At 45.5% G+C, this 142587-nt stretch overlaps 1 protein-coding gene across 1 annotated transcript; it reads right to left on the bottom strand.

Annotated features, from left to right (window-relative positions):
* Positions 1-76091: 76091 nt before the first annotated feature.
* On the bottom strand, positions 76092-141055 carry LOC139046764 (protein TsetseEP-like). The gene is made up of 8 exons (XM_070528702.1): positions 141029-141055; positions 137408-137558; positions 132161-132288; positions 117781-117847; positions 95288-95369; positions 84410-84559; positions 80681-80785; positions 76092-77404 (listed from the first exon to the last, which is right to left on the bottom strand). The coding sequence occupies exons 1-8, from the start codon at positions 141053-141055 to the stop codon at positions 77341-77343; spliced, it is 774 nt and encodes a 257-aa protein (XP_070384803.1). The 3' UTR covers positions 76092-77340.
* Between the last annotated feature and the right edge of the window lie 1532 nt (positions 141056-142587).

Here is a 142587-nt window from a genome sequence, read left to right as displayed (position 1 = left end):
CGCGGACGAAAAAAAAAATTTTTTTTTTCCCGGGAAATTTAACCCGCGTAATGATCGCACCCCTGAATTTGCTTCAATTTTTCTGACAAAAAAAAAAGTGCGATCATTATGCGAGTAAATACGGTATTTTTTAATTTTGCTATTATCAAAATGCACCTGTAGCAACCAGGAATTGAGCCATTGAGCTTGTGTGCCTGATTGCATGCACATCACACATCCTAGAAGTTCCATGGGACTAGAGCGAAGAAGGTAGAAAGAAAAAAAAACACTAAGCCATGACTCGGTGAAACCAAAGCCTTATTGTTTGCCATCATGTGATGCTCCTCGGAATCTGTATTATATTCCACCAAATTAGTTTACCAAGATGAAATATTAAAAAATCTATAATTGTTATAAGGCGAAATGCATTTTGCTACTGCAGAGGGGCTCAGGGCAGGCACAATTGTGCAACCAAGTTCTTTGTAACAAAGTGCAAACTTCAATTTTGCTAAAAGCAATGTTCGAGCGCATGGCCGCATGTACATCTGTGCCTTCTACAAGCACAATGGCACTATCAGTGATATTATGCACCGCAAAAATAATTGCTCGCACCCTGAGCAATTATTCATGTGGCGTGTAATCTGTCTGATAGCGCCACTGTGGTAGAAGGTGCGGATGTATCTGCGGCCACATGCTCAAGCATTCCTGTTAACACATATGAGGTTTGTTCCTCCCACATGGTGCTTCTTTTTGAAATTTAAAGAAAACCTGAGAAATATGAAAAAAAAATGTGACTGCGCTCATGTGTATTCATATCGCAGCACTGTCAACTGTGTTTCATGCTTCATGAAGGGTGCTGCATTTGGTGCGATAATTGGCGTTTTTTATCGCCCACCTGACATGTCTGGCGCGTTTTCCGAAGAGTATCATCGAGTGTTGAGCGAGGTGTGCGCGCATTTTCCGAGGTCGGTGATTATCATATTTGGCGATTTCAATTTTCCTAATATAGATTGGTCGACGCTCTCCGTATCGGCCACGGATGCGGCTGCGCATACCTTTCTCGGCACTTGTCTTGACTTTTCATTAACCCAACTTATTAGTCAACCAACACGATCCACTGAAACTTCTGCCAATATACTAGACTTAATCTTAACTAATAATCCGGATATATTATCCGACATAACTCATGAAGCAGGCATCGCTGACCATGATGTCATAACTGGATGCATTAACTTTTGCGTGAGCAAAAGAATAATTACCAAAAAGAAAATAAGGTGTTACGGTAAAGCCAATTTCGACGCAATTAACAATGAATTAACCACATTTTCAGGTCAATTTCTGCATGATTTTCATTCCCGTTCCATTGAACAGAACTGGGTCCTGTTTAAGGCCACCCTCAGTTCACTCATTGACAACTACATTCCTGTGTTATCCATTTCCTACAAAAGCAGTTCTCCATGGTTTACTAACAAGCTTCGGCGGCTTAATAACAAAAAGAAAAGACTTTACAGGCAGGCTAAGCTGACTGGTGTAGCGAGTGCTCAAGATAAACACAAAGCATGTGAAAAGGCTTATAAGGCATTACTAAAATCCACTCGCAAAAACTTTTTTTCTCATGATTTACCATCCATGCTAAAAACTAATACTCGTCACTTTTGGCGTGTGGTGAACCCTGCAATTCGCACTGACATCATTCTTACTGATTCTTTTGGTGTTCCCATCAGCGATTCAGATTGCGCTCAACTTCTTAATGATACGTTTGTAACAATTTTCACTCATGAAAACATTAACTCATTGCCAACTTTAAAAACATTAGTGGGAATCACAATGCATGAGGTAGACATCAGTGAGGCTGGTGTTTTATCTCTACTAACCAATCTTAAAATGTCATCTAGTGCCGACCATCTAGGTTTCAACAATAAAATTTTAAAGAATACATCGCATAGTATTTGTCCTCTGTTAACAGCTCTATTTTCCCAGTCACTATCAACTGGTGGTATTCCTAATGACTGGCGCATTGCTAAAATAATACCCATTTTCAAATCAGGTGATCGCGCTTCTCCCCTTAATTATCGTCCCATCTCCTTAACCAGCACTATTTGTAAATTACTCGAACATATCATACACAGTCAAGTAATCAACTTCCTTGAAGACCATAACATTATTTTTAAGCATCAGCACGGTTTTCGCAAGGGCTACTCATGTGACACACAACTTGCCGGATTTATTAACGACATACACGCACTAATAGACGCCGGGTTCCAAGTTGACGCAATATTTTTAGATTTTTCTAAGGCATTTGACCGTGTTCCACACCATAGGTTGGTACTTAAACTTTCACAGCTTAACATTCACCCTACTATAATTGCATGGATCACCGATTTTCTCTCATCTAGAATTCAGTTTACATCAGTTAACAATTCTAACTCATGTTATGCTGATGTTACGTCTGGAGTTCCACAAGGCAGCGTACTTGGTCCTTTACTCTTTCTAATTTATATTAATGATTTACCCAGTTGCGTTTCATCTAAAATCAGACTATTTGCAGACGATTGTGTAGTTTACCGATGTGTAACAAATAACACCGATAGCCACTTACTACAAACTGACCTGGACGCAATAAGTGCATGGTGTTCTAATTGGTTAATGCCATTAAATATTTCCAAAACTAAACTCATGTCTTTCACCAATAGGCCACGAATTCTAACCACCTACTCCCTTGATAACAACCCTCTGGAACTCGCAACTACTTACAAGTACCTTGGCATCAATCTTCAATCAAACTTATCATTGAATAATCATATTAACCTTACCCTTGCCTCTTCAAATCGTACTCTCGGACTTATTAAACATAACTTAAAAGAAGCCCCAATGCATGTTAAAAAACTAGCATACACAACATTAATCCGTCCTAAACTAGAATACGCGTCTGCCATCTGGGATCCCGAACAAACGTATATCATAAGTAACATCGAAACCTTGCAGAACCGTGCTGCGCGATTTATATTTTCAGATTATTCACGTTACACCAGCGTCACCGCGTTAAAGAATAAAGCTGACTTGGACAACTTAGCACTTCGCCGTAAAATTTCTCGCCAAACACTTTTCCATAAGCTTTATCACCATCCATCACTTCACGATGATTTCTTTCAGTCACCAACAGTTATTTTTCCACGCCGTGACCATCCATACAAAGTCAAACGCATTAACTGCCAATCATCCCATTATGCATCTTCGTTCTTACCACGCACAATAACTGAATGGAACGCCTTACCATCAGTCATTGCCACGGAACCTGACTTGACTAAGTTTCAACATTTAATTCGCTCACGACTTGCCGACTAATCGTATTATTAATCTTTTTTGGGACTTTTACAGTGTTTTTCGATATTTGTTGGTGTTTTTTAGTGCAGTTGCCTTATGTTCTCCTAATATGTACTAATGTTTTCTCTGTAATAATTGTGACCTAATTATCTTGTATGTTAACTATGTTTTACTGTATTATTACTTCTGTTAACCTCTCTTGTTTTTAGTATGTACAAACTACAACCAGTGCTTGTGATTGACCCCCCCCCCCCATGTAATACCCTCGTAATGAGGGCCTTTGGGGGTATTTTGAATAAATAAATAAATAAATATATCTGTGTATAAGCGTGTATGTAAACTTCTAGATGCAAGATGATGTTTTTCCCTGCACTGACCCTCAAGAGAGAGTCAACAGCATTTCTAAATAAAGGTTACAAAAGATAACATCGTTTAGCAAATTGTACAGAACCAAACTTAAACTGAATGTTATCATTAAACATAAATGCAGAGCAACAAGAAGAGAGCTTGCTTATGTATCCGGTTCCTGTCGTGTCCGACAAATTGGGGTACTTGGAGATGAGTGCCCTTGCAGCTTCCTCATAAAGCTTCCCAGGATACCTAGTAAGATGTGCAACAATGATGAAAAACAACTTTTCCCAGCACACTATGCCACGTATGCTGACAGGGAAAAGAGAAATGACACTTGTACAGACTGTTTACACCAGTTGTACCCCAGTTGTCACAGAATACGTAACATTCTACAGTGACCCTAAATTTTAGCAGGGAACAGCTGCACAAGTGATGCAAATTATGATTACTTGGAACTGCAATTCTAGCTGTACTCATCAGTGGAAGTCACTATGCTTCCTGAGTGTGTTTGGTAATTTACAAATGCAAGACATACACCATGCACTGTGAGGCTATGAAATAGGCTGGACTGTATTACATTCTCAAGTAAGGGCTCTAAAAGTGTGCTTCGAGTGACGAACAGGAGGCAAAGCTCATTTCACCACTGCATACTTCTATTTCTGTGAAACCAGACCTTAAGTTATTGTATTAGATGCAAGGGCACTCCTGCAGTGGACATTGTGATACACGTGCCTCAAGATTGCCCTACAGCAACACTTACATTTTGTATGAGCAGAGGTCGTTGTACAGCCACTGAACAACTCTGCGGCGGTTTTCAAAATACTGTCCCTGGCTGTGCCTCTCAATGCTCAGCTTTATGTCGAGGGGCGTATTTGGGAGTACATACACCGTATGTACACTTGGAAGCACTGCAGTTGGCGAAACTTCCTCAATGTTGAGGACATCAACAATCGTGCATAAAATTAAAGATTGCACGTGTGTATGCATTGTGAGTCCATGTCAAAGTTATACAGAATTAAAACAGAAATAGTGCTACAATATTATGGCAGTGAGATGCAGAACAAAAACAATCCATAAACATGCAGGGGCTAAACAGAAGCACTGCTGAGTAATTTTCTTGCAGCAGCGGCAAAATGAGAAGGAAAACAAATGGGTGGCAGAAGTGAAATCATGGACAGAACAGAAAGCACAAGAACTACTGACTCAAGTGACATTTGTGATATTACTTCTCTGTACTGAGCAGAAATTCGTCTTTAGGCCACATGAAGCCCCACCTTAAATTTGCTTGTGCCATGGCAATTAACAAAGAAAGTTTAAGTACATACAATTGAAAACACAAACACAGCCACCAGATTGTTAGTGAATGAACGATGTGCCATGGTGTTAGTTCCTGCGCAATCGGATTTGCGCCATAGTATATTTGCATAGTTTCATCAGTGGACACTGTTGCCACTTCGAAACAATGCAAGGCAACTGTTTTTATGTCTGTGCATCGCGGCTTTGTGGATATATCAGTCGATCTGCGGAGACTTCCCCAGTGCTGATTCTACCATCTGGAGGTAATTATTTGACTTATTAAAGCTTTTAATGCAGTATAATGTTGTTTTTCCTTAATGCCGAAAGTAGTCGTAATTCAGTAGTGTCACTAGCCCGATTGTTGTGCGCAATCTATGAATGCGCTAAGCCTTGCGAGCTTGCTACTTTGGCATGCCTAGCTTTTTGACAAATGCCGCGCAAGATTTGTACCTACAGCTGTTCCTCATTTACACACAGTTTTGATGTAACGCAAGAACATTTAATGTTGGTTTTATGCACTTTATATTTGGCCTGTTGTTGCTGTGATATTTTTATTATGGTAAGCATTTTGAACTAGTACATCACCTTTTCATAACATTAGTTTGGCAGTTTTGGTACCACCGTGTTCCAATTTGGAAGCAAATAAATAGTTTAATATTTGCTGAGTGCAATTTTAGTGGCAGATATAGCATCCCAGCTTTTAATAGTTTCTATATGTTTATATTTTTGTGTTCAGGTTGTTGTTTAACCACTTCCTTAAAGGGATGTCCTCTGGTTGAAGTGGACCAAAAGCTTTCACAATCGAGATTGCTGACCTGAAGAAGATATTGAAAGGCGATGTGTAAAAATGCACATTGCGCAAAAAAATTTTTCTAGCAATTTCTGCAGTTCTACTTGTTCTACTGTATTTGGGGCATTCAGTAGACAGTACTGTAATGTATTTCAGGTGGTTTTGCTCTCCAATTCATATTTATGTAGCCTAAGAGGCTACTGACCTTCACATTTATATGTAGGCCTATTGGTGTATCAGTCTGAGGATCAATGCCGCAAACAGCGACACTGAATTTCACACCGATACACTAATGGCCTGTATTAGACTAGTACACTCATATGCCTAATAGATGGTATTACATTAATACACTAATAGGCCTAACTGGTATATTACATACCAGTTAAACAGGTCAAAGTAAGCGGCACTTCGAGTGAGTGCACTACATCATTAGTGTCATTTGCAGGCTGTCAGATGTTTACAACCCTGAATGCAGAGATCTAACTTGGCTCGAACTTGACTTCTGGCAGTCTCAAGACAGCTTCGCTGCTCGTCTTAAATCGTGCTCGACCTTGCGGACGACTTGTGGACGACTTGGCTTGGTCGAAGTAAGCTCAAGTTTCAAGCCTACTCCCGGGCTAGCTTGAAACTGACTTCGTGCGTTATTCCAACATGGCAGCCTCCTAAATGAATGTTGCGTGGAGGTTAGCTAACTTCAAGTTTGCTTGCCACGCCATGGATACAGCGTTTTCAGAGGCGCATCCCTTGCCAAAAATTCCGCAACCCGTCCTACGTGACCGAGACATCTAATGGAGCTGTACGACGACGAACAATTCCTCGGTCGCTACATATTCACGAAGAACGCCGTGCGACAGCTTCTCTCTATGTTGTCTAACCAGGAAAGCGGAGACAACAGAGGACAGCCTGTGTGCCTCCCATGCTGCAGTTGCTGATGGCTCTGAGGTTTTACGGCGCTGGCACGTTTCAAACAGTCACCGGCCATATGGTTCGCATTCCTCAATTGACAGTGTGCCGCGCAGTTGGAAAGATGACTCTGTTCATCTAGAAGCATCGAAAGAGCATGCAAAACACACCAGCCCACCTTCTTATGTGCTGCTTTAGTAAAAGTGCTGCTCAGGTATCCCTAGCAGTCCCTTTGGTGCAAGAGACTGCTTGAGAACTGTTTTAACGTGTGATACAGGTGCCATGTACAGGGTCGTCCATTCTTAGGGTGAACACGGCTCACTGAGGCCGCGCTCCGCGGGGCGCCAGTGCATCCGGCGCATCGAAGTGAAGCGGCACAGGTGCACACGGACTATAGGGTAGGTGCTTCGCGTTGTGTGCTACAGTGCCGGAGCTCTTGCTTTGCTGTAAAGTACACTTCGCTAGACTCAGGTGACTGAGCACCCGAGGCGGCGTTGCGGGAAAGCGCGCCCCACTCACTCGAGCATTTTCCAGCTGGTTCTGTCTACAGCTTGTGAACAGCCTGCTTAATCAATATACATGAACAAACTTTTCACTACATAAATCACTTAGCATATTTCAAAATAGGAGATGAGGGTAAAAATAGTCATTTTTCACGCTCTTTATTAGGCTGGGGCCATTTTATTTTACTCTCACAGCACTTGGTGCAGTGTATACTGAGAAACCTATTAGGCGCGCTTTTCTTGGTTGGAGTCATCACGTGATGAGCCTAGCGCACCGTTTCGTGCATGTCTTGATGCTAGAACGAATTTGCTTAATTGACTTAAGAAAACAACCGAAACCCGCAATAACTTTCAAGGAAAGTTAGAGAGCGATTGTTTAATCATGCATCATCTTGTTTGCCATCGATTTTGCCGTTAAGCGCTGGTAGCTGTGCATGCTCTACCCGGCATAGCAACTGATTTGGCCGGCAATTCCACCTCCCGCTTTTCATCTTTCTATATCCTATTAATAAATTAAATTCATTTTTGTTGTCACAGTTTGAGTAAAATCACCGAAGCGGTGCCGGTCCTTTGACGGCTACCTGACGCAAAACGTCGTATTCTCATTTAGAGGAATCGTCGGTCAATTATTGTATCACATTGATTAGGTGGAGTAAAACATGTGGCGTCGACATTTTTTGTTGTTTTTTTTTTCTCCTTGGAGTCAATGCTTGGAGTCAATGCACGCTGCATGCGAATGCTGTTTCTCTCCATATTGAATATGTAATTGGAGTGGAAAATCTATAATCAACATCTCTGTTTACTAGTTTAATTTATATCTTGCCGGGTAATTAAGTCGTTTTTCGCTTCTATTTCATTTCAGTACTTCCTCGGAATGGGCAACCTGCATATTCTCACTAGCATAGAATAATTTGTCAATTGTGCAGTTCATGGCCTCTGCGTTACGCTATAGAGGTGGGCACCGGATAAATTTGTAGAGTAGAAGTAATTGATTTTTTTTTTTGTTAGGGGGTGGGGGGGGGGGTTAGGTTGAGTGGGTAAAACCCACATATAAATACGACACAGGAATGCTTGCCGCGGACAAGCGATGCTGTTGCCATCGTGGGGAAGTCGCCGCTCCGTGTGTTGGCCGAACGCGGCCACGATAATCAAACCGGCGGTCATGAGGCCGGCCCGGTGTCGTCTGCCGACAGTATGCCGGTGGTCGGCAAACGGGCTGGCCATTTGCAAAAGCCAAGCCCTGCCCAAGCCAGATTGCTCTGATTGGGCCGGTCTACTTTTTAACTGACCATGGGCGTCAGCCCAATGTACCGCCGAGCCCCCCTTTTTTTGCTTAGGTCATACTACCGCATCTTAGCTTAATTTGCTGATGCGGTGCAGCCAACGGCTGCTCAACTGAGTGACTGGCCGCTCACGAGTTAAAGATTAGGGGATGACTCTTCAAATCGAAAGACACCAGCAGTGTTGTTAAACGCATTTCTGTCGACTTGCATGATGAATTGCATTTTGTTTGGTTGCTGGTTTCGTACACCGTGTAAAGCGCTCCATGCACCCCTACCAGTGACATTAGAGTAGCGAAGCAGCGGATGTCACTTCCTAGTTGCTGTCGAAGTAATATTATCGCCCTCCTTAATGGTAAAATCGATGGTCAACATGATGATGCATGATTGAACAATCGCTCTCTAACTTTCTGTGAAATTTATTGCGGGTTTCTGTCGTTTTCTTAAGTCAATTAGGCTAATTCGTTCTAGCATCAAGACATGCACGAAACGGCACGTCACTAGGCTCATCACGTGATGACTCCAACCAAGAAGAGCGCGCCTAATAGGTTTCTCGGTATGCACTGTACCCAGTGCTGCCAAAGTAAAATAATATGGCCCCAGCCTAATAAAGAGCGCGAAAAATCATTAATTTTACCGTCATCACTTATTAAGAAAAGTAAAATACAGTGGCCCCAGCTATATAATAAAGAGCGCGAAAAATGATTATTTTTACCCTCATCTCTTATTTTTAAAAATGCTAAGTGATTTATGTAGTGAGAAGCTTGTTTATGTATATCGATTAAGCAGGCTGTTCACAAGCTGTAGACAGAACCAGCTGGAAAATGCTCGAGTGAGTGAGGCGCGCTTTCCCGCAACGCAGCCTCGGGCGCTCAGTCACCTGAGTCTAGCGAAGTGTACAGCAAAAAAAAAAAAAAAAAACAAGCCAGCACTGTAGCAGACGACGCGACGCACCCCCTCTACTCTACGCACCTTGGCCGCGCCCCGCGGGGCGCGGCCAAGGTGCGTAAAGCGAAAGCGGAGCGCGGCCAAGGTGAACCGTGTTGACCCTTAACGCTCGGTTTTCTTTCGCAGTTTCCTCTTTCCACTTCTGTTTCAGGTTGCTCCAGCATTTCTTCAGTTGGAGGTGATCGCGCAGCATAATTCCGTGGTTGGCATTGTATTGTTTTGCTATTTCTTTCCATGTCTCATTCTTCTTGGTCAACGACGCGACATCAGTTTTCTTGCATTCTACAATATGCTTGTAGTCGTTCACTAGTGCCATCAGCAGGCTCTTTTCGTCTTCTGTAAAATGGGTGCCGTCTTGGGTAGCTGTGCAGTCTCTTTGGAGGAGAGCGTACGTGAATGCGACATTTCAGCTTGAAAGCCTGTTGACAGGACAACAATTTCGTACCAAATGCGGCGCGCGGCAGTCGCACGAGCCCCACAACTTGTTTTTCTAACAGACGACACTTTCCTAGCAGACGACACGCGCTGTCAAATTGCAATGTCTATCACTGTGCCGCACTCTCCCTTCCGTTGTTCTCGACAAAGCCTCCATGCGAAGTAGACAAATCATTCGCACGTGTCGATTTTTTTATTTATCTATTTTGTTTCTTATCGGGTGTTGTCACTCATATGGGTCCGGACAGGGGACTCAACGGCGCTCGCTCCTCGTTCGCAGCACATGTTGCTGTTTTGTTTTTTTCTTGTTTATGGCTCCGGCCTAGCGCGTTCGAATAGTTTGGTCTTTTCTTCAAAGCGTCACGTAGCCCGACCAGAACAAGGGCCGCTGCCTTTCGGCTGGAATGCCTATAGGCGAAAAAGGACGCGCGAGGTCCCTCAGAAACCGACCATATGGCTCGTCTCGGCCGCTTGCATCCGGTTGCCGGCCCAGACGGCGCATGAACACCTCGCGGCAATCGAGAACAAAAGCCGTTGAAAGATCACCATACGAACCAACCATTTTGCTCGCTTCTCTATGGCCATTTCTACAAACGCGCAACAAGTCCTTTGAGTTAAAAAGAAGCTAAAACCAAAATAAATGTGACTCTAAAAGTTCTTAATTTGCACTCAAATGTACTGTCGTGTAAACGGGGAGCATCGACTGTGTCCGCTTCTTGCTTCGGGCCGACTTCTTCAAATCCAAGCGCGATCCAAGTTAGATCTCTGCATTCGGGGGTTAGTGACACTCAATTGCAGTGGAGCGCACTCAATTGCCAGTGAGTGACAATCCCAAGCCACACAATGCCATAGAATGGTTGCTCAAATTATGCCCAGGGAAGATTGCAGGTAACTAGCAAAATATAAATAATTTCAGTAATGTGAATATTTTTATGCAAAACATGCACTCGTGACAAAAGCCTCACCGGTACTGCACTGTTTCCTTGATGAGGAACTTCGCCTTGTCTGGGATGACAAATTCATCATCAATGTCGACATACATCCCAAAGTCGTCATCATAAACCTGGTGGAAAAGTAGTTTTACCTTGTATCTGCCAGTTTTACAATTATTCAATAAACCAGACAATACGGAAATAAGTGAACATATGAAAAGAAGAAACCATATGCCATTCTGAAAATGGTTAATAAAACAGCCTCCTTCGTACAATGTGTACGGGATTGTACAAAAACTCTACTTGCATATTAATCGTACACTTCAGAGCGGTACGTGCATGATACGCCAATTTTAACCGCTTTGGATGCGTTATTAGCGGCAGTTTACAAAATTGTGGTATAATTTTTTAATGCTGAATTATTGAGTTGTAAATGTGATAGCCCATTTTTCTGGAGTTCTGCAATTTCCAGTCATTCTTAATTATTAAATCAAGGCATATAACGAAATTCCGCTTGCCACAGTCACTCACTTCTTTTTTTGTTATTTTGAGCTACAAACCTCATCAATTTTGGTGCAATGGTTGCCGAGAAAAACGGTTTCCCCCTGTTCCCATCTATTTAGTTAGCAGTTCCCGAGCTGAAGCTTCCTCTTATAATACGTGTGTCACACGGCGCACTTCTTATTGCGATTAAGCCTGGCCCAATGGAATTTTTTGGCTCCTTTGCGCAAGCTGCGCGTCGATAATTTCGATCCGGATTGGGCTTGATCGCAATCAAAAGCGGTCGTGTGACTCCGGGATAAGTTGATCTCGGTTAAGACTAATGCAGAGTAACCATAACTCACCTTCAGGCTCATTCCGGAGAAGTCCAGGTCTTCAAAAGACTTGCTTTGTCTAATGTTCTCAAGCAAACTCCGCTTGGTCCATGGCCCGCTGAATGTGACGACAATATTTTTATCGCCGTAGGCGACTAGGCATTTGGAACCTATCGGTGAAGAGGTTTACGAATGAGGACATCGTACGAAAAGCATACAATCAAGAAACCACAACGCCAAAGAGAGCTGAACTATAAAAGTTGTTGCACGTCGGTTGAAAGCGCGCGCGCACTGAATTTTGGCGCGCGGTTGCGGAGTAACGGGGAAGCGCAGTTGCCCAGCAACGGACTAACGGGCGCGCGCGGCTGCGGAGCAGCACCCAATTATAATGTCAACTAAACAAATAAAAATAAAAATAAATAAAGTGTAACAATCTAAAAAAATGCATTACTTTTTAAGTTACTGTGCGTGCAATTATGCGACGATAGTACAATGATTGCCGCTTTCCGCCGCATGCAGCCCGCACCAGCCCGTACCGACGCCCGCAGGCTGTCTGCTTCCGCGGCTGCGTCGCGTCGCGCAAGTTGATATAATATTGTTTCCGTAGTCAGCGACAGTCCAGTTTTCGTTTGCAAATGTGCTGCTTTTGTGCTCTCTGTGAGTAGTCTGCGTATTCGGAAGGCCGTGTAGTGTACAGTCATTCGGTGGCGGCAGTGCGGTGTCTGTGCGCGCGGTGAGGGCGCGCGCGCGTGCGAATTCGACACAGGATAAGTGCTTCTTAAGTGGTTAGGCCCCAGGTAGCGTCTTTCTCCACGTCTGTTCGTTCCGTTCTGTGTCTGTGACCCACAATTTCCGCTGCTTCAATCTTAGTATAACATTTTTCATTCGTAACGCTAGCCAATTATTATTCGTGACAAAATTTCGCAGTGGTACAACTAAATTGCGTGCACGCATATTAGAGCAACAATGGACGTAAAACACTGCCCAAGGTGTCCTTTTTCATCTTGCCAGTTTACGAAGATCGTAAGTCATATAGGTTTAGTGCACAGCGCTGAACCCGGTTTTAGCATATTTCGTGGTATTGGCGGATGTGCCAATACTTACACTAATTTTTCCTCGTACCGATCGCACCTGTATCGTCAGCATAGGGATGTGCTAGAGGACAGTGGAAGTACTTTTTCATGCTCACATCTTGTGGCACCCGAGAACGCGTCCTCTTCACAGTTCAACTTGGACTATTCATCTGAAGCGAACCATGCAGAAGGAACACATGTGAACAGTGGTGGTGATTGTGGTCAGTCAAAGGAGCCATCGGAGAAGCAGAGTGCAACGCGGGGTCATGGCCTACAGACTTTTCTGCAGCAAGCAAAAACTACAGTGTGGAACTTTTTTTCAGTGTTATTGAGCGACATAACTTGCCGCATGTTGCAATTGAGAAGTTGTTCTCTGAATTGCACCTGGTGTTCGAGGAGTTGCTTAAGGCGTACGCAAGTGAAATTGCAAGTACCATGCAAGCATACACACCAGGGTCCGACCTAGAGGATTCGCTCAAGTGTAATTTTGTTGATCAAATTTTCAGTGGTATCACCAGCAGACGAAAGAGAGAAAAGTATGCTCAAGATAATTTTCCTTACGTAGCACCTGAGCAACAGATCATTGGACAAAATTCGAGGTATCATTATGTTCCATTGCCTAAGCTTCTTCTTGTGCTTTGTGAAATCCCCGATATTTCTGCTCACCTCACTACACCAGAGGTTGATAACCATGCACCCACTGTGTACAGGGATTTTACAGATGGCCAGTTGTATAGACATCTTCTGTCACTCATCTCACCAACAGCTGCACACACTATTGTTATTTTGTTTTATTCAGATGAAATAGAAATCGTAAATCCTTTGGGTGCCAAACGGGGCATGCACAAACTTTTGGCCATCTACTGTGTCTTGCTAACTCTTCATGTCAAATATAGGTCGCAGCTTCAGAACATCTATCTAGTTATGATTGTGCGTTACAGTTACATTAGCTCTTATGGCCTGAGAGCAATTTTGCAACCACTGGTAGATGATCTGAAGCATCTGCATGAGCATGGAATCAAGTTCTATATGAGGGGGATGGAAGAGCATGCTCAGGTACTCGTTTTTGGCTTCTGTGGTGACAACTTGTCACTCAACCGCTTGGGAGGGTTCTCATGCTGCTTCAGCAGTGGCCGAGTATGCAGATTTTGTATGGTGTATGCTAAACACCTTGCGGACAAAACTAGTGATGCTGTGTGCCAAGCACCTACGGCAAGTAGGCACCAGCTCCACCTTCAAGCACTGGCTGTGAACAGCATCTATAATAGGCGGTTGTATGGGGTAAATGAGGAGTCGCCTCTTGAGCTTGCATATTTTGATGGGACCCGCCAGCTGCCCCCAGATTTGATGCATGACATCTTGGAGGGGACAACTGAATGTGTCCTTCGCCAGGTTATGAAGTCGCTCCTTTCCTCCGGTGTCCTATCCAAAAAGGATGTGGAGGAAATATCATTTCCATACGGCCCAAATGACAGAAAGAACAAGCCTGTTCAAGTTAACATGTCCTTCATCAACAACAAAGCAACTCTGAGAGGAACCGCATCAAGCAAATGGTGCGTGCTGAGGTTCATACCCCTGGTACTCGGACCAAAAGTTCCTGAAGTAAACGAAGACTGGGAACTGTTGCTACAGTTTCGAGAGGTCACTGACATCATTTTTGCCCCAGAGATACCAGCTGAGCGTCTTGCATACCTTGATGTCCTTGTGGAAACGTTTCTGACAGAGTTTGCCAACAGATATGGCCGATAAGTTATAACACCAAAGATGCACTACATGGTTCATTATGCAAGGTGTGTGTGTGAGATGGGACCATTAAAACATCTCTGGTCCATGAGGTTCGAGGCCAAGCATCAAGAGCTGAAGAAACAAGCATCGTGTGTGAAGAACTACAAGAACATTACACTCACGCTTTCAAAACGACATCAGCTGAAGCAAAGCTTTCAGATGCAGTTTTTTCAGCTCTATGAAGGTCTTGCAACTTCACAGAGCAAGCCTGTTGATTATGACAGACTCCCAGAGTGTGCCAAAGGGGTCCTGCCAGTGACAACTCATGAAGTCAAGTCCGCAACTTTTGATAAGTGCAAGTACAGATGTGGCAGCATCTTGGTTGCACAAAACACTGACAGCCCTGATTTTCAAGAAATCGAGTCTCTCTATGTTGCCAGTGGCAGGCTGTATATTCTGACCAGAATTTTAATACTAAATAAGTTTGACCGACACAGATTTTGTTATGTGGTTTGAAGGTCGCATCAGCGGCAACTTCATGAGACTGCGGACCACTTCGCACCTTGTCTCCTTGACATCTATGAGAACGGAGAAATTGTCCCAAAGTGGGAGCTTTCTTGATGAATAAAGGTGGTGGCTTCACCACCACAGCAGTGGTGAAATGGTAGAGCATCTGCCTCGTTTGTGGGAGGTCCTGGGATCAAATCTTGGTGCTGCCAGAAATGTACCGGCCTTTTCTAATGGGTAGGGATGTACCAATACCTGGCACTCAGTTGTTCGTACTGCCATAGGGCAATATGAACCCGTTTCTACCCATTAGGAGCTCATCTGGGGATTGTTCTCCTACAGTTAGCGTTAAGTCGCAGTTAAGTCGCACCACTGTGGTGTCCTTGCCTTCATTGCTGCCTTTTTTTTCATTGAATTGGCTGTTCAGAAGACCCTGTCTAATTGACCATTCTCGTTCGTTGTTTCTAGATGGTGTAAGCATCTTTTCAGTCCTCCCAGGCTTGCTGTGGGTTGTCAGCTGGCTCGAGGTGTGACAGCGGTAGCAGGAATGTGTTGGCCATAGTTGTGGGGTGGTTCTGATTACTCTGACACCATGTTGTGCTGTTGCTGGAGTGAGTCAGACGCAGGACCAGCCGAGCCGAGAACAGAAATGGAACTGTGTGTACTCAGGCTGTACAGATTCACAACACGTCATAGGTGATGCAAGCTGTCTGCAAGCTGTTAGTTAAATTGAAAGGCGTCACATAGATAGCAGGAGAAGAGGAAGCGATGCGAATATATACCAGGCACTAAAGACGATGATGAGCTGCTTGTATCAAGCAGTGACATGCACACAGTGTTGCAACTGTGAGAAAAGCATTCTTTATTAGGCGTTTGCCGTTATATAGTGCCGTTTGCACAAGCCGGCCGGGAAGGCCGGCTTGTGCGCGTACTGGCACGGGGCCGGCACTCGGATGGTGCCGGGCCAGTTGAAGTACAGGTGGGTCAACTTGTACGACAGCCGCTGCATGTGGTCTGGCTTGAGGCCCGTCGTGTCGTAGATGACGTTGTAGTGGGTCTGGGACGCTGTGCCCTGGCGGACGCTCTGCGACACCAGGAAGAAGTCGTAGCGTTCAGGGCGCGTCAGCTCGGTGTCGACTACGGTGCCAGGCAAAGGGTTGCCGTAGGCCCGCTCGGCAGGTGCGAGAAGAAGCGCGTGGTGATGCGCTTGGTGACCACCACAAAGGCCAGCTTGTGGTCCACGCCCGGGAAGAGTTCGTCCAGTGAGCTAATAATCTGTTTGATTTCCCACTCTTGTACCTGGGTGCAAAGGGGGCAGAGGACAATGTGATGTAGGAAAGAAAGGCGATGGGAAACTCCAACATTGCGTTATTACAAAAAAAGTGGCTTCTTACACGAAAGTAGCTCTCTTATATTGAACATTTGTTAGAAGCACGTTACCGTAAATAGTGGAATATATATAGATAGGGTTCCTATGTTAATAAGCAATGAAAATAGTGGAAATGTGCCCCCTTGTCTTATAAGCAGGTCTTCCTGCAAAGAATACAGCAATGTTTAAAAATTGCCAATGGAAGAAAGCACAATTCTAGTGCTTGAGGTGGTCCACTTGAAGACGCTGACTTTACTTGCATGAGAAATCAAAATGCAGATTCGACTAACAAAATAGCACAAAGTTTTTTTTAAAGTAATTTCTATACGGCACATATTGCAATTCATAAATTGTAACCCGCCGTGGTTGCTCGCTATGGTGTTCGGCTACTGAGCACTAGGTCGCGGGATCGAATCCTGGTCACGGCAGGCACATTTCCATTGGGGCAACATGCGAAAACACCCGTGTGCTTAGATTTGGGTGCACATTAAAGAACCCCAGGTGGTCGATATTTCCGGAGTCCTCCACTATGGTGGGCCTCATAATCAGAAGGTGGTTTTGGCAAGTAAAGTCCCATAAATTCATTCATAAATTGTAGCCCACAAGAGTGCAAGGCAAGTCGACCTGAAAACAATTCTGTGGAGAAAAGCATTTTTGATTTCTTTGCCATTAAACTTGCAGTAAAATGCACTCTTGTTCCACTTATGTCCTTTTTTTTTAGGAAAACGCCATTTTATGCATTGAAGCACAAAAGTAACTGGGTAACTGGATTGAACCGTGTTCGCTGGCTCACCCTCACATGCTTTCACTTATACAGAACCTCACGGCGACGGCAACGTCGACGGCGGAAATCCGCCTGTTTTTATTGCTATTGCAATAAAAACAAGTTCGTGAATTTTTGTGGATAAGTTCAATAATGCATTCCCATTTCTCATGCAAGTAATGTGAGCCAGCCTCTTCGAGTGGACCAGCTTAAGGACTAGAACTGTGCTATCTGGTACAGGTGATCTTTAAAAAAATGCTTCAACTCTTAAACAGACATCATAGTGTTTGCACGAGGGAAGACGGAGGGCATATGCAATGGTCCATACCAAGCTGGAACATGGCACCATTATAACAAGGTCACATTTTATACTAAAGTACCTTTGCTTTATCCAATATTTGTTATCAGCATGTAGTATACAGTGAAACCTCGCTTACAAACACCACATCAACAAACTTTTGAGAATAACAAACTCTTTGGAAATCTCCTGCTGAATGCTTACAATTTCAATGCAAGAATATTTCGGTACTCCACTCTAAGCCAAAAAATGGCTGTGGCTTAGGTAAGGTTAAGCCCAGGATGCGAAGCATACTAGCCTTTATTTTAGTTGTTGAACCACTGTTTAGCTTGGTGAACTGCTGTTGCTTGGCTATATTTGGTTCGGCTAGACGAAGAAACAACTCATGCGTTACTCTGCTTCGCCTTGGACGCCCCGCATTGGACGCGGTGAGCGTCGAGCAACGCAGCGTTCGGCGCGGCAACGAAATGTGCGCCTGAGCAAGCGACGCACGCCTGAGCCTTAGAAGCAGCTCGTTTCTAAGGCAACACCGCATTCACTAGAGGCGCTTTTGTACCGCTTTGAAGCATCGTACTCGTGGCTCAGTGGTAGCGTCTCCGTCTCCCACTCCGGAGACCCTGGTTCGATTCCCACCCAGCCCATCTTGCAAGAGTTGAGCCAAAGCCACTTCTCCTCTGTCGTGACGTCACGGTGTCACGTGGTATTCAAGGCGACACCGCCGCGCCTGAGGAGCTGGGTTGAGCTCTCGTAATATGCTTCGCATAAAAGAACTGAAACGGGTATGACTGTTAGTCTCTTGGGGGACTAAATGAGCTGCCACAGATTTTGAACCAATTTTGGACTAACTGCGGGAGCAAATGTGGCGGCCTAACTGGGGGAGCAACTACTGCAGACTAAACGTGAGGGCAACTTTTAGTCCCTCCCAGTTAGTCCCTAGAGGATCAACGGTTAGTCTGTTAAAGTTAGTCTACAGGAGTAACTGCAAAAGCAACTTTTAGTCCCTCCCAGTTAGTCCCTAGAGGACCAACAGTTAGTCTGTTAAGGTTAGTCCACAGGGAGTAACTGCAGGAGCAACTTTTAGTCCTTCCCAGTTAGTCCCTAGATTACCAACGGTTAGTCTGTTCAGGTTAGTCTACAGGGAGTAACTGCAGGAGCAACTTTTAGTCCATCCCAGTTAGTCCCTAGAGGATAAACAGTTAGTCCCCTTAGGTTAGTCCACAGAGAGTAACTGCAGGCGCAACATTTATTCCCTCCCAATTAGTTTCTAGAGGTTCAACGATTAGTCTGTTTAGGTTAGTCTGCAGGGACTAACTTTACGAGCAGCTTTTAAGCCAGGGAGGACCAATGGTTGGGCTGGTTAAGTTAGCCCAGAGACTATCTGTTCGCCAATCTCTTGAGAAATCTTTTTCTTTCAAGTACTTCCACTAAACCAAACAGTTGTTCCCCCAAGATTAAATGTTGCCCACCATAAAGGTAATGGTTATACCACCTTAATGTTCTTCTAGAGGCTAACCGTTCAAACAGGAATGATTAACATTCAATCCGAAACACATATATAGAGTTTGGAATAAATCATACTTTTCAGTCATGCACCGAAATCACTTTTCCAATGATTCCAGGTTGCCATAGCTTTTCATGCAAAAACAATGATCGAACTCAAGTAACCCATGTTTATTTTTAATTAAATATTGCCACCATCATCTCGAGCCACAATTAACAAAACAAGTAAAAGGAATACTAGCATACAAATGCCAAGTCCTTGGTATACAGTAATGACATATAAATACAGAAGATAAAAAAAAATTGACTGAAAATATGCAGCAGTTCAAACAAAATAAAACAACTTCAAAGTATACAGCAGATGAAACGTGTCATAGCCAGAGTAAAATCATGAAAATAAAATTAAGTCAGGAGCAGTCACAGTCAAATATAAGTTAGAAGCACTCTACAATAAGTATGTAAAGACCTCAGTTGTGTGAACAATGTCGATTGTGTGGCCGTCTATACATCCACGGCTTCTACTCGCACACTGGCACTATCAGCAAGACTACAAGGTGCACAAATAATTGCTCAGGAGTTGAGCACTTATTTGCGCAGGGCATAGAGGCTTTTGTTGTTTATCTGTAAGGTAGGGCTCGACCATACGCTGCACTTCTCTACTTATATGCCACTGCACTTATCACAGACTTATTTTCCTTAACTCCTTATTTTGCCCGAACAAGTGGATCTCTTTCTATACTTTCCGCAAACACTAAGTGACTGGAATAATCTCTTACTTGATTGCCTGTTGTCTACTGAACATTTTAATTCTAATGCTTGAATGACTTTCTACCCAGTTTCTTTTCTTTTTCCATTTCATTTGCTACTTGGCTCTTTGTTGCATTTATTTGTTCATTACGTACCCTCAGCCTTGTATATAAGGATGTAGCAGGATTGGTACACAAATCCAACTACGACATATGGAAGAAAGCATGGATGATGTGCAAAATTTTGTTAATCACAGCACGAAATATTGCAGGCTTCTTCCCAAGCCCCAAAGAAAAGGACAATGACTTCGAAGTAATGCATGTAATGAACATGATTAATGTCAATGTAAGAAAAGCATCATCATCAGCAGCAGCCTATTTATGTTCTCTGCAGAACGAAGGCTCCTTCCTGCGATCTCCAATTACCCCTGTCCTGCGCCAACAGATTCCAACTAGCACCTGCAAATTTCTTAATTTCGTCGCACCACCTAGTTGTCAGCCATCCTCTTCCGCGCTTCCCTCCTCTTGGTACCCATTCTGTCAGCCTAAAGGTTCAACGGTTATCTAATCTGCGCATTACATGACCTGCCCAGCACCATTCTTTTCTCTTGATGTCTATTAGAATATCGTCTATACCTGTTTGCTCACTGATCTAAACCGCTCTCTTTGTATCTCTTACAGTTATGCCTAGAATTCTTCGTTCCATCGCTCTTTGCGCGGTCCTTAACTTGTTCTCAAGCTTTTTTGTCAGTCTCCAAGTCTCCACCCTATATGTCAGCACCAGTAAAATGCACCGATTGTATACTTTCCTTTTCAATGATTACAGTAAGCTCCCACTCAGGAGCTCACGATGTCTGCCGTATGCGATCCAACCCATTTTTATTCTTCTGTGAATTTCCTTCTCATGGTCAGGGTTCTCTGTGATTAGTTCACCTAGGTAAACCTACTCCTTCGCAGACTATAGAGGCTGGCTTGTGATCTTGAACTCTTGTTCCCTTGCCTGGTTATTTATCATTATCTTTGTCTGCTGCATATTAATCTTCAGCCCCACTCTTACACTCTCCCTGTTAAGGTCCTCAACCATTTGTTGCAACTCGTCTGCAGTGTTGCTGAATAGAACAATGTCATTGGCAAATTGAAGGTTGCTGAGGTATTTGCCATCAATCCTTACTCCTAAACCTTCCCAGTTTAATAGCTTGAATACTTCTTCCAAGCACACAGTGAATAGAATTAGAGGGTCTCCTTGTCTGACCCCTTTCTTTATAGGTACCTTCCTACTTTTCTTGTGTAGAATTGGGTGCACAAATAATATTGCAAGCACAGTATGGATGGCAAGGTTGTAATCACAGCACTAAATATTGCTAGTTTCCCCCAAAGTTCATGAAAAAGGAGAGTGACGATGCGAACGCATTGAAATAATGCATATAATGAACATGATTAATGTCCAAGTAAAAAAAATGATGCACAAATACAACTACAACATAGTATTGCGAACACAGTATGGATGGCAAGATTCTGGTAATCACAGCACAACATGTTGCTCGTTTCTTCCAAAGTCAAAAAAAAGAAAAGGGGAGTGACGGTGCGAACACATTGAAATAATGCATGTAATGAACATAATTAATGTACAAGTAAATAAAATATTGGTGCACAAATACAACAACATAATGCTGCGAACACAGTAGGGGTGGCAATATTCTGTTAATCACAGCACAACATATTGCTAGTTTCCCCCAAAGTAAAAAAAAAAGGAGAGTGACGGTGTGAACACATTGAAATAATGCATGTAATGAAATAATAATAATAATATTTGGGGTTTTACGTGCCAAAACCACTTTCTGATTATGAGGCACGCCGTAGTGGAGGACTCCGGAAATTTTGACCACCTGGGGTTCTTTAACGTGCACCTAAATCTAAGCACACGGGTGTTTTCGCAATTCGCCCCCATCGAAATGCGGCCGCCGTGGCCGGGATGTAATGAACATGTAATGCATGTAATGAACATGATTAATGTCCACGTAAATAAAATATTTGTGCACAAATACAACTACAACATAATATTGCAAACACAGTATGGATGGCAAGATTCTGGTAATCACAGCACAAGATATTGCTAGTTTCCCCAAAAGTAAAAAAAAAGGACGGTGAGGGTGCGAACGCTTTGATGTAATGCATGTAACAAACATTTTTAATGTAGGAGAAAAAAAGTGTTTGGTACACAAATACAATTACGACATATGGTTTCAAATATATTACAATGCTTCTGGTAATCACAGTACAAATATTGCGAGGGTCTCAGACATCGCCCCTCAAAAAAAGAAAAAGAAATGATGGTACATACACTTCTATTGCACACATTATATATTCCCACTTATGGGTAGTTTCAATGACTGACTACTTTCCTGTTGCATTGATCTTTGGCACTTGTAGCAATGTTATTTTGACTTGCTATTACTCAATTGATATCACTATATGTGTTACTGTATCATGCTTTGTATTGCACCTCCTGCTAGGGCCTTGTGGCCTGCAGCATTTCTATAAATAAATAACAATAATAAAGAAACATGGCGTCAAAAGTGAACTAGTGCTATCAGTGCTTATTCTAGTGCATCAAGCATGAAGAACACTCCTCCACCAGTGAAGTTTGACTCCAGCGGAAAAGCTGCAACTTCACGTTGTACTTAAAATTGACTAATACAGCAAGACCACCATCTGAACACTAAGTAGCTCTTATTTAGGCCGTTAGTGGCTCTTCACTGCACCAAACCCAGAATTTAAACGAACACTAAAGAGAAAAATGATTTCGCCAATATAGTAAATTATCATTCTACAATACCAAAACGTCACTCTTATAGGGAGAAGAGGGCTGGTAAACCGGAAAAGATGCAAAGAGGGAAGGGCAAGTGAGGCTGCCACCTTGAGGTTACTGCACCAGCTTGCCATTACGTCAAGGATTTTAATGGCACCTGCTAGGGCCTAGTCAAATGCTTATAAATAAAAGTAAGCTAAATTGTGTTTTAAGTACCCACTGATCGATCATGGTAAGCTTTGAGAACTTTTGCTGAGCTGACATTGCCACATATGAAAAATAGCTTGAAATTTGTGTAGTTGCACTGGCCCTGAGGTTTCGGTGCAGTATCCAAGAAATGGAACTTTGGCCTTCATTTTCTCTTCTAACAATTAATCTAATATTGCAAGAATAACGAAAATAGTTATCGAACCACTTCGTCAGTGTAAATTGGTTTGTGTTCATTGTTTTATTCATCGCACCCACAAGGCTCTCAACTAAGGGTATTGCACAAGGGGGGACAATAATGAAAATACTAATGTGGCTTCGAAGAAGAGATTGCAATATCTGTACAACTGAATGTGTGTTACGAAAAATACTAAATGAAAGCTGAAAGAATAGGTGGGAACGGTGACCACGAAACATACAAAAGTGGATTTAAAAAATTTTAGACAGTGATAGAAACAGGTGCAAACACTGATCAACACAAGCAAATATTATACACAAGAAAAATTTGAATGCAAACAATAAGGCATACTTCAAAGCAGAAATTATACAATTCAATAAACTTCACAAAGAAAAAAAAAGAAATGTAAGCAAGAAAAAAAGGCTATAAATGCAAGCAATGTCAATCACTAGAACCAACTGTCTTAAAAAAGAAGATGATGACCTTCCTGAGAAAGAGGAAAAAAATTAGTTAAAAATAATCGAACACACTTACTGGCAGTTTAGTGTCTCTTTAATATCCTGGTCAGATGGGCAAACTTAGGGCATCTTGAGTAAATTTAATTTACTTTGTTCAGTGTCACTTCAGCAGCAGGGTCCTAGGTGGCAAACCAAAGTGCCATTCAGGAATAGTGAAAATGATGCTACAGTGAAATCTTAATATAATAAACTTCAGGGGACTACGATAAATTGTTCGTTAATATGAAAGGTCATTATAGCAAAAGCCCCAGAATTAACAATTCTGTGCATCAAGCCATAAGTGTGTAAGTTTTGAATGTGTGGGCCATCCACAAAAACTTGAGTTGGCCCTCTGCCTCTGCTGTTGCTATTTTCCATTGACTCGGCTACTATGTACCACCAAAGCACCGCGGCGCACATGAAAGAGACGCCGTCGACAAAGCCACAGACAATCTCCCAGTCGCCTCCAAAGCACAATGTTCTTTTTTCTTCTTCTTTTCTTTTTTGTCACTTTCATTGCCGCATGCGGTCACAAAACCTATTATGTCGTCACCTCCAGAAAGAACAAAAGAAAAAAAAGGAAGAAAAATTGCCTCTACATGTTTTGTTTTTTTTTCTTCCCATGCTGTCCTCAGGTATTTTGGAGCCCACACTGTGCTACTTTATGCACAGTTTCATTTGCTAGCCTAACACTACAGCTCCTGTGAAGGACAAACTGAAATTTAGGAGTCCCTGGATTTCTTCATATGACTTCATTGTACTGAGGCACTGTTAACCTGACACGGAAATTGAATAATAATTGTTGTCCTGAAAACTTCGGTGTTCTGAAGTTTCTAGTACTGAAATATTTTTAGATTGAAACTATAGGCAGTCAGCAGGGGATATCTGAAAAGCTTGTTAATGTGGTGCTCATAGTAACGAGATTTCACTGTATATGAAGCCATAAGGCTTGATATGATTCTCAGCATTTAATGCTTTACAAATAATTACTCTTCTCATGCAAAACATTCTGTGTTACAAGAACCTTTACAACAAAGTATAGAAATGCTCCAATCTTGTTAACATGTCAGGGTGTCTACCAAGTTGACATTTACAAATTCCCTGAGCTTTCCAGGTTTTCCCCGAGTACCTTTGCAAATTTCCCTGAGCAACGCAGAACTATGTTTTATGTCAAGACGGGAAACCACGTCGCCGATGCTGTCACTCTCTAGGAAGCGTGTGAAAAGTTTTTTTTAAAAATGTCATAATCCAGTTTGAACACTAAGGAGTAGTGTTTATGTTATTCCAGAAGAGATTAGAAGGAAGGGGTTAGTAAAATGTCTTTGAAAAAAATTGCAAAACCAGTCGGACATTCTCAAATACGCATAAAAAGGAGATGCGTACAGAAGCAAGTATTTTCGAATAAGAGCTATTTCTATTAACTGATAGCAAGCTCAGTGGTATGAGACCCAAACTTTGTTGCAGCAGGATTCAGCTGTAATAGTACTTTGGCCATCTCAAACACTATTAGCAAGAATTTAGACAAATCACCCCTCGCCAATCTTTTTAATGTGAAACATTCTTTGCCTCATTCTTGGTAGATTGAGCTATGTAGGCAGGCTCCTGTCTCGTCTAGCTTTCATAAAAAGAAATAATAATGTGCGACTGATGCGGGAATCGAACCTCTGCCATTGCGCGCCACAGCTGGGTACTCTAACCATCGGGCCACGATCACGCGCATGCTTCTCTTGTTCTAATGCCAGCCAGCTGTTCGAGAGACTTGGCACGTACACCCCATGTCACTTTGTCGTCATCTTTCCTTGTGACAGCTCATGCCTTGAGGCGCCACGCCCCGTCAGACTGCACCATCTCTAGGACTGGCCCACTTTGCCCATTACTTCTCTTGTAGCAGCCTACATTACTTAGAAACTGTGCAACGTTGTAAAGACTTCACGATAGCCCAAGTTAACCGCGTTTTTTAACATACACCGCATGAAATAGCCATAAGTACGTACGATAGTATAATACGTAGTTGCTGATGACGTCACAATACCGCATTCATCTCGCTTCCGCTCGTCCACTGCCTATGTAGAACCCGACAATCGCCATGTCGTAGGCTTGCCTTGAACGGCTCGCATGGAAATCATGCTATTGCCGTCATACAATCACCTACAATGTGGCTGCTGTCACGCTGCTTTTGTCGCACAGATACACTCACGGCCCACACGCACAACTACTCAATTTGCAGGAACTCCTTGGTCCACTTGGTATCATCTTGCAGAAACCTAAATGATAGTGGATAGCCAAGTACTTGCAGAATGTTTTGCGTAACAGATTCCTACAGTGCGTAGCATTCGCACAATTTTTTTAGTGTTAAAGGCACTTAAAGGAGAAACACTAAGTAATTATATCTTTCTTTAAATTGCATTACTCCGTCAGTTCAATTGCAATCAGAACTCTGCATAGACAAGTAATTCTGCCTGCCAACACCTATTTGTGATGGCAGGGAGAATTAAAGCGTGGCTGAATTACAAATTTGACTGAATTACCACTTTGGCTTAATTACAAATTTGGCTGAATTACAACTTTTGGCTCAATTGCAAAGGTTCTGCCAGATACTGATGCTTTGCAGTTCAGTCTTTGACTCTTACAAAATACATGGCGGCCCATCTTTAACGAGAAAATATTGAAATACAGGCACCATCAAAATATACGACGTCATGGCAAGATACTGCAGGAATTTCAAGGCAGTGCTGCCCCCTGTAGTATTTAGTTCTCACATTTTTCTTTTTTGCTTACCAAACCTCTTCTCACAGTAATAATTACTTTGTTTGGTATTGGAGTAGTTAACTAGTACAGCTCAAACCATTTTTCTCTTTAAAAACACAATTTTTACAATCACAGCGCAGCAAGTATCATACCACTTCGTGTGCATCTTGCTCCCGTCTCTGGGCAACACCATGGATGTCTGGTGGCTCTTCGCACAAAGGTTCATCTGAAACTATGTAAAGTGAAAAAAAAAAGCATTACTACACGACAATAGGAGATCCAGTAAGGGGGTGTGAACCTGAACTGAGGAACGGTTAGGTGGAACCAAACTATTGATAGGTCGTGCTAGGGTGCTGGGATGGTGTGACAGTTGTTCTCCATCCTAGACACTTTGCAAACAACTTTGGTAGTTCAATAGGTGGCAGTAGTTCTCCCTAGCAGCTTTGCACATTCGCTATGGACAACTAAAAGAAGCTACACAATGTTGCTGCAGCTGGTCTGCATACAGAAGACAAAAAATACTAAAGGCACATGTTATTAGAGCGTCACAGATCCCATCAACAAAAAGAGGGGCAGAATATAGAAAAGTCTAATAACTAAATGAATTTCAATCGTGCATCCTCAAAAAAAGTAACTGCAAGGTGATACAAAATTTATCTCTCCTAAATAGGCCCAGCAACACTTCTGTTTGAACACAGAAGATAAACTTGCTTAGTCACTAGCTAATACTGTCATCAATATCTTGCTGTTGTCATCAATATCACTTATTTATCTTTGCGCATGCACATGCCAGTAATGACCAGCAGCCTTACCGTTCTCCCTGAAAAGTGTACGATCATTAGGGCAGACTGTTGGGCCAGTTGGTGCATAATGTAGTGTTGTTAAGTAAATACGGGCAGGAAGAAACGAGTGTCTGTCCTGTACACTCAGTTTTTTTCCCCGCCCGTATTTGCACTTGATGACACTATATGTACGATCATTATAGTTAACCATTAGTACTAACATGTATGGAGCAAAAACTTTTAAGTGAAAGGAGAGTTTAAGAGAGAAGCTGCAGAAGAAGTTGAAGACCGTGCACAGAGAGATGGAATTAAAAAAATACAGGTGTAACATTAGGAGACGGAAAGACAGCGGTGTGGACCAGAGAGCAAAAGGGGGTAGCCAATGTTCTAGTTGACATTAAGAGGGAGAAATGTAACTGGGAAGGCCATGTAGTGCATAGGGAGTACAACTGGTGGTCTACCAGACTTGCAGAATGAATGCCAAGAGAACGGAAGTGTAAAACAGCAAGGAACTGTGAGGAAATTAGGAAATTTGAAGGGATACGATGTGGTCAGCTGGAGCAAGACAGAGGTCACCGGAGAGCACTAGGAAAGGCCTTCATTCAGCAGTAGACATAACAAGGCTGATGATGATGATAATCGTGATAATGCCCCCTGCAAGCCTACAATTTCACTGAAAAGGCTGCCTGATTTTTCTGAGATTTTAAAAATTCACACTTATCCCTCCTTTATTCGGGGTAAATACCATGGCTATGGGAAGGATTACTTTAGACATCAGCACGAAGCAATGGCTCTAACAAAAGCAGGGGCAGAGGATGGAGAAATATCATTACTGATGTGCTAGTGCCACCATCTGACGGTGAGCGACGCCGCTGATAACACGGTCCCCGAGACGAGCGGTTACAATTGAAAGTCGTGGTACACTACTTTACCATCACACTGATGCAAAGTTTGGCACCAAGACGGACGGAGCACTGTGGGCGACACTTGCTTAGGCACAGTGGCATGTATTTGAGTGGAGTTAGTACAATACGAAAAGAGTGGAAAGGCAGCAAGGCCATGACAGCAGGAGCATAATGTTGCCGACCACTCTACCCATACGAGGCACAATCAAAAGCTTTTTGCTAGAAAAGACTTGTCAGATAGATGACCCACAGATATTAGACACGTTCCACACCTTTCACAAAAGGCACTGCAAGGCCTCTTCACGTACTGACACACCAAGCACCCGTGCAACAGGGCACATTGTAAGCAACACCAAAGTGCACAAAAGGTAACACCAACCTTGAGACGAAGGCTCTGCCTTTATTCCCACCGGCTTCAACATGTCTCAGTGAAGCTGCAAACAGGCAGTGGCTGTGTTCTCTTTCCGGATGCTAGAACAAAAATAACAGCATTGTCACCTCTTTCAAATCCAAGCACCAGAAAAGCATGGAAGCTAGTCATACACTCATATTTATTAAAGCGAAGCTTTTTTTTTTTTGCTTCTTCTCCCTCCCCCTTTTATGGTTGTTGGCTGCAGCTGTTTTGCCAATTATACAACTTGGATCACTGGATATGTGAAAATTGTAGCACTGTGCAAATAGTAATTTTCAAAACCAAGTTGAGCACGAGTTGAGTAGTGCCAGAAGTGAATTGAACTGAATACTTTTCAAGCAGATAATTTTATAGTAATGAATAGTTGTTATCACAACTAACATAAAACAATGCTCACATCTCAGTTGTCGAGTTTCTGTCATTACACACAATACGTTATGAAGCGTTATTAAAAGCACGAATGGAGCAAACAAGTAGTTCCTTCACCAACACAGGGCTATTCAGGCATTGCAAATGATCGCTCTACAGACTGGTAAATATGGCTACCCATGTGATGTAGCCTCCTTCCCTATGCAATTTCTCATGTTTTAGTATGTCTATACTATGCCCACAGGGGTGAAAATTGACAGTACATTTGCTTCCTTTAAATGCTTACTTTGGCACAGTTGATATCTTGAAATATTACTAAAATATTCACATTTACAAATAGCGACCATTCAATTTGAAGACCCTATCGAATAGGACACTATCCGATTTCGTTATTCGAAAGTTTTGAATGCTCGCACAACCCTCGCAAATGGGCCTGTGAGCATTCTTAGCTCATCATGAAGAATGGGCGTGTTCAGAATAGACAAGCAGAACAAAAGTAGGGAAGTTGCCAAATGAGAGAGAAAAATTTATTTACAGAAGAGCAGAAAGGTTGGCCTTAGCTATAGCTTGCTCTGGCCTGCTACTCTAGACTGGGGCAGGAGAAAACTGAAGAAGTCAGCTACAAAGACGTGGTCAACAAAAGCAGCCGAGTGCGGACAAAGACGTGAAGTGACGAGACCCTGACCACACCATGCAATGAGCACGAAGCGTTGAGCTACAGAGAAGTGAAAACCTTTCTGTAAACATCAAAGAAAGCTTCACTTATCCCTGATTAACGCATGAAGTGGGAGCTGCCAGTTTTTGATGCATCGCATTATATGGTTGCCGGTCAAAAAATTCGTGTGAAGCCAAGCCCTCTTTCCCAATACAGGGCGAGCATGTGCACTTTAAGCTCATTGTGTGCACAGGTGATAGCTGCCATCCAGTGTATGGTGACAAATGACCCACTGTCCACGATCACAATAGGCATGCCAACGCAAAACATTCTACAAGCCCGTCTACTTTCACCGTTCCCCGTACACCATACGTAGAAAGGAGACACTAAACCTAAGCAAGAAATGCCTAGGTCTATACAAAAAGGGGGATAGCAGGCAGTATGGTATGACCTCGTAAGTACCCGACCAGTGAGAATGGAAGGTGAACTAATGGGGACCGAAAACAACAGGATGCACCACTCATGCATTAATTACGCATGCACACGTTGGTTATGCCACATCGGGCATCCCGCAAACAAATTAAGCAGAGCCTCCTTGAACGGGAACGGTCAAAGGTATGCGTAGCATTGTAGGGCAGTCGGCGTGTTGCGGAATCTGTATGCTCAGCAATGTAAATATGTGCATCTTTCTGCTCGTACTCCTTATGCATACAAAATTTTAAAATGCATACTACATCAGCGTAACTGCCCGCAATTCATTATCATGCATAACAAATTCCGCACCACGCTGACTGGCATTAAATGCTATGTATATTTTGTACAGTTCCCGCTTAGGGAGGTTCCTCTTTAATTTTTTGTACAACAGCAGTAAAATGCAGGTGGGTGCATTAGGTAAAGGGGCGTGCAGTGAACCAATCAATGGTGCAATGTTAATGAACAAGCAGTAAATAGCACACAGCGATGCATAAAAAGAGAAGATAAAAGTTAAATGTGAAATGTTAATGCGAATATACAGCAGCATACAAAAAGGAACGGTGGAAATATACATCAAAACCAGTGTATACAGTGACCAGAATTTCTACAACAGCAAATTCGAAAGAAGATGTACTTCTCGCTTCCTTTGTTTGTGCTCAGACTTTGCAGCTACATTGCATTTTTCTGCCTACATCCGTGAATGGAACTGTACATTTTCTTGCGTGTTTTATCCAGGAAAAAAAAAGGAAAAGAGCGGGCACTAGTGTATGCACACCTCACTATACAAGAATTGAGCTCTTGGAGAGACATGAACTGGCTTCCTGGATGTCTGAAAACAGAAATCCAGATAAATGCAAGTGTTTCATTCTACAATGTGGACCAAAATATTTAGAACTTGTTACGAATATTGAGCAGCAACAAAGTACAGGTTAGCCCATAATTTTCTATTAAAGGTGCTGGAATAACAACGTTGGTCGATGCAAAAGCATAAAACAAATCCTCAAACAGTAGCGACCGTAAACAACAAGCAGTGGCCCCTGTCACCGGCACGAGATTTTTGCTTGGAATTGGAGACAGTGTTGGCACTTGTGAACTACCAACAAACAAACCCAGGAAATGAAGCAGGACAGATGGCGGTTTCATTCACATATTGGTCTCAAAATTGTGCATTATCAAGGTCAGTGGCAGCATACATAACTAGTGCAAATTATCACAATTGTCTTGCCCTGTTGCGCAAATGCCACCATACTAATTCCAATTATTTTTGCTGCATCTGCAAAGTAACTCAAGCTGTTTAAATACTGTGAACAAAGAAAGAACAGATAATCCTTGTGTGTCTTCGAAGTCTAAACGCCAAATCTCTCTGCCCGGTATTATGGCAGAAAGACTTTTTATAGCTAGGGGAATGATAATAGAAGTAATCTATGCACTGCTGTTAAGCATGCGACTGAACGTGACCCAAGATTTTGCTGCAAGATAGTGCTTTGATAACGTTTCTATCTTGAAGTATGCGAGAACGAACAAATAAGCCTAGGTCAGTCTAGGTCCTGGATTTGGCAAGATTCAGTCAACAATGTATGTTAAATCCTTTAGCCTTAAAAAGGGTGATGTTACCTCACATTCACTTTCTATTTTCTTGATTTATGCTTGAGATCTGGTACATATATCATCCCTTCCAGCTAAGCATGATGCAAGATAACACTGACACTATATTTACAATGGCCACCGTTGAACACAATATACAAGCACAACATTGTGCGAAAAGAAAGAGGGCATTGGGACACTGAAACCCCAACTTCATTACTTTTATGCTCAATGAAAAGATTTGCGATTGTTGCAGGGGTCTTATCTAGATAAGGCTAGGCAGTACAATGTAAAACCCTCAACTAGACATTGTACAGCAGTGTGCAGTACATAATTCAATGTATTCAGAAATTATTTCACTCCAATGAAACAGCTCCACCTATAAGAGGTATTTCACATGGCAGGCCCTGTACGCCAGGACAGATGAAGTCGAGACAAGGAACGCGGCACAAGACCAGCTCGAGGTAAAATTTTGCAACACAAATAGTCTGTGCATATGTTACCCAGACAGTTGTCACAGATATCAATAAACAACACAAAGAGGTATCTTCTTTCCATAACAAACAACCACATTCCCAGATCGCAAAAACTTCTAACTAATGTCTTTAACCTTTGCCACGTGCTAAAGGACACAGTTTTGCTCTCCACAAATGAACAATACGGTAGGTGCAAGATAAACTGGAGTCAAATGCTGCACCCACTGATGTGTTTGCAGTGTACCATTGGTGTGACAGGTGATCAGCAATATGCGATTACTTTGCCTACACAGCTTGATTCTAATCAATTCGAACAACTTCCCCTGTTCACCCTGTTTCTTTCATGGATGATATTTTTACTTCTATTGTGGAGCACTCAATGATAAAGGAAAATGGCAACTGAGCAAGTCACTGGTCCCACCCACAGCTAGACATATATTTATGCAGAATGATGAGCAAAACGACAACAAGGTGAAAGCAGGAGCCAACGTTTCGACAAGTGGACTTGTCTTCTTGAAGCCTTGAAGAAGACAAATCCACTTGTCGAAACGTTGGCCCCTGCTTCCACCTTGTTCTCCTTTTGCTCATCGTCTTGAATTTCCATCTCCCGCCTACCCCGTGTTTTCCCTGGATTTATGCAAAATGTCACACAGGCAGAACGCTGGCTTTGCACCTTTGCGCTAGTCACCATGTCACAGCCAGCAGCACTTGGGAGTCCTAAATGCCATCAACAGCATAGTGCCTAGCTGCTGATGAGAGCCAAGTCAGGTTGCATGCATGTAAAAAAATGCTAACACACATATAAGCCCATGTCTTCATTTTGTATTTGCCTGTAGGAGCCCATCAGCATGAAGCAAACATCACAGGCCTATTAAAGGTTCCACTTCCGTGTCCTCTCCAATTCATCTGCCTTCTGTCATCCTCTTCCTTACAGATCATAACACCCTGCAAATTGCCGGGTATGTCGGCAAGGACAATCACCCTTAGTTTATGTCACAGGACAAGATTCACCGGTACAAGACAACATTACCCAACATTTGGAGGTCACTCCTTTCTATGTTGAACAGGCTTATAGTGGAAAGGGCAAGTCGTTGGATAGGTCTCCAGCCAAAGTTCTTAGCACTGCCCACTTCCTTCATGTTTTGCATCAGAGTACCCTCAGGGGAGGGTGGAGGAGCTCGCACCAAAACATAGGAAAGGGTGGGAGGGGTCATCAGGGTGTCTACCAAGTTGACATTTCCAAATTCCCCGAGTTTTCCAGGTTTTCCCTGAGCACCTTTGCGAAATTCCCAGAATGAGTTAGATCTTTGTTTTATGTCAAGACAGGCTGACACCACGTTGCCCGATGCTGTCACTCTCTGCTGAAACAAAAAAATGACTTAATCCAGTTTGAATAGTAAGGAGTAATATATATTTTATTTAAAAAGAAAACAGAAGGAAGGTGTTAGTAAAATGCACAGCGAAAGAAATGGTAAAGCCCATTCCAAATTGAGTCGAACATTTTCAAATACGAATGAAAAGGAGATGCATACATAAGTAAATATTTTTTTAATATCAGCTATTTCTATCAACTGATAGCAAGCTCATCTGTATGAGGTCCTGAACTTTGTCACAACTAAGGTTCTCTCTCAGCAGCTGGGAAGTCAACCTTAACTGTCCTGACGTACTCTCAGCCCGTACACAACATCTCAGTGTTGGGTTTCACTGCGTAAACAATTTATTTTGGTTTGGATGAGGGACACCTGTGTCTCAGCATCAGCCATCACTTAGTTTTTTTAGCTCAAGCTTCTTCAAAAAGGTGGCGGCACCCTTCCTTTCCCGTTAATTCCTCAGTGCGTCGGTCCTTTCTGTTCTCATCCTCCCTCTACCACGCTTTCACCACATGGATCATCTGAAGCATCTTCTTGGTCAGTTGTACAGTCAACATTTGATTTCTTGGACTTCCGAGGGGCCGCAAAAAAAAATTGAAAAAAAAAACCGGCAGTCTGAAAAAAATTAATGCATGTCTTTAACTGCCTTTAAGGGCTACAATTACCACAGGCACGTCTCAAAAAGCTCTGAAGGCCTGCCAGTACGCTTTTTAGGCATATCAGGGCTTGTACTGTGACAGAAGACGACGTGCACGCATGTGTAATTAAGTAATGTATACTGTGTCCCGCGACAATTGCCCCCTTCCCACGCTTGTTATGCTTCACCGCCTAACACTAGTGTACCGAGGCGAAGCTAACTTTCGCAGACTGGCATTACGCAACGCGCTGTGCTCTGCGAGCTTCAAAGCCAATCGCTAGGATTACAAAGGCGGAGTCGGTGCCAGTGGTGATAGCGGCGAATTCTTTCAATGAAAAACACGGCACCGCACGGCAAGAAGCTTAATAGCGAACATAGAAGCAGCTAGGCCTGACGTTGCCGCGGTGGTGGTTACGGATTTGCGGATTTGCCTGCGAGAGTGCCGGTTCGAGGCGGCGAGATAATCAAAATAGCGGCGGTGGCGGCTTTGATTAATGCCATTTCAGACCTGCAGTCAGGGCAATATACATTGACTATATGGAGTACGTGGTGGTGCCGCAAAACCGTGCAAATTATCGGGCATGTCCGAAAAATCGGGCGTCTAGAAAATCGGTCGTTAACTACTCTGGCAATACATCGTGCCGATGACACGGCGTCAATAATGATTCGCTGCGATTCCACTGTTACTGGAGCCAGCATTACCACGACTTTCGTTCCCTTTCAATAAAGTTACAGCTAATTTTCCCTGATGGAAGCACAAATTCCCTGAGTTTTCCCTGAGTTTTTCCAGACTGTTCAAATTCCCTGAGAATTCCCGGTTTTCCCGGTTGGTAGACACCCTGCATGTATATTGAGCCAATACAAGCAAGGAACATGTTCAGAATCCATACCATCAAAAAGATGGACTTTGAACGTTGAAAAATTTCCTTTCATTGTTTACATGAACGTTTCAAGCTTGTTTTAACTTTACTGATGACACAAGGACCATCATAACATTTTAAACTTAAAAAAAACTGTCTTAGAATTAGTGCTAACTCTGCGTTCATTATTTTCTTATTTAGTCTTAAGTGCTAGTATTGAGGCTACACACGCGTCACCGCAGAGCAGCGATTTCATCAAACACACTTGCTACCGAGTGCACTCCACAGCATGTGTAACTAAACTTTTCCATCTGACAGCCTGCATGTGACACTAACAGCAAAGTGCACTTACTCTAAGTTACGCTGAATTTTCCCATCTGACCTGAGGCTAACTGCAGCACTATTTCAGTGAGGAGGCTGATAGCATAAAATTTTCAGCCTCCTCATTGAAATAGTGCTGCAGCCAGTCGAACAAGGGGTGTAGGGCTCACTCCACTGTCCACACTATTTACCCGGCAAAAAAAAAATCGTAATAACTTGTCGCTTATCCACAAATTTTTATTTTGAAGGCGCCTTTGCCAAGCCATTGAGAACAGAGAACACTTCCCAATATACTACAGGCATGCCTTCTTAATGTTGCAAGGAATTTCAATGAATGCAAATAACCATGGGAAGATCTAGCAAATTTCCGAAAGAGCAGCCATTTAACAGAATAGCTGTAACAGATTATCATTTCACAAATTAAAACATGCTTTTTGTTCCACTACTGAGTGCATGTAATTGCATCTGAATAATAACAAATTTTCTGTGGCTATTTGAAACTCTTTAAAGGAGTACTAACATGGGCATTTTCTAACCTCATATTTTTTTAGCCACACAAAAGTCGACATGAAAACATTAGAAGAAATACTAACAGGCCTATGGGCACCCTGTATACTTTACTTTTATAGGCAAAGGCAAAGTGCTCGTGACCGTGCTCGAAAAACTAGACAATCGCCCCTTCACAGAAGAGAAAGTTCTAGGACACTGGTCCAGACGGGTTTCTGCACTCAAGGCCTTAAGGGCTTTGCACAAGTTCTTAAGGACATGTGAATTGTGCGAAAGCCTTTGACTATTGTTGCGCGTAACATCGCGTTACTGTGTGCATTTTTCTTGTTTTTTTTCTTCTCTCTTCCTTCTCCTTTTATTCCCTTTACCCCTTTCCCCAGCACAGGGTAGCCAGCCGGTATTCACACTGGCTAACCTCCCTGTCCTTCTTTCCCTTTTGTCTCTCTCTCTTACTTTAATAGTGCTTTACATAAACCAATTTCCATTTTACTTTCCCAGAGATGTATGTGTCATGATGCAACAACACAGAAGGTGGTCACGTAACAACAATGTGATGTTTTGCCACTTGCTCCAGTTTGCTCAGTCATCTGCTCTGCAGCCACAATGGATCGCAGAGTAGCAGCATAGCAAATGACCAAATGAGCCAAAGGGATCAAATTACAAACATCATAAACATCTTCTGCATTATGACATCATGACACATCTTCTAGGAAATTAAACTAAAAATGGTTAGTGGAAACAGCAATGAATAAATTATTTAGGTATTTGGGGGCTTGCTAGTATATTTCTTTCTAGAGTTCCAAGCATTTCATGCATTTTGTATATATAATTTCTTTAAAAGTAAGAAATGCCCTCTCAGCAGCACACCTTTAGGACTATACAAGAAACCTAAAATACCATGTGTCAACCATGCTCCTTTGCAATAACCTTCAATTTCTTTATGATGCTTACTATGATAGTACTGTCCCCATACTTGATTTCTTGTACAGCTACATTTAAAGGCGTGAGCCATGCAATACAAGAACAAATAGCTGTTTTTCTGGGCAAGAAACCATCATGAATAATTACAATAGCGTTTGTGGAAAGTGCAGGATATTTTTCCAGCACGTCTTTCACACTTGGAATTTCAGAGGCAATCCATCCTCTCCTGTCAGCAAATGTCCGCTTCATGCAGTCAGACAAATATTCATGATTCGGGCTAGCTTTGTGGCGTTCTTTGCACATCCCAGCTATATGGGCGGCAATGGACTCCTCATCCTCCCCGTCTGCCATATTTGCGACCTAGAAAACAAGTTAACTAATTACCTTTGCAAAAGCAGTACTGTAGTGCAGAGAGACATAACTAGACAGCAATGTTTGCAAGTACTGAGAACATGTGATGCTTTATTGAGAAGTCATTTGTTTACTAAGAATGGTTCAGATTAAGGTAGTGCTGAGAGTATTGAAAAATACTAGACTTCATGAAGTTTACTTCACTGAGTATTTGAATAGCGATTACAGCCAAAAATATCATCCTTTGTACAGCAGCAGTAGCCCATATTGTTACCCAGGTCCCCATTTTGACCATTGTCACACCCATGTGTCACAAATATCCTGAAAGAAGTAGTGGGCATTTTTTTATTGCACATAATCACTTGCGAACACTTTCATGTCATTTGTGTCATATCATTCTTACAAAAATTTCGTTCCTTGCATTGAGCACATAAGTCTACAGCAACAAATTTGGCTTATAAATTCAAGTAGCATAAAGGTCTCAGCAAAATACAGCCAGAAATTTGGTGTCATCAATGCACACTCAGACTACCTTCCTTATTTTCCTTTATCAGATAACTTCTGACCACCTCACTACATGCCACATCAAATTCCTTGACTGCAATATTATTTCCTCTTTGCGGTGACAATTACAAAATGCATACCAATAAGAGTACAACTTCTTGGAATAGGGTTTCTCTACAAGTTATCTCACGTACATCACAAAAATTGTTGGTAGTGGTCACAAACTGCTGACACCCACACTGTTCAACCCAATCTAGTGGCTGATAAGCCATACGATGAGTGTCTCGCTGAAAGCTAGATGCATGGTGAATACACACTTCTTCCCCTTTTCTCTCTGCACTTCACCACATTCCACGAGATAATAAGCTTCATCTTCTCCTTTTATTGTCCACAGAAATTGTGGCTCACACTCCCTATGGCGGTATTGGGTCTTGCTTTTGTTTGTGTATGCAGTCGCCTTCATTCTTCTCATCTTCTTTCCCCTATTATCACGCTGTCTAAGGCTCTCAAAAAGGCGATCATAATACAGCTTTGACTACTGCACTCACCCACACATCAGTGATACGTGACCCTACCACCCCCCAAATTTTGTGACATACAGGGATCACTTGCAAACAGTTAAAAAAAAATATTATCACACTTTTTGAATTCATCCATTAAGATATGTTATTATTTATTATGTGTTGAACATTTCAGGAATTGCGGTGTCATACCCTGATTTCGGAGTTGGCTATCAAGAGCAAAAAAAGTCAGACAAATTTTGTCAGTTCTGCTTTAGGGTACATACAGTAAACACATTTGCATTTATCTCCCGCATGTGAGAAAGATCCAAGTGCAGCAAGTGGCAGCAGTTGCAAATAACAGCTAACAACATGCACTACTTAAGTCCAGAATCAAGAATGGGGCTGACAGATGCAGCAGCACACTGTGGTATAAACGTTATAAAAAGGGTAAGGTACCTCTGAAACGCCACCTTGTCATCCTCGGCATGTTAGATTTCGTGGGTTAGTAAGTGACGTCACTTGCAGTTGTTGTCGGAGGCGGCTGGTTGTGAAGGGAGAGACTGCGAAGAAAATAAGTGCTGTCGCCCGTAGTCTGTAAGTGTGGTTCCTAAGGCGAGCGGACAAGAGGGGGAGAGTGGGAAGGTGGGGAGAAAAACAAAGAGAGACTTGAGGGAAAAAAAACAGAACAAGAAAAGAAAATGAAGGGTATGGGAGAGTGATGGGGGAGCGAGAGAGTAGGGAGCATTCAGGGGTGTCGTTGGCAGCATGCTTTTGTGGCTTTTGAGGAGCCGGTGTATGCGCGAGTAACAAAAAAGACCCAAAAAGACATAAGTTGAAAGAATAACTTGAGTACCGTAGCAGCAATGCGTCGGGTAATTTTGAAGCAGTTAAGATGGCTCCTTGTTGCCTTGTCGCCATCTTAACTACTTCAACATTACCCGACGCATTGCTGTTACGCTACTCAAGTTATTCTTTCTACTCATGTCTTTTTGGGTCTTTTTTGTTACTTGCGCACTGACCAGCTGACCGGCTCCTCTAAAGCCACAAAAGCATGCTGACAACGACACCCCTGAATGCTCCCTACTCTCTCGCTCCCCCAGCACTCTCCCATAACCTTAATTTTCCTTTCTTGTTCTTTTTTTTTCCTCGTGGTCTCTGTTTTTTTTCCCCACCTTCCCCCTCTTGTCTTCTCGCCTTAGGAACCACACTTACAGACGTCGGGCGACAGCGCTTATTTTCCTTGCAGTCTCTCCCTTCACAACCAGCCGCCTCCGACAACAACTGCAAGTGACGTCACTCTACTAACCCTTTAAAACTAATGTGCCGAGGATGACGAGGCCACCTTTGACGAAGATAGGTCCTCCTATCAAAATGTTGGCCAGCCTTTCTTAGGCACCTTACCCTTTTATAATCTATATACCACAGTGTGCACTACTTAAGTGAATTTTGTTGTGAATTAGGGTCTTCAATATATATATATATATATATATATATATATATATATATATATATATATATATATATATTAATGATACGCTAGTTAATGAGAAGCCTGCTTTGAGACTCAATTCGTTTAACATCCACTGGGCATTTAGAACAGTACTGACTTCCAAAGCCGATGTGCATTGTAAAGTGACATGCAGCTGTATGCAGTTTCAGGGCACTCTATTGTAGGACCCATTATCAGTCATGACAGCTATGGTTCCCAATAACCTTTCCCAAACAATTGTACATCTTAGGATAAGTAATAAACAAGATATCTGTACATAGTGCAGTGGGCCTTGTCATTCTACGAGGCAGTGCAGGTCGCATCTCCTGTCTCGGCCTTTTTTCTGGCAGTCCCTCGGATTCATTGGCTTTCCTTAGCTTACTTCTTTCATATTTGGCCTTAAACCTGAGGGCCTCACGCCATGAGTCCTGTAATTCCGCACTTCCATCAGCAGAGAAAGAAAAACATTCCTCCGCACCACAGTGCCTAACAGTTATGCATAAAACAATTTGATCGTGCTGTGTGACCCCCCCTAAGCACACAATGCGCTTCACATTAGAAGCAGTTAAACATCTTTTCTTGAGAAAATATGTAGGCATGACACGTACCACAATTAACAACTTCACTTTATGTGGTCCATGCTTATAAGTGTGATGCACTGCCCAGCTGGAAACACTGGTCAACAGCACCCTCCATGCCATGTTTATCAGTTTTGGTTAGCACAAAATGCAAGGCACTGCTAGTGAATGCAAAGTGCTATGGTGTATCTGCTCATGTAAGGTACATTGTGGTGGGAATCCTGGAGAATATCATGCACTGGAAACTTTGTACCATACCTTCCATCATGAAGAAAGTACAGTGCTGTGCCGAATGCATACACAGAACACAAAATGTTGCATACACGACTTCATGGTGCAGCTGCTTTCAAGTATGTACCGAACAGATCACATGATATCAAACTGCAACAGCAGACTGCTGCAATGTTTCGCTACTCAATGAATGTACATCAACTCACACCTGCAGCTCCTGAACACTAACGTAACCAATTATTCAAAGTGATAAAACAATAAATAAGCTGCTAGCATTAGTGCCATGACGGGTATGAATGGTTGTGGTAGGTATTAATGCTGCCTGTTACTAGACTGCTGGCCACAAACATGCACAGGTGCAGACAAACAGAGGTACACACAAAAACAGGTGCCTTTCCTGTAGCTGAACACATAAATAAAGTAAGAAATGAAACGTGAACACTCAAGCAAAGTAAGTAAGACTGGCTGTAGCACAGCCTATGATAGCATAACTCAGTGTAGAGAACTTCAACTTGTGCCACTCAGCCAATTCCATCAATTCCATAACTCGCGACCAGCTTGCAGCACGACACAGCACGTCAAATCTATGGCGTTTAAGGCTATGAAGCACTGTAGTGGTGGCTCCAGATTAATTTTGACAACCAGAGCCACTTAACTATGCACCACAGAAACCAAGTACCGTATTAATTTACTCGCATAATGATCGCACCCCTAAAATTTGTCGTCAAAATTCGATTTTTTTTATTTCCCGCGTAATGATCGCACCCCGAACTTGCCGCAGCGATATGTCGTATGCTAAGTCTAGCGAATAATGATCGCGCTTACCACCTGTCGAATGGTACGCGAACGACTCTTCAAGACAAGCCAAGCGGCCTGCACGCACTAAACATTCTTAAGTAGATGCCTCATTTCATTACTTTCATCACTTTCCGCACTTCCATGACAAAATGAGGTACAACCAAACTTGCCTTTATTATGGGTTGGCTTTATAATGGCTGATGTCAACAAAAACAATAAAGGCGCATTTCGATTCTTTTCATCTGCTTTTGCACTCGTGAGCACGCAACAAATCGCGCGCGGCAATGATAGTAGCCACGTTTACTCTGATGCGTTAAAAGTGTGCCCTATTCATACGCCGACGCTTGTAACACAGCTAAGATATTCGCCCACCCTTAGCGGAAAGTAGTGAAGACAGATGCCGCAGTTTCCGCAGCATGCCCGTCATGTGTTTCTGTCACTGGCAGCTAAGCGCGCCCACCTATTACTGTCCCCTCAAAGTGGACATGGCTACGTTATTGCCGCAAACTTGCCGATATTAACGATATTATTCATCACTAATACGGAAGAAACTGTTTCAATGCACGTAATGTACTCACGAGAAGAAAAAAAAAAATCGCGTTCGGCGCGTTCGGCTCGCTCCGCTAGCCGCCATTTTTGTTTTGGTGTCCCGCACCCGCAATCTCGCATCCCGCAGCAAACGCGGACGAAAAAAAAAAATTTTTTTTTTCCCGGGAAATTTAACCCGCGTAATGATCGCACCCCTGAATTTGCTTCAATTTTTCTGACAAAAAAAAAGTGCGATCATTATGCGAGTAAATACGGTATTTTTTAATTTTGCTATTATCAAAATGCACCTGTAGCAACCAGGAATTGAGCCATTGAGCTTGTGTGCCTGATTGCATGCACATCACACATCCTAGAAGTTCCATGGGACTAGAGCGAAGAAGGTAGAAAGAAAAAAAAAAAAACACTAAGCCATGACTCGGTGAAACCAAAGCCTTATTGTTTGCCATCATGTGATGCTCCTCGGAATCTGTATTATATTCCACCAAATTAGTTTACCAAGATGAAATATTAAAAAATCTATAATTGTTATAAGGCGAAATGCATTTTGCTACTGCAGAGGGGCTCAGGGCAGGCACAATTGTGCAACCAAGTTCTTTGTAACAAAGTGCAAACTTCAATTTTGCTAAAAGCAATGTTCGAGCGCATGGCCGCATGTACATCTGTGCCTTCTACAAGCACAATGGCACTATCAGTGATATTATGCACCGCAAAAATTATTGCTCGCACCCTGAGCAATTATTCATGTGGCGTGTAATCTGTCTGATAGCGCCACTGTGGTAGAAGGTGCGGATGTATCTGCGGCCACATGCTCAAGCATTCCTGTTAACACATATGAGGTTTGTTCCTCCCACATGGTGCTTCTTTTTGAAATTTAAAGAAAACCTGAGAAATATGAAAAAAAAATGTGACTGCGCTCATGTGTATTCATATCGCAGCACTGTCAACTGTGTTTCATGCTTTATATATCTGTGTATAAGCGTGTATGTAAACTTCTAGATGCAAGATGATGTTTTTCCCTGCACTGACCCTCAAGAGAGAGTCAACAGCATTTCTAAATAAAGGTTACAAAAGATAACATCGTTTAGCAAATTGTACAGAACCAAACTTAAACTGAATGTTATCATTAAACATAAATGCAGAGCAACAAGAAGAGAGCTTGCTTATGTATCCGGTTCCTGTCGTGTCCGACAAATTGGGGTACTTGGAGATGAGTGCCCTTGCAGCTTCCTCATAAAGCTTCCCAGGATACCTAGTAAGATGTGCAACAATGATGAAAAACAACTTTTCCCAGCACACTATGCCACGTATGCTGACAGGGAAAAGAAAAATGACACTTGTACAGACTGTTTACACCAGTTGTACCCCAGTTGTCACAGAATACGTAACATTCTACAGTGACCCTAAATTTTAGCAGGGAACAGCTGCACAAGTGATGCAAATTATGATTACTTGGAACTGCAATTCTAGCTGTACTCATCAGTGGAAGTCACTATGCTTCCTGAGTGTGTTTGGTAATTTACAAATGCAAGACATACACCATGCACTGTGAGGCTATGAAATAGGCTGGACTGTATTACATTCTCAAGTAAGGGCTCTAAAAGTGTGCTTCGAGTGACGAACAGGAGGCAAAGCTCATTTCACCACTGCATACTTCTATTTCTGTGAAACCAGAACTTAAGTTATTGTATTAGATGCAAGGGCACTCCTGCAGTGGACATTGTGATACACGTGCCTCAAGATTGCCCTACAGCAACACTTACATTTTGTATGAGCAGAGGTCGTTGTACAGCCACTGAACAACTCTGCGGCGGTTTTCAAAATACTGTCCCTGGCTGTGCCTCTCAATGCTCAGCTTTATGTCGAGGGGCGTATTTGGGAGTACATACACCGTATGTACACTTGGAAGCACTGCAGTTGGCGAAACTTCCTCAATGTTGAGGACATCAACAATCGTGCATAAAATTAAAGATTGCACGTGTGTATGCATTGTGAGTCCATGTCAAAGTTATACAGAATTAAAACAGAAATAGTGCTACAATATTATGGCAGTGAGATGCAGAACAAAAACAATCCATAAACATGCAGGGGCTAAACAGAAGCACTGCTGAGTAATTTTCTTGCAGCAGCGGCAAAATGAGAAGGAAAACAAATGGGTGGCAGAAGTGAAATCATGGACAGAACAGAAAGCACAAGAACTACTGACTCAAGTGACATTTGTGATATTACTTCTCTGTACTGAGCAGAAATTCGTCTTTAGGCCACATGAAGCCCCACCTTAAATTTGCTTGTGCCATGGCAATTAACAAAGAAAGTTTAAGTACATACAATTGAAAACACAAACACAGCCACCAGATTGTTAGTGAATGAACGATGTGCCATGGTGTTAGTTCCTGCGCAATCGGATTTGCGCCATAGTATATTTCCATAGTTTCATCAGTGGACTGTTGCCACTTCGAAACAATGCAAGGCAACTGTTTTTATGTCTGTGCATCGCGGCTTTGTGGATATATCAGTCGATCTGCGGAGACTTCCGTGCTGATTCTACCATCTGGAGGTAATTATTTGACTTATTAAAGCTTTTAATGCAGTATAATGTTGTTTTTCCTTAATGCCGAAAGTAGTCGTAATTCAGTAGTGTCACTAGCCCGATTGTTGTGCGCAATCTATGAATGCGCTAAGCCTTGCGAGCTTGCTACTTTGGCATGCCTAGCTTTTTGACAAATGCCGCGCAAGATTTGTACCTACAGCTGTTCCTCATTTACACACAGTTTTGATGTAACGCAAGAACATTTAATGTTGGTTTTATGCACTTTATATTTGGCCTGTTGTTGCTGTGATATTTTTATTATGGTAAGCATTTTGAACTAGTACATCACCTTTTCATAACATTAGTTTGGCAGTTTTGGTACCACCGTGCTCCAATTTGGAAGCAAATAAATAGTTTAATATTTGCTGAGTGCAATTTTAGTGGCTGATATAGCATCCCAGCTTTTAATAGTTTCTATATGTTTATATTTTTGTGTTAAGGTTGATGTCCTCTGGTTGAAGTGGACCAAAAGCTTTCACAATCGAGATTGCTGACCTGAAGAAGATATTGAAAGGCGATGTGTAAAAATGCACATTGCGCAAAAAAATTTTTCTAGCAATTTCTGCAGTTCTACTTGTTGTACTGTATTTGGGGCATTCAGTAGACAGTACTGTAATGTATTTCAGGTGGTTTTGCTCTCCAATTCATATTTATGTAGCCTAAGAGGCTACTGACCTTCACATTTATATGTAGGCCTATTGGTGTATCAGTCTGAGGATCAATGCCGCAAACAGCGACACTGAATTTCACACCGATACACTAATGGCCTGTATTAGACTAGTACACTCATATGCCTAATAGATGGTATTACATTAATACACTAATAGGCCTAACTGGTATATTACATACCAGTTAAACAGGTCAAAGTAAGCGGCACTTTGAGTGAGTGCACTACATCATTAGTGTCATTTGCAGGCTGTCAGATGTTTACAACCCTGAATGCAGAGATCTAACTTGGCTCGAACTTGACTTCTGGCAGTCTCAAGACAGCTTCGCTGCTCGTCTTAAATCGTGCTCGACCTTGCGGACGACTTGTGGACGACTTGGCTTGGTCGAAGTAAGCTCAAGTTTCAAGCCTACTCCCGGGCTAGCTTGAAACTGACTTCGTGCGTTATTCCAACATGGCAGCCTCCTAAATGAATGTTGCGTGGAGGTTAGCTAACTTCAAGTTTGCTTGCCACGCCATGGATACAGCGTTTTCAGAGGCGCATCCCTTGCCAAAAATTCCGCAACCCGTCCTACGTGACCGAGACATCTAATGGAGCTGTACGACGACGAACAATTCCTCGGTCGCTACATATTCACGAAGAACGCCGTGCGACAGCTTCTCTCTATGTTGTCTAACCAGGAAAGCGGAGACAACAGAGGACAGCCTGTGTGCCTCCCATGCTGCAGTTGCTGATGGCTCTGAGGTTTTACGGCGCTGGCACGTTTCAAACAGTCACCGGCCATATGGTTCGCATTCCTCAATTGACAGTGTGCCGCGCAGTTGGAAAGATGACTCTGTTCATCTAGAAGCATCGAAAGAGCATGCAAAACACACCAGCCCACCTTCTTATGTGCTGCTTTAGTAAAAGTGCTGCTCAGGTATCCCTAGCAGTCCCTTTGGTGCAAGAGACTGCTTGAGAACTGTTTTAACGTGTGATACAGGTGCCATGTACAGGGTCGTCCATTCTTAGGGTGAACACGGCTCACTGAGGCCGCGCTCCGCGGGGCGCCAGTGCATCCGGCGCATCGAAGTGAAGCGGCACAGGTGCACACGGACTATAGGGTAGGTGCTTCGCGTTGTGTGCTACAGTGCCGGAGCTCTTGCTTTGCTGTAAAGTACACTTCGCTAGACTCAGGTGACTGAGCACCCGAGGCGGCGTTGCGGAAAGCGCGCCCCACTCACTCGAGCATTTTCCAGCTGGTTCTGTCTACAGCTTGTGAACAGCCTGCTTAATCAATATACATGAACAAACTTTTCACTACATAAATCACTTAGCATATTTCAAAATAAGAGATGAGGGTAAAAATAGTCATTTTTCACGCTCTTTATTAGGCTGGGGCCATTTTATTTTACTCTCACAGCACTTGGTGCAGTGCATACTGAGAAACCTATTAGGCGCGCTTTTCTTGGTTGGAGTCATCACGTGATGAGCCTAGCGCGCCGTTTCGTGCATGTCTTGATGCTAGAACGAATTTGCTTAATTGACTTAAGAAAACAACCGAAACCCGCAATACATTTCAAGGAAAGTTAGAGAGCGATTGTTTAATCATGCATCATCTTGTTTGCCATCGATTTTGCCGTTAAGCACTGGTAGGTGTGCATGCTCTACCCGGCATAGCAACTGATTTGGCCGGCAATTCCACCTCCCGCTTTTCATCTTTCTATATCCTATTAATAAATTAAATTCATTTTTGTTGTCACAGTTTGAGTAAAATCACCGAAGCGGTGCCGGTCCTTTGACGGCTACCTGACGCAAAACGTCGTATTCTCATTTAGAGGAATCGTCGGTCAATTATTGTATCACATTGATTAGGTGGAGTAAAACATGTGGCGTCGACATTTTTTGTTGTTTTTTTTTCTCCTTGGAGTCAATGCTTGGAGTCAATGCACGCTGCATGCGAATGCTGTTTCTCTCCATATTGAATATGTAATTGGAGTGGAAAATCTATAATCAACATCTCTGTTTACTAGTTTAATTTATATCTTGCCGGGTAATTAAGTCGTTTTTCGCTTCTATTTCATTTCAGTACTTCCTCGGAATGGGCAACCTGCATATTCTCACTAGCATAGAATAATTTGTCAATTGTGCAGTTCATGGCCTCTGCGTTACGCTATAGAGGTGGGCACCGGATAAATTTGTAGAGTAGAAGTAATTGATTTTTTTTTTGTTAGGGGGTGGGGGGGGGGGGTTAGGTTGAGTGGGTAAAACCCACATATAAATACGACACAGGAATGCTTGCCGCGGACAAGCGATGCTGTTGCCATCGTGGGGAAGTCGCCGCTCCGTGTGTTGGCCGAACGCGGCCACGATAATCAAACCGGCGGTCATGAGGCCGGCCCGGTGTCGTCTGCCGACAGTATGCCGGTGGTCGGCAAACGGGCTGGCCATTTGCAAAAGCCAAGCCCTGCCCAAGCCAGATTGCTCTGATTGGGCCGGTCTACTTTTTAACTGACCATGGGCGTCAGCCCAATGTACCGCCGAGCCCCCCTTTTTTTGCTTAGGTCATACTACCGCATCTTAGCTTAATTTGCTGATGCGGTGCAGCCAACGGCTGCTCAACTGAGTGACTGGCCGCTCACGAGTTAAAGATTAGGGGATGACTCTTCAAATCGAAAGACACCAGCAGTGTTGTTAAACGCATTTCTGTCGACTTGCATGATGAATTGCATTTTGTTTGGTTGCTGGTTTCGTACACCGTGTAAAGCGCTCCATGCACCCCTACCAGTGACATTAGAGTAGCGAAGCAGCGGATGTCACTTCCTAGTTGCTGTCGAAGTAATATTATCGCCCTCCTTAATGGTAAAATCGATGGTCAACATGATGATGCATGATTGAACAATCGCTCTCTAACTTTCTGTGAAATTTATTGCGGGTTTCTGTCGTTTTCTTAAGTCAATTAGGCTAATTCGTTCTAGCATCAAGACATGCACGAAACGGCACGTCACTAGGCTCATCACGTGATGACTCCAACCAAGAAGAGCGCGCCTAATAGGTTTCTCGGTATGCACTGTACCCAGTGCTGCCAAAGTAAAATAATATGGCCCCAGCCTAATAAAGAGCGCGAAAAATCATTAATTTTACCGTCATCACTTATTAAGAAAAGTAAAATACAGTGGCCCCAGCTATATAATAAAGAGCGCGAAAAATGATTATTTTTACCCTCATCTCTTATTTTTAAAAATGCTAAGTGATTTATGTAGTGAGAAGCTTGTTTATGTGTATCGATTAAGCAGGCTGTTCACAAGCTGTAGACAGAACCAGCTGGAAAATGCTCGAGTGAGTGAGGCGCGCTTTCCCGCAACGCAGCCTCGGGCGCTCAGTCACCTGAGTCTAGCGAAGTGTACAGCAAAAAAAAAAAAAAACAAGCCAGCACTGTAGCAGACGACGCGACGCACCCCCTCTACTCTACGCACCTTGGCCGCGCCCCGCGGGGCGCGGCCAAGGTGCGTAAAGCGAAAGCGGAGCGCGGCCAAGGTGAACCGTGTTGACCCTTAACGCTCGGTTTTCTTTCGCAGTTTCCTCTTTCCACTTCTGTTTCAGGTTGCTCCAGCATTTCTTCAGTTGGAGGTGATCGCGCAGCATAATTCCGTGGTTGGCATTGTATTGTTTTGCTATTTCTTTCCATGTCTCATTCTTCTTGGTCAACGACGCGACATCAGTTTTCTTGCATTCTACAATATGCTTGTAGTCGTTCACTAGTGCCATCAGCAGGCTCTTTTCGTCTTCTGTAAAATGGGTGCCGTCTTGGGTAGCTGTGCAGTCTCTTTGGAGGAGAGCGTACGTGAATGCGACATTTCAGCTTGAAGCCTGTTGACAGGACAACAATTTCGTACCAAATGCGGCGCGCGGCAGTCGCACGAGCCCCACAACTTGTTTTTCTAACAGACGACACTTTCCTAGCAGACGACACGCGCTGTCAAATTGCAATGTCTATCACTGTGCCGCACTCTCCCTTCCGTTGTTCTCGACAAAGCCTCCATGCGAAGTAGACAAATCATTCGCACGTGTCGATTTTTTTATTTATCTATTTTGTTTCTTATCGGGTGTTGTCACTCATATGGGTCCGGACAGGGGACTCAACGGCGCTCGCTCCTCGTTCGCAGCACATGTTGCTGTTTTTTTTTCTTGTTTATGGCTCCGGCCTAGCGCGTTCGAATAGTTTGGTCTTTTCTTCAAAGCGTCACGTAGCCCGACCAGAACAAGGGCCGCTGCATTTCGGCTGGAATGCCTATAGGCGAAAAAGGACGCGCGAGGTCCCTCAGAAACCGACCATATGGCTCGTCTCGGCCGCTTGCATCCGGTTGCCGGCCCAGACGGCGCATGAACACCTCGCGGCAATCGACAACAAAAGCCGTTGAAAGATCACCATACGAACCAACCATTTTGCTCGCTTCTCTATGGCCATTTCTACAAACGCGCAACAAGTCCTTTGAGTTAAAAAGAAGCTAAAACCAAAATAAATGTGACTCTAAAAGTTCTTAATTTGCACTCAAATGTACTGTCGTGTAAACGGGGAGCATCGACTGTGTCCGCTTCTTGCTTCGGGCCGACTTCTTCAAGTCCAAGCGCGATCCAAGTTAGATCTCTGCATTCGGGGGTTAGTGACACTCAATTGCAGTGGAGCGCACTCAATTGCCAGTGAGTGACAATCCCAAGCCACACAATGCCATAGAATGGTTGCTCAAATTATGCCCAGGGAAGATTGCAGGTAACTAGCAAAATATAAATAATTTCAGTAATGTGAATATTTTTATGCAAAACATGCACTCGTGACAAAAGCCTCACCGGTACTGCACTGTTTCCTTGATGAGGAACTTCGCCTTGTCTGGGATGACAAATTCATCATCAATGTCGACATACATCCCAAAGTCGTCATCATAAACCTGGTGGAAAAGTAGTTTTACCTTGTATCTGCCAGTTTTACAATTATTCAATAAACCAGACAATACGGAAATAAGTGAACATATGAAAAGAAGAAACCATATGCCATTCTGAAAATGGTTAATAAAACAGCCTCCTTCGTACAATGTGTACGGGATTGTACAAAAACTCTACTTGCATATTAATCGTACACTTCAGAGCGGTACGTGCATGATACGCCAATTTTAACCGCTTTGGATGCGTTATTAGCGGCAGTTTACAAAATTGTGGTATAATTTTTAATGCTGAATTATTGAGTTGTAAATGTGATAGCCCATTTTTCTGGAGTTCTGCAATTTCCAGTCATTCTTAATTATTAAATCAAGGCATATAACGAAATTCCGCTTGCCACAGTCACTCACTTCTTTTTTTGTTATTTTGAGCTACAAACCTCATCAATTTTGGTGCAATGGTTGCCGAGAAAAACGGTTTCCCCCTGTTCCCATCTATTTAGTTAGCAGTTCCCGAGCTGAAGCTTCCTCTTATAATACGTGTGTCACACGGCGCACTTCTTATTGCGATTAAGCCTGGCCCAATGGAATTTTTTGGCTCCTTTGCGCAAGCTGCGCGTCGATAATTTCGATCCGGATTGGGCTTGATCGCAATCAAAAGCGGTCGTGTGACTCCGGGATAAGTTGATCTCGGTTAAGACTAATGCAGAGTAACCATACCTCACCTTCAGGCTCATTCCGGAGAAGTCCAGGTCTTCAAAAGACTTGCTTTGTCTAATGTTCTCAAGCAAACTCCGCTTGGTCCATGGCCCGCTGAATGTGACGACAATATTTTTATCGCCGTAGGCGACTAGGCATTTGGAACCTATCGGTGAAGAGGTTTACGAATGAGGACATCGTACGAAAAGCATACAATCAAGAAACCACAACGCCAAAGAGAGCTGAACTATAAAAGTTGTTGCACGTCGGTTGAAAGCGCGCGCGCACTGAATTTTGGCCCGCGGTTGCGGAGAACGGGGAAGCGCAGTTGCCCAGCAACGGACTAACGGGCGCGCGCGGCTGCGGAGCAGCACCCAATTATAATGTCAACTAAACAAATAAAAATAAAAATAAATAAAGTGTAACAATCTAAAAAAATGCATTACTTTTTAAGTTACTGTGCGTGCAATTATGCGACGATAGTACAATGATTGCCGCTTTCCGCCGCATGCAGCCCGCACCAGCCCGTACCGACGCCCGCAGGCTGTCTGCTTCCGCGGCTGCGTCGCGTCGCGCAACTTGATATAATATTGTTTCCGGAGTCAGCGACAGTCCAGTTTTCGTTTGGAAATGTGCTGCTTTTGTGCTCTCTGTGAGTAGTCTGCGTATTCGGAAGGCCGTGTAGTGTACAGTCATTCGGTGGCGGCAGTGCGGTGTCTGTGCGCGCGGTGAGGGCGCGCGCGCGTGCGAATTCGACACAGGATAAGTGCTTCTTAAGTGGTTAGGCCCCAGGTAGCGTCTTTCTCCACGTCTGTTCGTTCCGTTCTGTGTCTGTGACCCACAATTTCCGCTGCTTCAATCTTAGTATAACATTTTTCATTCGTAACGCTAGCCAATTATTATTCGTGACAAAATTTCGCAGTGGTTCAACTAAATTGCGTGCACGCATATTAGAGCAACAATGGACGTAAAACACTGCCCAAGGTGTCCTTTTTCATCTTGCCAGTTTACGAAGATCTTAAGTCATATAGGTTTAGTGCACAGCGCTGAACCCGGTTTTAGCATATTTTGTGGTATTGGCGGATGTGCCAATACTTACACTAATTTTTCCTCGTACCGATCGCACCTGTATCGTCAGCATAGGGGTGTGCTAGAGGACAGTGGAAGTACTTTTTCATGCTCACATCTTGTGGCACCCGAGAACGCGTCCTCTTCACAGTTCAACTTGGACTATTCATCTGAAGCGAACCATGCAGAAGGAACACATGTGAACAGTGGTGGTGATTGTGGTCAGTCAAAGGAGCCATCGGAGAAGCAGAGTGCAACGCGGGGTCATGGCCTACAGACTTTTCTGCAGCAAGCAAAAACTACAGTGTGGAACTTTTTTTCAGTGTTATTGAGCGACATAACTTGCCGCATGTTGCAATTGAGAAGTTGTTCTCTGAATTGCACCTGGTGTTCGAGGAGTTGCTTAAGGCGTACGCAAGTGAAATTGCAAGTACCATGCAAGCATACACACCAGGGTCCGACCTAGAGGATTCGCTCAAGTGTAATTTTGTTGATCAAATTTTCAGTGGTATCACCAGCAGACGAAAGAGAGAAAAGTATGCTCAAGATAATTTTCCTAACGTAGCACCTGAGCAACAGATCATTGGACAAAATTCGAGGTATCATTATTTTCCATTGCCTAAGCTTCTTCTTGTGCTTTGTGAAATCCCCGATATTTCTGCTCACCTCACTACACCAGAGGTTGATAACCATGCACCCACTGTGTACAGGGATTTTACAGATGGCCAGTTGTATAGACATCTTCTGTCACTCATCTCACCAACAGCTGCACACACTATTGTTATTTTGTTTTATTCAGATGAAATAGAAATCGTAAATCCTTTGGGTGCCAAACGGGGCATGCACAAACTTTTGGCCATCTACTGTGTCTTGCTAACTCTTCATGTCAAATATAGGTCGCAGCTTCAGAACATCTATCTAGTTATGATTGTGCGTTACAGTTACATTAGCTCTTATGGCCTGAGAGCAATTTTGCAACCACTGGTAGATGATCTGAAGCATCTGCATGAGCATGGAATCAAGTTCTATATGAGGGGGATGGAAGAGCATGCTCAGGTACTCGTTTTTGGCTTCTGTGGTGACAACTTGTCACTCAACCGCTTGGGAGGGTTCTCATGCTGCTTCAGCAGTGGCCGAGTATGCAGATTTTGTATGGTGTATGCTAAACACCTTGCGGACAAAACTAGTGATGCTGTGTGCCAAGCACCTACGGCAAGTAGGCACCAGCTCCACCTTCAAGCACTGGCTGTGAACAGCATCTATAATAGGCGGTTGTATGGGGTAAATGAGGAGTCGCCTCTTGAGCTTGCATATTTTGATGGGACCCGCCAGCTGCCCCCAGATTTGATGCATGACATCTTGGAGGGGACAACTGAATGTGTCCTTCGCCAGGTTATGAAGTCGCTCCTTTCCTCCGGTGTCCTATCCAAAAAGGATGTGGAGGAAATATCATCATTTCCATACGGCCCAAATGACAGAAAGAACAAGCCTGTTCAAGTTAACATGTCCTTCATCAACAACAAAGCAACTCTGAGAGGAACCGCATCAAGCAAATGGTGCGTGCTGAGGTTCATACCCCTGGTACTCGGACCAAAAGTTCCTGAAGTAAACGAAGACTGGGAACTGTTGCTACAGTTTCGAGAGGTCACTGACATCATTTTTGCCCCAGAGATACCAGCTGAGCGTCTTGCATACCTTGATGTCCTTGTGGAAACGTTTCTGACAGAGTTTGCCAACAGATATGGCCGATAAGTTATAACACCAAAGATGCACTACATGGTTCATTATGCAAGGTGTGTGCGTGAGATGGGACCATTAAAACATCTCTGGTCCATGAGGTTCGAGGCCAAGCATCAAGAGCTGAAGAAACAAGCATCGTGTGTGAAGAACTACAAGAACATTACACTCACGCTTTCAAAACGACATCAGCTGAAGCAAAGCTTTCAGATGCAGTTTTTTCAGCTCTATGAAGGTCTTGCAACTTCACAGAGCAAGCCTGTTGATTATGACAGACTCCCAGAGTGTGCCAAAGGGGTCCTGCCAGTGACAACTCATGAAGTCAAGTCCGCAACTTTTGATAAGTGCAAGTACAGATGTGGCAGCATCTTGGTTGCACAAAACACTGACAGCCCTGATTTTCAAGAAATCGAGTCTCTCTATGTTGCCAGTGGCAGGCTGTATATTCTGACCAGAATTTTAATACTAAATAAGTTTGACCGACACAGATTTTGTTATGTGGTTTGAAGGTCGCATCAGCGGCAACTTCATGAGACTGCGGACCACTTCTCACCTTGTCTCCTTGACATGTATGAGAACGGAGAAATTGTCCCAAAGTGGGAGCTTTGGTGATGAATAATGGTGGTGGCTTCACCACCACAGCAGTGGTGAAATGGTAGAGCATCTGCCTCGTTTGTGGGAGGTCCTGGGATCAAATCTTGGTGCTGCCAGAAATGTACCGGCCTTTTCTAATGGGTAGGGATGTACCAATACCTGGCACTCAGTTGTTCGTACTGCCATAGGGCAATATGAACCCGTTTCTACCCATTAGGAACTCATCTGGGGATTGTTCTCCTACAGTTAGCGTTAAGTCGCAGTTAAGTCGCACCACTGTGGTGTCCTTGCCTTCATTGCTGCCTTTTTTTTCATTGAATTGGCTGTTCAGAAGACCCTGTCTAATTGACCATTCTCGTTCGTTGTTTCTAGATGGTGTAAGCATCTTTTCAGTCCTCCCAGGCTTGCTGTGGGTTGTCAGCTGGCTCGAGGTGTGACAGCGGTAGCAGGAATGTGTTGGCCATAGTTGTGGGGTGGTTCTGATTACTCTGACACCATGTTGTGCTGTTGCTGGAGTGAGTCAGACGCAGGACCAGCCGAGCCGGGAACAGAAATGGAACTGTGTGTACTCAGGCTGTACAGATTCACAACACGTCATAGGTGATGCAAGCTGTCTGCAAGCTGTCAGTTAAATTGAAAGGCGTCACATAGATAGCAGGAGAAGAGGAAGCGATGCGAATATATACCAGGCACTAAAGACGATGATGAGCTGCTTGTATCAAGCAGTGACATGCACACAGTGTTGCAACTGTGAGAAAAGCATTCTTTATTAGGCGTTTGCCGTTATATAGTGCCGTTTGCACAAGCCGGCCGGGAAGGCCGGCTTGTGCGCGTACTGGCACGGGGCCGGCACTCGGATGGTGCCGGGCCAGTTGAAGTACAGGTGGGTCAACTTGTACGACAGCCGCTGCATGTGGTCTGGCTTGAGGCCCGTCGTGTCGTAGATGACGTTGTAGTGGGTCCGGGACGCTGTGCCCTGGCGGACGCTCTGCGACACCAGGAAGAAGTCGTAGCGTTCAGGGCGCGTCAGCTCGGTGTCGACTACGGTGCCAGGCAAAGGGTTGCCGTAGGCCCGCTCGGCAGGTGCGAGAAGAAGCGCGTGGTGATGCGCTTGGTGACCACCACAAAGGCCAGCTTGTGGTCCACGCCCGGGAAGAGTTCGTCCAGTGAGCTAATAATCTGTTTGATTTCCCACTCTTGTACCTGGGTGCAAAGGGGGCAGAGGACAATGTGATGTAGGAAAGAAAGGCGATGGGAAACTCCAACATTGCGTTATTACAAAAAAAAGTGGCTTCTTACACGAAAGTAGCTCCCTTATATTGAACATTTGTTAGAAGCACGTTACCGTAAATAGTGGAATATATATAGATAGGGTTCCTATGTTAATAAGCAATGAAAATAGTGGAAATGTGCCCCCTTGTCTTATAAGCAGGTCTTCCTGCAAAGAATACAGCAATGTTTAAAAATTGCCAATGGAAGAAAGCACAATTCTAGTGCTTGAGGTGGTCCACTTGAAGACGCTGACTTTACTTGCATGAGAAATCAAAATGCAGATTCGACTAACAAAATAGCACAAAGTTTTTTTTAAAGTAATTTCTATACGGCACATATTGCAATTCATAAATTGTAACCCGCCGTGGTTGCTCGCTATGGTGTTCGGCTACTGAGCACTAGGTCGCGGGATCGAATCCTGGTCACGGCAGGCACATTTCCATGGGGGCAACATGCGAAAACACCCGTGTGCTTAGATTTGGGTGCACATTAAAGAACCCCAGGTGGTCGATATTTCCGGAGTCCTCCACTATGGTGGGCCTCATAATCAGAAGGTGGTTTTGGCAGGTAAAGTCCCATAAATTCATTCATAAATTGTAGCCCACAAGAGTGCAAGGCAAGTCGACCTGAAAACAATTCTGTGGAGAAAAGCACTTTTGATTTCTTTGCCATTAAACTTGCAGTAAAATGCACTCTTGTTCCACTTACGTCCTTTTTTTTAGGAAAACGCCATTTTATGCATTGAAGCACAAAAGTAACTGGGTAACTGGATTGAACCGTGTTCGCTGGCTCACCCTCACATGCTTTCACTTATACAGAACCTCACGGCGACGGCAACGTCGACGGCGCCGAATCTGTCAGCTGCAATTTCATAAAGAAAACGAAAGACGTCTTCTGAAATGAGGAAATGTTTATTTTGGTCTATATAAATGCTTGTTCCAGGCTGCTTCTGCATTCATCCAAAGTTGTGGCACCAGGTAAGCAGCAGTCGTTGCCGTACGATGCTCCACCGGATTCCATCAGCTGAAAGAAAGTAAATTACAAGCATGTATCATTTCGGTATATTGACCTAACAGGAGTATTGCGTGTAGAGGCGAAACGTGCGTAAGTGGGGAATGAGTGGCATTACAGATAAATTCACTTTTAGGTACATTTCGCAACAAAGACTCCTCCCAAACAATGCCATAAATCTGAACATCCGATTTCAAGCACCCCTCCTTTCCCGGGCATTATTTCCTGCACTTTAAGTGCACAAATACGCGGGTGACTGCGCGTTTCCCAAACAACTTGGCCTCAGTCGACACGGTGGTACGCCAAGTACACAAAGGTGGCTACAACACAGGCACAGCCAGACCATGTTACACGCTCGCATAATGCCTTCTAATCGCACTCAAGTCAGACTCGTGGGTGCAAAGCCTGTTTTCAGTCGCTCAGAATACATAAATGTCGTTCTTGAGCTCCTCCGTGTTATCTTTTACGCGTCCTGCCGGCGTATGCAACACTCCCGTGTTATCACTCTCGGCAATCGCTCGTCGCGTTTTTGAGAAGCGTGAGTACCGAAATAAGGTGTATGTTGTTGCAGGGCTATAAAATGCGTCACAAACTTGTCCCACTAAAATTCAGTACACGCAAAACTAACTCACTATGGCCGGCTTGCTTTTTTGCTAACAGCTTCACAACCCCAGGCGCGGCGAGCAAGCCTCGAGATATCCCAAAAAGTTACCAAATAAATTACAATACTTTTTCGGGTCAGAGAATGCGTCACGAACTTCTACCAGTAAGATTCAGTACACGCGAAACTAACGGCGGCACACAGCCGAGCTGCTTTTCGCTAACTGCGTCAATTAGCCGGGCGCGGCAACCGTGCTTCTAAACTACCCCAAATATAACGACGTTAGTTACAATAATGTTGGGGGCCACCGAATGCGCCAAAACTTGTCTGTCTTAGGCGCTACGACGTAGTACACGCATATACACGCGCAAATGCGTCACACAGCCGAGCCGGTTTTCGCTTACTGCGTCAATAAGCCGGGCGCGGCAAGCGTGCCTAAAAACTACCGAAATAAGTTACAGTAATGTTGGGGCTCATAGAAAGCGTCGCAAACATCTCCCAGAACGAGGCATTAACTAAATTTAACTGCGCCCGGACGGCGGTGCTGTTTTTCGCTAACTGCGCCACTCGAACTAAGCCTAAATGTGATTAAAATGAGCCGCACACTGTCAAACACAATTTCTCACCTTGCCGTAGCCCAGTAGTGCAGCGGTGCCGTGTTGAAATGCAGACGACACGCAAGAGAAGCCTAGAGAAGGCCGGGAGCCCAATAAAATGGGCTGTATCCAAAACAAACGGGTCGCCGAGCACGCGAGCTTCGCACGTACGACCATCCTCGCTCACTCCTGCGGCTTGTCTGGCGCATGACGTATGCACGCGCGTCTGGCGGGCCGCTAGCTTGTTGCTATAGGCAACGCAACAAAAAGTTGCAAACTATAAGTTCATTTACACGCAAAACTTTTTCACTTTTAGTGGGAAGGAATAAAAAAATGAAACGTTGTCTGGAAGTTTATTTCACATTCTTTTTTTTCTGATGCTCGCGTCAACTAACGGATGTTGTTGAAACTAGGCGTGACGTGTTTTCTGTTGCCAGTTTTTGAAGAGTGTCCCCTCTTGCTGAATTTCTTTCTCTATGGTGAAACTTTCACAAGTTACATCAAAGATGTCATTGACCTGTGTAAGCGCGTGAATCCGTCAATGGCAGAACAGGACAAGATAAAACACTATATGAAACGCATTGATGAAGACGCCTTTGAAATGTTGTTAGCGGAGGATCCGCGTACCATGGTCGAATTTATCAGTATGGGCCAACGTTTTGACGAGCTACGGAAACAACGCATCATAGCTCGGCACCAACCGCCTACGGAAGATTCGTTAGCAGCATTGGTTATTGGCGACAACCACACAACTTTGCTGACGCAAATAAAAGAATTTGTGCGCGAGGAGGACGCGCGACAGGTCTCTATTTTCTCGACCACGGAGAAGCCTTCTCAGTTTTTGGCTCCTGCGATCTGAGAGATCGCAGGATTCAAGAGCAAGTGAGAGAAGCTCTTCCACCTCCGGAGGAGGACCGCCAGGGGGCCAGCGAGTGCGAACGCGCTTCGCATCGGCTCTGAACAAACACGGCGATTTCGTTCAAATTTCCACCCACGCAGTGCCCATCTCTTCACTACACCGTTCGTAAAGGTGAGCGCTACCATCTGTTCAAATTTGGTGGCCGTCGGTCCCCCCTAAGCGGGCCCACGGGCCGAAAACCGCCTTTTGCCGATCAGCTGCCGCACTAGACCTCGCGCCACCGTGCGCTAAGCCTAAGCCGCTTCGACCTCCCCGACGTCGACAGTATGGAGGCCCAAGTGATCGGAGAGACCATCGACCCAAAGGACTTTGATCCCCGGGACTGGAATCATATCCTGAGCCTACCCACCCGTCAGAAAGGAGCACCGAAAATCCAGGACCAGGCGAACGCCGCCACCGGCTCGCGACCTGCAGATTCCGTACACCAAGCGTCCCAGCTGCGCGCAACGCGTCTCGCGGCACAGAGGTCGCAAAGCCAGCCGCGTTTGCCTGAGGATGCCTACAAGATAGTGTTTCGTTCAACCGGGGGACTTACCTTGACCGACCTTCAACCGCGCCAGCTTCGCCTGGCCCTGCTAACTGCAGCCAAGGACCTCCAAGCACCAGACGCCACCACCTTGATTATCCACCCCCTCAACAATGCCTGCACCATGAGTACCCCGCATAAAGCCGACGCACTACGCCTGGTCGCCATCCAACAACTCTCCATTCGAACCCGAGTCTACGCCGTCACCGCCTACATCCCCCCCCCCCCAGATGGTGCAGTAAGTGGAGTGATCACTAACGCCTACTGGGAAGAAACCCCAGCACAGATTCTGGACGACCTCATCACGGGCAACCCTAGCGTCCCCATCATTGATGCGCGCCGCATGCGACGGACTCGTTCGATCCTTATCACCTTCCGGACGGGTCCGGTGCCCCGAACCATCTCCTACGGAGGCAGACTCCACAGCTGCAGTTTATACAGAACCCACCTGGCCGCTTGCACAAATTGTAGAAAACCAGGGCATCGCGCGGATGTGTGTACCCTTCAGCGTACGCACAACTGTTCCAGATGCGGTATCCCGCACCCCCGAGAGGACACCCCGACATGCACCCCAGCCTGCATACTCTGTGGAGGCGCCCACATGACCGGTACTAAAGGCTGCAAAGCGAGGGGACGCCGCTCACCACCCGCGTCATGACAACAGCACATCTCCCGCACACCGGAACGAGACGCGGACCGCTCCAGCGTCCGTCGCTCCAGCACGTCTCGCTCATCGTCTCGTCGCCGCCAGGACCAACAGTGTCCACAGCTTTCCTGGGCGGACAGAGTAGCAGGCAAAACACTGAACGCTCCCAGCAAGCCGTCAATCCCCCCGCCCACACAGGTGGACCCCCGTGACCGGGAGCTCCAGGCCCTGCGAGAGGTGAGTCGTCTTACCTCTCTCATCAAAACTCCCACCTTTACCCTCTACAGCTTCCGCCAATCGTCCCTCCCACCCAACCCACACCCAAACCCCCACCTCACCCCCACCCAAGAAAAAACGCACAACAGAGCACACACCCGTCACCCAGACCGACCTTCAATCTCTAGAGGCCCGCATGGACGCTAAACTCGCCGAAATGGACGCGCGTCTAGAGGCGAAACTCAATCAGCTTATCGACCACCTGTCTTAATGCTTTGAACAACAAATTGAAGCGGCATTTACGCGCATGGTGCACACCCTTGAGATGAGCCTTGCACGGTACGACACCCACCTCCAAACAATCGAGCAGGCCCTTCCCTCGCTGCAGCTCCCCAATCGCCCCTGTCAATCCCGCCCACCTACCCCACAGAACTCCCTACCCAACCCACCTATACTCACCCCACCCAAGCTACAGTATGGCGGGGCTACCACCTAATTCCTTATGCATTATGCAATGGAACTGCCGCCGCTTTCGGGGCAAGCGCGCACCCCTCCAACTCCTCCTCCCCACACTTCCCACGCCCCACATCCTTCTCCTTCAGGACACACATGCCCCTGCCACACTTCCCAGCTACACATCTGCTCATTCGGACGCAACGAATACACCCAGGGCTTCCACACTCATACATCGCTTCATTACACACCAAACGCATCAGATCACCTCCGAGACGCCCTGCGTGATCACAGAAATCATACAACAGACACACTCCACACCATCTGTTTTTATTGCAAACATATACCACCCACCGTCTCATCCGATGGCTTCATTGGAAACGCTACGGCGAGATCTCCATCGTATTGCAGGCAAGCATCCATTGATAATCGGAGGGGACTTAAACAGTCAGCATACTGACTGGGGCTACCGCACCACCACGGGACGAGGACGACGACTCTGGTCCTTAGTACAAGAGCTCCGCCTCACAATACACAACAACTTTAACACCTCCACGAGAATTGGCAACAGTGTCAGCGCGGACACCAGCCCGGACTTGACACTGAGCCGCAACCTTGCGGGTATTACGTGGAACACAACGCACCACACATTAGGGAGCGATCATTACATCCTCTACGTTACAGTACCCTACAAACAAAGAACGACCCTTCACCTAACACACAAACTCACCAACTGGGATGCACTCCGCGCCGCACGGGCGCCGGAACCATTCACCACACACTCGAACCATTGACACCACACCAGACACGCCCACCCTCGACACTCACCTTGCGCACCTATGGGAGGCCCACCATAGCATCCTAGAGCGCTGGAAAGGGCAAAAGCTTAACCGGACCCTTAAAAAGCGGCTATCCGCGCTGCAAACAAAACTTACTGAGCCCTCTGAGGAGCTCTGCCGATCCAACTGGGGACAGTTTTGCGATAGTATGGCTGGCAATCTGTCCTCCAAGCGCAGTTGGCAACTCCTCCGTCACTTAATTGGCCCCACGCAATCTAAAACAGCCACACAACAACACGTCACATGCCTTATACACAAGACCGACCTTTCTCCCGACGCACTCATCGACATACTTAGGAACACACATACAACTCCCGGTACCTCAAACCCCCTGCCTCCCTATGCAGGCACCCCGAATGCCAATCTCGACGCGGAGATTACGGAAGCAGAAGTCAGAGCGGCCCTCCTAACTCTCCGCTCTAACTCCACTCCAGGAGTTGACCGTATCTCCAATAGCATGCTCCGCAATTCGGAAGATCAATCGATTGCACAGCTCACGGGGTACTTCAACACATGCTGGCAGGAGGGCACCCTTCCGCAATCCTGGCGTCATGCCAAAATCTTATTCATACCCAAGCCCCACAAACCCCTTACACCTGCAAATCTTCGCCCCATCTCCCTAACCTCTTGCCTGGGCAAGCTTTTGGAGCATGTCGCACTAGCCCGACTCACCCAACACATGGCGGAGCAAGACCTCTACCCGCACAGCATGGTGGGCTTCCTTCCCCACCTGTCGGCACAGGACGCCATGCTCCAGCTCACACAGGATATTTTCGACCCCCTCATACCGGGCCACACAAAAGCCGTTCTCGCCTTGGATCTCTCCAAGGCCTTTGATCGCCTAGACCATCGAGCGATAATGGCGGCGCTCTCCCCCTTGAACATAGGTGAACGTATGTACGTCTATATTGAAGCATTCCTTAGGAACCGCACAGCCGAAATTAATTTCGGTCCCCACACATCCCGCCCATACACCCTTAGTGGGATTGGCACCCCCCGAGGATCTGTCCTCTCCCCTTTTCTCTTCAGTGTCACTCTCATTCCCCTTGCCCGCAAACTACAAGCCATCCCTCACCTTCGGCACGCACTCTATGCTGATGATATCACTCTATGGACCACCCATGGCAGTGATGGAGACATAGAGAATACTCTGCAGTCGGAAGCTACCCTCACCCAAACAAATGCGCGGAGTACCGGACTCTTATGCTCTCCGGAGAAGTCGGAGCTCCTCATACTCCGCCCCACAACCCGAAACTGCCCCACCACCCCTATCACCGTGACACTGGAAAATCGGTACATCCCCGAGGTACACACTCTCCGGGTACTGGGCCTCCACATCCAAAATAACGGGAAAAACACTCTCACCATCCACAAACTCAAGCAGACGGCGGTACCGATTTCGCACCTAATCCGCCGAGTTTCTGCACACCACCGGGGTATGAAGGAGCATGACCTATGTCGTCTCATTCATGCCTTCGTCCTCTGCCGCTTTCTCTTCACGCTCCCCTACCTTAAACTCCAGGGCAGAGAAATCTCCACCCTGGATACCATGATTCGAACAGCATTTAAGACAGCACTACACCTACCCCTAAATACCTCTACCGAAAAACTCCTCCAGCTAGGCCTACATAACAGGATAGGTGAGCTTATTGAGGCCCACCGACAGACACAATACATACGTCTCGCGAGAACCACCACCGGCAGACACATCCTACACACCCTCGGTATCAGGATACCAGCCACGGATCCCACACAGCTCCAGGTCCCCCACCACATTCCCCGCGATCTTCTTATTAAACCTCTCCCTAAAAACATGCACCCCACCTACCACGAAGCCCGCCGCAGAGCTCGCGCACGGGCGCTCCACAAACACTATGGCACGGAACCGGGTGCTGTGTGGGTGGATGCCACATGCACAGGTGAGGACGCGGTTGTTGCCATCACGAACCCCTCCCTACAACCTATTACCACCCTTCACATATCACCAACTGCCACTTCGGAGGAGGCTGAAGAGGCCGCCATTGGCCTAGCTATTACGCGCACGGAGGCCCGGTATATATTATCGCACTCTAAAACTGCGATACTAAATTTTGCTCGCGGGAGAGTTCACGTCCCTGCGTTTCGCATACTGAACTCCCTCGCTGTACACCCGCCCCGCCACATGGAGCTCATATGGGTGCCTGCCCACTCTGGGAATCCTGGAAACGAGGCTGCGAACGCTTTAGCCCGAGGTTCTCTCCACCGGGCACCGGCGGCCTCCGATCCAGGGTTCTCACGGGAGCGCATGCATTCATTCAGTGAACTGACGCAAGCCTGCAAAGCCGAGCACTTACTCTACCCCCCACCCCATCCCTCCCTCGACAATTATCACCAGACACTTGGAGGCGGCTCCAAACACGCACCTTACCCTCCCCTTATATACGCTCGCGCTATCACCACGTCCACACCGACCGCTCCTGTACCCTCTGCCACCACCCCAAAGCCACTCTCGATCACATCCTTTTCCTCCGCCCGGCCGATCTTCCCCCGCGGGGCCTGGAGCACCTTACTACTTGGGAGGCTTGGGAGACCCTACTGCGCTCCGAGGACCCGGCCAAGCAAGCCATCGCCACAGGCCGGGCTGCCAGCGTCATGAGCCTCCGGGACATGAACGTTTGAGTGCAGTGGGGCCGTGCGGGGGCCCAAGGACCTGTGTGTCCGCAACTCCCCTGTGTGCAATAAAGTTGTCACCACCACCTCCGTGTCAGCCGGATCCCGTGGCCGCGCCTCTGACGTATGCTGAAGCCGTTTCACGGACGCCTCATCTGCCGGAATTCTTTCCTCCACTTTCGGCGTCTCGCCTGCCGGTGTTCTCTCCTCGGCCTTCGCCTCGCCAGCCGGCGGCTCCCTTTTTCAGTGCACAGCAGCAGGGTACAAATCCTTGGCGCACTGCTGACAACCGCCCAATATGCTATGTTTGCGGTACTCCGGGACATGTAGCGCGCGTCTGCCGCCGGCGCTTGCCGGCCTTCGTGGGCACCGCGCGACCACCCAGCTCCGGCTTCCGACCATTCCGTATGCCTCAACGACCACCACCGGAAGTCTACGCTGCTGATGACATACCGGCACCGCAGTCGCATCTCTACGGCACTCGTCGCTCGCCCTCCTCTCGTCGGTGCTCACTCTCACCCATGCGTCGTAGACCCAGTGCCAGTACTACTGAGGCGGAAAACTGATTTCCGCAGTTCCTAAGGCACGAACTGCGTCATCGTTGGAACATCAGAGTCCTCGCTTTTTCCCCGCTAACCTTATTGAAGTGTACTCCAATTATAATTGAAGTGTACGTTGATGGCATCAAATCTCTTGCGCTCATCGATACAGGTGCTGCTGTATACGTGATTAGTGAGCTTTGTCGTGCATTACGGAAAGTGACCATGATGTCTTCCGTACCATTACTTAGAACAGCTAGTGCACAACAAGTTCAGCCACTCGCTATGTGCATTGCCAGGATGCTGATTCCAGACATTTTGTATTCGGTTGATTTCTTTGTGTTAACTTGTTGCTTCCACGGTGTTATTCTCCGTTAGAATTTTATGACACGCCATCATGCCGTCATTGACTGTGCACGTGCTGAGATTCAGTTCTCCGTTCTGTGCGATTTGCCATCCCACGACTTTCAAGTTCATGATGCTAGCAGGATTTGTGTAGCTTCAGATACTGACCTTGCTCCTCACAGTGCTGTATTTGTCCCTCTTTCATGTGCATCACTTGCCGAAGCGACGGTCATGTTTACACCCGCTGCCGTCTTCATTCACCGCCAGCCTATATTGCTGCCGTTCGCCCTCCTCACGGTTCACCATGGTGCTGCAGAAATACTGATTTCTAACCCAAATCGGTGCACTTTGGCTTTGCACTGTGGCGAGACTATTGGTACCATCCAGACTGTGGACGCTGACGTTATTGTGCATTTCCCTGTTGCCGACGACGTGGATACAGCCAATGTAACAGCACTGACACCCCATGTGCCAACTAACCAAATATCACCGGATATCTTTTGTCGCTCTATTGCCGATGACCTCGAGCCGACACAATGTGAGCGGCTAATTACTCTGGTAAATTATTTTCATGCCTCTTTTGACTGGAACCAAGCATCATAAGGCCGCACAAGTACCGTCTCTGACCACATTGAATGGGACATCACGCACCATTACGCCAGCGTCCGTACCGCGTGTCATCCACCAAGCAAGTTGAAAACATGCTTGAACGTAGTGTTATCCAGCCATCCTGCAGCCCTTGGTCGTCTCCCGTAGTACTCATTAAGGAAAAATTTGGCTCGATTTGTTTCTGTGTAGACTATCGTCGCCTCAACAAGATTACACGAAAAGATGTCTATCCTCTACTGCGCATAGATGACGCCCTGGGTTGTCTACATGGTGCCGAATTCTTTTCTTCTTTGGACTTGCGCTCGGGCTATTGGCAAGTGCCAGTGGATGAATCCGACCGCTCGAAGACAGCTTTCATTACGCCTGATGGCCTGTAGGAGTTTACAGTAATGCCATTCGGCCTCTGCAATGCGCCCGCGACATTCGAAAGGATGATGGCCAATATTGTGCGAGGCCTCAAATGGAAAACTTGCTTGTGTTATTTAGGCGACGTGGTAGTTTTCTCCCTGATTTCACCACTCACCTCTCTCGTATACGCGAAGTCCTTACTTGCATTGCCATCGCTGGATTTCAACTTAACTTGAAAAAGTGCCGCTTCAGAGCCCCTCAGCTGACCATACTTGGCCGTGTCGTTTCCAAAGACGGCGTCCTTCCCAACCCTGACAAACTTCGTGCTGTCACAGAATTTCCGCGGCCGACAACAGCGAAAGAGCTCCGAAGTTTTGTCGGTCTTTGCTCTTATTTTCGACGCTCTGTGCGAAATTTTGCCTGCATCGTCACTCCCCTGACGAAACTCCTGGCTGGCCCTGGTGACCTTCGCGATTGGACTCCGGCATATGAACAAGCCTTCACCACCTTGTGTCGTCTGCTTACCCCACCGCCTGTTCTACGCCACTACGGCCCGAGTGCACCGACCGAAGTTCATACGGATGCCAGCGGCGTTAGTTTTTGAGCCGTGCTTGCGCAACACAAGCCTGGCTTTCCGGAATATGTGGTTGCGTGTGCGAGTCATGCCCTCACGCAAACAGAATCCAATTATTCTGTCATGGGAAAAAGAATGTTCGGCTATAGTTTGGGCCTTACACAAATTTCGCCCTTACTTGTATGGCCGTCCGTTCGACGTTGTGACAAAACACCACGCGCTCTGGTCGGGATGTCTTGGACCGTGGGTTCTTTGGCTCCAAGAATTTGACATTCGCGTCATCTATTGAACCAGGCGTCAACATTCTGATGCAGATGCGCTCTCCCGATCGCCCGTGCGATCCGACGAAACGCCACCCTCATCCCTAGAGTGCCCGGTTGCTACGCTTGCTGTGACTGATCTTTTGGATCCCTCGTTTGATGCTTTATCAATTTAGTAGCCAAAACCAACCCATGTTGCATATTTTTGAATTTGCGTAACAATGCGTGGTCACCAGTCCCGTGCAACCGCGTAGAACGCAGGACGCTAAGGTTCTAGACGTACTGCGCCCACCGCGGAAGAAGCACCTACATTAGCACAGCAGAGAAGTGGCTACGTCAGGCGGCTCGACTGATAACTGTATAAATATAAACGTCATTCAAAAGACACGGAATAATTCACCACTTGCGGCAGCATTTTCTATACTTCCTCCTTAAATAAAGAGACGTTGATCCATAAATATTTTCACACAAAAAAAGTTAAATTTGTTAATTTTCACTTTTCCTTCCTCTTTGGCTGTTGCCTCGGCTCTCTCCCTTAGTAAATCGCGTAATTTCTGAACTCCTTGCGACTCACCTTTCCACTGCAGTTGTCAATTTGCGCGAAAAGTGCTGTACAATTAGGGAAAAACCAGATGAGGTAATGGGTGTCATTCATATTGCTTACGGGTTTAACGGTTAATGCAGGGTTTGACGACGGACTCTGTTTGGCATGATCTTATTTTCCATCTTTCTAACCCATATCATATGTATGCGGTTCCGAGGATCTGCCAGCGTCACGGCGAGCCGTCACTCGAAGAAGTAATGATGCAAAAGGAAAAGTTAAACGCAACTGGCGTTTTTTCCGGCCGCAACTCGTACCACGAGCACGCAGACCAGCTGACTACGAACCAAATCATTTTCCTGTTTCGTTAGGATTTTCCTGCGTGAAGAAAGAGTTTTCCAACCCAACCCTTCCCGTGTGAGAGATTGCTAGCGCTTGGTATAGTTTCCGTATTGTCTTTTGTTTGGTGACGCCTGTGCCACGCGTTTCGGCGTGAAGTGTGGTTATTCGATGTCGCGACCTGTAGAACTGTACGTCTCAGAAAAAGCGTGTCGAGAGGCGAAGAAATCTTTGGCGCTTCTTGAGTGCTCAAGCGAGCACCTGTTGCAGGATCAACGTCCACAAGAACAGCCGCCGAAGCACGTAGCCGGAGTTTCCCGAGGTGTTCAGAATAGAAATGACGCTATCATTTGCGATGCAGTGGATTGCGGTGAGTATCGGCGTGCCGGTTGTCATACACGCTCACTAGAAACGTATGCTGTCGACGCTGCTTCCTATGTGGTTGTTCAAAGCAGCCCACATTCTACGAATCCTGTCGATGAAGAGGAGGCAGTGAGTGTTGACAAAGTGATCACGGAAGGCAACTTTCGAGGAAAATTGCGGATGTGGGCTGTTCACCACAATATCAAAGGAAGGGCAGTTACAGATTTATTGAAGTTGTTACGAAGCCATCCCTCTTTAGCGGTACTACCCGAAGATGGTCGTACTCTTCTCCGCACACCGCGCCAAGTGCAAGAGCAGTGCGGGTTAACACCGTTATAGCCAGGGGAATATTTTGCCATTTTGGGCTTAAAGCTGGGCTGCTGCGCGTACGTACTGTGCCATGTCGAACACCCGCCTTCTGTGATAGCCCTGTCGTTCAACATAGACGGTCTTCCGTTATCGAAAAGTAGCGTACGTACGAGCGAACTGGCTGCTGCGCATCGGACTGCCGCTATCCGATCGGCGCCAGGATTTGTGCGTTTGTGGCCGTCACTTTACACCGGAAGATTACTAATGCAATAGCGTTTCGTGAGTCCCGTATTAGGGCAAACGTAAGCGCAAGGGGACAGGGTCTGGCCGCTTGACTGTGCCGTAACGCCGGACGAGCCGAGATGAGCAGAAGGGCAAATGTGAATGGTCTGCACGGTGCAGCCACCTGGTGGCATAGAGCTCAACCATACACAGTAGCAGCAACGAAGCATATTCTTTGCTGCTGGTGCGTATTTTTCGCAGGAGTGTAATCATCAACACGTTGTTTTTATAAATGTTTAAAATGTTTTACACTTGGTTAGAGCAATATTAGCGCTTTGTTTGGCTGGTTAAGCGCTGCGCCAACAAGTGTCTGGACCGTGCAGACCGATCAGGCCGCTCACGTACGTCTACGCCAAAGTTGCTTCATCAGCTTGAGTTTATGCCTCCAGTCATTTGCCGAAAGAACCAGCTTGCCTGTGGTTAACGGAATACCAGACACGTTCGGCGCTACGACAGAATGCTCGCAACGCACGCTGCTTCGATAGCTCTCGCTTGGGGTCGACAGCCAAGCGGCGAGCGGAGAGGTTTCGCGCGGGCGGGGGCGGGTTCCAAAACCACCGGAAGTGAACGATGTGACGCCGCATCGTGACGCACTAGCAGTGAAGGCGGAGCTTAGCCCCGCTCGCTCGGCGAACGAGTTGAGGAGGAAAAGCATGACTGGGGAGGAGGGTAACTTCTAATCGCTTGTAGCTCCATTAATACGTAACGCTTCACTTAAATTGTGGTGCGAATGTTCTACTTAAGCTGTACCCTACGCGCCTACAAAATTTGTCCGAACCGTTTCAGGGGCCCTTTAATGCGCGCAGGCGTCGCTCTGGACACCAGGGGCGCGATCTTGTACGCGTTCCAAAATAGAACGGAGGTGGTCCGTTCCACCAAGCCGCACACGGTTGGTCAGTTTGAACGGTGAAGAACGCCATGACGTCAATTGTGAAGTGATATCTGCTGTCAATCATTCCGTGTTGTCTGCTATCGGACAAACGCAACGGAACGGACCGCCAATTTCGCGACAGAAAGAACGGACCGCCTCCGTTCGAGTTTGGAACGCGTACAAGATCGCACCCCAGGGGTGCGCTGCTAGAAGGGGAGGAGTATTAGCCCCGAGAAAGAGGAATGGCGCCCTCTCGCGAGTGACGTCACGGCCAGGACGCCGCTTGCTCCGGCTCGCTCGGCTGCCGCGCGCGCTCGTTCCCTTCGTGTATGCTTGGGGTATGGTGGCTCGAGCCGTACGTATTGAAGAATAAGTCGGCTTCTTTCAGCTGCAATACCTTAACCACAGTTTCTTCTTCAAAAGCTTGTGAGTCGAGAAACTTTGCGGCTTGGATATCGCGAGCTAAGTAGCGTTAAAGGGGTCTACTAGTTTTTGCAATGCATATATGCGCCGTGTCTATCGGTAAATTTTGACTAAAAAAAGAATATCTGCAAATTCAACGAGCGAAGTTGTGTATGATGCTTCGCTAAACACTTAACATTCCTTTAGTATTTAGCTATGAGAGGTATTGCATTTTACGTGGAAGAAAAATTTGGTAATTGGCGTCAACATGTTATCCGATGTTAGAAAGACACTGCCCAGCGAAGCTGTCATCATGATTCCTATTACTCTGGTGTGTTGTTCTATTCAAATATGGCCATTCATTAATGCGTAAAAAAATAGTTAGGCGCGCATTTCTTATGAAAATGTTTGCTGCTACTTTCATCCCCCTCTGAAACAGGCCTCCAAAAAACGAATTGCTCATGGCTGCTAACACGACGGCGCGTCATGTAGAGTATTTACATAGTTAATTCACAAACACCATAGTAGCAATCACCTGAGAGAAAAGTTTCGTTGTTTAGATCGAGAGCCACTCAATTGAAAGTGATGAAATGTATCATTGTGGCCCTCAGTAGCCTTTATCGACAATATGGCACACCCCTGATCACGTAACGGTAGCAATCGACTGTCCATATGGCGAGGCACGCTATGTTCGCGAAACCCATCAGTTCACTTCAACTTCGAATTAAAACCATAAAGCATTTTTTTACAGCGCCAACTGGAATGGCTAAAGTATTCTCGAGCTACTACTACGCAGCTTAGATTGCCTACAAAAGGAAAATTCAAGCACCTTCTGTCTCACCATGTCTCGATCCAGCGTTATTTAATTATACAAACGGATAACTATTCGCGTCGTCGGTACATAAAAGAGAACCGTGCAGGCTAAATTAAGTTCCATTTACACACACACATGTACATAGGAGTGGTAAATGGAGGTGGATGAGGGAAAAAAGCCGCACAGACGCGGCTTGAGGTAACCTCACCCTCTTAGGTACAATATGGCTGCATGGGGTAACACATCAAGCGCCATATAAATTACATTTATATAGTGGCCATAAAACATTGCAGTTATACAATATATGAAAGCACAGTGAAATATTTCCACGATAACAATGCAAAACACACTGCGGCATTGAAATAAATAAATGATATACACTTGGTAACATAGACAAAAAAAGAGGAACATAACATGCATTATTAATCATTAACAAACGCGCTCTAAAGAGGTGAGTTGAACGTGTAGCACGGAAAAGGGAATATATATTGGTACATTCCTATTAGTACTTTGTAAATAGCTGTAAGCCTTCATTAACTTTACTTCAAATTTCCGCCGCTTAAAAAAAATAAACACGTGAAGAACCGCCTAATGTTGACAAGCAGTTAAAGAAGCAAGTGAGGCGTGTAGAATCTAAGCTCCAGTATTAGTTAAGTCACCGTGCTACTGCCGAGCGTTTCTGTGAGGAAATGCAAAAATTCGATATTATACCATGAACTACTCGTCGTGAGCAAGCCTGTTTTAGCGGAATAAAATCAACGTAACTGCTGTAGAAGTCATACATAGCCAGCTTTGTGACATACTTGTTGCACCGCGGCAGGTATGGTATCATAACTGGATTCCTATAGGCTATGCTTTTGCGATTGTCGATCCGCGTATGAAAAACCCGCAATGGGCTGGTCTGCGTCGCTTCGGCTGGCACTGTAGCGTTGCCTTCGAGAGCTGCATTGTTGTCTAAGAAATTAGCTCTTTGAATAAATGTTCGCAAAGGAAGACGTCGTAAAAATATATTTCAGACGACCACCATAAGTATACAAGCAGAGAGAACGAGGGCGAACAAACGAAAACACCGCAGAAAGCGCCCGGACAACGCCCGAACTGTAGCAGACGACAGGCGCGAGTCCGTGCCCTGACCTCACGCGAGCGGCGCTCGCAGCGCCGCTCGCGTTCGTTCTCGGGGCTAATAGTGTCGTTTCGCCACGCGCTCGAGCACCCCGCAGTATTTTGTGGGCGAGGGTGCAATATCATCAGCGATAAAGTTCTACTTCCTCAACAGTTGGCGTGATTGTTGCGCTAAGTTACAGCTTGACACAGCAAATATGAATTTAAATGAAACTAACATGAAGTGAAACACCTTTGCGCGCTGAAGTAACGCGAAGTGAAACATCGTTACAAGCCCCTGCATGAACTCACTCGATTTAAGCAGCGTTATGGGTCACAAAAAATAATAATAATAAAAACATAAAGGAACGAAGCTGAAATTAAAGTCTCCGAGATTTGGCGGCATGCGACGAACATCTTGGAGGCGCCCTAGCTTTCCTGTCGGCAGTGCTATGTATGCTGGTAACGCGCATGCCGTTCGTTACTGGGAAGTACCGGGCGCGCCGCGTTGAAGAAAGTAAATGCGGTCAAGAGAGATAACGATTATCGTTGTGTGGCGAAAGGGTGTAATTTTGCTCAAGATCGAGTGTACCGTTGTGTGGCAAAAGGGCGTAATTTCGCTTAAGAGTACCTGTATCTTTCATCTCATTCTCGTGCACTTTCAATCGCACCTAAAGCACACGGTGCGCGATAGGATCTTATCGCGCTTGGACTTTCTTCTTTCTTTCTTTATTCATTTATTCAAGAGATTCCTTACAGAAAAGCCTTGGGGGACGCGACAAAAGGCACTGAACGTGCCTGACTGGGCCTCGCCACCCTTCGCAGCTGCGGTCACACAAGCACATAAATTAATAACAAAAAGTACTGAATACAATTAATAGCCGCAATTTGAAACACGGTAGAACTTAAACATCAATAAGTGTTCTTTCCTTTTTTTTAGATCAGTAACATATATACCTGTACAATGTATCTGATTGTATCTGTATTTATGTCGAAACAATCATCCGGGTACAGAAAATATATAGGACTTTCACAATGAAAAGCCAAGACAGAGTAAGCGGAAACCAACTGGGATCAGTCCGGCACGATTTTTAGTCTGTGTTAAGGAAAAAATTTCTGAGCATTTTTCTGAAAATGTGGATTGAGGTAGCTGTAACGAGTGCTTCAGCAATTTCCGGATATTCGTTGAGAAGCTGGTATCATAAAACTTGGTTTTTGATCGCCATATTTTGTACGAGAACGTGGCCTGGGTATTAAATTCTTTCGTAGGCAGTACGGACCAGGTTTCACTTGATATTTGGTTTGGATAGGTGTTGTTTGGTGCTGATGAAATATTTCCAGGTCCAATTTATATTTATGCAGTTTATACTTAAAAGGAAGAGGTCTGGACACCGACCAAAAATGGTTTAAGAGTTATGTACGTTTCGGCTCCCCCACGGGAGCCTTGTTCACAATGAAAGAAGCGGCAGAGCTGGCGCCCCTTTTTATGTGCGTCTCAAAACATGATTAAGGCACCTGGCATACATGGGCGGCAGATTGCCTTCGTTGCGATTAAGAGTGTGCGCCGTAGTTTGGATGATTAGGGACTCAAGATAAAGACGCGAAGAATGATTTCGCTCCTTCGCAATCACACGAGATTTCTCCCAGTTAATCTTATGTGATGTGGCTGCGCAGTGTTCGGCCAAGGCGTTTGATGCATAACATAAGATTAACATCACATAAGATTAACTGGGAGAAATCTCGTGTGATTGCGAAGGAGCGAAATCATTCTTCGCGTCTTTATCTTGAGTCCCTAATCATCCAAACCACGGCGCACACTCTTAATCGCAACGAAGGCAATCTGCCGCCCATGTATGCCAGGTGCCTTAATCATGTTTTGAGACGCACATAAAAAGGGGCGCCAGCTCTGCCGCTTCTTTCATTGTGAACAAGGCTCCCGTGGGGGAGCCGAAACGTACATAACTCTTAAACCATTTTTGGTCGGTGTCCAGACCTCTTCCTTTTAAGTATGCATCATCCCGACCAGACGGGCTTCCGTCATACTCTCAACTTTATGCAGTTTATGAATAGGCAGTATTTTATTTGATTTAAAAAAGGGTGTAGTGTGATCAGAAAGTTCTAAATTTCCGATTGCATGTACCGCTCGCTTTTGCAAGGAAAAAAGACCGTCTAGGTTGGTCTTAGTCGTTGTTGACCATACTAAGAAACAGTAAGATAACCGGGAATGAATAAGCGCGTAGTATATGTGCCTTTTCACCGCAGACGGGATATAATATCTTACTTTATTTAAGATTACAACAGCTCGCCCTAGCTCACTTCGGAGCTTGTCAACTTGAGGCGTCCATGAGAGGTTTTCTTGAAATGTCACCCCCAAAAATCTAACTCATACAGATTGTTCGATGGTAACATTTTGAAATTTTAAATGCAAGTTTACAGTCGGGTGGTTTCCTCGCGGCCGGAAGAGTAAGTATTTCGTTTTGCTGATGTTTAATTGAAGTCTATTAGATTGAAGCCACAAATCCAGACCTGTTAGCCATTCGTTAGCTCGATGAAATACCTCTCTTACATGAGCACCCGAGAAGAATACGTTTGTATCGTCTGCATATAAGATTAACTTTGTATTTTTGTTAATGTTTACAATATTGTTAATGTATAATAAAAATAACGTTGCTCCTAGTTATGATCCCTGTGGTACACCAAATTTTACAAATTTTAAGTCCGAGTTTACGCCATTTATGCATGTGAATTGAGCTCTCGAAGTTAAAGTAGCTTTTTATCAAAGACCAAGCTTTGCCGCATATTCCATACGATTGCAATTGCTTTAAGAGCACATCGTGTTGGACACAGTCAAAAGCCCTTCTGAAATCCAGAAATATTCCCAGGGTAACTATTTTCCTTTCAATGTTGTCTAGTGTGTGCTCCTTTATTTCAAGAAGTGCACTTTCAGACTTGTTTTTCCTAAACCCGAATTGTTCGCTTACTATTATACTGTTTGCCGTCAGAAAATCTTTTATGTATTATGTTCTCCGCTATCTTTGCAAAGATAGGAAGCACCGATAGTGGTCTGTAATTGATCTTTTCTTCAACGGAACCACCTTTATGCATTACAGCCACACGGGCTAGCTTCATTGCGCCTGGAAACGCTGCGGTTGAAAGAATAAGGTTGATAATGTGCCTAAGGGGGATGCTTACCATCAGCGCGACAGCTTTCAGTGGTCTAGCTTTAATATCGTCAGCTCCAGCGGCGCAATCGTTTTTTAAAGCCAATATGACATCAGTTATCTCATGTTGATCAGTGGGTGACATAAGTATAGTATTTTGACAGTGTGTTTTCACAAAATGTTCGCAAGGTATTTTGGCGCGGTCATCTGCCGAAGCACCCACATTAATAAAGTGTTCGTTGAACAAGTTTGCGACCTCGATGTCACTCATAGACTCACTTTCATACAATTTCATACGGAACATGCTGCAGCTCCACTTCGGCGTTCGCAAGCAGCCTTTTGTAATTCATTTCATCATCTGCGTACTCCTTTGCGGCGGCAGTGAAATTTCGTTATATTGAAATCACATACAAACGCACTTCATTATATTCAGGTTCTAAATACATGGTGCTATATGGATAAGAGGTTACAAAAAATTAAATACTTCGTCATATCGAGCATTTCGAGTTTTTTATATCGAGGCTTAACTGTATATCCCGACAATTGAAATTACTAGCTGAGCAAGCTGGTAGTTGACAGCAACACGACTAAGCAGCGCAAATCCAGATGGAACAGAAACGACGATGCTATTTTAATTGTCCTCAAAGGTATAGATTGAACAGTCTTTGCTGTGCGACTTGTATCCGCAACTACTTCCTTGCCCCGTTCTTACATTTTTTTTTTTCTGTCAGGGCTGCCTAGCCATGATGTGCCTTACACTATTGTCGATACACCCCTAAGCAACCACAAGAAAGGCGTCGAGCAGCTGTGCCCTCACAAACGTGCGTCATGATAATTAAACTAGATAAATATTATTGCTATAGCAATTATATGCACGCTCCAGATGAATTTCCGCGTTCGTCATCTACGTCAGTGTCGCCATGAGGTTCCGTATAATGTCCAAGTGCAATAAGATGGCAACCGCACGCCGTTTACGCTGCAGCTGAGGTGGAAAGCAGGCAAGGACGAGTCGCGAAGTGTGAGTGCTCGATGTGCGGCGCCTTCTCGCACGGGCAAAATATTCCCCGACGGCAATTGCTGTTTATCACACCCATTGCACCATGCCTGACTGGTGCAATGGGTGCCATAAACAGCAATTTGGCACTGCATGTAGCAGGATTTCCTTCACGGTGCAGTTTGATGCAGCGCTTCCATCACTGATACTTGCAAAATTTTGTGTCACATAAGTGTTATCAGCAAAAAAAAAGTAAAAGTACTGCATGTTCACGATTACATTACTACCAACGCTTTGCACCAGTAGTGAAGTAGAATATTTAGGTCACAGCAGTATTAGTTTTACGTGCTCTCCGTTTATATAGTGCGTCACCACATGTTGCTATCAGCATAAAGAAAAAGCTCAGCTGGACTCTGACTTACCAAATTCTACTTGGCTGGGCTCGCTCGGACTAAAGAGTCGGTGCAAATCTAACTGAGACTGAGTGAGTCGACTTGTATAAGTTTTCCGATCTAAGGTGCTGACTCTACCATGTGAATGGTTGGTTTCTATATTTCTTGGTGTTCTGTGTACATATTCAATGTTCCTCGCATTTTAAACTTTAGTTGGAAGTCGGCGCTTGTGCCTTTCATTTTGTGTTTCGACGTTGTCCTAAAATTCTATGCAACAATCTAAGAGTTATGGAGTACTAACTGCAACTGTAGAGTTTGAAAATTATTGCGAGGACTGCCGGCTGCTGTCAAGTCCTTGATAACGAACAACACTCTATTGAACAATCACTGACTGCTCTAGTCAGTCTTCATCACAACCGTTTAGTTGCATGTTTTGCCTTGCAAGGCACAAGTTTACGCACAAACAGTTCCGGTGTTCCAGGTTTGCCTTCTTTTGTGTGCACACCTACATGTCAGCAACTTAAGTGTGACAATGTGTGAAACCATTTGCTTCAAATTCAATGCAGAAAAATAGGAAGCAGCAGAATGCAACAAAGCCAAATTAGGAAGCACAGTATTGTTTTTTATTAAATAAAATAAAACCTTGAAACGATGCCTCGAAGCTCTGAAAACATCACAGCTGGGCCAATGCTAAGGCAAGTCCACACAACTACCAGCAGTGTGCCTTATCACAGATAACGAACACAGTCGGATAAAGAATAAACAAGTTGAGAACTTTATAAAAAAAAATGAACAATGGTAATAAACAACAAGACAGTTTCCAGCACTTCAAAGAGACCTGTCCAAAAAACCTTGAGAGACTTACTCATACTCGCAGCATGTGATAAATGCAGACTCATAAAAGCAAGTTTGGCACCAAGGAATGTGCTGGTGTCAATACAAGCCAAAAATGTAAAGTGGGCAAATGACTAGATAACTATTTAACATTTAGTCAAGCATTTTAATAAACTCAAGAAATGTCGTATGCATGCAATGGATATGCTATCGACCGACTGATAAAAACAGCCAAAAAATCTATTGTAACGATGTCCAGAGATTAGAGAGCGTCAGGCATATTCTGAGCACCTTTGTCTTTTATCTTAGATATGGGAAAAGATGGTGTGTGTGTGTGTGTATATAAATATAAACAAAAAACAAACAGGCTGTTGTTACACCACTGCAGCTTGCCGTGAGTTCAGTGTTCAATTCATAGTTATTGCCATTGTGTTGGGGGGGAACATAGGTCCACTAAATCATCACTTTTGGAATAATCTGAATCTGTTCTAAAGTGGATTAATACCTATTAATGCAAGGATGCCAGAAATAGAAATAGTAAAATAAGACCAAGAAAAAATGCCAATTATATTCCCAACAGAAACATCAGCAGCAAGAACTTAAAGAACTATACTAGTATGTCTACTTGTTTTTTTATCAATCCTTGAATGTTTTTATATTAAGTTGAATATGCAAATATTGCTGTTTCTATTCATTTCTCACTGTTACATCCCCCTTACCCAATGCCTCATGTGAGAGCTGTAAACAATTTAAAAAAACGGAGATGGCTTTGTGTCTGCCGCGTCGGTGATGCTGCAGATGCAGAAAATGGCAACTTTTGGGAGATATTTGAAGATAAGCTTGGAACCCAATTTGCCAAGAGGGGACACGGCTGCCCTGATAGTACAGATAACAAATCCAGTGTTGTCCCAATGTTGTCCAACACCGACGCTGATTCCAGTGCTAGTTGTGTGGTGGTGGCTACGGGGCCGAGGTGCCAAGCCATTGGTGGGGTGCCCTGTTCTTGCTGGTTCACTTCAATCACGATTGGGCCGAATGGCTGATCCTGACTGAAGTGCACCAGCTGGCGTTTGTGAAGACCTGCATGAGAAGCAGCCATGAATTGAGAGCACTTAGCTTACAAACACACCATTACTTGGTTTGTCATGTGCCAATTTAACTATATGTGCTCCATGCATCATTACAAGCAACAAAAAAAGCCGGCACTTTGACAGCATTCACACGGATGATTGAAAAAGCCATGCGACTGACTGCCGACCGCGGAGCTCATCATGGCGACCAACGTTCGCACCAGCGAGTGCAATTAGCCTGTCACCACATGAAAACCGTTGGTGCTATTCTCATTTGCTTCCACCGCTATCGCCACGTGAAATAGCCATCATCATATTCTCGTACCCTGCTCCTGCGTTGCTGATTGGTTCACCAGCTTTGCGACTCGTTTTGAAGCAGAAAAATCAGTCATGGAGTGACTCCACAGAATTGATCGCTTTTCAGCTTTTTGCAAGCATTACTTTGCAATAATTGCTTTCCATTCAGCTCAGTCGCACAATCTCTGCAGCTTCCTGGCATACCTGTGAACTTCAAAATCTGTGAAGCTGCTGTGGACCAAAATCAAAAGGAGGGGGTGGTTCATTGCAAGAATCTTATTTTAAAGCTTGTCTTGAGCGTATGCCTTATGGCGGACCCACGAGTGAGCTTCAGATGCACTGCAGCAGCAGTAATCATAACACAGCACAGACTTGTAGAGAAACACATTCTTTTTAGACCACAGTTACTTAGTCAGCAAATTTTCTGCACCGATTTCACCCGATCGAAAAACTTCTCTCTGTGAACTTGCTCGAGGCAAGTACCACTCTGGCAACCTTTCACAAAACTTTCATGGAAGATTTGGAGACTGATGAGGCAATCCTTCTTGCAAACAGAATTTCTTTTCGTAAAACAGGTCATATATTCCTTCGTCTGTCATAGTCCGGACGGACAGACATGCCTCGCTGTTCATGGCCACGAGTGTTTTTCGCATTGTCAGTCCAAGCCAGTTTCTTTTTTCTTTTCCCAATTCATAATTCGACAAGTATTCATAAATCTCTTGGCCTGTCAAAGTGCCGATGAACCTGCCAAACAGGCTCGCCATGTCCCAGTGCTATGTCCCTGCCGTGACATAGCACTTGGACATTAGCTCTACCTACAGTCAAAACTTTAACTTGAAAGGTTTGCGTGTGTTTAGAATGACCTCTCCATTGATGGCACAATAGGTACGCAATGTTATATTTCCCTCTAACTGCTTCTGGAGAGGCTGGAAGTGCACTGAAAACACAAAACAAATATACAGTAGAACCTCATTCATACGTTTTGGAAAAGAAGCATGAGAAAAAATGTATTAACTGGGAAAACATACGATCCGAAGTAACTAAAAATGTGACAGGCTGAACTATTGTTCACATCTGCATAACGTGAAGTGTCGCAGCGATCGTTGCGGCATGAGACGCTTTTTGTTGTTTTAATATTGCGTGGTGTTTTAAGCGGACAATGGTAAACCGAAACGAAATTGAGCTGGTGAGCGATGGTGGATGCCACCAAAACAAAGCGCGATGCCGACATCGTGCCACCTGCAGCAGGGAATGGTGGTGCATTTGGATTATTGCCTACTAAAAGCGTGCAGTACGCTACCAATGGCACTATGCACCATGCGTTGCGAAACAGATAGGGTGAAGATGATTATCGAAATAGGTTTGGCAGTGATCGCTGTGAATGCGGCGTGAAACGACCCGGGCTGAGATTAGGTGGTACTGGTAGAAGAAACTGTGCACGCTGTCGTTTTCATGTGGGGCGGGTGGCTATATACCATTATCAATCGCACGCACCTCATGCCTTTTCTTGTTCACACGTGATCTAGTGGCCGGAAAACATATACGGTCGCGGTCTGCAGCAGGGAACGGCGGTGAGTTTCAGTTATCGCCTATTAGAAGCGTGGACTAAGCTTCCGACGACACCACGAGCTGTGAAACAGATAGGCGAAGATGCTTATTGCAATAGGATTGGCGGTGATAGCTTTGAAGGCCGTGTGCAATGACCCTGGAGAAGATTTGCTGGTACAGAAATGAGAAACTGAGTGGGCACCGGCGTTTCACGTGAGACAGGCAGGCGAGTATTGAGGTGAAGCTGCTGTGGCGGGCGCCTATGTACTGCTCTTGATCGCGTGCTCTTTGCGCATTTTTTGGTTTACATGGGATCTAGCGGCCGGGAAACAAATCATACGATCGCAGTTTGGAGACATATTGAACGTTGTTGCAGAAAAATCATGTTTTCCAGGAACGTACTAACCGGTAACAATGATTAACTTTATAGGGCCATTTTTTTTTTCGATTGCAAACGGAGCTGGGGAAAATGTGTGTAATGGGAACGTGTCAATGAGGTTCTACTGTACTAAGGAATGACAGGGGCTGTGCTAGTGTGGATGGCTGAGTTATTGCAGGAGTGGCAGTCAAAGGTTCAAAGGAGTACTAACAGCAAAATTTTTCTCATTTGTATTGCTTTATTGTATAGCAGCCGAGCCAGCAGTTGCACTATCGTGTTTATATTGTCTGAGAGTGCAACAAATAATTACGTTAGCTTTAATGTGACCAGTACCAAATTCGTCAACAGCAGGGCGGCTTCAGACAAGGAGACTTATCATGTCACCAAAACCTGTTGTGGCAGTTTCTTGGTACCATATATACTAATATCACTGATGCATAAACACAGACTATGGCCGTGTGCAGAAAGGCGAGTCCGTTCAGCACTCGACGGGACAAGAGGGTATCATGTCCCCCTATGTTTCTAAGAGAAGCACACAATCAGAAAGACCGATTTGGCAGCTTTTGCCAACAAGATCATTGTATGGCCTTCAACTACCACACTGGGCTGACTGGCAGTCTCTTAAAAAGGCCCTGAAACATTTTTACAATTAATCATAACATATCCAACATAACATCCTTAGTGACATCGCCTCACAAATCTCCTGCCACAAAAGCTTTTAAAATCCTTCAAGCACCTGAAAAGTTGGATGTGGTTATTGGACCGATCAGCGGCTTTGTGTCTTCTTTCATTTCCACTAGCGCACTGGAAGCTAAACAGGAGAGATAGCAAGAGGACACAAGGGAGCGATTCCCCGCTGGCCCCGCCCAAATGTGGAATGCGAGACTGCTCCTGGCAGCACCTCATTGTGCCCCTGGTATCTACGCTATGCTTTTCATCTCGGAGGCCAAGAGCAGCAGATGCAGCAACGTGCTAATGTCGTGTTTAGATGCACAGTGCAAAGATGAAATTATTTTTCTGCCTTTTTGAGATCGCAGCCATATATATTTTTCTTTTATTTACCTGAAATGAGCAACACTTGTATTGCTGGGAATGTTCTTGGCGATGATGAAATCAGCCAACAGCTGTTGTGGGTCCAGCTGCTTGTGCTGACGCTGTGCGACGACACTACGGCAGCGAGAGCAATCGATTTTTCACTGCTTTTGACACGAGGCTGTAAATTCCCTGCTGCATGCAGTGCAATCATATTTGGCTCACATGTTCACAGGAGCCTCATTAATAGATCCACAACGCTTTGTTGCGACATTCAAAACGTATTTCGGAGTCCATTTAAATTATTTGTGATAGCACGTGACCACCATTTACGGTTTAAGTGACATAATGAGTCTACTTTTTCACGTCGGAAGCCAGGCTATGTGTAACGCAAGTTTTGAACAAATTGTACAGAAGGTGCTGTAATGAATTTTTTGTGGTCCTCTCGAGGAATCGAGGCTCCAGACAGTAATTACAGAGTCGACAGCTATCTAAAAAAACAGGACACAAGCCTTTCGTATCAGTAAGAAATCTCCAGTTCCAGGAAGAACCCCTGGCTGAGGCTGCACTTAAGAGGAAGCTTTAGCTCGGGCCCAACTCCGACGCGGCCTATTCAAATACATGTAAAAACGCAAAAACGTTTTTATGAGATAACTCCTCGACCGATTTTGATTAAATTTGTTGCATTTGAAAGAGAAAGTTAAATTCTAGTGACTGTTGGAAGCGGAATTTCGATTTAGGGCTTGAATTTTTTAAAATCGATTTTCAAATATTTGACCGTTTGAAAAAATAGAAGCACGAAGTTTACGAAGTCATAGCTCTGCATCAAGAACTGATATCGCGGTTCTGTAAGCGGCATCCATTAGATCATTCAAAGCGGACAAATTCTATATGTCATTTTACATCTTACGTGAATTTGTTACGTTGGTTACAACGGTTTTGCAAAAGTTGTATTTCCCTATGATAAAATTTTTTCATATTCATGTGTAACATATCAATTTTGTCCGCTTTAGATGTACTATTATATGCTAATTACAGAATTGTATTATCGTCTTTAGTGGTTGAGTTACAGAGTTGTAAACTTGATAGTTCCGTTTTTCGAAAATTTCTGATTTTTTCCAATTTTTAATAAAAAATTGACGACCTAACTCAAAAACTCGAAACCAACAGTCACTAGATTTTAACTTTGTCTTTTAAATGCAACAAACCTCGTCAAATTTAGTGCAGTGGTTGCCGAGAAAAACGAATTCTCCTTTTACATGTATTTAGATAGGAGCACTGGAGCTAAAGCTTCCTCTTAAGGAAGCATACAGCTTGCATACGTTCAGCAGAAGCGACAGGCACTGTCTGCAGTGCTATCAAATGGCATTTAGGACACTGCAAGATGAGAAGCCTGGTTAGCAAGCGCACTGCGAGGAGGCCTTTACCGAGTTGGCCTTGACTCCTGGTGCAGTTTTCATTTTTTAAAAATATCTTCGTGAAAAGATATTCTGAAAAAACATTGCTAAGTATGGACAGCTGGGCTAGTTGGTTGTGATTAGAATTATGAAACATTGTTCCAGCGCACAATTGTACATGGAACATTTGAACTGGCGTTCGTGTTGTCTTTCTTTTCTCGTCCGTGTTCAATTGTGCGCTGGAACGATGTTTCATAATGAAAAACATCGCTGGTTATGGGAGCACAGAATGAAGGATGCAAGCACAGTCCCGTCTTTCTGCAGTCCTGTACAGCTAGTGCTGTCTTTTGAGAATGTTGACACTCAACCAAATAACCGAACTTACCACCCTCCTACTGAAAAGAAAGCACACTCTGGCATCTGTAGTGTAGAGATAGCGGACCGTCACGTTTTTTATATGTGGTGCAGTGAAGGATGGAGCCGTGGACGTTTAGGTTGGTAAATACCACATACTATGACTAAGTACTATACCATACACTATACAAACAGAACAATGCACAGATCACAAATTAACTAAAATACATGTAACACATTCAGGCTGTCCCTATGCTACAAGTCCTTGCTCGCGCTCGCGTCCTTGTCATCTTCAGCAGGTCACGCCCGTGGCAGGACCATTTGGTTGCTGAGCAGGACGTAGCGCGTCAACTTGCCGAAATGCTGGGTGAGAGGTGCCCTGAACGTTCAGGAACGGCAATAGATCAAGTCGACCAGGAACAGTACTGGCTGGCGGGAACAGTCGTGGGCAGGTGGTAGCCGCACTGGACACTAAGACATCCGCAGGAGCGAGAACGGTCAGGAGGCTGCCCAGTGGTTCACCCGGGTAGCCCTCTCGAACCCCGGCTGCTTGAACGCCGTGTCGAACCAGTCTTCTTTTTTCCCTGTATTTGGTGCGCTCTAACCTTCACCTCCTGTTTTTCTTTTCTTTCCCCCCCCCCCCTTTTTTTTTGCTGCCGCCGCCACCTCGTGCTCTCTTCTGTCCGCAACACGCCACACAGGTAGTCACTGCCATCGTCGTCGTTGTGCTTCACCACAGCATCCATTATATTTGGGGGCACATACAATGTTTCAAACATTACGTCCATGGACATGCAGGAAACATAAATGGTCATCTCAATATTTATTTGAAGGAAAACACTATTCCCATGTTCCTGCTTTACATCTAAAAAGGATGGCATACCAGTGCAAGAACTTTCACATGTGGTGTGGTGTGTGTGTATGTGTGTGGTGCTCTATCGTCTGAGCTACAGGAGTGGCTGTCCTCCCCTCACATGTTCGTGGGTAACTGTGTGCACTTACTGAGACACATTCCATTAAAAAAATTTGCTTGCATTCACAGCCTATGCAACAGCATGAGAGTCCACGCACCGTTGCTGTTAAAAAGTTCAGATTTCTCAGAAAGTTCAGATACGAGAATTCTGGAAAATTAAACTTCTCCGTCATAAGGCATTGTTAAGACAACGCACAGCCAACTTTGTACTGCCATTACAGTAACAAATGGCACGCCCATCCAGAATTAAATCTTCCAGAAATAGGATTTCCAGAGTACAGATAAAGCATTAAAGCAAAAACAGTAAATGCAATTGCAGTAACAATCCCTTTCATTAAGCGCATTTCCATTCGTGTGCAATATCAAACAAAGCATGCTTTACTAAATTTATGCAGCAGTTATACGCACATATCTTGACGGCATAGTGCACATGTGGGAACACTTAGACGTTTTTGGAAGTGTTTTTCCTTTATAAATTGTGCTTTTAATGTTTGGCATATTGTAAAACATCAACAACCTTAGGAATCTGCACCTTTATGAGAGAATCAGCTGCTTCAGTGTTTTCACTGTATTTCACAATCTTTAGAAATCACTGTCAATCACAACAAAATGAGCAACGAACTTCTGAACCAGCTCTAGCACTAGCATATGATGACGCACGTCATTAGTCAGATCCTACGTACTACATGCAAACCATAAGGTAAGGCACACATTCGTCACATAAAGGCGCTATTCATTCTTCAACTACTGAGATTGCTTTCCAATAATCCATGTTGGTTCTTTTCATGGCTTTCTGCTACAAGACAGGCCACTCACTGCTTCACTTATCTAAGCTTAATGTGCTAGTAAATGACGTGCAGTGGCTACCAGAAATTGCTAACATTTCGGCGGGCTAATTGATGGGATACTCCAAGTATGTAGTGCAGTGTGCACAAGTGCATACAGGGCATAAACAAGACAAGAAGTCCTGTCTGTTTGCGGTACACACGTAGTGCTTGCAATGCCGAAAGCAACTGAAAGAGAGAGGCCACCTACGCAGGAGCGCGCCGAAGCAGCTGGCCACAGCTCTTTGGTTGGAGGCGTCTGGTGCGACCAGCGCCTCCATGGTGCACAGTCCGTAGTCGTCCGTAAACCGCTGAAGCCGATCCCACACACGCAACATCGAGCCTTGCTGCGCCACGGGGGCTGCAAACACGTGTGTGCAATTACGCATGAGCACTTGGGTGATTCCATGAAATATCGAAATATGGCCCAAATCTCATGAGATTTCATAAATTTTTCAAAAGAGAAGTTCGTTGATACAATCCTGCTTCGTATGATTTCACAGTGCCAACAATTTATTTATTTATTTATTTATTTCAAAATACTGCCAGCTGCTTTTTGGCAGCCAAAGCAGGAGTGGTACATAGAAAATAAAAAGGGATACTGTACAAGCAAAAAAAAATGTCAAAATAAAATTCGAACACAGCAAGCTCACACACGGTGCAACACAGATCATACTTGTATGCTACTGTGCAGAACAATGTCTCTGAAACTAATGACACGAGTTGAATAAAAATTCGGGACGAAAGGAATTGCGTGCTTCGCTCACAACTGAGAAATAGCCGATAAGAATGAGTCGACAGTACGCTTGTTCCTTACCTCTTGTGGAAGCCTGTTCCATTCTCTTATCATTCTAGGAAAAAATGAAAATTGATAAGCGACAGTTCTAGCCTGGGGTACAATAAGGGTAAGTTCGTGCTTTCCGCGGGTACTTCTAGACGTGTTAAACTGTAAGTATTTGTCAAAATTCATTTTAGTTAGGCCGTTCACTATCGTGTAAAGCATCTTCAGACGGTGTAGCTTACGGCGTTCCTCCAGTGTTGGAAGACCAGACCTTGAACGGAGATCAGATAGTGACACTTGTCTTCCGTAGGCATTAAAAATAAACCTGAGTGCTCCCTTTTGTACTTTTTCCAGCTTATCTGTATCAGTCTTAGTGTGCGGGTCCCAAACGACATCACCATATTCAAGTAGAGGACGCACCAGTGAAGTATAACCAACCAGTTTTGTCTTGCTTGTACAGTGCTTCAGACGTCGCCGAAACTATCTTTTTAAGTGCGCACTCCATCTTAAATCGCAAGATATTTCAATCCCCTGATATTTAAGCGTATCGACAAGAGTAACGCCAATGTCGTTAATTTTTTATGCATGCGATAGTGGACTCTTCTTTCTTGTTATGGTCATTTGGGAGCACTTAGGGATATTTAGGCTCATATTCCAGGTCTGGCACCATTTAGAAATTGATGTTAGAGAATTACTTAAGAGTAATTGATCATCTTTAGTTTGAATGGCATGATAAACAACGCAGTCATCTGCGAAAAATCGGCATTGTACAGCAGTGTCAAGTGAGAGATCATTCAGATAAACAAGAAAAAGTAATGGTCCAAGGACGGACCCTTGATGTACGCCTGAAAGGACTGGAAGCATTGATGATTTAGAGTCACCTATTTGAACATATTGTTGGCGTTGTGCTAGGTAAGAGTCAAGCCACCTCAGAATACGCTCATTTCTAAAGAGATGCTTTAGTTTTAATGTCATTTTGGAATGCGACACGGGGTCAAAGGCTTTTTCAAAGTCTAGAAAGATTATGTCGACCTGGCCACTGTTATCAAGAACTGCATACAAATCATTAGTAATGTAGAGTAACTGTGTCACTGTTGAAAGGCCATGCCTGAATCCGTGCTGACTGTTCATGAAAAAATTGTTGCCTTCTAGGAAGCTGCTTAAATGTTTGGAAAGAAAATGTTCTAATACCTTGCTAGCTGTGCAGAACAACGACACTGGGCAATAGTTGGTTACTGTGAGTTTAACGCCAGTCTTGTGTATTGGTATAATTTTGCCTATTTTCCAGTCAGAAGGAACTTCTCCTTTCTCCAAACTTTTGCTAAAAATAATATAAAGATACTTGGCACACCACTTCGCGTATCTAAACAAAAATGCATTTGGGATTTCGTCGGGTCCCGAAGATTTCCTAATGTCGAAGCTAAGCAATGCTGAAAAAATACCTTCTTCTGTGATTATTAGCTCTAGAGGTTCATACATAGTTGCGTGGCTGAAATCTATATTGCTATCGGCAGTGCGCAGAAAAACGGACGAAAAATAGTCGTTGTATGCCGTTGCTATACAAGTTGGGCCAGTAACGTCCTTATCGTGTATTTTCAATTTATTAACTGGTTCCTTCTTTTGCGTCAAGTGAAGCCAAAACTTTCTCGGATTGCTGGAAAGGAAGTTGTGCATTTTGACGTTAATAAAAGTGAATCTGGACGATTTTATTTTCGAACGCAAGTCCGATCACAGCTCAGCCAAGGTGCCGCTATCTCTCTGGTATTTAGACGATAGTCGTTTTACGCGCCGCTTTATATGAATGATTTTGCGCGTTATCCAGGGGCTTCGACGTTTGCTCTTATGTCTTTTCGGGATATATTTATTCATGCGATGACACACCACACATTTGAAGTGAAACCACAAATTATTAACAGTTGTAAAGTTTCTGTGACACTGTAAAAAGAAATCAGTCTTGTTCTAAGAAATCTAATATGCTGACATCGCCCGCATTATTAAAATCATAGTAGGGCCTTGGCTTGCTGCGCTCAGCTTTACGCCACAGTTGGCTTTTAAAAAGGACAGAGAAATGGTCCGATATACTTGGCACGATATCGACAGTATAACCTAGTTGACTGACGTTTTTGGATATGAAGATGAGGTCGAGAATCGAACTTGATACGGCAGACTGGCGCGTTGGGGTATGCACTACCTGGTGTAGATTGAAGGCATATGCGATGTCTAGCAACAGATCCGCGCGTTGGCATGTTGAAGTAGCACAGATCAAGTCCCAGTCTATATTAGGCATGTTGAAGTCGCCACTCATTATAACGCAACTGTAGTGCTTTTTGTTGTCGTACGGCAAGTCGTGTAGTGCCTCTAGCATAGAAATGTCAGCATTGGGTGGCCTATAGACAGCTCCGATAAGTGCGTTTTGGCCGGAAAGTTTGGCAGCTATCCAGACCATTTCAATCTGCTTATTGAGAAGTAAAAAATTACGCACAACAGTTACGCTTCTTTTCTAAACACATTCCTGGAAAACATGACCTTTTAGCACCAACGTTCAGTGTACTGCCAAACTACGATTGTATGATACGTTTCCGGCTGCAAGATCCCATGTAACCAAGAAAAGGTGCGAGGCATGCGTGACTGAGAGCAGTAGGCACCCGCAATGGAGGCTTCCCCCAAGTATTTGCCCGCCTGTGTCGCGTGATAAATTCACCATGCACTTAGTTTTCTACTCTGGTGCCAGCAAATCTCGTGGCTCACAAAGCATTACCAATCACAGTTACCATGACAAGCATCTTCACCTATCTGTTTCCCAACACGTGTGGCATAGTGCTGTTGGAAGAGTACTGCACAATTTTAACAGGCGATAACCCAAACGCACCACTGTTCCCTGCTGCAGGTGGCGCAAAGTGAGCAACGTGTTTCGTTCTGGCGGCTTCGTATTCCAATGTTGCCTAACAGTTCGACTTAGTTTTGGTTTCGCATCACCATCTTACATATACTTATGTAGTTTCTGATATCATTTTCATCAAAAGCACAACAGCTATCCGTTATTTTTTGTCCACAGTTGGCTTGTATTCTGTGGGTAGTACTTCCCAGGAATCTTCCTCAATAGTTTCTGTAGCGCATTTGCGTCCCAGAAAACCTATTGCGACAGTATTGCCTTTCGTCTGCCTAAATGTACAGTGTACCTTTTTAAAATAAATGCAGTTTCCTGATGCAGCAAAAGGAAGTAACCTTTGGCATTTTTAATATCAAGCGAGACCTTTTTCCATAACAGGATCGGCAATGGACGAACAATGGAAGCCTGCGCCGAACATTTCGATAAGAGGATTTGACTTCATCTGGGCGAAAACTGTAGTTTGAAAATCTAGGTTATGTGCTACATTTGGGTGGATGACAATTTTTTCCCTTTCATGAGAACTGCAGTTACTGGCCTGATCAAACGAGGAGAGGGGGTTACTGAGGGTCCCGATTTTTATTAGTCACATTAGAAGAAGCCAACAAACACTGACACCAAGGACAACATAGGGGAAATTACTTGTGCTTAATAAATGAAATAAAGAAATGATAAATTATTGGAAATTAAAGTGCATGAAAAAACAACTTGGTGTCAGTGTTTGTTGGCTTCTTCTAATATGGCCTGATCAAAGACACTCAAGTGTTCCTGCAAAGTTCTGTCTTCTTTCATGATTAGAATGTTTAGTGCAACTAGATAAAGAGAGAGAAGACAACTCACACACAGAGAGCACTGTGCGTGACGTAACAGTTGTGCGATAACCCGCGAGGTGGAGAAAAGTAATTACCGTATTTACTTGATTCTAACACGCACCCGCTCTCCGTGACCTAAAAAAAAGAAAAGTCCTTTACAGTACCGTGCACCTCATTCTTTCATACAGAAATAAAACTTTCTCTCACTTGGAAAAACAGATTTATTCCCAATACACTAAAGTTGCGATAAATAAAAAAAGTTGCAGTTTCGCCCGAAAGGCAAAGCTTCGATTGCGACTGTCTATAAAAAACTAAGGGTAGCTGTTTTACAGGCCGTATAAACCTTTAAACATTCGCTTACGAAGTTAACAAGCAAGGTGTTGCGGCAACAAGCAAACATGAACACGTCTCGCGCAATGACTGCATAAACTATCAGCCGTAGCAGGAGCGAGCGAATCATGGAGCCGAATTGACCTTTGTGCCGCCTCTAGCTTCAACGCAACCTAAGCGACGAGAGCCACGAGAGCAGATCGCTTTCAAAATAGGCGTTGCGCGGCCGCGCCGTATGTAGCAGCCACTGTAGTAGATCACATCTCCTGTTTGGCGCCAGTCCCGCATGCAAGTTTTGGGAACTCTGAATGCCTGTGATGCGACCCGATTTCCGTCCATCTCCGCACACGTGATCACTTTCCTTTTAATTACGGCATCGTGATGACGTCGACATGTCTTTACAGTCGGCACTTCCATGCTGATAGTGCAAATGCAGAAAATGGGAAGACGGACGGTGCAACACGTGCTACAGCACACGGAAGAAGCTACGGTAGCTAGGCTCTAAGTGCGTACGAGGCAGCCGTTTTGAAAGGCCGATGGCGATATGGTAAAGCAGATTGAGGGTTGTACTCGATTCTAACGCGCACGCAATTTACGAACCCATTTCATTGGAAAAAAAAAGTGTGCGTTAGATTCGAGTAAACACGGTAATAAAGGGACAATGAGACATCCACCCAAATGCAGCTAAGTGCTACAAAGGAAACCCATACGGGTTCTTCGCGGGTTTCCGCAGAACTATTCCGTCAAACTCTTGCCTTTGCTTAGAATTGTTGAGAACTTCGACTTCACCCTGCGATCTGCTAGCAGCCTGGTTAGCTCAGTTGGTAGAGCGGCTGCCCCGGAAAGGCGGTGGTCCCGGGTTCTAGTCCTGGACCAGGACGAATTGTTCTTCAACTGTGAGTTTGAGGAATCCATATGGGTTTCGTTTGTAGCCCTTAGCTATGGTTGGGTGGATGTCTCATTTTCCCTTTATTAAGCACTGTGCATGCGTCTTCTTTCTCTTGTCTTCGTCTAGTCCTGCTGCCCATTTTCACCAGGAACCAACACCAATGAGCCCGCCAACATGCTTCAGTAAGTTCTGTCCTTCTTTGCTTTGCTATCGCATTTTGCAGGGCCCCTCACAGAGTCAGAGGGCTCCATTTGACGAAGACCATGTTAGCTGCAGTGCAGTGCAGTGAAGCTGACAGAGGAAGGGAAAACAATGCTCGTCATCTGCTGCAGCCGCAGTATGCACCACGGTCTCTTCGGGAGGGGAATTGTGCGATAAAAAAGAAAAACGTTGAGATTCGGCCGAGCACTGAATGCAGTGTAATTATTGAGACCGCCAGGCATACACAACTCTTACACCTAAACTTCTGCCTTGTTCCTGCTCCTATTTCACACAGAGGTCACATTTGGTGTTGCATACATTTTATGACCGCGTTCATGTACATTCTTTGCCTGTTTAATCCCAAACAAAACCGGAAGTATGTGTCGCCTGGTTTCGGTTCAGTTTTGGTTCAATACCTTGCTCACTGCAGCAGAAAAAGTGCAGCATGCACTGTGTTTTACCCTACCACTGACAGACAATGCCAACAATTCACAGCAGCAAAGTTGGAATTTTTTTTATGTCAGACACTGTGACAGACACAGTAACTTCTGGTTTGTTGTGGATTGAACGTGTAATTAATGAACATAAACGTGGTAGTAAAATTTAACAGTGTATACATTTTATTGGCACACTTATGTATATTAATTGCCGGCATAATACAGAAGGATGTATAGTCTGTTGCGATGTCACTCTTAAAAAAAAATGACGACTTCGCTGTAGTATATTGGTGCATTCCCTGCCGCTGGTAGGGTGAAACTTGTACGTAACAAATTACATGTACTTGATTACTTGTAATCTATCACATGGCAAGGCTCGCCGCAATTCAATTAATTTTTTTCAGCAGCTAATTAGATGTCTCTCCCAAATTCATTGCCTCAATATATTGCAAAATGAATATAAATATAAAGCTGTGCTCAGCTTTCGCATTAGGAAGTATCATATTCGTCGGTGATTTCCTTTTCCTTTTCCCTTTTGTGTAGCTGGGAAGCATTGTCGAGTTCTTTATGCTCTTTTCCTGTAAATATACATAAGTTATGCAAAAGAATATATATTGGCTCAAACCGGTTTGAGCTATCATTTCGTTTGCACCGGAGTTGAACTGGAGCTGAACCGTTTTTCACTGAACCAGAAGTTTCAGTGAGAGATGGTGCCACCACTTTTGCTCTAGCAAAATTTACCTTTCTTTTTTCCTGGCTGTTGGTGCAGGTGATGTGCACTCCCAATTTCTTCAGGAAGAGAGAGGCAAGCAATGCACACAGCCCTGATAATGCTGTATTAACCATTAAATGCCATCTCTGAGTGAAACTCGAGTGCAAATCAGCCAGCGGTTTAGCCTTGTAGGAACAGAAGGCCCACAAAGAATTGCCATTTATTAAACAGATGACTGCGTTTACGTCGTGGTTACTACTGTTGAGCCTACATGCCTGATGGCGCTAGTCCAGTCTCTTCTCCTTCCACCGCAGGGCTCTATGAGTACTGTCCACTACATGGCTCCCCCCCTAGCAATCAAGGCACTGCCGTTGAACAGTTTAAGTTGTGGAGATGGCACTGTCAGAGTCTAGATGAGCTGGCTTCAAGCAGGCGATGGAAATTGTCTGTTCACGTCTGCTGACAAGAAGTGCGAAAAACGTGGCGTCACGCTGGAGGGATTTGAAGGGACCGTCGTAAGGAGCTTGTAAAAGAGCGTGAACAGCAGCATTTCTGCGGTCGTTACGAAGCGGCGGTGTTTAAACAGTGGCCATTGTAATGTGAAGGCAGTCGGCGGAGCATTGTAGGTCTGCAGATGGCGGTTCCGAGGCGAAAAACTCATGGGGTATGCGAAGTGTCGTGCCTAAAATGAGTTCTGCTGAGGAACACTGTGCATCTGCTTTCAGAGTTGTGCGAAGACCTAGTAGAGCCAAAGGCAGGTGCTTTGTCCATGGAATCACGGAGTCATGGGCACGAAGTGCTGCTTTTAGTTGATGAAGGAAGCATTCTGCCGTGCCATTGGAACTTGGGCGATAAGTTGTCGTTCGTATGTGCGTTACACCCAGAAGACGGGAGAGAGCTTGAGAGAGGGATGAGTCAAATTGTCTTCCTCTGTCCGTCGTCATGGCGTTTGGTATGCCATAACGAGAAATCCAGGTATTTAAGATTGCCTGGGCTATGGACTCTGCATAATGTTAGAGAGCGGCATTGCTTCAGGCCAGCGTGTGAAGCGGTCGATACAAGTGAGTATGTATCGTTGGTTCAAGGACGGTGGTAGCAGACCAACGATATCGATGTGAACGTGGCCAAAATGAACATCTGGGGAAATGACCAGCTGCGCTTATAGTGTGTCCATTGACCTTGGCGCACTGGCACTGTATGCATGCCCAAGCCAGCATTCATACGCGGCCACAGATAGCGGGAAGTGACCAGACATTGCGTGACACATACTCCAGAGTGCGATGAGGAGTGTAGTGCATCAAAAACTTGCTGCCGAAATTGTTGTGGAATGCATGGTCGCGGATGATCCGTAAACATGTTCCATATCACTGTGACGTTGCAGCCAGGTGGTAAGATATCTTCGAAGTGTCGAAGTGCAGAGAATCGTTGGCCATCCGGAGTGTTTAAAGTTCATGGTCTGTGGCTTGAGCGGTAGCAAGGCGGACGAAGTCAATGCCGGAACGATTTACTTGGTTTCCATTTATATGAATCCGTGACAGTGTCAGCGATGAGATTATCGGCACCACTGGTATGCCGAATATCAGTAGTGAATTCGGTGATACCGTGTTTACTTGAATCTAGGCTGACCCCGATTCTAAGCCCACCCCCTAAAGTCCGAAGCCAACAAAAAAATAATAAATGAATAAATAAATATGTTACCTCGAATGTAGGCTGAACGAAAATAGCGAGGACAGCGTTCACAAAATGCAAACAGCATTTATTGAATCCGAACGTGCAGAGCTCATTCAACGTCGCTGTCGCTGCTAGAGTTGTCACTGTGTTCCTTGTCACTGTCACCTTCAAACAGTGCACTATCTTCTGTACCGTCAAGCATATTAGATATGCTGCACTTTTTAAAGGTGCGCACGATCAAAGTACCTGGGATGTCGTCCCACGCTGCAGCTACCCAGCCCGCCAGCTGCGATAGCGATGCACGTTTGATGCAGCCCGTTGCCGTTAGCATGGGGTCTTCGTCAGTCAACCAGTCCGTGTAATATTTCCGCAGACAATCCTTGAAAGGTTTGCTGATGCAGACATCAAGAGGCTGCAACTGGCCTGTCATGCCACCCGGTATGGCAGTGAGGTCCGTGTTCGCTTGGGTGAGCGCAGCCTTCACGTTGTTGGTCAAGTGCCCATGGTAAGAGCCGACGACAAGGAGCGAGTTCTTTGTCAAAAGGGCTCCTGGACGCCGTCGGCGCACAATCTTAACCCACTCTTCCACCATCGCACCCGTCATCCACCCGTTCTCATTTCCCTGCACAATGACATTTCTTGGGAAAGTTTCTCGAGCAGGCAGTGTCTTCCTTATAAATATCATATAAGGAGGGAGTTTATGTCCATCAGTTGTGCAGCACAGCATCACAGTTGCAAGCTGCTTTTCGTAGCCTGCAGAACGCACCTTCACCTCCTTGACACCCTTTTCATTCACGGTGTACGCCACTGGCATATCAAGATACAGATGTCTGGTCGGCGTTGCCGATTTGCCCAAAGTTGTAGCCTGCCGCTTCTCTCTTTCGCAGCATGTAGTGCTGAAAAGCTGTAAGCTTTTCTTCGAAAGCGCTTGGCAGCTTCTGGGTGATTGAAGTGCGACGTCGGAGGCTGAAGCCGAAGCGCTTCATGAATTTCTGAAGCCAGCCCCGGCTGGCTTTGAAATCCTTTGGCGTTAGGCCTCACTCCCTCAAAAGTTCCCTAGCTCTCGCTTGGAGCACTTCTGTTGTCACTGGAAGGGCAGCTGCTCTCTGCGTCCAAACAAAGTCGGCCAAAACTGTCTCCACTTCGTGGTGACGGCCTTTCTTTGGTCTGCTAAATGCCATCCTCGTTGCGGCGCACGCAAAAAGCTGCTGTCGTTGTCCCCTCCAACGACGGACGTCTTTCTCGTCGACGCCGAAGTACCGCCCGGCTTGAAGGTTCGACGATGCCTCTGCGGCTACCGCAACTTTTCACTTGAAACCGGCACGGTAGTGGCATCTCCTGCTTGGTGCCATCGCGATAACATCACGCCACACACCGATACGGCCGACATGACACAGGTCAAAATGGCGGATAAAACTCGTGTCATGCTCGGATAAAAATCACCGGGTGCTCAGCATAAAAAAAAATTGCACATCGTGCTATCAAAGGTGGCACGAAGAAGTCGGCGCTGGCACACGACAGGGATCTACCGTTGACTACGGTGTATGGCATTTCAAATGTGAAGAAGTTGCTCGGCAGCTCTGCTGTGACCGTGAAGAGATATCGGCTATCAGGTTTGACTTTTCGCCATCGTTGCCTCTGTTGCCGAAGTGTCGCCTAAAGACAGTCATGATGACGACACGGAAAGTGACAGCACAGGTGATTAAGGTCCAACAGTGGCAGAAGCTGCGCGTTACTTCAGCCTCACAAATGCAATCGTCACGATGAGAACAGCACCCCGCAATGAAAAAGGCACCCGTGCACGAAGAATATCCAATGCCAACGAGGAATCTGCCATGTAAATGTTTGCCGAGAAGAGGGAGCTGGCTCAAAAGCTGGCTCGCAGCTTTAAGTTTCAGGCCACTGTCGCCGCTGCTAGGCCGCTGCGTCATCAAACAAAAATAAGACTTTTATCGCATGAAGTGAATAAATACTGCATTATTTTGCCCTTTCATCACACTCTCTCAGAGTTCCATTTTTGACAGGTAAGTGGTCGATCTAATGCTATTGCAGTTAAGCAGTACTACTGTTTAGTACGTAATTTTTAAGCTCCAGCCAACTACTGTTTAACGAGGTTTCATGGTAGTCTGAAATCCATTGATGCTACACTATAGCTTACTCGCACAAAACTTGGAAACAAAACAAAAACAAGTTTTTTCCCCCCAGTAATAATGAACCATTTTTCCCACCAAATTATGAATACAGATAGAGTTTTGAGATAATGCTTGACCACTCCCAACTGATTTGTTGCTGCCATCTGGTGTCCCATTAACTGCTGTCACACTAAAAGAATGACGCAAAGCATTAAACTGGAGCCAGTAGCCGCTTACACTTGTGCCACAGGAGCCTGCTCTGGCTCATCCTCAGGTGGTGCCTGTCCTTCTGGAATGGGCAGCTGGTCTTCTTCAGCACCTGCACAAAGAAGAACGATTTGAGCAACAGTGCACCAGCTTGTGGCCAGAGAACGCAGACTCCTGCAGGATGCCGACTTTCCATCAACACCACAGAGCTTGTCACAACGGAATGCAGAGGAAAATCTGGTACCACTGTCAAAGTGAATTTCTTAGAGTGCTACGATTCCATGGGAACCCTGGAATATGAAAGGCATGGCTTGTGTTGAATGTGACTTGGCCAAAAGCATGGCCAAGGCTGGGGAAATAGAGCTTATTTGGAATTAAATCTTCACAACGATAGTTGGGTGTCCTGTAGTGTGCATCTTGCATTAACGCCTGCTCACACATAATAAGAACAGGAACACACATGTAAAGAAGCATACCTAAGAGCAGACTTCCGTAATAAAAAGATACATACACTAGCATTGAAACGGGCACACAGTGAGCACAGGCTTTCTTGTCCTCCCATTTTCAGCAATGCAATCGTACCGTTAGCATTCAGTATAAACGTAGACGCCCTAAAGCACGAGTGCTTACCTTCTAGTAAGAAATCCTTGTATATTAACGAAAGAAAAATATAATCTTGCATGCTGTTTTAGCACAGACTATGCTACTGCGACAGACTTAACTTCAATGCATTCTGGCTCTCTGAGAAAGAACCCAGTATGGTGCCCCCCCCCCCCCCACCTTCTGGACATTAAAGTGCATACAACAGCCCAGCGGTGCTGTGTTTCCGCATGGTTAAATTTAAGAACCAGCTGTACGAACCAAGGCAGCCAGTTATGTTGACAATATTGCCGCGAGACAGAAGTAGTCTGTCGCATTATGCCGGCATTGATGATGGAGAGGTAGAAGTCGCTCCTTGCCATCTTGGCTGCTGTGACTCCTGTGCTGCTCGCCTTACTTGTAAATATTTGTAAATATACGTTTTTTGCACAACATTTCTGATGGAGGAGCGGGGTACGCGGCCTCTTCATCACCATCAACCCAGCATGGAACTCTGAAGCGGTTGCCGCATTGTACCCTCGGTGATGGTCACTGAAGCACCCACCGCGCCGGAACTTACCATCCAGCAGCCGTCCCCGCCATTTGTCATCTTATCGCTTCCAAAAAATCCAGGCACCTTCTGTGGCACAGATGATGCGGACGTTGAGGATTGGATTCCACGGTATGAGTGTGCCAGCAAACGCAACAGGTGGGACGATACGCTTATGCTGGAAAATGTGGTATTTTATCTTAAGGGAACCGCAAGCGCCTGGTATGAGATGCACGTGCCCGATCACACCAACTGGAACCTATGCAAAGAAAAACTGAACGACTTGTTCGGCAAGCCCTTTGGTTGTCAGCTAGCTGCTAAAAAAGAACTTGGCTCTCGTGCGCAGTCATCTACTGAATCATACATTTCGTATATTCAGGATACTCTAGCGCTTTGCTGCGAAGTTGACGGTAACATGTCCAAAGCGGACAAGATTGGGCACATACTGATGATATGTGATGTTTTATGGCACAAGGGCCAGGTTTGACCAAAGAGCGCCATGACATGTGGTAATGTTGGCGATGTATTGTGGATGACGTGCACAATGAACTCATCATGGTAGATGTGATATGGCTGTAAAAGGGCCTAAAAAACTTCCGCTGTAAGTGGAGTAGAATATATAGGTGGTAAAATAATGACGGTGACTAGGATGTGATGTGGGCTATGGCAATGGGCTTTCGTTAAAAGAGGATGCAATAAAACATAACACTGACACCAGAGTTTCAAGAGAGCCCTTGAATGCAGGGCTGTTAGTCGTGTGCTTAAAAGTTGCCTGGCCAGATGATTTTTAGGGTGTCCGTTTCGTCTAAAAACTCTAAAACTGTTTCCAGATTAAAAAGAGGTTCATCACTAAGAAAAAATGCAGGGTGAAGGGGTGAATTCTCTCGATATGCAGCAGGGAAATACTTTTTCCTTTCTGTTTCTATTGCAGGGCACTCAATAAGAGCATGCAGGACAGTGAGATTATTGCCGCACTTAACACAAGTTGGAAGATCGCCCCTAGTCAAGAGATGAGAGTGGGTGCCGTATGTGTGGCCTATCCTTAATCGGCAAAGAATTACTTCCTTGTACCGTGCTGTTTTGCCACTTATCCAATTCCGCAATTTTGGTTTGATAATGTGTAACTTATTCAATGTTTGTGTATCCCACTCTTCTTGCCAATGATTCCTCAATTTACAGCGCAGAAGGGGCTTTAGGTCTGTTGCAGGAATGGGGATATTTCCATCTGTGTTGTTAAAACTCACTGACGTAGCCTTTTCGTCAGCAGCTACGTTGCCTTTTATGCCTTTATGGCCAGGTACCCAGCATAGTATAATCGATTGGTTGCACATGTATGCGAAGCATAACACGCTATACAGCTTATTAAAAACCGAGTTCTTGTGCTTTCATAAGCTAATTAGGGCTCTGACTACACTTAACGAGTCTGTAAATACAACAGCCTTAGCGATATTTTTGAGCCGTATGTGTTGAATAGCCTTAAGAATGGCGTATGCTTCCGCTGTAAAGATACTGGTGTATGGGTTTAGTGGTCCAGATGTTGAAAGTGAGGGTCCCAGAGCTGCATAAGCAACACCAGCTGGAGACTTCGAAGCATCTGTGTAAAATTCATCACATGAATATTTCTCCTTGAGTTCCATAATATGTGAATATATGTGTGCCTCCGGGGCTCGTTTCGATATTTCTAGGAAAGAGATGTCGCATTGGATAGTCTGCCACTCCCAAGGCGGTGGAAGCCGTGTAGGAGCCATTAGGACATTGTGTAAAAGAGGGACACCTATATTTTCTGATAGTGCTTCCAACCGGAGGGACAGAGGAGGCCTAGTGGCTGGGCGGTTACGAAACAGCCTAGCAGTGGACAAGTCGCATATAGTGGAATGACAAGGATGTTTAACATCTGAGCTAACTTTAAGGGCGTAGGATAAAGTTAAATATGTTCTTTGGTAGTGCAATGACCATTCGTTTGACTCGACGTAGAGGCTTTGCACAGGGCTAGTCTTAAAGGCGCCTGTAGCAAGGCGGATACCTAAGTGGTGAATAGGATCAAGCATTTTCAGAGCACTAGGTCCGGCAGAATTGTAGACTATTGCTCCGTAGTCAAGGCGTGTTAATACTAGACTTTTGTAGAGCTTTAAAAGGCACCGCCTGTCGCTTCCCCAAGATGTACGTGACAAGAGCTTCAGCAAGTTCATAGACTTGAGGCACTTTGACTTCAGATACTTCAAGTGTGGTACAAAAGTCAGCTTACTGTCTAAAAGGATTCCTAGAAATTTGTGTTCATGGCTCACAGATAGCCATTCTCCATTTAGATCTATTGCGGGGTCCGCCATTATGCCTCTCTTGTTAGAAAATAGGACGCATGTACTTTTTTGTGGGTTTAGTTTGAAACCATTTTCGTCCGCCCACTTAGATAATTTATTTATGCAAAGCTGTACTTGTCGCTCGCAGATACTTAAGTTACTTGATTTGAAACCTATCTGGATGTCATCCACATATACGGAATAAAACATAGTATGTGGTATGGCAGTCTGGATCGCGTTCATTTTTACAATAAAAAGAGTGCAGCTCAGCACACCACCTTGCGGAACACCAGTCTCTTGCGTAAATGGACGAGACAGAACGTTACCAACTCTAACACGGAACGTCCGATTGGAGAGGTAACTATGAATCACGTTCAGCAAGTTGCCTCGAACTCCCATTTCAAACAGGTCACGGAGGATTCCAAAGCGCCAAGTTGTGTCGTATGCCTTCTCCAAATCTAAAAATACGGACAGGAAAAGCTGTTTGTGGACAAAGGCATCGCGGATATTTGTCTCGATGCGGACAAGGTGATCTGTTGTGGATCTACCCTCTCTAAAACCGCACTGTAAGGGATCGAGTATCTTGCTGCTTTCAAGAAAATGGATGAGGCGACGGTTAATCATTTTCTCAAATAATTTGCATATACAACTTGTCAGAGCTATGGGCCTATAATTGTTGGGTGAGGAAGGGTCCTTGCCCTCTTTGAGGATAGGGATTATGATTGCTTCTTTCCAAACAGAAGGAATGTAGCCTGCAGAGAACAAGGAATTAAAGAGTGACAGTAGTGTTTTTTGGGTTTCGGGGTGTAAGTGTCTGATCATCTCATACATTATCCTGTCACTTCCTGGAGCGGACTTATTGCAACAGCTCAGTGAGGCCTGGAACTCAGCCATTCCAAATGGACGATTGTATACTTCGTTGGATGTGCTTTTCCGATCGAAATTCATCTGTTCTGCTAGTCGCTGGTATTTTACGAATGTATCTGTGTAGTGAGATGTACTGGAAATGTGCTCGAAATGTGCTCCTAGACAATCTGCCTGATCCTCCAGGGTGTGTCCTTGTGTATTTAATAAAGGTAAGGGATGAGTTTCGCGGCCTTTTATTTTGTTAACCCTGTTCCAGGCTTTTCGTTCGTCTGTGTATGAATTGATGCTGCTTATGTAGTTTTTCCAACTTTCCCGTTTAGCGCGGCGGCGTGTTCTTCTCCCTTGCGACTTGATCGCCTTGAAATTAATTAGGTTCTCTGTGGTTGGTGAGTTACGGAGGAGATTCCAAGCCTTGTTTTGTTTTTTCCTGGCTTCCCTACACTCCTCATTCCACCATGGAATACGTCGTTTCGAGGGCGACCCTTTTGTTTGGGGGATACATACTGATGCAGCATCAATAATGAACGCTGTTATGTATGCTACTGCGTCGTCTAGGTTAAGTTCACAGATATCATTCCAGGGCAGCTGCGTTAGTTCGCGAAACTTCGTCCAGTCGGCTGAATAAGCTTTCCATCGAGGAACATGTGCAGGACACTCACTTTGTTTTTTAAGGTTTAGGACGATGGGGAAGTGATCACTGCCATAAGGGTTATTAATGACATCCCACTGGAGATATGGTACAATTGTACTAGACGCTATGCTTAGATCTATCGAAGAAAATGTTTTATGTGTAGAGCTGTAAAATGTTGGCTTTTTCTTGATAAGCAAGCAGGAACCTGAACTGAATAGGATGTTTTCTATAAGCCGTCCTCGCGCATCACAGCGAGAGTCGCCCCAAAGTGGGCTATGCGCGTTTAGATCACCGACAACTATGTAAGGGTGAGGCAGCTCATCAATAAAGCTTTGAAATGTTGTGCTAGAGAGTTGATAACTTGGGGGGATGTATATGGACGTGATAGTAACTACTTTATTGAATAGTACTGCTTGGATAGCAACTGCCTCAAGGGGAGTTCGGAGTTGCAGTTGCCGACAAGCAACGCCTCTGTCTACTAGTATTGCTACGCCACCGGACGATGCAACAGCATCATCTCGGTCTTTCCGGAAAATTGCGTATTGCCTAAGAAAGTTTGTTTGTGTAGATTTAAGATGTGTCTCCTGAACACACAGCACCTTTGGATTGTATTTGTGTAAGAGTTCTTTGATATCATCAAGGTTATGGATCAGACCTCTCACGTTCCAGTGTATTATTTGTGTATCCATATTGTGTGTTTATGTGCTGTGTGTCAAGAGATATGAATTAGGTTGGCTCAAGGGACCTTTCCAGGCCCCTTGATGCGGGGTATTTCTTTTTTCTTGGCGCGCTCCAGGGAGCAACGCCGTTCCTTCGGCGTCTGAGACGCCGGCGAAGTTTTTGTTACATCCATCGCAGAGGCGCTGGATGATGCCCGCTCAGCGGGCACTCTCGGGAGTTTTTCAAGCCTGTCTGCACGGGCAGTGGCCCTGGGACCGGCAGGCTCGGAGGTCTGCTGGTCCTTCGTGGTAGGGGGCGGAAGAGCAGTGGCTGCTCCCGCCAGGGGGGCTGATGGCGTAACCGTCGTCACACTCCGTGTGACTTGGGCGGCCGCCGAAGGATGTAGCGCTGCCCCCCGGCGCGCCACATCGGTGTAGGAAGGACTAGAGTGGTTGTGGAGAGCGAAACGTTTACGTGCCTCTGGAAAAGATAGGTTTAGTTTGACTTTGAGTTCTATTATTTGTTTCTCCTTTTTCCACGAGGGGCACGATCGCGAGTAGGCGGGGTGATCTCCTTTACAGTCGGCACAGTGGTTTGGTGAAGTGCAGATGTCAGAAGCGTGTTCAGAAGAACTACACTTAGCACAAGTAGCACGTCCTCTGCAGGTTTGAGACCCATGCCCAAAACGCTGACACTTGAAGCATCGACGCGGATTTGGGATGTATGGTCGAACACGTAGCTTGCAGTAGCCGGTTTCTATTGTTTCAGGCAGGTCGCTGGTTCCGAAAGTAATGATTATGTGTTTGGTCGGTATTTGTTTGTCATCTCGCCTTAATGTTATTCTTTGCACTCTTACTACGTTCTGGTCTTGCCATCCTTCTAGTAGTTCGCTTTCACTCAGTTCGAGAAGGTCATCTTCTGAGACGACCCCGCGCACTGTGTTCATGGATCTGTGTGGGCCCACTGAGACTGGAATTTCTCCAAATGCTACAAGTTTCGAGAGCTTGTCATATTGTGTTTTGTCGCGAAGTTCGAGAAGAAGATCACCACTTCCTATATTCGTTACTTTATAGCCTGGGCCAATTGCTTCCGTGAGGCATTTTGCTACAACAAATGGTGAGATCATTCTGACTGTTTTGCTATCGTGCTGACTGTGTACAACGTGGTACTTGGGAAAAGATTGCTTTGTTTGCATTAAAAACGTGAAAGTTTCATCGGTGCGCCCCCTCTTGAGGGAGCGATCAGGTAATGGTGGAAAGTTGCTTGCCATAAAGCATTGGAAATTTCGGCGGCGATGGTGGCCACCTACCACCGAGCCCAACAAGGGGACGCTACAAGGTTAGAAGAATACCTGCAGGCGCCAGCCATGCATCGCCGCTATAACCTTATATATATACCCAAGGTTGGATATACTACACACGGTTAACCCTTGCCACCAAGAAATACGGAAGTAATAAGAAGTGAAGAGGAGACAGGAAAGGTGAAAAAGTGGGAGAGAAAGACGAATATTAGAGAGGAGGACAGGAAAAGGCGACTGCCGGTTTCCTCCAGGTGGGTCAGTCTGGAGGTGCCGTCTATGCGAAGCAGAGGCCAAAGAGGTGTGTTGCCTCCGCCGGGGGGCCTTAAAGGTCCAAACACCCAGCTTCGGCTCAACCTCCAGGATCCCCCTTTCCCCAGACACGGCTAAGCCGCACACGGCTACACGCGGGAGGGTCCAACCCTCATGTGCTCGGGTCCGTGGTGTCGCAACACACCAAACGCCTGCTCACGCAGACGCCCCTGCGGGGAGATTGGGCACATACTAAATGGTATCGCTGACAACCCATTCAACCTTTTGGTATTCAGGAACTGTGCTACCGTGGATGCCATTGTGAAAAAGCAACGGCGATTCGAAGAAGCAAAATCTCGCCGTATTGCCCAGCAATTCACCAGGCTCCCCAATACTGCTGCATCGTCATCCTGCGAAGAACCGCCACGGACTTTACAATCACCTGCTTCAAACACTTTGACATGTATTGTTCATCGTGCCTCGGATAGAACAGTCTCGGAAGAGAACAGCAGTTTACAATAGGCAGCGAGGCACTGGAAGTCGTAAGGGAATACATCTACTTAGGGCAGGTAGTGACTGCGGATCCGGATCATGAGACAGAAATAATCAGAAGAATAAGAATGGGCTGGGGTGCGTTTGGCAGGCATTCTCAGATCATGAACAGCAGGTTGCCATTATCCCTCAAGAGAAAAGTGTATAATAGCTGTGTCTTACCAGTACTCACCTACGGGGCAGAAACCTGGAGGCTTACGAAAAGGGTTCTACTCAAATTGAGGACGACGCAACGAGCTATGGAAAGAAGAATGATAGGTGTAACGTTAAGGGATAAGAAAAGAGCAGATTGGGTGAGGGAACAAACGCGAGTTAATGACATCTTAGTTGAAATCAAGAAAAAGAAATGGGCATGGGCAGGACATGTAATGAGGAGGGAAGATAACCGATGGTCATTAAGGGTTACGGACTGGATTCCAAGGGAAGGGAAGCGTAGCAGGGGGCAGCAGAAAGTTAGGTGGGCGGATGAGATTAAGAAATTTGCAGGGACGGCATGGCCACAATTAGTACATGACCGAGGTTGTTGGAGAAATATGGGAGAGGCCTTTGCCCTGCAGTGGGCGTAACCAGGCTGATGATGATGATGATGGTCGTCGTGAAATAGAAGCAATGTCACCCCTTGTGCCAAATGTCTTGACTGCCAGCCGGCCTAAGGTTTTCTTGATTCAAGCTTTGGTTCAACAGGAGGTCGCTAATTTGGGACTCTCCTGTCTGCACCATGCACGTTCGACAAGTCACATCAGTCGCACCAAGAGTCCAGTCCTTTGACTCATGATACTGCAATCCTGCTGAATGGAGGACGCCGGATGATGGCCAATATATTTCGCATGCTCTCGAGTTGGGCATATTGCGCGGCACTGCTGGAGCCGTCGAATGTCGCCGACTGACTGCAGCACCCAGAACCCTCGTCCTGAAGGCTACTCCCGTACAACATCGTCGTGCTCTCTACCGACCGACACGCCTGATGTTGACACTCGCACCAATCAGCCAACCATCATCGTGCAACCACCGACTTGCCACAAGCCTGCCGATTCCCTTGGCCACAAGCCCACCGTTTCCCGTTGCCTGCCAACCCTGGATGTTACGCCCCGGAAAACTAAAGAGTGCAGCGCCCAGAGGTGACGCTGCAATCTTGACTCGGCTTCGAAATCCTCATCTGGCTGTGTCTAGCCACTCTAATTTGCTCGAGGTGTTACTGTTACGACCCATATTGACACCGGTGCACAAATCTCGGCAATGAGCGCTAGTCTTCATAAGAAGCTGAAGAAAGTCCTGACACCTGCTGTGCAATGTGCACAAAGAGTCACTGAGGAAAGTACGCCTGTCGTTGCTGGAACGTGTACTGCTCGCATCACTATTATATCTGGCCATCGAACAAGTGCTATGTTTCTTGTGTTTGAGCAGTGCCCATACGACATGATCGTGGGCATTGACTTTTTGTCTACACATTCAGCACCTGTTGACTGTGGCGCCGGTGTCCTGTAGCTTGAACCCACTTCCGTCCCCGAGGTTTTTGCTGCTAGGCCTAAGCAACTGTATACTCGAGTTTGTGTGATTGCCACCCCAATCCACTAATGTTCTTTTAATGCACTCTCCTTCTGTTGCTGAAGAGGATTACGTTGCATCCTCTATTATTGACGTTGTCTTGGCACACAATGTGACCCTACCACACACGGTTGGCTTATTTGCCCATGTTCTACCTTCAGGAATTACGGTTGCACCGTTGTCATCCCTAAACCACTGTCAGATCTCCACGCTAGCATCTGAAGCCCCTTCACATCCTATGTGTGTAGCAGGCTCCATGACCTTGCCCACCAGTGAATTCGACAAAATAATAGCCCTGGGCCTTTCACCTGCACACGCTGATGAACCTTGCCGCGTGTTAGCGTTGTATCAGGATGTTTCTGACTTCGACAACCACCAGCTTGGCCAGACAACAGTTGTCATGCACCAAATCAACACCAGCAATGCAAACCCTATTCATTGTCGTCCGTGTCGCATTTCTGCAGCTGAACAGGCGATTATACAAAAAGAAGTCGACAAGATGGCACAAAAAAACATTAGAGAACATTCGAGCAGCCGATGGGCATCTCCAGTTGTGCTCGTCAAGAAAAAAGACGGCACCTGGCATTTCTGCGTCAGTTACAGACACCCAACATATATCCGTTGCCTCACTTAGATGATGCCCTCGAGTGCCTCCACAGAGCGAGTTATTTTCTTCCATCAATCTGCGGTGTGGCTATTGGCAGGCTGCCATAGATCCTATGGACTGCAAGAAGACTGCATTTGTAACACCTGACAGGCTATACCAATTTAAGGTTATGCCCTTCGATCTATGCAATGTGCCAGTCAGATCTGAGCGCATGATGGATTCGCTCCTTCTAGGCTTCAACTGGTCGACCTGCTTATGTTACCTGGATGACATTATTCCACATTCAGCAATATTCGGTGCCTATCGGCCATTCTCCAAGCATTCCGCAGCGCCAGTCTTCAGCTCAACTCATCCAAGTGCCACTTTGGTCGCCGCAAGATAGCAGTGCTCAGTCGCCTTGTTAATGGTGCAGGAATCCGAACTGACCCTGAAAAAATCTGCACCGTGAAGCGTTTCCCGGTACCTTCCTCTACCAAAGACGTTCGCTCCTTCACTGCCTTATGCTCTTACTTCCATCGCTCTGTCAAAAATTTTGCTGACATTGCCCGTCCACTCACTGAACTTCTCAAAAAAGATGCGCCTTTCTTATGGGGCCATAGAGAAGCTCATGCATTTTCTGCGCTTACCACCTTCTCACGACTTCTCCTCTGTTGGTGCACTTCAACCCTTCTGCTGCTATGGAAGTTGGGACAGACGCCAGTGGATACAAAATCGGAGCAGTCCTTGCCCAGCACCAGCATGGGTGCATCATAGCATACGCAGGCTGCCTGCTCTCTGCCCCAGAGTGCAATTACTCAATTACCGAGTATGAATGCCTGACCCTTGTTTGGGTCATCTCCAAATTTCAGCCGTACCTCTTCGGCCGTCCATTCACGGTAATGATTGACCACCATGCACGCTGCTGGCTTTCCTCACTGAAATATCCTACACGCAGTTTTGGATGCTGGGCTTTACAGTTACAAGAGCACTTGTTTTTCGTTGTGCAAAAGTATGGCCAATTACGTCAGGATGCGGACTGCCTGTCCCGATATCCCGTTGATCCGCCTGATAACATCAACCCTGACACCGATGCTTGTGTTCCTTCTATCTCGGACTCTTCATGTTGGCGATGAACAGTGGCATGATCCAGCGTTACGTTCCATCAATAAATCTCAGCTCCAGGACCTCTGACGAGTTGCTCCAGATGTTTACCTTACATAGTGGAAGACTATAAAGCCACAGTATATACCCTGAAGGCCTTGACCACTTGCTGGTGGTGCCCTCCCACATGCGTTCTACTGTGCTCCAGCAGCTTCACGACAAGCCCACAGCAGGCCACCTTGGTGAATACACACTTATGACCACGTGCGGCATCGTTTCTTTTGGCCGGGGCTTTATCACTCCATGCAGAAGTATGGTGGCAGCTGCAACTTTGTCAACGATGCAAGAGGCCACCAACGGCTGAGCCCACAGCAGGCCATTTTGGTGTAACGCGCACTTATGACCGCGTGCGGCGTCATTTCTTTTGGGCGGGGCTTTATCGCGCCGTGCAGAAGTATGTAAGGCCCTTTTTGGACGGGCTGCTGTAGACGTTCAACACGAAAAAGCTGCTCTCCTTCTTGCTGCGTGGCATGACTTCTATGAGGATGTGGCTAATGTCCGTAATTTTTCTCATAATTCGCGGGATCGCGACCAGTCCTTTTTTGACTAATGTGGTCACGACTATGTCCCTCCCCGTCCCTTATGTGGGTCGTTTGTGGGTGGCGTACCTGGACATTCTGGCGTGGTCGAATGTTTCCTGGAGAATGATTACGTCGGGCTTTTCTCTTTTTGCGGTCGTTTTAATGTGTTGTGTCATCGTTACTTTTTTGTTTGAGAAGCTGCGGCAGTTCCACTGCCAGATGATGAGTCTTCCCTTTTTGGTGCCCGCCATCTTTACGAGATCTTCTTCTCTAGCTCTGCGAGCTGCCTGTCGTACTTTAGGGCCTGTGCCTTGCTCTCTGCCTCGCTGTCACTAATGCACATTGTGAGCATCTCGAACATTTTCTCCATTTTGTCGAAGAACTTGTTGAGCATGTCCTCAAGGACATCTGTCTTTTTTCTTGTGCTAGGTCAGGGTCTCTTGACCTCCTGTACCAAAGCGACCTGTTCATTGGCCTTGGTCTTAGGGATTTTTCACTTGGCACCCAGTGGGTGTGCTACATCTGCTAACATATCCCCTTCCTCCTCCATGGCTTCGGTGGATGGGCTGGAGACGGAGGCGAAGGCGGCTGACGGGGGCGACGATTGTGCCTGTATTTTGGCGAGTATTTCATTAAGTGTTTTCTGTAGTTCGTCAATTGTTTTGGCACATTCGCTGTTTTTTTTGCTTTTCTAGCTCCTGTCTGAGTAGCTGGTTTTCAGTTCGATAATCCTTCATGTGTTCCTCTATGCGTTCGTACTTGCCCCTATCGCTACTGGTATTGTCGGGCCTTCCTGATTCGCGATTGGCCACTACGTCTGACCAGCTCACTTTGCTAGTGTCGTCTGTTCTTGCTTCTTTCCCTTCGTTTCGAGCTTCCTCCCCCTCGAGGTGGATATGGGCCCACTCCCGGTCCTGTCTCATTTTCCTGGACCTGGACCTCGAGGTCGGTCGTCCCCGTGCTCCTGACCTGGACCTGTTCCTGGACCTCGAGGTCGGTCAACCCTGTGTTCCCGGCCTGGACCTTGAGGTCGGTCGACCCCGCGCTCCCGGCCTGGACATTGATCTGCACTTGGATCTGGGTGCGGGAGATGGTTGTGTGTGGCTGCTTTCCCTGCCGTCGGGGTCTTGTGAGCCGGCTACCTGCAAGAGTTCTTCCTCGTTTCTTCTCGCTGTCCATCTTCTTAGCTTGACCATGTATGGCATCTTGTATTTAGCCATGAAAGTCCAGTCCGCCATGAAGTGAGCTTCTCCGCAGAGCATGCATTTAGGTGTGCATTCGTGGTCCTTGGCAGGGTTTTTGCCACCGCACGCCAGGCACAGCTTGTCATCCGGTCTGGGGCACACATAGGGTGTATGCCCGAGCCTGCCTCATCATCATCAGCCTGGTTACGCCCACTGCAGGGCAAAGGCGTCTACCATACTTCTCCAACAACCCCGGTCATGTACTAATTGTGGCCATGTCGTCCTTGCAACCTTCTTAATCTCATCTGCCCACCTAACTTTCTGCCGCCCCCTGCTACGCTTCCCTTCCCTTGGAATCCAGTCCGTAACCCTTAATGACCATCGGTTATCTTCCCTCCTCATGACATGTCCTGCCCATGCCCATTTCTTATTCTTGATTTCAACTAAGATGTCATTAACTCACGTTTGTTCCCTCATCCAATCTGCTCTTTTCTTATCCCTTAACGTTACACCCATCATACTTCTTTCCATAGCTCGTTGCGTCGTTCTCAATTTGAGTAGAACCCTTTTCGTAAGCCTCCAGGTTTCTGCCCCGTAGGTGAGTACTGGTAAGGCACAGCTATTATACACTTTTCTCTTGAGGGATAATGGCAACCTGCTGTTCATAATCTGAGAATGCCTGCCAAACGCACCCCAGCCTATTCTTATTCTTCTGATTATTTCCGTCTCATGATCCGGATCCGCTGTCACTACCTGCCCTAAGTAGATGTATTCCCTTACCACTTCCAGTGCCTCGCAACCTATTGTAAATTGCTGTTCTCTTCCGAGACTGTTAAACATTACTTTAGTTTTCAGCAGAATAATTTTAGACCCACTCTTCTGCTTTGCCTCTGCAGGTCAGTGAGCATGCATTGCAATTGGTCCCCTGAGTTACTAAGCAAAGCAATATCATCAGCGAATCGCAAGTTACTAAGGTATTCTCCATTAACTTTTATCCCTAATTCTTCCCAATCCATGTCTCGGAATACCTCCTGTAAACACGCTGTGAATAGCATTGGAGAGATCGTATCTCCCTGCCTGACGCCTTTCTTTATTGGGATTTTGTTGCTTTCTTTATGGAGGACTATGGAGGCTGTGGAGCCGCTATAGATATCTTTAAGTATTTTTACATACGGCTCATCTACACCCTGATTTCGTAATGCCTCCATGACTGCTGAGGTTTCGACAGAATCAGACGCTTTCTCGTAATCAATGAAAGCTATATATAAGGGTTGGTTATATTTGAGAGCATGCCTCACTCTTTGCAAAAGTCTATTGGTTTCCGTTAGAAGGATACTCTCATCATGATGCTGTTGAAGTGCGCCCATGCGGGGGACCCTGTTGCCCTCGTACAGTAGTATCACGGTGGTCGTGCTGCCCAGTCACTTGGCGTACGCCAAGGAAGGGTTCCTCACGTTCACCAGTGCGTGCATGAACTGGTCTTGTGTGTAATTCAGGGGAATGTTGCGGATCTTCCCTTGGCCATCTCTTCTGGTGCCAAGACATAGACGTTGGTCATATGCTTCCTCCCGTTGATTGTTAATTTCTTGATTTTGGCAACTTTCGTCGCCGTCGTCACGTCCAGTGTGCTTATCAGCAGGATGTTTTGCGTGTGGTTGGGGCAGACTGTGATGATTTCGTCGCTGCTCACTCCTGCTGCATTGCATATCGCCTTGTCTAGGCTGGCGCTGCACGTGTTTCTGATGTTCAGCCCATCTCTCGGTCTGTCAATTAGCTTGATATCATCTCTAGGTCGCCTGGGCATCTTGCTTGCTCGTAAAATCTTCTTCACTATGCGCTTCCCACCTCTGCCCGTCGGGCTTCTCCAGGGGGTGCCTTGCTTGTCTGCCTCTCGGGTAGCGTTCGCACGGTTCTTTGTTTTGTGCGCAACTTTGATCCATCCATCTGCGTCCCCATCCTCGGCTCGGCTCGCAGGATCATTTTTTTCTTCTCTGGACTTGGTATTAAGGGTTTCCCCCACTTCTGCCTCGTCTACCTCCATTTCAGAAGTGCTTCCGATCCTCTGGTTTGCAGTGTGACACTGTTTTCCGCCCTGCCGGGGGCCAGTAGGGGTCCGCTATAGGCCTAGTCGGCATTAAGCTTAGCTGTGTTTCTCACTTCGAAAAATCTTTAAAAAGGTCGCTCACCCCGGGTCTCGGTGTCCCTGGGTTCGGGTCGATTTGCTCTATACGATGGTGGTCGGTTTTCAGGTATTTCACTCGATAATCCTGCAGAAAACATTCATAAAGGCTGAGCCGTCGCAAAGTGCATCTGCAGCGCTCACCCCAGGAGATACCGATAACTACTACCACCCAAAAGGAGGGAAAAAGGCAGCATAATGTTGACCACCTAATAGCTGTCAAGTCTCAATTTTGATTTGGCAGAGCTTTAGGAATGTGTGAAGAGCGGTAGCATGGGTGGGCCCCGCCGGGCCCACCTAGGTACGTGCCTGCTGTGGTATCCTGTGTTAACTTCTGGCTTCGGTTTTGGGTCTTTACATCAGCGCGCCACTCAGCGCCAAACGCTGTAAGTTGCCTTCCTGCTTCCCCTCGGAGAAATAAAAGTTCATTCTTCGTCTGGTCCCCGACTGGAGCAGTCCGGCTCTTTCTTGCGGTGCTGCGCGCCCCGGCCGTTAGGCCTCATGCCGTAAACCTTTCGTCCGGCCGCCCCGTCAAAGCTACAACAAACTGGCGACGAGGTAAACCGCTCACTTTACTTTTTACGTCCCCTTGCTTTTCTACTTCTGCTGCTCCTCTGCTCCCGGCATGCAAGACGCTACATCCACTTCGACGTCGTCCACCGCAACTCCCCCGCCTTTGTTCTCCGTGCCCAGCATGGCGTTCGCACCCCCCATGCCGCCTTTCCTTGCATTACCCGGTACTCCTTCGGTACCGTGGCTCACATGGACACGTTCTTTTTGCACATTTCTTCAGGCGACCAGATGCGAAGCATTACAAGACGAGAGGAAGAAAGCCATTTTACTGAGTAATTTAGGCTTTGAGGGGCAGCGTCTCTACTATGACCTCGCGTCGCAAACGGACCAGACGGCCGCTACGTTCGAAGACATTCTTCGCATCTTCGACCAGCACTACGAAGAAAGCTCCAATCCCCTGGTGCATCGCATTATCTTCCGGGGCAGGAAGCAACTACCTGGGGAAACCTTCCACGACTTCGTCACCGCGCTACAAAGGCTAGCGCCTGCTTGTGCGTTCGGCACTTGGCACGACGAGTCTCTTTGTGACCAAATCCTCCAAGGCGTAACATCAAAAAGAGTACGAGAACGGCTGCTATACGAAGGGTCGTCCCCCACGCTCAAGAAAGCCGAGGAAATCGGACGAAGCGTGGAGCAAGTTGACAAGGAACTTCAAGTCTTCAGCAGCTCGTCTGTTCAGCGCGTCTCGACGCAACGCCAAGATGGCGTCACCAGCCATCTCTTTCCTCGCCCGGGTGCGCAAAATGGCGGTTCCCGCCCTTCTTCTCCCTCGACCCGGCGCCTTCAAGATTGCGATCAACGGCGTGGCGGACAGTCACATCCTCGAGCGACCGGCCAACGTGACGCCTGGCCCGAACTCTGCGAAGCCAGTCGACAATTTGCACCCCATTGCTACCGATGTGGTTCACCTCACCACATCGCATCCGATCCAGCCTGTCCGGCAAAGCATGTTACCAGCCGTGCGTGCGGAAAAGTGGGACATTATGCTTCGGTTTGCCGTTCGAGGAACCGAACGCAGCGACAGCCTCCTGCTCGAACGCAGCTTGTTTCCGTTACCGCTGATACAGAATCAGCCTCTACAGTCCCGTTTGTGCTTACAGTTCAAGCACCAAATTTCCGTCCGGCAACAATTCGCGCCGAAGTCCTCATTGCGAATACTACACTTAAGTTGCTCGTGGACACAGGAGCTACAGCGTCGCTGATGAACAGCTCCCCATACGAACAACATTTCAAGGTTCTTCCATTATCTCCTTCGAGTCTTCGACTCAAGAATTATTCGCAGCAAGGAATTCTGCATTCAGGACGTTTCTCCGTGCTCGTCAAGTATCGCAACAATGCTGCAGTAGTGACATTTCACGTCACGAACCAAGGCACTTCTCTTCTGGGCTTAGATGCCATTCAAGCTTTGGGAATTGACATTCAAGGGTCTTCGCTCACATGTCAAGTATCAAGACTTCCAGCTGACCCAAGCGTTCAGCCTCCGTCTCTTCCGCACAACGCTCCAACAGAGTTCGCCCATCTGTTCTCAGGGCAATTGGGACTTGTAAAGGGCTTCGTCCACGACGTTCGTCTCAGACCTTCAGTGCAAACAGTTTCAGCAAAACTGCATCCTCTACCTCTGGTTCTCCGGGAGCAAGTCTCCGCCGAGCTGCAACGCCTGGAATCAGCTGATGTAATCGAACGAGTCACTGCGTCCGAGTGGATTTCTCCGCTTGTTGTCATTCGAAAAAAGGACAATTCCATTCGACTTTGCGTTGATCTTCGAGACCCCAACAAGGCTATCATCACTGACGCTTTTCCACTACTGAGAGCTGACGAACTGTTGCATCGACTCGCTGGTGCTACTGTCTTTAGTAAGTTGGACTTGCAGTCCGCTTATCATCAGGTTTTATTATCCGAGAAAAGCCGTGAGCTTACTACTTTTATAACTCAAGACGGTCTTTTCCGCTTCAAGCGTGTGTGTTTCGGTTTGGCATCTGCGCCATCCGCTTTCCAGCAGATCATGTCATCTGTTCTGAAAGACTGTCCAGGCACCTTGTGCTACCTTGACAATGTGCTTGTATGGGGTCACACTCAACGTGACCACGACAGAAATTTACAAACAGTCCTGTCTAGGATAAGTAATGCAGGCATGCAGCTTAACCACAAGTGGGTACTCAGTGTCCCAGAATTAACTTTCCTAGGACATAAAATTTCCGCAAACGGCATTTCGCCGATGGATAGTAAAATTTAGGCAATCGTGGAGGCACCACAGTCTAAGGACAAAAAGGCTCTACATTCATTTCTGGGCCTCACGGGATATTATGCTAAATTTATCCCGCAGTATGCCGACGTAGTGGAACCGCTAAGGAAACTCCTAAGGCAAGGACAAGCCTTTGTCTGGGATCGGGATACTGAATGCAGCTTTCAAGCTATTAAAGACGTACTTGCATCACGTCCGGTGGTACGCATGTTTCAACCGCATCTGCCTATTGTTGTAACGGTTGATGCTTCTGACGTTGGCATAGGAGCTGTCCTACAGCAAAAATGCGGAAATGAGCTCTTTACAGTAGCTTTTGCTTCTCGTATGTTATCTTCCGCAGAACGATGGTACTCCGTAGGCGAACGGGAAGCATTAGCATGTTTGTTTGCATGTGAACATTGGCATGTTTACTTGTGGGATCGACAGTTCACTCTACGAACTGATCACCAAGCTCTAGTCGCATTGCTATCTTCAAAGGGTCTTGGACAGCGACTGTTAAGAATTTCAAGGTGGAATGCAAGATTGCTGTATTACAATTTCTCCATTCAGTACTGTAAGGGTGACCAAAATATCATTGCGGACGCATTGTCACGCCTACTTGTCCCTCCCGAATGTGAACCAGCACTAGATGAAGAAATAGTGTCTTTAGTTTCATCTTGTATTACAAAGGAGGAATTCCAAGCAGCCACACAGGCAGATCCAGTGTGCCAAGCATTAAAAGACAAAATAGTAAAAGGATGGAGAACTGCGGCAGACCTTCCGCCAGAGTTACAGGCGTATGCTGCTGTACAGTCCGAATTGTCCTACATGGATAATCTACTTCTCCGAGGTGAACGTATCGCTCCTCTTGCTTCCTTGCGTCAGACACTCCTGTCTATTGCTCATGAAGGTCACTTAGGCATCACGAAAACCAAGCTCAGATTGAGAGGCATCTACTGGTGGCCTCACATGGATAGGCAAGTTGAGGAACTTGTGGGAAACTGCTTTGTGTGCCAACAAGCAGATAAATCTGCCAAACCATCTTTTGCGCCATTACAACCTGTCGAATGGCCATTAAGACCATGAGAAAAGTTAGCCGTAGACATAATAGGCCCTCTTGATTGTGCTCCACAGTATGCTCGTTTTGCTTTGGTCATGGTTGACTATCATTCTAAGTGGCCCGAAGTTGCTTTTATGCCTTCCGTCACATCGGAAGCCATCATACACAGTCTCATGTCCATATTCAGTAGAGAAGGATTTCCCGATGCTATAGTGTCCGATAATGGACCACAGTTTGTTTCTGCACAGTTCGAAAACTTCCTGAAGGAAAGAGGCATTAAGCATTTCTTGTCCTCTCTTTACTACCCACAGGCCAATGGCCAGGAAGAAAGATTTAACTATGTCCTTAAAGAATTCATACAGATTGCTATTTTGGAACAGCGAGACCTCAGAGACTAGCGGTTTTAGAATACTTGGCAATTTACAGGCTTACTCCACATATGACTACCGGTGTGTCTCCAGTTATGCTGCTCCATAGTCGACAACCACGAACTCGGCTGGACATTGCAAACATGCCTCCAATTCATCCTGAATTTGCTTCTCCAAAGTTGCGCCAGGAAGTGCAGAGTAGAGTACGTGAAAACAGGAAAATACTAAAAAGTATGCGGATCGTCGTCGCGCAACTAAATGTCCTCAGTTTCAGCCAGGCGATCTGGTTAAGGTACGTACATCACGGAAATCTGGTCCTAAATACTCCAGTCCGCTCAAGATTTACTGTAAAGTAGGCCGAAGTACTTTCCAGCTTGAAAATGGCAAGCGTTGGAACGCGTCTAAACTGGTGAAGTACTCGGTACGTCAGGGGGAAACAAATGAAAGTAGTCATTTCAATGACGGAACATCCTTTGACGATAGTTTTCCACCTTTTCTTCCAGTTCCTACTGGTACTCATTTTCCTGCTGCAACCCCTTCTTTGCAACCACCTATCTCACCGCCACCACCTCCGGGCTCACCCCGTGCAGAACAGTCTCCTCAACGTCCGTGCGACACTCCTCCCCAAGACACTGCCCCTGAAGGCACTCAGGTCTCTGACACACCTTCTAGCCTCAGTACGAGTAACACTTCTGCTGTTCCTCCTCTACAACCTGAACCAGTCCTCCGTAGGTCTACACGCCATAGACAACCTCTGGAACAGTTTAAGGATTATGTTTCCAAGTAGCTTGTTGCCTTGGGTTACTGTCCACAGAGGTTTCAACCCTCCCATGCGAATTCGGCTATTAACGCCAAAAGTATTTCCTTCCATGTTCGTTAGGTGAATAGGACATATGCAGTATCCTTCAAATGGGGGATTTCTGGCAGCATAAATGGTACTATACGCACGCTGTACTTACTGCTATTCTGCAGATTTATCAGTGGATCCTAGCTGTAGGACCACTTTTCTTCATTTCTTAGCATCCCCGCAGAAGGTTACCATACATTTCTTGCAGGATAAAGATGTATGCGCATTTTACTACGGTGCTGACCGCCATACCAATTTGTCTTTCATGCCAAAAAGTTTTAACATTAAAAGTAGTTACCATTCTTAAGGGGGGACTATGGAGTGTAAAGTGCTTTTACGCACAATGCCAAATCCACGACAGCCACAGAGACTGTCTCGAGTCAGGCTCAGGGTGAATGGGCCACCCATCAGTGCTGTCCCAGGGGGCACACAGATGTTTGTTACTGTCTACTTTTGTACTTTGTGAATTCTTTGTGTTATCGGTGTGTGCAAGGCTGCATCTCGTCGTCCGCCCAAGACGGGTACTGAAACTGCCGAACTGGAGTGCAATAATTCATTCAGTTTTCATGTTGTGCGTTTTTTAAAGGGGGAAGCCAAAGATATCATTTTCTATTGTGTGAAGATGACATCACTATCATGTATGTTACAGTGCAAACATGTGTTCTTTGACTCGTGACTTACTTTTGTTGCGAGGAGAGCGAGTAGAGCATTTTTCCTTTCAAGGGAGAGGTGATGTGGTATCCTGTGTTAACTTCTGGTTTCGGTTTTGGGTCTTTACATCAGGGCGCCACTCAGCGCCAAACGCTGTAAGTTGCCTTCCTGCTTCCCCTCGGAGAAATAAAAGTTAATTCTACGTCTGGTCCCCGACTGGAGCAGTCCTGCTCTTTCTTGCTGCGCTGCGCGCCCCGGCCGTTAGGCCTCATGCCGTAAACCTTTCGTCCGGCCGCCCCGTCGAAGCTCCAACACCTGCCATGCACTACGCTAATAGACACACACTTCCAACCAGCTGTGCTACCGATATTGCCGACTTCCTTCCCTGCGATGTGATTCTGCATTACGGAGCTCCTCGTCAGCTGCTCACCGATCGCGGTCCTTACTTCTTGAGCCGCATCATCGATGACCGCTGCTGCTCATGTTCCACAAAACACAAGGTCACCACCGCCTAACATCCTCAGACAAACGGTCTCACCGAACGACTGAATCACACCATAATCGACATGCTCTCCATGTACACTGGCGCCGACCACCGCGACTGGGATGTCACATTACTCTTTGTTACATTCACCTATAATAAGTCACGTCACGATACTGCAGGTTGTTCACCATTTTATCTTCTTTTTGGCTCTGAACTGACACTCCCCATGGATACATTGCTCCCATCCGCTCCAAAACAACCATCAGAGTACGTGCTACGCATGTACTCTGATAGGCTACGCATCGTATTGTGCGTAACCGCCTTACGATGTCGCATTACGATTGCCGTCATAAGGATGTATATTACGCTCCAGGACTATTAGTGCTCCTCTGGTTGCCAACTCAAGTTGGTCAATCAGTGAAGCTTCTACCACGCTACAATTGTCCTTATCACATTCTGTGCCAAGTTACTAACGTGACGTATGAGATTGCACCAGCAAAGCCAATGTTACCATCTACGCTAGTCCAGACTGATGTAGTTCACATTGGTCGGCCAAAGCTGTATAACCCCTCCGTTGATGCTGCACTCTAGCCTACCCGGATGGTGCAAGTGTTTTTGCCTGGGGGGTGAGGCCACGAGACAGAAGAAGAAGTCGGTTTCATAAGCCAGCATCGATGAAGAGGTAGAAGTTCCTGCGCGCCATCTTGGCTGTTGTTGACTCTTGTTCACTTGCTATAGGATGATTTTCAAGCAGTACCCACCGCTCACAATGGCCGAATACAGTATTTACTTGAATTCACAGCCCTCCCCCCCCGCATGAAATTCGGTCTGAAAATTGCCTGAAATTCGGTCTGAAAATTGCCTGCACACATCAATCGGATACGAAACCAAAACTGCCTTTGCGGCGTTAAATATGCTTTCTCGCATAAGATCAGTGTATTGCGGCACAGCTGACTTTAGGGGACTGGCCTGCGTTGTGCAACACATATCATCAGACCTCTGCCTATTTTTCTGGCCGACGAATTGGCTACACGTTACCTTTCTACTTTGTTCACGAACTTTAATGTGATTTCTACGTTACTTTTATCCCTTGCGCACACAGGAAGTGGATGAGCGTTTGATTTGGTGGCATGTTAGAATCAGCCAAATACTGCCAAATGAATCAGCAGTGAGTTGTTGTCGCTTTTTTTTTTCATCTTGTTAAAATTGATGCACCGGGTAATTCGATCGGTTTTGTAGGTACCGTCATGGTCAAACTGTGTGTGTTGTGTGTGTTTCACAATTTTATTTCCAATATGAGAGTTGCGGTACACCCCATGCAAAAAGCACCCAAATACAGCTTGCGGGTGCCTGGGGGCCTGTAATCCATTATCTTGGCATTTTATTCCAAGATTATGCCAAGTGGCAACCCAGGCAAGAAAAAAGTTGAACGGGGAGCTCGCGCAATGTTGTACTCACTGGCAGTTGAGGTGTCTTGCAGTGAAGGCTCTCTGGCCACTTCCAGGCTGTGAGCTGGGGGCAGCTCCTGCATGGACAGAGGACAGCGCCGAGTGCCAGCACCCAATCATAGCTTCCTTCTTAAAGGGACACTAAAGGTTACTATGAAGTCAAGTTAAAGTGATAAAGCAATGCTCTAGAGCGTCTAAGGCGTCAATATAGTCGGGAACAGAGCTTTAGTAATCGAGAAATTGAGGTAAATGCATGAGACGATTTGAGACAACCCAGCGACATTCCGGTACTAGCCCGATGACGAAGGCACTCCTTATCATAATTTATGTCACTGGTACTCAACTACTCGTACTAAAAAGATAATTTCATTAGGTTATAAGACGGAAGGAAATGCTACTTCTCTACTTCTATTCGATTCTAAGAAAAAATAACATTTTGACGTTACCCTTCAGTAGTATGGGTGGTCGAAAGGTTTCGTTTTTGCTCAACTCAGCACCACGCGTGCTTTGGAGTTTCAGTTGTTTCGCTATCGTGTCATGCTGCGCTGGTTTTGCTGGCTCGCAAAACTTGCATTTGGAACAAGCAGCGAGAATGCCACGTCCATGTCATGTCGTGGGATTCGCGAACAGTCCACGGAACTTGGCCAAGGGCAGTTGCAGCGGCGAATCCAACGTTACTTATCACTGTGCCAACAAGTGAACCTCTCCGTTCTAAGTGGTAAAGTGCCGTACTTCTGCCACAGCGCGTTGGCAAAGAGCAGAAAAATCGCATAGAGTGCTCGCTGCACTTTCGTCCAGAGGATTACGAGTTCAACGCTGACTTACTGAAGTCGTGTAAAGTGCCGTTCAAAGTAATGCTTTCTCGTAGCGCTGTTCCGTCGGCCTTGCCAGCATTCTCCGAAGTGCAAGAACAACTGCAGGTCGAAGACGGGGTGGCGAGTGCAGCATTTGGTTTTCACGAAGGAAACGCTACAAATGTACGAATATGTACAGTCATGACATACACTTGCCGTCGTAGTAGTACGCAACGACGCCGGCAGCGTGAGCCCTCAGCAGCAGGTCGTTCTCGTCAGTAATCAAATCGCTGAAGTCGAGCCCAGCATCGCTAGCCAATGTGTCGTCAGGGTTGTCCATTGCAACGAGCGTCAAAGTTGGCGTCATAAAATAAAGAACCAGCTTATCGTCGCGCGCTTTCCCTTCCACTAGCCACCATAGTTCCGCTTTTACGCAGCTGTTGGCTCTCTCTTGGCTCTGTTTCTGGCCGCGCGTTCGCGTTTTGTGCAGAAAAGCCGTAGCGCCGTCTGCGGGCATTGTTTTACTCACCGACGGCGCAACGTCACTATGAGACCATGACGTCACCCCTCCACGATCGGAGGGCGGGCAATTTGAACTGGGCTGGAGGTGGGCGGACACTTCAGAACACATTTTCTCTTAAAATAAATCTCTTCTTCGTATGAAACAAGCATTTCGAGGTTTCTGGGATGGTATTTCAACTGTCCACGTTGACTTAATATTAACCTTTAGTGTCCCTTTAAAGATGGTAACAGCACAAACAACAATGTACCTAAGTGCTGTTCCACAGCTGACGCTTTGGAAACTGCTGCTGTATACTGGCTGCCTATTCGTAAAGTAATTACAACTTGCTGCTAGTCATAAAATATCCTTTAGGCTTGTCTTGTGCCTTCCCAAATTGTCTCTCATTTTGCCATAAGACTGCAACCACATCTCACAGAAAAGGTAGCTTCCGTCATTACCGACAGACACCAATCACGAGAAGCAGTAACAGAACCTCGTAGAACATAAACTGGTGCTTAATACTAAGGGGCATAAAAAGTTCCCATAGCATAAATCAAGGTCTGCAGTTTCTGCCGTATTGCAGGCCACCTTTATGACTTGCTCTGCAGACAGAGCATCCCGGCTACAATGAAAAGCGAGGAAAAAACGAGTATGCAGATACCCCACACTAGGAATCAACGTTCCATGAAGCATTTTGTGCGTAGCCGTCTATCTTGCCTCATTTCAGATTGAACAAAGTGTTAACAGACAGTGCAATATGTCTGTCTGAGGCAAGCAGTTGTATGTGTGTGATGCGTGTCCAGTAGAACCTCATTCATACATTTTCGAAAGAAATGAAGGAAGAGACGTACTATCTGAAGTCTCTAAAAATATTTAACAGATTCAACTTCAGCTAACATTTACGTAATGCAAGGCGCAGTGCGAGTTGTTGCAGCATAAACGTCGACAAGGACCAATCTGGTGGGGCCTGAGTGATCCGAGACGTGCAATTGTTGTTTTAAGGGCTTCGGCAAGCTTCTGTTCACAGTCCTTGAATTGGCCTGGGTGAGCAGCTTCTCCTGGCGGAGCATTCTGGCAGGAAGTTTTGACGTGCCCGCTTGGTGAGAAATGTTGCGGCATGAGACGGCGACACGTGTCGAGCATGTCCGGCCGGAACGACCCAAGACGTGCATTGTCATTTTAAGACTGCAATGGGAAAACAAACCGAAATTGAGCTGGTAGGCAACCTTGGAATACAGTCGCCGACTGATTTTTCGAACTCCAAAAATTCGGACATGCTCGATTATTCGATCTGCTTCGCGGCACCGCCATTCTCCCCATAGACCATAATGTATAACAACTGCCGAAAGTTCGGACACCTTGCAACCGCTCGTCTGATTTTTCGGACATTTCTTGAGCCAACTCGATCAAGAGCACCATGTGCTGACTCTGACCGGTGCACGGTTCGACTTGCTGAACGCCATTTTTGTTTTGAACGGAGCCTCCTTCCTGCCCCATGAAGTAGAGCTATTGCAAATCCCCGCTCATCATCATCGTTTCTGCCTGGTTCGTGGCCACAGCAGTTCCGGTCTCAGCTTAGTAAGCCATGCCAAGACAATTTAGCAGCTGATTCCTTTCTTCGTGCACGACGCTGCGAGTAGGCCACATTTTTTGTATGTGCGACTGGTGTCAGCGTGCCGGCATGGCGGTGTTTGCATTTGTGTGATGTGTCGAGGTTGCGGTGATCCAACGCAGCATACGGAAACATTGCGTCAAGTGTCTAATGGCGCCGACAGTGCCCGCGCAGACTGCGCTGAGGAATGCCGGCAAGTGGCTGCCGGGAGGCCTAGGATTTGTCGCCTTCCGATGTGCTCCCTACTGATGCTGAAATTGTTCTGCTGAGACCAGCGCGGTGGTTGCATTGCGATTCTGGACACCGTCTCACTTGACAGTTTCCCAGGTGCTGACACTGCTGTACTGACATGCGCAGAACTCGACAACGGCGAGATCATTCGTCAGGTTTCTGCTGCACCACCACACGATGACTCCGAGTTGGAAGACGACGGACCATGTGCTACGCTGCCGTCGCATGCAGAGCATGTACAAGCAGTCACTGTGCTTTCAGCCGCCTATAGTGACCGTATGACCCGCTCCAAGATTTAGGCTTATTTGATTACGCGTAAACGGAACAGGGCGTAAACGGAACAGCGTGCAACGACGCATTCACGATTTCTTCAGGCCTACTGCCAAGCCCGAATAAGTGCGTGGAAATAAAGGATTTTTTTTCTTAGTCTGCTTTTTCGGACACCTGTTTATTCGGACATTTCCGCAGTCCCCGTGAGATCCGAATAAACGGTCGGCGACTGTACAATGCCACGATGCTGCAAGAGCAAAACACGATGGTTTCTCCAACCCCATCCGCGCGCTAGGAGAAAAGTGTGGAATAAATGATGTAGTGTGTTCTCTTTTTTTTGCCATTTTTTTATTTCCTTTGCTGTAGCGGCCCCGCCTTTTGGGACACAATGGCGGCTTTGTTATGGTTGTGTGCGCACACACGTGTTGCTCCGTAGGTTTCGTACCGTGGCAAAGGAGCCGTGTGGGCAGGTTTGCGTTGGTCTCCGTGTTTTGTTGCGCTGTGTTATCTGGACCGTGCTCTCCCGGATGTTGCTGTGGCCAGGTGGGACAGGACGAACTAAAGTTCGTGAAATGAACGCGCATGCAACGCTGTACACAATGTACCGTGCCACAGCAATGGCAACGGACGAAGGAATATCTGCGGGAAATTTCACCCTCACTTGCGGAATCATGCTAACGTGCCATTGCAGGCTGAAACCGATGCGTTTCAGAATATGTACAATTAATGCCTTGCAGGTCAGCGATTCCTGCTTTTGACAGGACATGGTGCATTTGCGGCGCGTAGAACGTACATTATGCAAGAATGCATAGTCCTGGTTAAGAACATTTGTGTTCAGTAACAACTTGCTTTTGTGAATACTACAACTCATGTTGCTTAACTGTTGCTTGTTTCTCACAGTACTCACAACAGCACGAAGTTTTTTAAACAGAGCACGTTCGAGGTTCATGCACACCTGCACAGGTGTACCTAAATACATGTGCTGATATATAGAGCGTTACACAGAATACACAGATTTAAAAGTAGCATAACAACTTGTGTCGAGCGCTTTGTTCCAACTCGTATTAAGAAAACGCGCAAACAAAACTCCTGGATAACACGCAGCATTATCCATATGAAACGGAAAATTAAAAGACTATGAAAACAGAAAGTGAGAACGATGGAAGTTGCAGCTGTAAAAATTGAAATGAAAGAAGCTCTTGTGAAGTCGAAAAAAACAGTTCTTTGATCACACGCTTGCCAACTTCCTTAAACGTTTATCACACAAATTTTGGCGTTACTTCAGTGAAAGAAAGTAAAAGATTGAACAGATCGAACATGAAGGAAAAGTCCTGACACGAATTGAAGACTTAGGTGATACTTTCAATCGCTTCTTTCAGTCAGTTTATACACAGAGGTGATAAGATAGGCGAATACATGAACGGCGACATGAGGACCGCAATGGATTCAGTTATTATCAGCCATGAAGGTATTTTACAATTGCTGCTTGAAGTAGACGCGAAGAAGGGAAGTGGACCGGATGGTCTACCAACTGAATTTTTCAAACTATATGCCGAATGGGTTTCCTTTTACTTAGAGATAATATTTGCCAAGTCAATTGAATCTCATTTACTTCCACAAGACTAGCGCAATGCAATAGTAATCCCTGTTTTTAAAAATGGCAACCACAGGCAAGTAAACAATTACCGACCCATATCCTTGACGTCAGTTTGCTGCAAGGCCCTAGGACACGTTATTGCAAAACATATTAGTTTTCTTGACACTAACGAGTTACTTTGCACAATCCAGCACAGATTTAGGAGTGGTTTTTCTATGGTGACACAGTTAACAAAAACACTCCATGATTTCTACTTGAACATGGAGGCACACCTACAAACAGACGTAATAAGTGTTGATTTTAGGAAAGCTTTCGATAAGGTTTCTCACCGTAAATTGCTTTTTAAGCTCGATAAAATAGGTATAGGTAAAGAAGTAATACAATGGATAGAGGCCTATTTATCTATGCGTCAACAGTCTGTAAGCATTGAGGATTGCATTTCAAATCCATTGCGTGTGTACTCTGGGGTTCCCCAATATTCTGTTTTGGGACCAATACTGTTCTTGTTTGTTTATGATATCGGTGCACTAGTTGAACCGCCTGTTAAAATGAAACATTTTGCCGATGATTGTTTGATTTATTCCCCAATAGGTTGCGAAGGTGACCAAATTAATCTGAACAGAAGTTTACAGGCCTTAGACGAGTGGTGCTTAAAATGGGACATGGAAATAAACTATAGCAAAACAACATTTACGCATATTCGCTCAAGTAGGAGCGAACTTTCCTTCATATACCACATCGGAAACCATCCTCTGAATAATGCAGCTTCTTTCAAATACTTAGGAGTCAGTATTATGCACACATTGCAATGGCATTCACACATTGATAATATATGTTCCAAGGAAAACCAAAAACTATACTTTTTAAAGAAAAAACTGGAATGCGCTACACGGGACGTGAAATTAACAACCTACAAAACTTTTGTACGACCAGTCTTGGAGTACGCTTGTGTTGTTTGGTCCCCTCATCAGAAAGTCCTGAAAGCAAAAATAGAAAGAATACAAAGATTGGCAGTCCGTTTCATATGTGGAAAATACCGACGCATGGAGTCTGTTATAGCCTTGTTAAAATCTTGTGAACTAGAGCCTCTGGAGGAAAGCAGACGTAAGCATAGGCCAAAGTTTCTTTTTAAAATCATGAGCGGGCGAACAAAAATAAACAAGGATCTATATCTACAACCTCCAGGAAGGAGATGTGATCGTCTCAACAAAAGCAGAGCTATTCAACCTTATCTAACCTACTGATGCTTTTCGTTTCTCCTTTTTTCCTGACACGATTGAAATGTAGAACAGATTGCCTAATGCAGTTGTGAGCAACGAGGGCTCTGCCGAATTCGAAAATGCATTAGATACTTTCTTTTGCGAGGATGTATATATACTGAATTTTTACTACGAGCATTTTTCTTGACTTTTCTTTGTATAACTACTGTTCTTTGCTCCTTTTTTTTGCTCGTTGTTGCTGTTACCTACCAAAAGCGCCAGTGAATTTGTATGTTGCATAGAAAGAAAATTATGTATCATGTATTCTTGACACATCACCCTTCCTGTAATGACCCCAAGAACGGGGTTGACAGTATGAAATAAATAAAATAATAATAATAATAAATATGTGCACTTTGCTGCCTTCGGTACTGTGCGCCGCCCAGTCGACGCTTCATCCTAAAAGGTGGAAAGAAGCGGCTGCTTTGACTTAAGGAATGAATTCTCCCTACTGCAGACGTATCTTATCTCTGTGTGCGAGAAGCACAGGGAAGTGAGGGCTAGCGGATGTGCTCCAAGAGTGAGCAAGGCTCCACAAAACGTATGCCCACAAACACATGAAACGGCTGTTCCATGGTCGCACGTAGGCCGGTTCTACGTGCATACTGTTTTGCACCGTGCGCCGGCTATCGCAAAACTTTGGTTCCGTGAACGTTCACTTACTGTGGTAAGAAGGCACCTCAGGCCGCAGTCAAGGAAACTAATAGCGGAGTCAGAAATGACATTCTGCCTCTTCGCTCGCGTGCTGTTGTAGTGATGCGTGGCCACCCAAAGTTTGTTCAATAAAGCACGGCGATTGCTCAAGCCACAGCGAGAATATGTGTTTGTGCTCATAAACTCCAAATGGATCGCAAATGGGTCGGTGTGTCGTACGTGTCTCCAGTGCGTTCTTGCAACGCAGTGAGAATGCCTACATTTTTTTCGTAGCGCCAGACGTGTAGCTCGCAAGTTCGTCTGAGAGCCCCAGGAAGCCCAAGCAGAGGAAAGCAAGTAGAAGGCAGCGATAATGTGACTTTTTTTTTTAAACACGCAAGAACTGGGCAGCGGCCGGTACCTGCGGTTGATGAGAACAGTTCAGTTGGAAGGCCTATAACGCATGTTCATCTTCATAAAAGCCGGTAAAAGCAGGTAAAAGCAGCCGATTCGACCTCACGGCCTAATTTGCGAAGTTCATTATGAACTTCTTTCAACATGACTTTGGCAATGGTAATGCAATGAGACACTGCGATTGCATCCTTTAGTTTAGTATTGCTGCGGAGCGCATGCGTCCGAGCAGCCCGGTTGCGCGCAGCATGGAATGGTTTCGCGATAAATGTAAACAAGAGAGGAGAGCTGGCCCGATAGGCGGAGCAACGCCATGAGCAACGCCAATTTCCGGCTCCACTTAGCTTCACAAAGGGTGAGGTCAGGGCCCCTCCTCAGTTTTCCTTCCTCCATGTGTAACCCTAACGGTCCACCAGCAGGTTTGCCAGATGGTCCCAACAAAAAATAGCCAAATGATCTCCAAATGTAGCCCAAAAATAGCTAGACCCAAATTTTTCGGTAGCGAAAAGTAGCCAAAAACATTGTGAAAACGTTTGATGATGTTCAGCAGATGTCTTATATATGGTATAGATCGTCTCCAAATCTCACCGCATACACCCAGTACAACACTGGCATGATGATCTGCGTAAAGAATTCTAGTGAGAGTTGCCACTAAAGTTTTGCTGCCACTCAGACGTGCATTTAGACAGCACTTATTGTTGCACTGAAGCGGATAATTCCTTTTCCGATTTACTCCTGACGTTATTTCTGCTTACTGAGACACGTCTCGCTTTACCCGTGGCAGTTTTCTATAAAAGTCAGGCAAAATATTGCCAGCTCCAACGTCGAGGGTCAGATTCGGCTGGTCACAATCGATTGCCCAAGAGGCGGCCCGAACTCTAGGCATTAAAATAGGGTTGCCTTTCCTATAGGCTTGATTTACAAAATAAACATGTTATTTCTCTCCCGTTCTCTCTGAATTTACTCGAAAGCAGCGCGAACCTGAGTTAGAAAATGCTGCTGCTTGGAGGCACACTGGACTCTTGAGAAAACTTGAAACCTTCTCGCGGTTTCCTCGTGCGAAGAAGCAGCAGTTGTGACTGCAATTCGCCTTTGAGTGGGAAAAAACAGCGCAACCTAATGGACCATAACAGAAGAGGTGAATTAAAGCACCGTAATCCACCTGGATTACGGTGCTGGCTATAATCCAGGTGGTATTAGTTCGAAAGGAGTTGAACCGGGTGGTATTTAAACAGGGATTCGCTGGCAAGATTCGTGCAATATAAAAACTTAAACGTAAGTTTCTGTGCATGCAGGCACGAATGCGTGTGACGCGCAATTTCCGAGGGGAGCTGTGTACATTACTTTGACTGTGATTAAAAAAGAAATAAATGTGATTCCACTAGGGAACACAAAATCTATGGGTCGCACAGGGCTGTCACGAAGTACAGCATAAGCCTCTCCGTCTAACAAATTCAAGCACTATACATCAGAACAGGAGGTTAGTAGAACATTATATATACCTTTACATACTGGCAAGAACTCTCTTCCCAACCACCACGACTGCGATGTGGGCAAAAATAATAAAATTTGGACGTAACGGTACTGCACACACCTATTATGTATATCGAACGTAGTTTTTTTATCAAATCTCGAAAATATGTGTCTACAAAGTACAATGTAATGAATAGTAAGAAGAAAAAAGAAGCATTGCAATGGTCGTAAAGTATGTGCCTATAAAAAGTAAGCGATAATCGCAATTACTCGTATGCACTTAGCTTCAAGGGAAAAAAATTGTTGCAGGAATACGGTATGAAAATCGATGAGTTATCATCCTGACATTGGCAAGGCAATCACTTACAGACCTTTGGTGAGCGATCGCCTTGCCGTATTCGGTCTGGACGAACATCCTTTTCATATATTTACAGAGCTTATCATTGTAATAATATGCAACATTTAATGAGTACCATGAAACAATTGCAACTTTCGCGTAATACAAAGCCGCTTAACTAAAACAAAGAACGAAAAAGAAAAACATTGCATACAGTCCCACTTGATACCTCTCACACCGGCGATTTACGCAAATCGATTAAATATACAATATAGCCCCGTGTCAGTTAACTCCCACTGCCACTTGGACCATATAGAACTACAGAGTTGAAACAAGACAGAAACTGTTCATCTGGCTGAAAATCTTTGCAGTGGTCCCCACTCTCTGCCAGACCAAACTTAAAGCAGTGTCTTATTCTACATGCACTTTCTCAGACCATCCTTTGTCAACGAAACCTGTCTGAACAACACGTTATCGGCAGCTGCGTTCGAAACAGGCCGCGCAAGTAGGGACAAAGCAAGCTCAGACAACAAGGGGAACATGGGATTTCCGCCACTGGTTTTTGGATTCCTAATCCTAGCCCACAACTTGGGAATGCTTGGTGATACTATAGAGCAAAATATTTCGTTTCGATTGACAGTCGAGACTACTGTGGCTCGCTGAGTATGTACAGTGAGCGTCACCCTTGTGCAGAGTGCGCGAACGGCGGCCTCTGGGGTGCTTTGCAGCCAGCCAGCCAGTGACTGGGTGTGAGATTAGGTGCAACGGCCTCTGCGTGCCCAGACACCTCTTATCTCGAGCACAGCAGCTACCCTCAGATGTCGCTGGCTGCCTCCGGATCAGCCCCGCAGCCGCCGTTCGCGCGCTCTACACAAGCCTGACGTGCACTGTACATAAAGACTCGAGCTGCCATGTTTCTCATTTAAAGCGACTTGCGGAGTTTTTCGTAAAGTTACTGGGTAAATAAATAATGCGGTGATCCGAGGGAAAACCAGGCAATAGGCAACAAGGAACCCTCGATAAACATTGAAGGACCACGGGTGAAAATGACACGCCACGACATGCGTACGTATACTTGAGCTGTTGTGTAAGTCCACATATTAATTTGCTGTGTAGCAGCCGGGACGGAACATGTACTCGACAGCTGTCAGGCCCACTGTTTTTCTTACTGAATCACGCGTGAACTGGCAGCAGATGGCGCCGAACCCAAAACAAGAGAGCCTTTGCTGGAATGACGTATAAACGTGGCAGCCATGACTTAACGCCGCCCTCCCAGCACCGACATGGCCCAAAAACACAGCCTTCAAGATATCCTACATATCTCTGTAGCAGCAATGAGCTTGGAGTTTTCATAAACCGCCGTTCCGGAATTTTGTCAGTGTTGACGTGGTCCTCGGGACTCGGAAGCCCTTAAGACAAAAATAGCCCCAATATAGCCATGTAGCCAAGTCGGAATTTTTGACGCCAACCAGCATAAAAAGTAGCCCAATCTGGCAACCCTGTCCGCCGGTTATCTAACCTACACATTACATGACCTGCCCAGCACCATTTTTTTTCTCTTAATGTCAATTAGAGTATCGGCTATACCCGTTTGTTCTCTGATCCAAACCGCTCTTTTTCTCTCCTAACGTTATGCCTAGCATTCTTCATTCAATCGCTCTTTCGCGGTCCTTAACTTGTTCTCAAGCTTCTTTGTCAGTCTCCAAGTTTCTGCCCTATACGTCAGCACCGGCAAAATTCACCGATTTCTTTTCAATGATAATGGTAAGCTTCCAGTCAGGAGCTGACAAAATTTGCTGTATGAGCTCCAACCCATTTTTATTCTGTGAATTTCCTTTTCATGATCAGGGTTCCCTGTGAGTAACTGACCTAGGTAAATAGAGGCTGACTGGTGATCCTGAACTCTTGTTCCCTCACCTGGCTATTCATCATTACCTTTGTCTTCTGCATATTCATCTTCAACCCCACTCTTATATTCTCTGCTAATGCCCTTAGTTATTTGTTGTAACTTGTCTCCAGTGTTGCAGAACAGGACAATGTAATCTACAAACTGAAAGTAGCTGAGGTATTCAACGTTGGTCCTTACTCCTAAGCCTTCCCAATTTAATAGCTTGAACACTTCTTCCAAGCATGCAGTGAACAGCATTGGAGAGATTGTGTCTCCTTGTCCGACCCCTTTCTTTATAGGTATCTTCCTGCTTGTGGAGAATTAAGGTAACTGTGGAATCTCTGCAGATATTTTTCAAGATATTTATGCAAGTGTCCTGTACTCCTTGATTACATAATGCCTCTATCACTGCTGGTATCTCTACTGAATCAAATGCCTTTTCGTAATGTATGATAGCCATATAGAGAGGCTGATTGTACTCTGCGGATTTCTCGATGACCTGATTAATGACATGGATCTGATCCATTGTAGAGTATCCCTTCCTGAAGCCAGCCTTTTCCCTTGGTTGATTAAAATCAAGTGTTGCCCTTATTCTATTGGAAATTATCTTGGTGAATATTTTACATAATACTGCGAGTAAGCTAATGGGTCTATCATTTTTCAATTCTTTGCCATCTCCCTTTTTGTGGATTAGTATAATGTTTGCCGTCTTGCAGTTTTCTGGGACCCTTGAAGTCAACAGACACTTCGTATATAAAGCCGCCAGTTTTTTCAAGCATTATGCCTCCTCCATCTTTGATTAAATAGACTGTTATTCCATCTTCTTCAGCTTTTTCCAGTTTCATGCCTTGCAAGGCCCTTCGAACCTCATCGCTAGTTATACAAGGAGTTTTTGCAACCTGTTCATTACTGCTTTGAATGGAGGTATCGTGGTTCTTCTGGGTACTGCACAGGTCAGTATAGAATTCTTCCGCTGCTTTTGCTATACCTTCGAGATTGCTGATGATATTACCCTGCTTATGTTTCAGTGCATGCATCTTGGTTTGTCCTATGCCAAGTTTTTTTTCTCACTGATTTCAGTTTATCAGCTCACAAAACGGAAATGCTGATCGGACAACGATAAACTTTGAAATGCCGATGAGCAGGACGGTCAAGGAAAGACACGTACAGCATGCTTGTCAAAACATGAGCAAGCTTCAACATTGACGCTTCCGATAACTGCAGACGGCCAGAAGCAGCTCGGAGGAGGAGTTAAGGGGCGATCGGAGATCACCGTTCGAAGCACGCTTTCAGTTCTGCTGCGCGCGATTGGCCTAAGCCACGACGACTTCGCGCGGCTGACACGTTGGTTTTTATTCTATGGTGGAACTACGATGTAGATGAAGCGGCCAGCGACCTGAAAAGCAGGTCTGGTGGTTCAGATGCGGAGTGAAATTACGGTTTGCAAATGGTATACATGTATTTTTACTGCGCAAATAAGTTATCTTATGGATGTTCCAAGTCATTACTGTCTTACTTTAAAATGTTTGCTGTTTCGAAATTGTCTCCATGAAATTAATCCTGCATAATGAATGCACCCCCAACTTTGCTTTGGTACATTGGGAAAAACAGGGCGTTCGTTATGCGAGTAAATACGGTATACCCTCAAGCTCCTGTTGCATTGCAGAAGGAAAGATTATGTGCTCATAGAGCAAAATACAGCACTTATACAATGCCAACAATACAGAAAGTAGTGTGGAAAGAAAATGAAACACCTGCTCTCAGCTAAAAAGAATATACATAAGAGACGAAAAAACAAAAAAAAAAGACAAGTACCCTGTTTACTCGAATCTAACGCGCACTTTTTTCCCCAATAAAACGGGTCCAAAAATTGCGTGTGCGTTAGAATGGAGACCGACCCTAAGTCTGCAATACCACATCGCTGTCGACATTTCAAAATGACCACCTCGTGCGCGCTTCGAGCCTAGCTGCCGTAGCTTTCTCCATGTGCTGCAGTAGGGGTGCTTAGGCATTGCTTGCTTGGGTTTAGGTTAGTGCACCGTCTGTCTTCCCGCTTTCTGCATTTGCTCTAATCGGCATGGAAGTGCCAACTGCAAAGAGATGCCGAGTTCATCACGATTAAAAAATAAAATTATGAGGTTTTACATGCCAAATGCCGCTTTCTGATTATGAGGCACGCCGTAGTGGAGAACTCCGAAAATTTCAACCACCTGGGGTTCTTTAACGTGCACCTAGATATAAGTACACCGGTGTTTTCGCATTTCGCCCCGTTCATCACGATGCCACAATTAAAAGGAAAACGATCATGTGTGCGGAGATTGACGGAAGTCGGGCCGCATCACGCCGTTCGGAGTTCCTGAAACTTGTGTGCAGGACTAGCACAAACAGGAGAAGTGTTCTACATTGGCGGCTGCTAGGTAAGGCATGGCCGCGTGACCCCTATATTGAAAGCGATCTGCGGCGGAGACAAGAGTCTATGCATCTAGGTGCACCGCGCTGTGTTCTCGTCGCTTAGTTGGCGTTGAAGCGAGGCTGCACAAAGGTCAATTCCCGCGCCCCAGCGTTTTGATAGAGAGTTCGCGCGGTCATTGAGTGAGACATGTTCATGTTTGCTTGTGTGTGCGTTGCACCGTGCTTGTTAATTTAGCTAGTAAGCGAATGTTTAAAAGTTTATACGGCCGATAAAACTAATATCCTTGCTTTTCGTATAGCTGTCTACTAATTTGCTATCGTAATCGATGCTTCGCCTTTCGGGCAAAACTGCTACTTTTTTAGTTATTGCAACTTTATTGCATTGGGAGTAAATATTTGTTTTTTCCAAATGGGAGAAAGTTGTATTTCTGTATGAAAGAATGAGGTGTGCAGTACTGTAAAGGACTTTCCTTTTTCTTAGGTCCCGGCAAACGGGTGTGCATTACAATCGAGGGGGCGTTACAATCGAGTAAGTAGGATATGTCAATCATTGGCTACTCTCACAACAAAAATATGTGAACAAATGGCAAGAAAAAAGAGCAATCAGTTACGGCCCATCACCACAAAATTTCAGTGTTAGATGCATGTCAAATGAATGAATATGCAAAAGTGTTGCAGAGACTAAGTTAAGGATCAATTCAAGAAGAGTGGCAAATTGTTAATAAATTTACAGCGTGAAAGTTGGCGGTGATAGACTTTATGGAAACAACACTCCCTGACATACGATTGCTGCTGGGGGATGGAGATGGTATTATGACAAGCTACAGTTCACTGCTATCACATCTGATGTGCAATGACATATTGCGGTTGTTGCACTAAATATTGCAAGTTGGTAGTCAACGCTGTGTGTCAGATTTGTGTCTAGTCTTCACACTGCTCCCCAGTCATAAAAATCAGGAAGTTGGATTCACCTGCGCTTCAACCATTTGCTCAGGAACTAACTCGGCCAATGGTTCAAGAATGGGCACTGGAACGGCCTCTGGGACTGGCTCTGGAGCTGGGTCTGGAACTGGCTCTGGAACTGGCTCTGGCTCAGTAACTGCTCAACAGAAACATGACAATGTCACTTGCTGGGTTCGTGTTGCCTTATCTGCAAACCTGGTCATAATGCCAAATGCACCTGTGCAACTACGAGTACAAAATTTGCAGTGTACTAACTGCTTGTGGACAAAGCCTTAGGGACAGGAAAAAGAGAAACACTAAACCAGTTGTGTAAAGAATGGTAAAGCATCATTTTCAGCACTTTATATTTACATTAATTTGATTTAAAATATTATGGTGGTTTTTAGTGAAAAAAAGAAAGAAGCCCATACTTCTCCTCCCTTGAATTGCACTTTGAAACCTTGGCACATGTTCATCAGTGTGACAGCAGAGATTTCAAAATATTCTCTCATATTTGGGCAATTCTGGCGGTGGGAAAGTTCTCTAGGCTTGTTAGGTCGTGTCTTTAACTCCTATAGCCTTTTTTACCTCCTCTACATATAGTCCACTTTACTGATAAACAATTACTAATTAATGAAGCTTTTCTTTCTTGCTTGCTTTTACTGTACCATGTAGCATGAGCTATTTCTTCCTTTTGTAAAACTGTCTGATATCATGCCCACCTGCTTTGATCTCGCTGAGACTGACAGTATTGCAAATAAAAAAAATATCAAGCAGACTGGAGATATAAATGCTGTCAGCATCAATGATGTCATGGTGCAGCAACTTCAGGGCAGCAAATTATTACCACTTGTAATTTATTTTTGCATATTTTCTGGCTTACGTAACATCCTCTCATGGTAACAGTAGTCACTTTGCTATTGTCCAATTCTAGTTCACTAATACAGCATAACTTGGAATTCCTGCATAGGGCATACATGGATGAGAGGGCCACATAATGTGCACAAACTCCATATAAAGAGGAAACGAAGTCTTTCAGTTGAAGAAACTAGAATCAAGTTGGTCTGCACAAGAGAGTTTCTGCCATGGAAAGCATGGACAGGGTGTCTACCAAGTTGACATTTCCAAATTCCCCGAGTTTTCCCCGAGTGGCATCGTAAAATTCCATGAGTGACAGAGAACTTTGTTTTATGTCGAGACGAGCTGACACCATGTCACCCGATGCTGTCATTCTACAGTAAGTATCTTAAAAAATAAAGAAAAACTACTTAATCCAGTTTTAATAGTAAGGAGTAGTTTAAGAAAAACAGAAGGGAGGGGTTAGTGAAATGCATAGCAAATAAAATACCTTCGAAGAAAAGGTAAAACCCATTGCGAATCAACTTGAACATTCGAAAATTTATTTATTTATTTATTTATTTGAACATACTATCAGCCCTTTACAGGGCCAAGATAGGAATGGGTACAATAACGTATTACATACTGTACAACAACAAACACTAAACACACAGCAGTGCATATGATCAGGTATACACAAACAATATTAAGAACAATTCGTGACCCTTAGTGCAGCAGCTTGTGGTACTTAGTACAGCACTATAGGGTAACAAAAACTGAAATCACCAGCAAACTAGGAAGAGTATTCTTGAAGTTGGGAACGAAACTGCTCGCAGTCTCTCACGCTTATCATTCTCTGCGGCAGTTTATTACATTCTCTCGCAGTTTGCAAAAAGAAAGAATATTTAAAACAATCCTTAGAAAATCTACCTTCTTTCACGTGCTTTGAATGTTTATTCCTTACTACCCGTGACGTTGTCTCAGTTATGTAGCGTTTCTTGTTTACCAGCACCATCTGATTCATAATGCTGTAAAAAAGGCTCAGCCTTTTGTGTTTCCTTCGCATTTTAAGCAAAGGAAGGTTTGCCTTTTTATAAAGCGGTGACACCGAGTCTCGTCTTCGATATTTGGAAAAAATGAAGCGCAAGGCACGCCGTTGCACACCTTCCAATTTTAGTGTGTTCTTTTGATCGTAAGGATCCCAGACTTCACATGCATATTCCATTATAGGACGCAGTAGCATTTTGTATGCAATAAGCTTGGATTCTGCGGATGCTTGTTTGAAAGTCCGTCGAATAAATCCTAATCTTTGATTTGCCTTGCCTACTATATTGTCAATGTGGGTAGTCCAACTCATATTTGCAGTCAAAGTTACACCCAAGTACTTGTATTCTGTCACTCGAGTTAGTGGGGTACCCGATAGGGAGTAGTTGAACTGTAAAGGGGTGTGTTTGTGCGATATTGTCATGCATACAGTTTTATCCAAGTTCAGTGACATTTGCCATTTTCTACACCATTCATGTATTTGATATAAGTAAGAATTAAGTTTAAGTTGGTCATGTGCGGAGGTTACTTCAGTGAGAATAACGCAATCATCTGCGAATAATTTGACTTGTATCGATGGGTCTGCTATCAGATCATTGATATATATTAGGAATAGCAGGGGTCCCAGCACAGAGCCCTGCGGCACTCCGGAGACGACCTCACATATTGTAGACTGGCTTTCTTTAACACTAACGAACTGTCGGCGATTCTTTAGAAAAGCTTCGATCCATTGGACGACTTTGGAGTTACCTAACACGACTCTTAACTTCAATAATAATTTCGTGTGACTAACCGTATCGAATGCCTTTCTAAAGTCTAGATAAATGATATCTACTTGGCCTCTTCGATCTAGCACTTCACAGATGAAATGCAGTTTCCACAAGTTGGGTCACTGTCGAGAGGCCACTACGAAAACCATGCTGAGACTCACTGAAGAAATTTTCGCGCGTCAGAAATTCTCTGATGTGTTTGGAGACAACGTGTTCAAGAATCTTACATGGTGTTGACGTTAGTGCAATAGGTCTGTAGTTGGAAACACATTTGAGATCTCCCCCTTTTGGTATTGGGATTATTTTACTTAATTTCCAATCGTCAGGCAGGGCCCCCGACGACAGTGATTTTCGAAAGATAACTAAGAGGTATTTGGCTATCCACTCCGCATACCTCTTTAAAAATGCATTAGGAATTTCGTCAGGTCCAGATGATTTACATTGTTTTAGATTGAGCAATAGTTTAAATATACCTCGCTCGGAACGCTGGAGTTCGCCTAGAGGAAGGAAGCAACGAGAAACGCTAAAGTCGTCTACTTCCCCATTGTCTGTCGTAAAGACACTGGAGAAGTCCTGTTAAGCTCCTTTGCAATATCTTCTTCATTAGTAATATAGCCTTGAGTCGTACAAACTCAGAGATTGCCTTTTTATCTTTTGAAAAGTGCCTCCAAAACTGCTGGGGTGAGTCTTTAAGGAACTTTGGCATTGTAACATTAAAATACTTCTGTTTGGACTCTCTTATTTTATCCTTCAACTCTTTTTTGAGCGCAATAATCTGTTCTAACAGATCTAGATCGGGAACACGTTTGTACCTTGCTCTGGATCGTTGTATCCTCCTTTTCAAATGGATAATTTCGCGTGATATCCAGGGGTTATGCACACGTTTCTTTTTTACCCTCAAGGGCACAAACTGGGCTATGCATTTGTGTACAAGGGCTTTAAACATTAGCCAAACTTTGTTTATATCCGTATTTTGTTGGAGACAAAGCTCCCTAGACCGTTCAAAAGAATTGTCCAATTCGTCAAGTATAGCCGTATCATCGGCCATATTGTATTCCCTGTAAGTTGAAACACGTCTGGATATATTTCCATTTTGCTGCAACATCAGTGTTAAGCCAACGACGAAATGATCAGAAATTCCAGAAAAAATCTCAACTTTGTGTGGCCGGAGGAACAACTTTTCACTCAGAAATACGAGGTCAAGGACAGATTTGCTGGCTTGCTGGACACGAGTGTATTCATTGACAACTTGATGAAGACTGTGCGAAAAACACATTTCGATTAGTGCGGTGGCAGACTCGCATTCCCTACTTCCCGGCAACATGCTGTCCCACAATACTCCAGGAACATTAAAATCACCTGCTACAATAACGTTCTTGTTTTGTACACGCAGGGAATGCATGAAATCATTCAGTCTCTCGATAGCTGCTGCACTTGTCCCAGGTGGGCGATACATTGCACCGATTACAACTTCGGTTACCCCCAAAAAATTTTACACCACGCTGATTCTATATCTAAAGGATACTCAAATACTGTATACTGCAGTCTGCTATCAATAAAAATCGCCACACCCCCACCTCGGCTGCTACGGTCGTTCCTTATCACTTTGTACCCCGGCGGACAGATTTCGTGATCATAAACTTCAGAGTAGAGCCATGTTTCCGTCACTATCACTACATCCGGCTCGTGCTCGGTCAAAACATACTCCAGTTCAACGCTTTTGTTTAAGAGGCTACGGGCGTTAATATTGAGCAAATGAAGCCTGCGCGTCGGGTGACGTCAGTCAGATGCTATCGCTCTAGTTGCAGTTGCGTTCGGGTCTGTCTTTTGCTGATACATTAGATAACGTTGCTTTTTCACGTCATCCCAAGCATAAGTGGTGCCGTCAATCTTCATCTTGTCGTAAACAAGAATAACTTTGTGCCCGCTCTCTCTATCCCCCAAAGCACTGTTCCAAAGGTTCCGTCGCTTCTGTCTAACATCTTTTGAATAATCTTCATTAATAAAAATACCTGTCCCTTTCAGCTTCCGAGCACTCCGAAGTACAGCCCGCCTTTCATCAAAATTAGTAAGACGCAAGAATATTGGCCTTGTTTTGCCTGAAGAATACTTTCCAATTCTGTGCATGCGTTCTACACTCGCAAAAGGAACATTTAGCTTCTCTAGAAAAATTCTGCCAACTACTTCATCTTTCAATGACTCCGATGTTTCATTTTCTGTCTCGGAGAATCCCATTACGATGAGGTTATTGCTTCGACTGCGGTTTTCGAGAACTTCGAGTTTTTTCTGCATGCCATGCAAACACGTACGTAAGTTAGAAATTTCTATTTCTGACTGTTCTATTTTCTTAGTTAGCTCAGGAATACTAGACACAATAGTCTCAACCTGAGCAACTGTTGCCTTTAGGTCGGTCACATCAGTCTTCAACCCTTTAATTTCATCCAGAATTTGTTCTAGTAACTGTCTTTCAGGACCCGGATTCGTTTCAATGTCACCACAACATATCAATTGCATCATAACATCCAAACATTCACTGGAAATTGCACAAATGGCTTGTGGACTCGGCAGCACTAGCAAACCAGGACAGTCGTCTTTGAAACAAACATAAGAGCGTTTGTCACCAACCTGTGTGAAGAACAAAACTGAGTTTGTCAGTCCTTTCATCGCGGTGCCGCCAAGCCCACTGGCGCCGGAGCGATAGTCCATCGTCGAAGAAACCGCCCCATTCGGTGATATCGATGACCTCAGTGCTTCCCACGATGCAGTCAATGCCCGGCTGCGCAGCAGTATCAAGTCAGTTGTTCCAGCGGAGTACACGGAAGCAGTCACACTGAAGAACTCGATTTTGGGAAGAAGTGTGAATTCATCCTCGGCTTGCGTTTGAACCGGACACGACAGCAACACCGCCTGTGTGAAGAACAAAACTGAGTTTGTCAGTCCTTTCATCGCGGTGCCGCCAAGCCAACTGGCGCCGGAGCGATAGTCCATCGTCGAAGAAACCGCCCCATTCGGTGATATCGATGACCTCAGTGCTTCCCACGATGCAGTCAATGCCCGGGTGCGCAGCAGTATGAAGTCGGTTGTTCCAGCGGAGTACACGGAAGCAGTCACACTGAAGAACTCGATTTTGGGAAGAAGTGTGAATTCATCCTCGGCTTGCGCTTGAACCGGACACGACAGCAACACCGCCTGTTTGAAGAACAAAACTGAGTTTGTCAGTCCTTTCATCGCGGTGCCGCCAAGCCCACTGTGCTGTGTCTGCCTATCTGTGCTGTCACAGATAGATAAAAAGATAAAAAGGAGATGCATGCAGAAGCAAATATTTTCAATATGGGCTATTTCTATATATTGATAGCAAGCTCATTCGTATGAGGCCAGAACTTTCTCACAAGTAATATTCTCTCTCACAACAGCAGTTAAGTAAACCTCAACTGTTCTCACATACTCCGAGCTCGCGCGCAATGCCTCAGTGTTGCGTTTCGATGCTTTAAAGAGTTAATTTTGGTTTGCACGAGGGACACCTGCATCTCAGCATCAGTCAACACTTTAGTTTTTTTTTTTTTGTGAGCTCCAGCTCCTTCAAAAAAGCAGTGTCACGCTTCCTTTCCCGTTCATTCCTCAATGCGTACGTCCTTTCTGTACTCGTCTTCCTTCTGCCACGCGTTCGTCTGACAGACCATTTGAATCATCTCCTTGGTCAGTTATACAGTCAACGTACAATTCTCGGACTCCTTAGGGGCCGCGAAACCGTTCAAAAAAATGAATGCATATATTCCACTGCCCTTAAAGGGCCCCTCACCAGGCCCCATAACAAATTTTGGTTATACGCTTGAAATTGTTATGTGTCCTCTAAGAAGCATTCTGCCACAAAAAAAAAAAATTGAATCGGCCCATTAATAGCCGAGAGAGAGAGAACTAAACTTTAATTTTCCAAAACGGTAAACCAAGTTGGAACCCGGTTCACCCTAGGTGGGAGGATTCCTTATTCCAAGAACCCTCTCTCTGGCTTGGGCTGCCTCCTTGGCCCGGGCGACGAGACTGCGTTGGTCGTCCAGGTCATCGGAGGAAAGCTTGGCCTCCCACGTTTCAGTTGTCGTATGGATCTGCGGTGAGTTGGGGCGCTCTTCTTGTGCTTCTATGGTGCGGCCTTCCTTGGAGTTGTCTTGTGGAGCTTGTGAGGTAGGGTCTGCGGATGTATCACGCAGTGGGCAATCCTGGACCATGTGTTGCAGGGTTTCTGGAACGTCGCAATGGGGGCATGTGTACGAGTACTGCGTAGGGTACAGTCTGTGCATGATTATTCCGTGGACGTAGGTGTTGGTCTGTAGGCGGCGCAGGATGACTTCTTCCTCTTTGCTCACATTCTTGTGTGGTAAAGCGTACGTTCTTCTACTTTAGGGCGATGTCATCAACGTTGGTGGCCGGCCTAGTGTGGGATGGCAGGAAAGCCCGGCTGGTATGCTCGCGGGCAGCGGCGTGTGCCGCCTCATTTGCTGTCATGCCTTGATGGCCTGGAACCCAGTTGATGTGGATGTCGGGGAGCGGAGCACGTGCGATGTGATTTCTTAATATTTTGAGCACAGTTTCTGATACGCGTCCTTTTTGATAGTTGCCCACTGCTGCTTGGGAGTCTGTTAGTACTACTGCTACTTCAGGGCAAGTTGTTATTGCCAGAGCGATTGCCGTTTCCCCTACAGTCTCAGGGGCTCTTGCTCGGATGGTGACAGCTGCAAGTTCTTTGCTTTGGTGATCCGTGATGCTTAGGGCAAAGGCGTTTCGTTTAATATACCGGGCAGCATCGGTGTACCTCATATCAGGGTCTCTCCCGTATTTCTTGCTGAGTGTGCGGATTCTGCTTTGCCGACGCTCCTTATGGTAAGTTGGATGCATAGTGCGCGGTATACTTGCAATGCTGATAGAGTCCCGGCCTGCAGGTGGGATTTTTGCTTTCTGGTCTGTGTCTGCAATGAAGGTTTCACTGTAGTTGAGGTAGCGCAAAACTGCACGTCCGGTGGGTGTGAGCTTGAGCTGCTCTAGTTGGCCGATCTTATAAGCCTCGACAAGCTCTTCCCACGTATTGTGGACGCCGAGCTTGAGGAGTTTCTCCGTTTATGCCATGGGTGGGAGGGTCAAGGCTACTTTGATTGCCTTTCGAATGACAACATTGAGTTTCTTGATTTCTGCCGGCTTGAGCGTGAAGTAGGGAGTTCCGTAGGTGATACGGCTAGTTAGGAGAGCTTGAATTATGCTTAGTGTGTCGTGCTCCTTGAGCCCGCTTCTTTAGTTCGTGATCCTCTTGACAAGGTGCGTAACTTGTGACAGTGTGCGTTGGAGACGCAGAGAGTGGCTGCCCCTGATCCGTCCTTGTGGATGTGAAGTCCGAGTACGCGAAGAAAGTCGACTGTATGTAGGGATCTTGGTTCCGTTGAGCGAGACGCTAGGATTGGGTTCGATATAGTTAGCTGGTCTTTCTCGTGTCCGTGCTCTCAGGACGAGAAGCTCCGACTTCTCGGGTGCGCATTGGAGACCGCACTCTCGGAGGTATCTTTCGATAGTATCGGCGGCTTCTTGTAGATTGCGCTCTTGTTGTCCAGTAGTAAGTGCTTCGGTCCAGAGCGTGACGTCTTCGGTGTAAAGGGCATGGCATAGGTTTGGGAGGGCATTCAGTTGTTTCGGTAGTTTGACCATTGGTTGGTTAGTTGGGGTTTAATGGCACAAAGGCAACTAAGGTCATGCTGCGCCAGTCACAAGACAAAAGGAAACCCAAGGTTAGAGCAGGCAAACCTGCATTGCATTATAGCTCGTGTAAATAACCAGTTGTCTCTAAAAAGTGGAACAGGTTAGTAAATGGCCCTTGCGGGTCATCTGCCAGTAATAGGGCAGGGTGAGGCAAGTGTCCGTTGTCCTTGAGGTATGTTGCTAACCGGTCGTGCACCATGTGCTCGAGGAGTTTGCCCACGCAAGATGCGAGGGAAATGGGACGTAGCTTTTTGATGAGAAGGGGTTTGTTGGGTTTGGGGATAATGGTGACCTCCGAATGCTTCCAGGCTGCTGGTAGGTCCCCCTTTTCCCAGCAGTCGTTGTAGTATTGTAGCAATGTTGTAGTGGCAGATTGCAGGAGGTTGCGTAGGAGCTTATTAGTTATTCTATCCTTGCCGGGACTGGTGTTTCTAGTGGGTTTGGCTAATGCTACGTGGAGCTCTGATGAAGTGGGCTTGTCGCTGGTAAGTTTTTGCTGAAGCTTACGAAGGAGATCATGCTCCAATCCAGCATGATTGTGGATCAGTCTGCGCAGATCTTGCCTCTGTTGCGTTTTGGTGCGATAGGTAGCTAAGGGAGCGCGTAAAAGATGCCAGGTTTTCTTGGTGCTGAGTGTCCCTTGAATGCTGTCACAAAAGGTGTGCCAATTTTGCCTGCTAAGTTGCTCCGCGTAATCTTGGGCCTGTATGGTGAGAAGGGTGATTCGTTGCTTAAGTTTTCTATTGAGCTTTTGTCTCTTCCACCTCTCCAGGAGGTTTCTTTTGGCCTCCTAGAGATGAAGGAGATGCGGGTCGACTGCGGGGGTGTTGATGCTTGGCTAGAAGCTCTTGATGTGGTTTTCTGCGGTGATGAGAAGGCCCTTGAGCCAATGGTCGATGTTGTCTATTGTTGTGTTGCCGCTGAGGTTGTCTCTGAAGGACTTCCAGTCTGTTAGCCGAGCAACTCCAGTCTTGGTTGGTTTCTGGTTATGCGCGATGTCAAGTTGGATAATGTGGTGGTCGCTTCCAAGCATCTCCGAGGGTCGACTCCACTCGGCCCAGTGGACGTTCGCTGTGAACGTAAGATCCGGGTTTGTGTCCCTGGAGACACTGTTACCGACTCTCGTGGCCTGCAGTGGGTCATTCCAGAGTGTCAGCCTGTGTTGTTGAGCAGTGTCGTGCACTCACGCTCCCTTCTTGGTGGTGTTTGGATAAGCACATGCTGTATGTGGGGCGTTGAAATCTCCCATTATGACAACTTGAGGGCCTTTCGTGTGTTTCCCGAGTTCACGGACAAAGTGGTCGAATTCTGGAAGTTGATCACGAGGAGGGCTGTATATGCTGGCGATAAAGAGGCTTTGCTGCGTTTTTCTGTCTGGTATGATCTCCAATAGGGTGTGCTCAATGGGGATGTCTTCTATGTTGTGTTCCTGCGTTGTGAGAGTTTTCTTGGTAAGGATGGCTGTGCGCTGAGTTTGTGCATGAGCGGTGTATCCTTGAAGTCGGATGTTGTGGGTATTGGTTTCCCGTAGGGCAATTACATCAGGGTGGTCCAGTTTGACGAGTTCTTGTGGGTTTGCATACCGGGGACGGAAGGATCGACAGTTCCATTGCCAGATGCGCAGAGTATTTTGCGGGCTCTTTGTTGTGGTTTTAGGTGTCGCCATCATGAGGCTCTTCAGCTTCACAGGAAGCTTCATGGTTGGGCGAGATCGAGCGGGAGGCATTGCGACTGTTAGTGCGAGCCTTCTTTCTACCCTGCTCGGTCGTGTTGAGAAGGCTGTCGAGGTAAGACTTGGTGACATAATTGTTCTTTGCGTGTGCTATGAAATTGTTGACCTGGGCTGTTAGGCCGGTAACCTGGCTTCTGAGAGCGGTGACTTGATTTGCGTGGGTGGTGACTTGGGTGTTAAGGGTCGCAATCTTCTCGACGATAGACTTGGTGATGTTTTCAATCAGGGCAAGGATGTTCTTTGTGAAGACGTCCTCGAAAGCCTGGAGGTGCTTTTGAACTCTAGCTTCGATCGCGGAATCAACTGCCTCCGTGGTTAGCGCTGTGAATGGTTG

Source organism: Dermacentor albipictus, unplaced genomic scaffold (genome assembly GCF_038994185.2).
Source record: "Dermacentor albipictus isolate Rhodes 1998 colony unplaced genomic scaffold, USDA_Dalb.pri_finalv2 scaffold_14, whole genome shotgun sequence".
NCBI lineage: Eukaryota > Metazoa > Arthropoda > Arachnida > Ixodida > Ixodidae > Dermacentor > Dermacentor albipictus.
Note: the sequence above shows the minus strand (reverse complement) of the source record. Positions and strands in the feature narration are given on the sequence as shown.

Bases quoted from the DNA above. Each gene is read 5' to 3' on its own strand.
- LOC139046764 (XM_070528702.1), bottom strand. From the start codon at position 141,055: ATGCTGGATTGGAGCATGATCTCCTTC. The intron at 117,848-132,160 runs GTGAATCCAACT...CTGTCCATGCAG, and splicing joins AGCAAATGGTTGAAGCGCAG to GAGCTGCCCCCAGCTCACAG. The intron at 80,786-84,409 runs GTAGGTGGCCTC...TCGCTGCCGTAG, and splicing joins CTGCTTCGGCGCGCTCCTGC to TGTCGTCGCACAGCGTCAGC.